Source organism: Haliotis rufescens, unplaced genomic scaffold (assembly GCF_023055435.1).
Source record: "Haliotis rufescens isolate VD_foot unplaced genomic scaffold, xgHalRufe1.0.p SCAF_5, whole genome shotgun sequence".
Classification (NCBI taxonomy): Eukaryota; Metazoa; Mollusca; class Gastropoda; order Lepetellida; family Haliotidae; genus Haliotis; species Haliotis rufescens.
This window is the reverse complement of record NW_025964223.1, coordinates 12,140,358-12,284,536: the sequence shown is the minus strand read 5'-3', so window position 1 is coordinate 12,284,536 and position 144,179 is coordinate 12,140,358. Positions and strand designations below refer to the sequence as shown.

The window sequence follows — 144,179 nt, the reverse complement described above, 5'->3', positions numbered from 1 at the left end:
TGATTAGTCGGATGAAAGGTCGTTCTGACGTGACCCCTTATGGGATGTCTTCAGATCTTTGTTCAGCAGTAGCGAGAACTAAGGTCTGATATTAATGAGATTGATACATACACAGTTTAACGATTGATTATCAATTATCAATTGTTAAGCTCTGGAAATACTTTAATACCGACTGTTGTCGTAGGAATCTACAGGGATACAAATCTACTGATTTGTCTATGCTTTATGGGAATATCTCAAAGCTTGGTGATGTTCAATCAGATCTTAGTTCTCACTACCGCTAAACAAAGATCTGAGGACATCCCATTATGGGTCACGTCAGACCGACCTTGTGCGACCTTTGACCGACCCATGGAATGACCAATCAGAAGGCAGCTTTCTCGTGCTTTACGGCACAAATTTCAAATTGGCAACTACGCTTCGAAACAGATTTTGACATTCTCGTTAACAAATTTGAAACCTGAAGAAAAAAACATTCTTGGATGGCTATAATAGATGGTCTAGATTGTATGGATTCAGTCGTTAAACCCGTAACTATCGTTCAGAATACCCCATGTTAAAGTTTTCGAGATTGCATGATTAGAAATCGCATTCTTACTGCCACTTTCATAATCTGGTAAGCGACGCACTGATTGGTCGGATGAAAGGTCGTTCTGACGTGACCCCTAATGGGATGTCCTCAGATCTTTGTTTAGCGGTAGCGAGAACTAAGGTCTGATTTTAATGAGATTGGGTGATGTATCATATTTTTCTCACATGTTTTATTTTGCATGAATATTAATATTAATAATATTTCATGGCTTATTGATATTTTAGTGAAGTTGGTATATGTTACATGGGCACATTTGATTTCATTCATTAACAATTATGTATACACTTCACTAGGGGTGCACAACGAACCACATTGATGGGCTTGTACCCATGTGGGGATTAAACCTGCTTGTGTCAGCGAACTCCTTGTCCTGTTCATTATTGTGTGTTTTTGTTTTGTACCAAATCATATCAGGAACCTGTAATATAACAGAGGCAGCTAGATATACCTGTATGATGCAGAGATATTGTTACAGGGTGGAGTCTTCAGTTGAAGTTATATACACTGGTGAATATATATTCGGTGCAAATAACAGCGAACATTGTTGATATTTTTTCATTGTTTTGGCTGGTATATAAACCAAACATTGAAACTTCTTGCCCGTGTACAGTCAGAATACATGTGACATATGGTTACATGTGACATACAGTGTGTGTATGTATGACATAAACATGTGTGACGACCAGTTTCACTGCTCATTCTCTTGAAATATACTGATGACAAGAAATAAGGTAACGGATAGCAATGTAAGCATTTGTAGACATGAAATTCTGTTTGTATGACACTGACATTACAGATGATTGAAGATTGGTGATGTAAAGTCTGTTTGGTTAATTGGATGAACACAGCTTTCAACTCTCTGTTGCAAGATTACTATGTTCCTTTATTTTATGCCATCAGTATATTGGCAGGGTTCCTTGAAACTGAGCCAGCTTATTGGATTGAAGAGGCACTTTATGAAACAATCTTCTGCTTTCCACACACAAATGTCTTGTTTTGCCAACCCTGACTATTGTAAATATACATATCCTTGTCTTGACTAGGTCTGTATGTTTGTGTGACAGTGGATTCTAACTGACTTTCCAAGGTTGTACAATAAACTACAAATAATTGGTTTATTTTGAAATAACCGTTTGGTTTGTTGTTACTTTGATCGTGACGGGATCTGAGGAAGAGTGACATGTGACTTGTCTACAGTGAGTAGCATCCTCTATATCTCCAGGGCTCACGTTTTGGTAAACCTACACTAACTCCTAGATGAATTCCCATGGTTCTCTCAGTCTCATTAGACCGCCTCCGTGGTCTTGTGGTAGAGCGTCCGCCCGGAGAGCGGGAGGTCCAGGGTTCGATCCCGGGCCGCGTCATACCAAAAGACGTTAAAAGATTGTACTTGTTGTTACCCTGTCTGGCGCTCGGCATTAAGGGGCTAAAACAAGGACTGGTCGGCTCGGAGTCAGTATACTGTGTCTGAGTGGGGTATTCATGTTAAACTGCGGCATGGTATCTCAGTGAGCTAGCACTATAAATCGGCATCAGTCCGGACTAGTACAAGCAGCCACACACACACACACACGTGCATGCACGTAGCTATATAAGTGCAATAATCTTGGACGCGACGTTAAACCCAATTTCACCTCACCTCAGTCTCATTACCCGCCCTTGATTTTCATTACCATTTTACTGACCAATCAAATGGTAAGATAAGGAAGAAGGAAATGGGTATGGGAGGAGTTTCCATCGCCATTTTAAACGAACATGATGACATCATTTCAATCAACAAAGTTTTGGAGGGCTTTCTTGTTGACACTGTCTAAATGCAAGAAATACCAGATAAAATAAGAAAACATTGAGACACCCTACAGTGAAGCACTAGTTTGTTGCGGCATAAAAGGAATTCAATCAAAGCACACAATTAAAACCATGTGCATCACTGGATTGTCTGGTCCAGACTCGAATATTTACAGACCACCATCATATAGCTGGAATATTGCTGAGTGTGGCGTTAAACAATAAACAAACAATGAACAAGTCTTCATTCAGTTGGACATTGTGTTTGTTTGACACTAGCTTTAGCAGATTCCGTTATCCTCATGTACATTCAAACAAATACTTTGCAACAAAAGTCAAAGAGAACATCGATAGGTATGATAATCATGATAATATGGGTTAATACTCTGGCCTGTAAAGAACTTTCAGAAGCTGTCAGTGATTACTCATGGTGGTTAGTCGGTCCTACACATAGCTATAAAATACATTGCATACAAGTCCTTGGCACCACATGTAATTGTGAAACGGTTGTCCTAAAAAATATTTGTCATGACATTTAGTTTCATTTTTTTTCCAGGTTTTGTAAGCAAACAAAATACAACAAGCGTATAGTCGACGAAGTCATCTATATCCCCCGCCATTTTAACACATTATGGTCCCAAACCAGGTAACTGACCCAACATTTCTCTTAGGCCATGTCAAAATAGCTGCAATGGAAATTCTAAAATAAACATTTATAAAACTCCTTAATATCAAATGGCACCAGTTCAGTATGTGCTTTATATATAGACATGCAATGTTGGACAAGGAAATTTTTAACCGTTTATTTGTTATACTCCTTAAATGAACCCACCCTATATTAAAACTTAAATCCAACTTATTGCCATGGAAACGTAAAAAATAAAAATTATAAAACTCCTAAATAGCAAAAGGCACCAGTTCAGTATGTGTCTGGTAAACATGCAAAGTTTTGTAAGAAATTATTTAACGTTTTTTGAGTTCCGCTCCGGAAACGAACAGCACCCTATAGAACCTAAGTCCAACTTGTTGCCATGGAAACGAAGTAAATAAAAATTTATAAAATTCCTAAATAGCAAAAGGCACCAGTTCAGCATGAGTCTGTTAGACATGCAAAGTTTCGTAGAGAAATATTTAACGGTTTCTGAGTTATGCTCTGGAAACGATTTCGGGATGCACACAAGCACGCAAACACGCACGCACACACAGACGGAACCCATTTCTCTATCCCCTGCCAACTTCGTTGGGGCGCGGGATAATAATTAAATACACATATCCCCCACCAATGTGACATGTCCGGTTGTGTGCAAGGCAAGAAATATTGTATGGTTTTCAAGATATGCTCCGGCAATGACTACTGCCATTTTCAGTCAGTCATTGCCATGGAAACTTGAAAAATAATTTTCCCAAACTATCAAATGGCACCAGTTTGCCACTATGTGCCAAGTTTGGTGAAGATATCACTCATGATTTTTGCATTTTGTCCAGAGTGTGAGTGAGAGAGTTGGGTTTAACGCTGCTTTTAACAGTATTCCAGTTATATCACGGCGTGTCAGCTTAATGTTGCAGGAAAGCCAGAAGCGATGCAGTTCTCTGACGTTTTACCACCTCGGTGAAAACCACGAGCACTGGTAATGTGCTGACAAACCTAGAAACATAATCGGGGCGAACCCACAATCATAGGTTTCTGGCGTGCCCAAGGGATGCAAATCTGCACAGCAAATCGCTGCTCCTTAGACGACTGGGCCACCCGTGCCCCCTCTGCTCCAGAAATGAAATGTGATGGACAGAAGGACAGCACCCATGCCTATATCCCCCTTCCACTTCATGGCAGGGGATAATATGCTTTACCTCCCATATCACCACAAACACATCTTTGTAAAAAGAATGGTTTATTGTTGTTTATGTGAAAATTTCAACAGCAGATAAAAAAGTCAACATCACAACTGTTACCTTAATTTCATCTATGGCTCAACAAATAGACACTGATAAAAGGTGTTGTGTAAAAGTGTCTTTAAATATAATCTTGTCGTTTCACAATTCCTGTCTTGCATTTTCATGCAGAACTGCTGATTAATTAAGTCCACAGATCCCAACACGTGAAATGAAGGGTTCAGTGGCAGTGAGATGAAACAACCGGAGACGGCAGCTAAGATAAGTCTGTCAGCTGGAACTGACTACAAACATACTCCAAAGAGCAGATTCCTCTGCATCAGTAACTTTCATATTAAATATGTACCGTATTTGGCGTAATAAGCGCCAAGGGCGCTCTCAAAATTAGACATAAGGGGCTCTTATTAGAATATTATTTTGGTGAAAAAACAGAGTTGAAAGATGAATTTCGTGGTTTATGGCGACAGCCTAAAATGTTTATGTACGACAGATATATTTTTCCAGAATTTAATTGCCCATAATTAAGGGTGCATATAACACACGAGTGTGTATTATACGCGAATTAATAAGTCTTGTGTACAGTGATCAATCAGAAGGGGTGCTAATTGGGATTGTTCACTAGCTAATATATCAGCAAATATTGCTGTGGGCGCTTATTTGAGAGGGGCGCTTATTACGTCGAATACGGTACTTACTGTGCAGAAACTGCAATAATGTTCGTTTGCAAAGGATCAGGAGGTCATGGACAAAAATTAATTATCAAAATTCACCTGCACTGTAACTTTTGGTCCTCTCTTCCAAAGAAATCTAACATTTTACATGAACATTCAAGAATTTCATGGACAATCAAGAACGTCAGAATCTGCAAATGCGGCCTTATAGCATTTTTACATGAAAATATAAGAAAGTTTTCAGCTTTTCAAACAGCACACATCAATTTGTAATTTCAGCAACTTTAACCATTTTTATATTGTATAGATATGAGTGAGCGAGTTGGGCTTAACAACACTTTGAACAGTATTCCAGTTATATCATGGCGTGTCGGCTTAATATGGACGGAAAAGCCAAAGCGTTGCAGGTTCGGACGTTTTCTGGTACCACTGGTGACACCCACAAGCACGGGGAATACACATAAGCAAGATACTGGCTGTATATATTTATCCCTGTAACCCCTCTGAGCAGATCATATAGGCAGCTCTCTAGGAAGCATTGTCACAATAGAGCGACATAACATAACATGATATGGGTATCCCTGCAGCAGCCTACATACCGATAGACAAAACAAGTATAATAGAAAATGGTAGGTTACAAAATGAGAATTATGAAACGCTAAACAGCAGCAAATATACTATTTCTGAAAACAACCTGTTGTAGTAGGGACAATAGTCAACCAACTTCATTTTTTTGACATGCTGGCGTCCCAAAGGGAAGCAAAACAATACAAGCACAAATTTGACATATCCTTTCGGCGGATGTGATGCTGATCTGAGGAAGGAAATTAGCATACATGCATCATAATCTTGTGTTTTGGTGTTTACAAGCATCTTACCACCATGATGTTGTTCCATGGTGTTAATGGCAGTTCTTCTTGAGTGTACACAATACAACTGATACAGGCTGCAGGGGACGCTCACCACCGAGACAAAAAGTGTAAAAAATATCCTTTAATTTTGTATAAAATTCACTAAATGGATGTTGTCTTTATGTACAAGATTAATCATGATAACTGTTTCGTTTTTGTTTTTATTTCAAAATGATTTACAAACAGATCATTTCCTGAAGCTATTCAAGGGAGATAACACATGAAGCTTGAGCTTTAGCTACTGATATGTTATACTGAGAGATGATGTAAAGATCCCATGAACATAAGCTATCAAGAGCTTGTCCAGCACATGGTGTAAACTTGGACGGCGACTACTTGGCATCAAAATACTCCAGATCTGATGCAGCGGTGTGTCCAGGCTGATAGGCAGCCAAGGAGGGTTGGAAGTTGGTGCTGGGGAGGGGGACGAATATCCTCAGGTGAAAGTGTTCATCGTTTTCATCCACCTGGACCTGGAAAGTACAATTTACTGGATTATGATGATTATTATGATGACATCAGTTTCTTTGTATCCTATTCTGATGGAAACGTGAGTGAGTTGTGTTTAACGCTGCTTTTAACAGTATTCCAGTTATATTGCGGCGTGTCAGCTTAATGTGTGAGGAATGCCCGGAGTGATGCAGGTCTCAGACGTTTACCACTTCGGTGAAACCCATGAGCACGGGTATGGTGCTGACAAACCTAGTAACATAATAGGGGCGAACCGGAATTCGAACCCACAATGATAGGTTTCTGGCATGCCCAAGGGACACAACTCTGCACAGCGAATCGCGGCGCCTTAGACGCCTGAGCCCTCCGTGCCCCTCTGATGGAAACGAATAAGGGAACAATGAAAAATTTCAGGAAAAAAGCTTTAGTCAGTACATTTGAAATAGTATGCATACAAATTTAACACGCCAGAATCAAATTTTAAGACGTGTTTGTGTGCTTTGTTTCCCCACAGGTATTTGGAGCTTTGGGGCGGATGGGGAGCCTAGTGGTTAAAACATTAGATCGTCACGCCGAAGACCCGGGTTCGATTCCCAACATGGGTACAATGTGTGAAGCCCATTTCTTGTTTCCATCGCCGTGATATTGCTGGAATATTGCTAAAAGTGGCGTAAATCCATCTCATACTCGCTTACTGGTAGACAAGGCTGGGAACCCATCCTAGCATATTATTTCAACATTTCTAAAACTAAGTGACCCCTTATTCATTTCCATCTGTATATTTGTGTCATATTTGTGTATTTGTATGGTCGTGATGGATCGTCTCAATATAACCTGTCAGGGACTGTAATCCCAGATGGCAGTTTGTACTTGTCAGAGTCTATCTAGGGTTATGTCCCATGCTAACCACTGTTTGCTCAATAGAACCTGGGGCGGTGGGGTAGTCTTGTGGCAAAAGCGTTCACTGGTCATGCCGAATTTGAAGACCGGGTTTGATTCCCCACAAGGGTACAATGTATGAAGCCCATCTGTTTTGTCCCCCGCCGGGATACTCACTCACTCACTCACTCGAACCTATCAGGGTGTTATTTCAAATAGCAGTTGTAGTGTTGTCTTGTCAGAGTCTAGCTAGAGTAATGTTCCTTCCGAAACATTTGTTAGATCAACAGTTTACTTTTTACAAAATCAACAAAATACATCCAGGACAATCACATACAAATCCATACAACATTAAATATCAGGATAGAAAAAAGACATTCAATTCAAATGCTTGGACCTAAATAATTATTATTATTATGTTACTAAATTATCTGTAGAAGGGAGAAATTGACATTGGTCAAATTTGACAAACTCCAATGTGACACAAGATAATTTATCGAAGAGTGTAAGGTAGAGAATGTTATTTAACGCCAGTCTTTGGTTTGTTTATTGTTTACCACTGCACTCAGCATTTGCTCAGCAATATTCCAGCTAAATATGATGGCAGTTTGCAAATAATCGATCATCTTCACGAGGCAAGAGGGGTAAGTGACTGTAAAAGTCGAGTTTCCACCCTTGCCGAACTAGGCAGGTATTATGGAGTTACATTTTGGCTGTTCTAACGTCTATGCAAAAGTCTGAGTGAGCGAAATATGTTATAAGACGCAGTCAGCAATATTCCAGCTTGTGAACGTGAGGTGTATTCTGTAAACATTCTCCTAATTTGCGTAGATCGCTTCGCAGGTCCTCTCAAACAGATTACATGAAAGAAATCTTATGACGCAGTCTGCAATATTCCAGCTACATCATGACAGCCTGTGAGTAGCCTGGTCCGGACAAACCAATGGTTGATATAATGAACAAAACCCCACACCATGTACAACTTTGACATCTGATCAAATTCAGCATCTCCAACAAGTAATGGAGGTAGAAACTAACATTTTTAGTCCACTAGTCCTTATAAAGGTAACATATAGCAAACCCTTTTAAAATGGCAAATTTCTTATATTCCTTATGAAATGTTAACTATTGGGCACTTTGGCAAAGACTATAGGACTGGTGCCAATTTCTAACACTGAGAGTACTGGGGACATATCTTAACCAGTGGCCCCCAGTCCTCTGAAAGATTGGCGGTTATCATGGTTACCTTTACAAAGTAGTTGGTTCCTGCTACCATTTGTGAACGGAAGGATATGGCTGTGTACACTCCAAATGTTCTCCCTGCTTGATTTTGCAAGGCCTCTCGAACCTAAATACAGATAACACGAACATGATGAACCTAAATACAGATTACACGAACATGATGAACCTAAATACAGATAACACGTACATGATGAACCTAAATACAGATTACACGAACATGATGAACCTAAATACAGGTAACACGAACATGATGAACCTAAATATAGATTACACGAACATGATGAACCTAAATACAGATTACACGAACATGATGAACCTAAATATAGATTACACGAACATGATGAACCTAAATATAGATTACACGAACATGATGAACCTAAATACAGATTACACGAACATGATGAACCTAAATATAGATTACACGAACATGATGAACCTAAATACAGATAACACGTACATGATGAACCTAAATATAGATTACATGAACATGATGAACCTAAATACAGATAACACGAACATGATGAACCTAAATATAGATTACACGAACATGATGAACCTAAATACAGATAACACGTACATGATGAACCTAAATATAGATTACATGAACATGATGAACCTAAATACAGATTACACGAACATGATGAACCTAAATACAGATTACACGAACATGATGAACCTAAATACAGGTAACACTTACATGATGAACCTAAATATAGATTACACGAACATGATGAACCTAAATACAGATTACACGAACATGATGAACCTAAATATAGATTACACGAACATGATGAACCTAAATATAGATTACACGAACATGATGAACCTAAATACAGATTACACGAACATGATGAACCTAAATATAGATTACACGAACATGATGAACCTAAATACAGATCACATGTACATGATGAACCTAAATATAGATTACATGAACATGATGAACCTAAATACAGATAACACGAACATGATGAACCTAAATATAGATTACACGAACATGATGAACCTAAATACAGATAACACGTACATGATGAACCTAAATATAGATTACATGAACATGATGAACCTAAATACAGATTACACGAACATGATGAACCTAAATATAGATTACACGAACATGATGAACCTAAATATAGATTACACAAACCTGATGAACCTAAATACAGATTACACGAACATGATGAACCTAAATATAGATTACACGAACATGATGAACCTAAATACAGATAACACGAACATGATGAACCTAAATATAGATTACACGAACATGATGAACCTAAATACAGATAACACGTACATGATGAACCTAAATATAGATTACACGAACATGATGAACCTAAATACAGATTGCACGAACATGATGAGCTTAAATACAGATTACATGAACATGATGATACAGTGCCATGAGGACTAAACTGGTACATCCACATTGCATTCTCTTGACGTTGACTGATATTGGGAGCAACGTCCAGTGCCGTCAGGTAACAAACATTATGTTGTTTGTTTGTTTGTTGCTCAATGCCACACTCAGCAATATTCCAGCCATAAGACGTCAGTCTGTAAATAATCGAGTCTGGACCAGATAATCCAGTGATTGACACCATGAGCATCGATCCAGGCAATTGGGATACAATGACATGCATCAACCAAGTCAGTGAGCCTGACCCCCCGATCCCGTTAGTCGCCTCTTATGACAAGCATAGTCGCTTAACAAACGTTATGTGATAGGAAAATCGTATAACAAATATACACATAAGAAACCCAACATTTCATATTCTTCACCCGACATGGGTACAAATTGTGAAGCCCATTCCTTGTTCCCTCTGCCGTGATATTGCTGGAATATTGCTAAAAGCGGCTTAAAACCATACTCACTATTATTCTTCACAAACTGGGGTTGGGAATTTTTCTAACAGAATACTTTTCAGCCACTGCTTTAGAAATGCAATTTTTTCTGTGAGAGGAGGTCTCGACCAATGCTTTTTACCCCAACAAAGTTTTTTCCACGACATCTTCAGCAAACGCTTTCTACTTTTGGGGAGTAAAGTCCTAGCTCCTGCCCACTCCACCATCCATTCCAGAAGATTGAGTCAGCCCCAATCATGTTGATAATGAATATCAATTCTAACTGTATTTGATATAAGGCATAATCTTAACATACTATTCCACTTTCTGTCATAATATAGCGAAGACTGCTGCTCAAAAGCCTTTAAAGGTTGCACGGGAATCACGCATGCACGAATACAGTGTTAGCATTGGGCGTCTCAATGTGCGTGATTCCCGTGCAACCTTTCGAGTTGAGTTGATTGGTTCAACTGTGTCATATGGCCCTGTGACGCTGGGGTAGCATTATGCAGATGGCTGTTACAATGAATGCTCATTCCACCCGTGACGAACAGGTCTGGTTGTTGATGAAATATAGTGATAGCTAAATAGACAGATTTTTTTATTCATGCACCGATTGTCTTAAAATGTAATATCCAGTTATGTATGACTGTTTAATAATCTCATACCAACTTTGACTGGAGTAGGTCCGATAGTTTTTCAGATATTGTAGTAAACATTGATACCTTAAATTACCTTCCAGACTATATATGTTTCTACGGTTTGCATTTCTTTTGGCAGTGAGTATATATTTTCGGTCATGCAACTTTCAATGTACTTAGGGACCAGTTCAAAAGTTAGATGTTGGATAAAAAAATATATTGAATTCCTTAAGTTTTGAGGCATGAGGAAGTAAGACATTTATCCAACATCAAACTTTTGTACTGGTCCCTCATCAGGTTTGAATCATCGAGAATTAAGGTACAGATTTTTGCCTTCCATTTCTAAAACAATTTACCGGTCTGGTTCCCAAATCTATACATAAATATTTTGTTGCGAGATGTGAAATATAATTACTCGTATTTGAAAGCAGGTGTCGAGGAAGTTATTCACATTACATTATTGGTTAGATCATGATACACAGACTTGGCTGACAAATAAATACAATACATTTGCTTATGATCAAGTAATAACAAAGTTAACAATATGTATTTCATCAATTGATTCTAAATCTTTAATGCCACGACGCTTGTAATGACCATCCCCATCAGAACCCTCCTAGTAGTTTAAACCTGTAGCATTATTACTTACAACCAGTAGAAACTAGTGGTGGCATTTAAACCCTTAACAGTGGTAGATTTAATACAAGTGGTTTGTATGTTTGTTGTTTAAAGCCTCACTCAGCAATATCCCAGCTATATGATTGCAGTAAATAATCAAGTCTAGACCAGACAATCCAGTGACTGCTATCATGAACATTGATCAACACAATTGCGGTATGTAAATAATCAAGTCTAGACCAGACAATCCAGTGACTGCTATCATGAACATTGATCAACACAATTGCGGTATGTAAATAATCAAGTCTAGACCAGACAATCCAGTGACTGATATCATGAACAATGATCAACACAATTGGGATATGATAGGCATCAGCCAAATCAGCGAGTTTGACCACCCAATCCCATTGTCACCTAGCTCTTATGACAAACATATAGGAGGTCTTTGATAGGCTTTGTTTGTGTGTTTATTTGTTGCCCTACTAAATTATGACCTGTTCATTGTTTGTTTGTTGTTTAATGCCACACTCAGCAATATTCCAGCTATATGACGGCAGTCTGTAAATAATCGAGTCTGGAGCAGATAATCAAGTGATTGACGCCATGAGCATCGATCCAGGCAATTGGGATACGATGACATGCATCAACTAAGTCAGCGAGCCTGACCACCTGAATCCGTCAGTCGCCTCTTACTATAAGCATAGTCGCCTTTTATGACAAGCATGGGTTGCTGAAGACCTATTCTAATCCGGATCTTCCCGGGTCCTTTGATAGGCATTTAGAAGATGTGGGAGAAACTGGTTACAGGACATGATGCTATCCATCATGTATTCAAACATGTAGGACTTCGCCTCTTACGTCAAGCATGGCTTGATGAAGACCTATTCTAACACAGATCTTCTCGGGTTTGAAGTAGATTTTAGCAAGATAAGACCCGGCAAGGCTGCAGCCATCTACACTGACGGGTATGGCGTTGACAACAGTCAGGACAAGACCCGGCAAGGTTGCACACATCTACACTGACGGGTATGGCGTTGACAACAGTCAAGACAAGACCCTGCAATACTGCAGCCATCTACACTGACGGGTATGGCGTTGACAACAGTCAAGACAAGACCCTGCAAGGTTGCACACATCTACACTGACGGGTATGGCGTTGACAACAGTCAAGACAAGACCCTGCAATACTGCAGCCATCTACACTGACGGGTATGGCGTTGACAACAGTCAAGACAAGACCCTGCAATACTGCAGCCATCTACACTGACGGGTATGGCGTTGACAACAGTCACGACAAGACCCGGCAAGGTTGCACACATCTACACTGACGGGTATGGCGTTGACAACAGTCAGGACAAGACCCGGCAAGGCTGCAGCCATCTACACTGACGGGTATGGCGTTGACAACAGTCAAGACAAGACCCGGCAAGGTTGCACACATCTACACTGACGGGTATGGCGTTGACAACAGTCAGGACAAGACCCGGCAAGGCTGCAGCCATCTACACTGACGGGTATGGCGTTGACAACAGTCACGACAAGACCCGGCAAGGTTGCACACATCTACACTGACGGGTATGGCGTTGACAACAGTCACGACAAGACCCGGCAAGGTTGCACACATCTACACTGACGGGTATGGCGTTGACAACAGTCAGGACAAGACCCGGCAAGGCTGCAGCCATCTACACTGACGGGTATGGCGTTGACAACAGTCACGACAAGACCCGGCAAGGTTGCACACATCTACACTGACGGGTATGGCGTTGACAACAGTCAGGACAAGATCCGACAAGGCTGCAGCCATCTACACTGACGGGTATGGCGTTGACAACAGTCAAGACAAGATCCGACAAGGTTGCACACATCTACACTGACGGGTATGGCGTTGACAACAGTCAAGACAAGACCCGGCGAGGCTGCAGCCATCTACACTGACGGGTATGGCGTTGACAACAGTCAGGACAAGACCCGGCAATACTGCAGCCATCTACACTGACGGGTATGGCGTTGACAACAGTCAGGACAAGACCCGGCAAGGCTGCAGCCATCTACAATGACGACAGGATACGTATTGCTATCGGATTTCCGCTTCAGGGGCTCTCAATATCTGTCCACTCGTCTGCATCAGACACTTGCACAGTTGCTCTCTCACCTTATTACAAAGTTCTTGCACTTCTCTTGTTGCAGGTTTCACTGCGGATGCACCACCAACCATCGACATCTTCGTTTTATCAAACTTTCACAGCCAACAACAGCAACAGCCACAGCTCGTCAATATCTGTGTCGTAATCAGCGGGGACAACGCCTCATGTGACTTGTTTGCTTCACGTGATCAAGACTGACTCAATCACGTGACACGTCACGTGATGGAGGAAATGACGTCGAGCCACACACACCTCCGACAAATGCAACCAGAGGGTGTCGAATGAGATAAATCGTATGCGACGATGTGTAATTATTGAGATTGCAAGATCACTGCGCAGTACGTATGTTTAATTCCCCATTCTTCATGTTGATGTGGGAAATTTTGAAATTGTATAAGACACCGTCGTATGAGACACTCTCGAACCCGACAGCTCTGAGCAAAATGGCTGTATCCCTTCAGTGACATAATTATTAAAACCGGTTTACCTATTAATAAATGTCCCTTTCTTTTTTTTTTACCACAGTGGATAAATATATGAATTATTCCCCATCTTTAAGATACAGGTATTTTAGGAACAAGACAATTTTAATTCAAAATAATATTCCACCATAGCATAATCAGATTGAAATATTTCTCAATTGTAATGCCAAACTAGGCCTAATGGTACTGGAGGTAAACTCATGACCATTAAGGTGTTGTTATGGATGTTCATTATGAACTTGTTATCTTCCTCTGTGTCATTTCCTTCATATCTATATTTTATCAGTTTTACTCAGTTCCAATGATGGTCATGATGAATCCTCCTGTCCTGTGTATTATGAGGAACCCGTGAAGATCCGGGGTAGAATAGGTCTTCAGCAACCCATACTTGCCGTAAAAGGCGACTCTGCTTGTTGTAAGAGGCGACTAACGGGATCGGGTGGTCAGGCTCGCTGACTTGGTTGATGCATGTCGTTGTATCCCAATTGCGTGGATCGATGCTCATGATGTCAATCACTGGATTGTCTGGTCCAGACTCGATTATTTACAGACCGCCGTCATATTGCTGGAATATTGCTGAGTGCGGCGTTAAACAACAAATCAACCAACCAAAGTATTATGAGGAGTGTGATGTCACATCCAATATTTATGTTTCTCAGGACAAACTTTATGGATTTTGTTCAGAAAATGGTTCTGTTGTCAGAAATATTGAGGCATTTTACAACACATATCTTCATTATTAAGTCAACTGAATTATTTGTTTCACTGAATTACAATTTTACTGAGGCCAAACATTTCTATGTAGGCCTATGTGTAATTAATCTGTTGTTTTATTTACTGGACAAGATTTAATGAAATTTAACAAAAAATTTCCTTCAGAATTTTCATTCTGCTACCCCATTTCGCCGTTCTACACTGCATGAGTTACACATGAATCAGAGTACAATTAACACGTGGGCCTTAAAATCGGTTACAAAGAAAGACATGTTCATGTTGTTATTTTTCCATTTTCCACCGGAGTGGGTGATCTACAAAACTAAGTCCAAACCCAAATATTATCTTGTATTAATTATAAGTATATTCTAATTTTGCAATTAAAGAAATATAATGTTTTAGGACAGAATGTTTTTATTTCTTGGTCTAGTGAAAACTAAGTACAGCCTGGTATGTGGGAATCAAACATATATTTCATGTATAATGAAATAGAAAGACAAGTTCTATGGATGAACAACTTCTTTATTACAATTAGTGCGACGTTTCGGTGTAGATCTTAACACCTTTATCAAGCAAGTGATGATAAAGGTGTTAGGATCTACACAGAAACATCACACTAATTGTAATAAAGAAGTTGTTCATCCATAGAACTTATCTTTCTTCATCACACCAACTTCTAAATGCCACTGAAAGAAGTTATAATGAAAAACATTATTTAAGATAATAAATGCCTTTTGTGACCATATTGTATGTACAATATCTTCTGGTGAAGAAATTAGTTTGAATTCAGGAATGAAGACAGTGCTTTTCAATGTTTTTGCTGTTATGTTCACCTTAGTACACTGAACATACTTTGCTTATTCTTCAAAACATTTCAAATATCATACTCATTCTGCATGTCCCAGGCTAAACATGTGAAAACTAAGTATAGTTTTCATTTTCAAAAATTCAAAATGTCCACAGTGAAGAAAATGCCTTTGCAAAAACTTCATCTGCAAACATTATTATTATGCTTTCAAAGTTTTGGAGGAAGTTCATAATATATTTCTTCTTTTTTCTCTCAATTAATGAAGGTTCTATAATGACCATCATAGCAGGTGTCTGAAGTAGGCGGTAACATCATTTGAGATTTTTACAGGATATTTGCCAGACTTGGGCATCAATGACCCTTTGTGGAAGACATGAGAAGTAAAATTTCATGTGCTCAAAATTCAAAATATTTCAATATATTTTCGTAACAGACAAAACTTAGATATTTAACCCATAATGACCACTTGAGGGAGGAACACATGATGAGGAGGGGAATGATCTATGTTCAGGCATCGGGCGGAGATGGCGTTCCGCGACGCCAGTAAGATCGAGGAGCTGCTGGAGCTGTACGAGGAGGAAGACCTGCTGTGGAACACCACCCATGAACACTACTACCGTAAGGACAAGCGCAGACAGGCTCTCAATAGGATCAGCGCTATGCTGGGCATCAATGGTGAGTGAGTGAGTGTGTTGGGTTTTACGCTGCACTTATCAATATTCCAGCAATATAATATAATGCGATATAATACCTGGATAAGTGCAGTATAATAATAATATTAATAATAATAATAATAATAATAATAATAATAATATGCCGCTCAGGACCAGTCACCTCCCCCTTGAAACTGTCAGTTTGTGATTTTGCATCAAAATGTAAGTATGAGATGTAGATTATGCGATGAATTTATTGAGACTGTCCAACACATTGTCAGTGAATGCCCAGCTTTGGCACAAACACAGTATCTCAAGCGACATGATGGTGTAGATTGATCATTTTATTACCATCTTCGCAATGCTTGTGGTTTTGACACAGAGGTCCATGCATGGTACGACCCAGAATATGTAGAGGGCATCATGAAAATTTTGTTTACAGCCTCAGATGTATCCAGGCGAAAAAACCTGATATTGTCCTTTTTGATAAATCCAATGAAATCATTCATATCATTGAATTTTCTGTCCCCTTTAACACTTATGTGATTGACAAGATTGGGGAAAAACATGTCAAATATGCAGACCTCGCTTTCAAAATGTCACGCTTGCATCCCAAGAACCAAGTTGTCCGACTCCCCATGGTTCTCGGTGCCTTAGGTTTGGTACCTCCAAATCTGTTGACTGACACTGGGATAGTACCTGGGTTTGCTACCAAGAATACAGCCCTTCTGTCAATCTGGGTAATAATAATGATGATGATAATAATAATAATAATAAATAATAATAATAATAATAATGTGCACTTATAATGCGCTAGCCTGCTAAAAGCACTACATTCAAATGTCACTTTGGAAAGCATTTTTTTTACCAAAGGTGTCTTCAGTTTTGCTTTGAATGTCTTAAATGTTGAGGAAAGTCTAATCTCAAGTGGAAGATCATTCCATAACTTTGGGGCAGCCACACTGAAGTCTTTAGTCCATGGCTGGAAAGTCTATGCTGAGGAACAGATAGCAGGTGTTGATTTGCTGATGGAAGAGTTCTTGGTGGATGATGAAGCTGGAGCAGAGTGGAGAGATAAGCAGGAGCCTGGTTGTTGACACACTTGTAAGTCAAAGACAGCATTTTGTACGTGATCCTTGACTCAACCAGAAGCCAGTGTAGATGCTTGAGGACAGGGGTGATGCGTGATGTCCTTGTCACAATCCTGGCTGCCGTGTTCTGCACTAACGGCCTAGCGTTTGCTTTGCAACCCCCCACAACAAGCTGTTTCCATAGTCAAGCCGAGACAACACCAAAGACTGAATCAGGTTCTTAGCCGCCTCTGTGGTGATGTGGTTCCTTATCTGACCTTGTCTGAGGTTTGAGTCAATGATTATACCTAGACTTTTCACTTTGTCCATGAAGTCAATCTGCGATTGTCCAATGGTAATGGTTGTCTCTGCTGCACGCTAGTAGAGCTTCGGTTTTGTCGTCATTTAACTTAAGCCTCCTTGATGACATCCACCACTTAATGTCAATAGAGCACTCAGTAATGTGACCCAGTGATACTGATGTTTCTGTAAATGAATTGAGCAGTTGTGTGTCGTCTTCAAATGACTCCTGGTTCAGTCAATGATTCTGTACCGCAATCTCTAGACTGTTTGTAAACAGTATAAACAACAGTGGACCTAGCACTCATCCTTGGGGAACTCCACACTCCATGTAGAAAGTATCAGACTTCTGCTTGTCAATGATGACTGCTTGACCTGCAGAAGGCTGCAGTGTTGGGGAGTCTTCACATTCTCCGAAAAGTTCTGGGTGGGTTCGACTAGGCAGCACTTCCTGGGAAAAGTCCCATTCGCTGTCTGGGATGCGTGTAGAGGGGCAAGGGCCCTGAGCTGATAATGAGCCTAACCAGCCTGACTGTGCCAGGATCACCAATACCCTCTTTGTTGCATTTTGTATTTTATACTGTAAATAATCATAAAAATAATGATAATATCACGACAGGAGACACTAGAAATGAGCTTCACACATTGTACCCATGTGGGGAATTGAACCCAGGCCTTTGGCGTGACAATTAAATGCTCTGACTTGGGCCAGACCTGCTTCAGTTTGTCAGGGAATGTTGATGTGTCTATATCTTACTGCAAGCATATTTAATGTTCTTGTGTACTTATCAATATCTGTACTCATGTACACGATTGTCAAATTTGCTTCACCAGAATTAAAAGTTCATGTGTGCTTATGTCACCATGTAATGCCATCGTTTGACAATGCATCCATACGTCTGGCATAATCATTTGTATGTATGACAACTCATTTGAAACCACAAGACCTAGAACATTGTAGGGAGCTGAACTTTTGCATGTATTATCCCAGCAATGATGTCCTTAAAACTGCTTATATACTGATATTTACTGTGAAGTTTAAAGTACACATACATGTATATATCTGGTGTGTAAAAAACCTTTTTCACAACATTCTTTTAGCAGATTTTTTTATTATCACCCCTATGAACTAATTCTGCAAAAACTCCAGAAAGATACAAAGAGCTTTCTGCCCATATTTCGATAAGATTTTGCATTGTAACTTGTCAATAAATGTATAGAAGCCTTGCAACACCTTTTGGTTACCTTGAATATAATATTTAAAATACTGTTTTTGTTAAAGAATGAGTTTGATAATTTCTTGTTGGGTTTGAAATGCTATCTTCTGACTTGCAGCTGTTGAGATCAACAAGAAGATCACAAATCTGAGGACATACTATAGCAAGGAGGTCAACAAGATCAAGAGGTCAAAGGCCAAGGGAGCAAAGGGAGATGACCTGTTTGTGTCCAAGTGGGAGCACTTCAAGACCATGGACAGATTTCTCTACCCCTTCATCCAGGGCAGGAAACACATGGAACTGTCAGAGGAGGTGAGTCGATGTCGTGTGTGTAGGTGAGTTGATGTCGTGTGTGTAGGTGAGTCGATGTCGTGTGTGTAGATAAGTCGATGTCGTGTGTGTAGGTGAGTCGATGTCGTGTGTGTAGGTGAGTTGAAGTCATGTGTTTAGGTGAGTTGATGTCATGTGTGTAGGTGGGTTGATGTCATGTGTGTAGGTGAGTTGATGTCATGTGTGTAGGTGGGTTGATGTCATGTGTGTTGGTGAGTTGATGTCATGTGTGTTGGTGAGTTGATGTCATGTGTGTAGGTGAGAATTGAAGTCATGTGTGTAGATAAGTCGATGTCGTGTGTAGGCGAGTTGATGTTGTGTGTGTAGGTGAGTCGATGTCGTGTGTAGGTGGGATGATGTCATGTGTGTAGATAAGTCGATGTCGTGTGTAGGTGAGTTGATGTTGTGTGTGTAGGTGAGTCGATGTCGTGTGTAGGTGGGATGATGTCATGTGTGTAGATAAGTCGATGTCGTGTGTAGGTGAGTTGATGTTGTGTGTGTAGGTGAGTCGATGTCGTGTGTAGGTGGGATGATGTCATGTGTGTAGGTGAGTCGATGTCGTGTGTAGGTGAGTTGATGTTGTGTGTGTAGGTGAGTTGATGTCGTGTGTAGGTGGGATGATGTCATGTGTGTAGGTGAGTCGATTACGTGTGTAGGTGGGTTGATGTCATGTGTGTAGGTGAGTCGATGTCGTGTGTAGGTGGGTTGATGTCATGTGTGTAGGTGAGTCGATGACGTGTGTAGGTGGGTTGATGTCATGTGTGTAGGTGAGTCGATGTCGTGTGTGTAGGTGGGATGATGTCATGTGTGTAGGTGAGTCGATGTCGTGTGTAGGTGGGTTGATGTCATGTGTGTAGGTGAGAATTGAAGTCATGTGTGTAGGTGAGTCGATGTCGTGTGTAGGTGGGTTGATGTCATGTGTGTAGGTGAGTTGATGTTGTGTGTGTAGGTGAGTCGATGTCGTGTGTAGGTGAGTTGATGTTGTGTGTGTAGGTGGGTTGATGTCATGTGTGTAGGTGAGTTGATGTCATGTGTGTAGGTGAGTTGATGTTGTGTGTAGGTGAGTCGATGTCGTGTGTGTAGGTGAGTCGATGTCATGTGCAGATGAGTTGATGTCATGTGTGTAGGTGAGTTGATGTCGTGTGAAGGTGAGTTGTTGTCATGTGTGTAAGTGAGTTGATGTCATGTACAGTATTTAGGTTTAAATGACGAGGAGAGCCGATGTACCCCAACCTAATACCCCTTCAATAAAAGATGTTTGGTTTCTAGGATGATTCTGGGGATTTAGATGATGACACAACAACCAATGGGAACCAGTCTCTGAAGCTGGAGAACCCCGAAGCTCCACCCCAGGATGACGCCACCAGCAACACCAGGAGTCTGAGGAAGAGGCGGTGTCCGGATGAAGCTCTGGAAGAATCGCCCAGAACACACGTATCTAACAAAAACAGATCACACCAGGTGTCTCAGAAACATGCTGACAATCAATCTCCAGTGGACATGTTCCCCGAGTCAAACTATTGTAATGAATCTCCATCTCAAACCATGCCCTCAGCAAGTTCAGAAGATCGGGAAGATGTATTTGGCAGACACGTCTCACATGAACTTAGATTGATAACCGATCTGAGGACCCGACAGTTAGTGAAGTTAAAAATACAGAATATATTATTCGAGGGTCAGTTTGGGGGTTGTCAGTCTGCTGTGGGTTCCAGCACGTTTGCTGTCGCAGATGGTGTAGATAACTCATTTCAGGTGCTGCCCTCTGTTGACGAGCACCAGAGACAGATTAGGGCAGATAACTTCCATGATCCAAATTTTGATGAGCAAAATGCTGGGAATGAATAAAATGACCCAAATGCGAAGGGAGATTATTTGTCAATATTTATGAGTAATTGCCATCTCACAGACTCGACAATAGTGAAGGAAGATAGAAATAATAAACAGTGTTTTATTTCTCTGTGCAGGATCCAACATAGTTGACATAATGTGCATATTTTTTCTATATAATATCGTCTGCCATCTCAACAATAGATGATTCGATTGACAGTTGTATATCTTGTACTGTACCTGATTATTATTCAGATAAACATTCAAATATTTAATGTTTTACAGAGGCAGTAGCCTTGTACAATGCATCTTTAGTTCAAGGAGAAAGGTACACTCCACCTTACAGTCAATGGGTAAAGACCACTTGTACAATGAACCTCTAGTTCAAAGAGAAAGGCACACTCCACCTTACAGTCAATGAGTATTGACCCCTTGTACAATGAACCTTTAGTTCAAAGAGAAAGGTACACTCCACCTTACAGTCAATAAGTGTAGACCACTTGTACAATGCACCTTTAGTTCAAGGAGAAAGGTACTCTCCACCTTACAGTCAATGAGTATAGACCACTTGTAGAATGCACCTTTAGTTCAAGGAGAAAGATACACACCACCTTACAGTCAATGAGTATGTGCCACTTGTACAATGCACCTTTAGTTCAAGTAGAAAGGTACACTCCACCTTACAGTCAATGAGTATCGGCCACTTGTACAATACACCTTTAGTTCAAGGAGAAAGGTACACTCCACTTACAGTCAATGAGTATGGGCCACTTGTACAATGCACCTTTAGTTCAAGGAGAAAGGTACACTCCACTTACAGTCAATGAGTATGGGCCACTTGTACAATGCACCTTTAGTTCAAGGAGAAAGGTACATTCCACCTTACAGTCAATGAGTATGGGCCACTTGTACAATGCACCTTTAGTTCAAAGAGAAAGGTACACTCCACCTTACAGTCAATGAGTATGGGCCTTTTGTACTTTAGTTCAAGAAGTGAGGAACGAGTAGGATGTAGCTAAAGCTCAATGATTGAGGGAGTCAAGTAGGATGCACCTTAAGGTCAGTGATTGTGGGTGTCGAGTAGGGTGCACCTTAAAGTCAGTGATTGAGGGTGTCGAGTAGGATGCACCTTAAGGTCAATGATTGTGGGTGTCGAGTAGGGTGCACCTTAAGGTCAGTGATTGTGGGTGTCGAGTAGGGTGCACCTTAAGGTCAATGATTGTGGCTGTTGAGTAGGATACACCTTAAGGTCAATGATTGTGGCTGTTGAGTAGGATACACCTTAAGGTCAATGATTGTGGGTGTCAGGTAGGATAAACCTTCAGGTCAATGATTGTGGCTGTCGAGTAGGATGCACCTTAAGGTCAATGATTGTGGCTGTTGAGTAGGATACACCTTAAGGTCAATGATTGTGGGTGTCGAGTAGGATTCACCTTAAGCTCAATGATTGTGGCTGTCGAGTAGGATGCACCTTAAGCTCAATGATTGTGGCTGTCGAGTAGGGTGCACCTTAAGGTCAATGATTGGGGGTGTCGAGTAGGATGCACCTTAAGGTCAATGATCGTGGGTGTCGAGTAGGATGCACCTTAAGCTCAATGATTGTGGCTGTCGAGTAGGATGCACCTTAAGCTCAATGATTGTGGCTGTCGAGTAGGGTGCACCTTAAGGTCAATGATTGGGGGTTTCGAGTAGGATGCACCTTAAGCTCCATGATTGTGGCTGTCGAGTAGGATGCACCTTAAGCTCAATGATTGTGGCTGTCGAGTAGGATGCACCTTAAGGTCAATGATCGTGGGTGTCGAGTAGGATGCACCTTAAGCTCCATGATTGTGGCTGTCGAGTAGGGTGCACCTTAAGGTCAATGATCGTGGGTGTCGAGTAGGATGCACCTTAAGCTCCATGATTGTGGCTGTCGAGTAGGGTGCACCTTAAGGTCAATGATTGGGGGTGTCGAGTAGGATGCACCTTAAGCTCCATGATTGGGGGTGTCGAGTAGGATGCACCTTAAGCTCCATGATTGTGGCTGTCGAGTAGGGTGCACCTTAAGCTCCATGATTGGGGGTGTCGAGTAGGATGCACCTTAAGCTCCATGATTGTGGCTTTCGAGTAGGGTGCACCTTAAGCTCAATGATTGTGGCTGTCGAGTAGGGTGCACCTTAAGGTCAATGATCGTGTGTGTCTAGTAGGGCGCACCTTAAGCTCAATGATTAGGGGACCTCAAGTACGATGCGCCCCAAGCTGTGTACGACACATCACTTTCCTAATTGTAAACATTTTTATTCCACACTTACGATTTCTTATAATACATTGCAAAAAAGAGGGTTTGAATGCGAACGGATCTCTCGTACGATGTACTTTGAGTTCACAGAGTATGCCTTAACCCTTGAAGATTAGACAGTGATGGGCTTGTCTGTGAACATCTTTATACTTGCTCGGAGCTGTTCAAACCTGTTTATTTTGTTTGTAAATTCACGCAGGTATAGGATGAGCTGCCTTCTGGTGTTCAATGTATTCATTTTAATATTGGGCCTCTACGGGCCAGCTTTACGCCCTGTTAACTACATGTCATGCTCATGCATGCATGTTTTAAAATTATCCTAGCTCCGATGGGCTGTTCTTGGGTCGGGTACACAAAACGTCTTAAAGATATAGCCATCAAGCGCTCTCTTCGCGAGAATAAATTATTAAGCCTGGACGAGACAAACCAGGGATTGATATTAAGAACAAACGATCTATGCCGTCGGCGTGCGAGGGCTTGCAATCAGCCAAGTCATCGAGACCGACTACCCGATCCATTGAAACGCCTCGTACGACAAACAGATTTTGCTTTTTAGGGTTGGGTGTGTTAACCCTACGGGGCCATCCTCGATTATCCATTGTATTGTATCTCCATGCTGTTATGATCATAATATAATAGAGATATGATATGAATGAACAGAAGCCAGAGGGGTGGACAAACAAGTTCGTAAAATCACCCACACCCGGCAGTAACACGTGTAACGAAGTCATCGATATGCGAGTTCTAAAGTTGGACAAGGGATTATTTTCGGTGAAATATGGGTTGCTGAAGACCTATTCTACCCCGGAATCTTCACGGGTAGGCGCTTTAACGACTTATCATAAAAGCTAAAGTATTGCTTTGCAAATGAGATATACAAATGTATTCCTCCAATGTCATTTGTACCGTTTGGAATAATCATTTACACCGACACAATATAGTTGACACACAACCTCTAACCAAATACGTTCTTTAATTTGCTACACCACTTTTGGTAGGGGTATGATTTACCTTTCCTTGATGCACAAACTGATTCTCATAATATTTAAATTGTTATATTTAAATTTATCTGAACTATCTGATTATCCCTATCACAATATGTGTAGTATATGATCATTACTTAGGGGCATGTGTGGCCCCAATCTCATTAAAATCATATCTTAGTTTTCGCTACCGCTCAACAAAGATCTGAGGACATCCCATTACGGGTCACGTCAGAACGACCTCTCGCGAACTTTGACCGATCAATGAAATGACTGACAAGAAATCGACATTAACCAATCAGAAGGCAGCTTTCTCGAGCTTTACGACACTTGTTTCAAACTAGCGACTACGCTTCGAAACATATTTTGACGTATTCTCGGTTAAAAAATTTGAAACTGATAAGAAGAACATTCTGGAATGACTTACAGATGGCCTAGATTTTATGAATAAAATCATAAAGACCGTAACTGTCGTTCGGAATACCCCGTGTTAAATATTTCGTGGTTGCATGATCAGAAAACACATTCCGTCTGTCACTTTCATGATCTGGTAAGCGACGCTCTGATTGGTTGGATGAAAGGTCGTTCTGACGTGACCCGTCATGGCATGTCCTCAGATCTTTGTTTAGTGATAGCGAGAACTAAGATCTGATTTTAATGAGATTGGTGTGGCCCAGTAATCTAAGTCCACATGTAGAGTTACGTCCCTTAGATATCGACATCCGTTCTTTGTGATTCGAACAGAAACTATATGATCTGTGGCCTGTTACCATAATACTCATGCTCGCTGCTTATATTGCGTGATAAACTAGTGCGCTGATTAATAAATACTGCATTTAACCCAACTGCAGCCACAACCCAGTGTCCTTTGCATTCAAAGACCTAGGCTTTTTAACGTGTGTATTTAGGGCATATGTGTGAGTGTCAATTGGATTTAACGTCGCTCAGAACAGCCTCTCTGATATGCGACGGCGTGTCAGCTTGATGTGGGAGGACGCTAGTCGTAGACCTATAACGCTTTACCAAATATGAGACTTAAACTCACGATCAGCGGATCCATGACGGGAAGGGGCCGTAACTGTGCACAGACATGTTCTCAGTGTGAATTAGGGTTGCGACGGGTACTCGAGTACCCGATAACGGGTCGGGTAGCCTAGGACTCGAGTCCAATTTTCCGGAATCGAGTACCTGTTCAGGGGAGATAACTCGTAAGTCACTTCAAAATGGACGACAAAGCGGACAACCGTTCAAATGTTTGGGCGTATTTTGACCTTGATGACACAAAGAAAAAGACCAAATGCCGTCTCTATAGCATATGTATCAGCTACGCAGGTAGTTCGACGATGAAAAAGCATCTAAGTTTTAAACACAAGAGCATTTACTTTGATATTCTGCGTCACTTGTGGTTTTAGGTAAGCCATGCAGGCATTAAATAAAAAACATAATACCTTAGAATAGATCAATAGATGTTTGATGACCTTATTTTCGCAAAAGCATTACAAACAAGTGGGACAACATTGAACTACGGATACTCGAGTCCGGTTCGGGTATTGTCTGCCGGGTACTAGAGTTCAATTTTCGTACCCGGTCGCAACCCTAGTGTGAATATGGTGATAATGTAGACAGTGCAATATTTCAATTCTTTATTTCTTTGTTAACTAAAATCTATTTCAAACATTGACTTGAAAAGGAATATCGAACACCAGTCTATGGACGAGCGTTGCTTGAAAGAGTCAAACTTACACAAAATTAACCGGAGGTTATAGAGCGGCAGCCCAGAGCACTTTGGTCAAACGAACAAGGTACCAATATCCGAACACAGGAACATTTACTGTGTAACCCAACATATTCATATATGGATGTCTGCCGGGGAGCCCCTGCTGCGTGTGGCCCCTGGCCCCCCAAAAGAAGGGGCCATTCAAGGGCTGGATCAAACATTGGAGGTACCACATGAAAGTAAGTGTAAATGAACTGTTACATCTCACAGAGTACAGAATGGGCCACGCCAGACAAATCTTCCTCTGCAAAAGGCCTGCCAGACACCCCCAAAGAGGGTCCCAAAATCTGGGCTGGGTTAAACATTGGAGGTACCACATGAAATCAACATAAAATGAACTATTTCACTCTACTAAGAATAAAAACCCCATTGCCAGACAAATCGTCTGCTGCATAAGGCCCGCCAGACACCCCCAAATGTTGACCCTTAATGCACTCAGTGGACACTCTGGTAAAATTTGACCAGAGTATACATTCAAAGTACCAGATGAAAGTAAGTTTAGATCAACAGGTACATGTTACTGAGTACAACACAGCCCATACCTGACAAATTGTCCTCTGCATAAGGTCCGCCAGACCCCCCAGAGAGGGTCCCAAAATATGGGCTGGGTTAAACATTGGAGGTACCACATGAAACCAACATAAAATGAACAATTGCACTCTACTTATTGCACAATACCCATTGCCATACAAATCATCTTCTGCATAAGGCCCACCAGACACCCACAAAAAGTTGACCCTTCAGGTATACACGGGTAAAATTGGTCTGGAATATATATCGATTGTACCACATTAAGGTACGTTTGAATGAACAGGTTCATATCACAGCGTACAGAATGGGCCACACCAGATAAATCTTCCTCTGCATAAGGCTTAAACATTGGAGGTATCACATAGAACCAACATAAAATGAACTATTACACTCTACTTATTACAAAATACCCATTGCCAAACAAATCCTCTTCTGCATAAGGCCCGCTAGACAGACCCTCACCCCACCCCACACAGTTGACCCTCTGTAATCCCAGTGTGCATAATGAAACATTGGACATCAGCTCTGAGAGTCAACAGATGGTCAAATTTATGTTTTGTTCTTAAAGATGGAAGGATTTTATTGAGATTAAAATCACGTATTTATAAAATCAGGTCTCTGAATACTAGTATTGATATCATAGATTAGGCCTATCGTTGAAATGTAATAAAAAAAAGGCATGAATCTGATTCTTGTGAATATATATCTGATCAGCTATGAAGTCCTCAAAGCCTGCTATAGCCTGATAGCTTGGCTATGGATTACTACAAACCCAAACATGCTTAGGTAGTCCTCAAAGCTTGCTATAAGAATGGTAAATGACAGTCCCTAATACCATTTGTTTATCTTTTGGTGATAATTGTGTTTAAAAACCTATGATCTCCGTTTATTTAGCAAGTTTTATCATCTAAAAAGCTGAATTCCGGCCAAATATTTCCATATTTATGGTCGGTCCCGAAAAGTTTATCGTATCGAGAAACCTAACAAAATCGTGGCACAGACCTGTGTGAAAATATCAAGTTTGTCAGGTCACGGAAAGAGATGAACAGGGTTTGGTGACACGAAAAGATGAATGTTCTATTCTTGATGTATTTTCGTCCTGATCTTCACAACTTTTCTCGGAGTGTCACGGTTGGATACAAAACTATTTTTCTGTTCAAAAGAGAAGGGCCCTTACGGATATTCACCTCGTCAAAACTATCGCACCACCAAATGTGAAATGTAATTACCCATCATGTTTTATGATTTTGTTCTTGTTGTTAAATGTAAATGTATGTTCATAATGCGACATGGTTTTGATTTCAATACTTAAATATCTGTTATGAAACCTCCACTATATATATAAATGTTCACAAGGCCTTACGTCTCAGATTTGCCATCTATCTGTTTGAATAAACGTCTTACACTAGACAGAGAGTCATGATATTGGCGCGTGAGCTGTGCCACGGTTAAATGTGTTTAGACTTCTATCCCAGGATGACCTAGTGTACATATGTGTGTGTATATATATATATATATATATATATATATATATATATATATATATATATATATATCTGTTTTTGAATACCCTCAATAAAGAAGGGATAATAAATTTTGTATAAATTTCCATATCATTGTTACCATAGAGCTGTGTTTTCAAGCAAATGTGAATTCTTTTGTTAAAAGAAAAGCCGTTTCCAAACCACACCTAGCCTTTTCTTTTCTGCCAACCTCTGATTGCAAATATGAAATCTTAATAATAGTGCTATTGACGTTATAATCACAATATAACTTGAAGCATTTATCAAATCATAAAACACTTTGAACTGAATAAACATGATCATACATGAAGGTCGTGAGAAACCTTCCTTTGACACACCCTGGTTTGTCTTGGCATTTTAATTATTTTAATGGCGTGATTTCCCACTTGAACTAGAATTAACATGATCATACTTGCAGGTCATGAGAACCTGTTTCTTGGACCCCCCTGGTTTGTATTGCAGTTGTTATAATCTGAAGGCGCGACCCCCCAGTGTGGTACCTCCAATGTTTAACCCAGCCCAAAGTTTGGGACCCTCTCTGGGGGGTCTGGCGGACCTTATGCAGAGGACAATTTGTCAGGTATGGGCCGTGTTGTACTCAGTAACATGTACCTGTTGATCTAAACTTACTTTCATCTGGCACTTTGAATGTATACTCTGGTCAATTTTACCAGAGTGTCCACTGAGTGCATTACGGGTCAACATTTGGGGGTGTCTGGCGGGCCTTATGCAGCAGACGATTTGTCTGGCAATGGGGTTTTTATTCTTAGTAGAGTGAAATAGTTCATTTTATGTTGATTTCATGTGGTACCTCCAATGTTTAACCCAGCCCAGATTTTGGGACCCTCTTTGGGGGTGTCTGGCAGGCCTTTTGCAGAGGAAGATTTGTCTGGCGTGGCCCATTCTGTACTCTGTGAGATGTAACAGTTCATTTACACTTACTTTCATGTGGTACCTCCAATGTTTGATCCAGCCCTTGAATGGCCCCTTCTTTTGGGGGGCCAGGGGCCACACGCAGCAGGGGCTCCCCGGCAGACATCCATATATGAATATGTTGGGTTACACAGTAAATGTTCCTGTGTTCGAATATTGGTACCTTGTTCGTTTGACCAAAGTGCTCTGGGCTGCCGGTCTATTAGTCCCTCTTAAAATAAGGTTCAAATGTTGTCCATCTTAAGTTCTTACATTTCAAATCAGTTCCATGTGAAAAACATTCGAGAAAAATGAAATAAATAGATAATATCATCCAATTTATTCAACAATATCATCTATTGTTGAATAATCTTCATATGAGTCGAGGTGAAATGGGGTTTAACGTCGCGTCCAAGATTATTGCACTTACTAGTATATAGCGACGTGGATGTACGTGTGTGTGTGTGTGTGGCTGCTTGTACTAGTCCGGACTGATGCCGAATTATAGTGCTAGCTCACTAAGATACCATGCCGCAGTTTAACATGAATACCCCACACAATACTTGTCCTTGCCCCTTAATGCCGAGCGCCAGACAGGGTTACAACAAGTACCATCTTTTAACGTCTTTTGGTATGACGCGGCCGGGGATCGAACCCCGGACCTTCCGCTCTCCGGGCGGAAATCTTCATATGAAAGACATCTAGTGTTTGTGGAGTAGTTCGCTCAACAATGAGGTTATTATTATAGTTATAACTAGTTGCAGTGTGTGTTCCCCTTGGTTGGAACTGATAGAAAATGCTAATTACTATTATTTAAAGGGAAGCATGACTTTGATAATGCTGTGTATTTTCGTATTGTGCGTTTTAGAAACACAAACCTCCTTTTCTTTTCTAAGATTTAATTATTTAAAAATGTAAAGATGTTACAGTTGGTTAATAGAGCTTATAAGATATCTACATAATTTTAAATTAAAATTTGAAAAAAAATTCAAATTCAATTTCTGTTTGTTTTAAAAGTTATGGTGAAATGTTTGGCTATTTTTATTCAACATGAATGAATGTGTGGTTTGTGTGGGTGTGGTTAGGTCAATATTCCAGCAATATCACTTCGGGGGACACCAGAAATGGGGTTAACAGAATGTAGCTTCGAAGTGAGTTATTATTTTAACCTAGCAGTAATCTTTTACGGCAACAGTTACTTTTGCCTTTAATGATATTGGGGTAGCCTAGTGGTCAAAGTGTTAGCTAAGCGGCGTAAAACCATGCTCACTCACTTTAATAGTATTAAAAGAAAAACGAATCTAATAGTAGTGAGTGAGTGAGTATGGTTTTACGCCGCTTTTTGCAATATTCCAGCAATATCACGGCGGGGGACACCAGAAATGGGCTTCACACATTGTATCCATGTCGGGAAAGGAACACGGGTCATCGGCGTGATGAGCAAACGCTGTAACCACTAGGCTACCCGACCGCCCCTCAAAGAGTAGAGATTGGATGTATGCCCGGGTCACGTCATCTTCCCGAGGCAAGGGAGTTAAGGGAAACTGGACTTTTATAGTCAGTTAACGCGCTTGCCTCGGGAAGACGGGGTTCACGTTGGGTGAAATACGACAAATTGAATGTCATTCAGTACATTAAATGCCATTCAGTTTAAAACACAATGTAGACGTCAACATAAACTAAATGATGGCATTGAAAGACATATCGTATTATACGCAACGGGCGTCGACATATGCATATTCTTTGTAGGTGAAAACCTTATAGAAGCCATCGAGCAAGACCTGAAGGCTGAAAGACCTGAGGGCTGAAAGACCTGAAAGAAACGTGACCTAAACACGTCACAATGACATTCTCTTTCTGCACATAACCCAGGTTTTATAACCACAAGTTATGACCAATCTCAAGAAAAGTACAATGACACGAAAAACAGTACGAACATTTATGCCTCGTTTGGGATTAACAGCGTTTGAAATGAAATCCAATGGCAACATTTAAGGCCCCGTTCCACAAAGCGATCTTAGCGCTAAGACGATCGTAACTCCCATACTTTAAAATAGGCTTACGACAATCACAGCACTAAGATAGCTTTGTAGAACGGGCCCCAGATCTTGACTCGGGTATGGTGAGTTTTACGGCATTAAACTTGAAAGATGTATGTTAGATTCTGTAGTTCCTGTATACAGATACAACAGACCAGTCTTCTAGAAATTCTGAAAACATATCAAGTTTTTAAAAAGATACACCAATACGCCGTGCCATGATGAAATAGATATGATAAAATTTGAGACACCCGAGAGTATATACACAATAATAAAGTCCACGATATGCTTGAACAAACTTCCATCCTCACTGTATTGAAGCAGCGATATCAACAAGGACAAGAAACTGTGCAGTTGCGATATGTTTGGATTCGTGCATTTTAAATAAAATATCTGCTAGTGAAACAGTAAATGTACTGGAATAATAGATATCGGAATTGTGGAATATGATCTCCAAATGATACTGGAATCATAAAATCTTCTTCTAACGTATATAGTTCTAAATAATTAAGGGGGCACGGGTGGCATTCGCTGTGCAGAGTTGCGTCCCCTGGCCACGTCAGAAACCTATGATTGTGGGTTCGAATCCCGGTTCACCCCGATTATGTTTCTAGGTTTGTCAGCACCATTCCCGTGCTCGTGGGTTTCACCGAAGTGGTAAACGTCTTAGAGCTGCATCACTCCGGGCTTTCCTTCCACATTAAGCTGACACGCCGTGATATAACTGTAATACTGTTAAAAGCGGCGTTAAACCCAACTCACTCACTCACTCTAAACAATTAAACAAACAATTACAACCATTTTCCACGAGTGTTGGGTAGTGTGGCTTCAAGCATTATAGACGGTTTGGCACATCCACACCCCTAATTGTATTCCACTCCATAAAGGTGAGCTTCAGTAGCTCTGTACCTCTAGGTTCTTAAGTGGACAAAAGCGACAAAATCCTTTCCTTACCCATGAGAACCCCAGCAAAAGCAGAGTCTACTTATCCGAGTATGTCATGAATATGTGTTTATGAATCACTATTAAATAGTGGTGATACCAGGTGTTCGCAACAAGCTCAACGAACCTGCCCCTACGGTCGCACCGTCACAAACACGTGCAAGGAATGCCACTACACCGGTTGAACAACCTCCGAGTTTGTTAGCCTCTGCATGCATGTAGATTTCAACAAAGCTGTTTCTGTTGTTCAATGCTTGCATGGCCGAAAAGCAAACATTTGTGAATCTAATTCAGATTCACTGAGGGGAACGTGTCCTGCTAAGCTAAATCTATCGCTTGAATGCCTTGAATTGGATGTCCTATTTTTACTTCAGCTTAGTTTTATATTCTACGTGTACGCGGCTGACTGTTCAGCAGCGCGGAATGAATTAAAGTGGATGTGTGTATACAAACAAACATCTGTGTTCCTCATTTGCTATTTTTATGCAGAAAGATTATTACACCTTCCTGGTGCACCCTTTGCTTGTTTGTATCAGGGGTTCTGAAATAAAGATTGATGATGATATATAATATTATATATACCATAACAGAAATGTGTGTGTTGTCTTTGTATTGTGTGTTTGTTGTCGTGCGTTGTGTTGTGTGTGCTGTGTGTGTTGTGATGTGTTGTGTTTATAGTGTTATGTGCATTTGTTGTGGTGTGTGTTGTTTGTTGTGATGTGTGTGTTGTGTAGTGTGTGTTTGTTGTGTGTGTGTTTTTGTTGTGTTATATGTGTTGTGTTATGTGTGTTGTGTTTGTGTGGTGTGTCTGTGTGGTGTGTTGTGTTATGTGGTGTGTTCGTTGTATTGTGTGTATGGTGTGTTCGTTGTGTTGTGTTTGTTGTTGTTGTGTTGTGTATGTTGTGCTGTGTGTTGTGTGTGTGGTGTGTTTGTTGTGTTATGTGGTGTGTGTTTGTGTTCGTTGTGTTGTGTTTTGTGTGTGTGTGTTGTGTATGTTGTTTGTTGTGTTGTGTGTGTGGTGTGTTCGTTGTGTTGTGTTTTTTGTTGTTGTGCTGTGTGTTGTGTGGTGTGCTCGTTGTTTGTTGTGCTGTGTGGTGTGTTTGTTGTGTTGTGTGTGGTGTGTTCGTTGTGTTGTGTTTTTTGTTGTTGTGTTGTGTTTGTTGTGCTGTGTGTTGTGTGGTGTGCTCGTTGTTTGTTGTGCTGTGTGGTGTGTGTGTTGTGTTGTGTGTGTGTTGTGTTTGTTGTGTTATGTGTGGTGTGTTTTTGTTGTATTGTGTAGTGTTCTCCACCAGCACTGCGACACGTCAAAGTCGACACCTACATCAACTACTGGCAACCCATCACCGTCCGCTGACGCTGACAAAGTCAGGCACTTGAATGAAGAACAGAGTTGGGCAAAAATTACTATCCGAAATAAATAGTTATCAAGTACGTGACAGATATTTTCAGGGAGCTTCAATCAATAATATATAGTTACGTGAATTCGATACAATGATAAACGATGTTTTTTTATAGCAATCCTTTCAGCACACTTGATTGACCCCAGTTTCTTATTCTTGTTCTTTTGACAGACCTTGTTTAATAGTAGATAGTAGACTATAGATACCCTGCGAAACTGGCCAGTTTAACGTTGATCTATCAGGTCTTAAAAACATTCACAACTAATTTCAACGTTATTCAAATCGAAAACTTGCGAATATTCGTTTGAAGTAATCTTGACTTTTCCGTAAAAAACTTACGAAACTTTGATTATTCATCCTATGTGACCATTGAAAAAAACATCCAAATTATACTATATTTAACGCCGTTTTAACAATCGTGGGTTATGGTGACATTGTGACTTTGACCTGACACCGCGGATGACTCACCCAGCCACAGATTCTCTTGTATGTTATAAACCTCTAGTGACGTCACTCTATTGTCTCGCCAGGGTCTTCTTTTACCGACTAAACCTCTACTGGTAGTTTACCGGGCATTCCCAGGGTAAGCCCCGGGCATTCCTAGGGTAAGCCCCGGGCTTTCTGCAAAAAATCCCGGGAGATTTTCTACTGAAAGCCTGGTTTTTGTCCCGAAAAATACCCTCTGTATTGAATTACCTTTCTGCATAAAAAAACAACAGAACATGGCTCAACTATTTATTGATATTAGTTGAAATTGAAAGTCACAGTTCGAATTAGTTTGTCTTCAGGTCATTGGTCATCTGCTCTTTTCGGATCAGCTTCTTCACGTGATGGCGAGTTCATTTTTTTCAACATACTAAGTATGTCAGAGAACGTTGCCTTTTGGTTGTCAGAAGTTCTCTTGTAATTTCGAACGGCGTCGCTCCGATGTCCTGAAACAAATTGTTTAGATTACTGAAAGTATTACACATACAGCATACAAATACACTTAAAAACTATTACAGATTCCAAAAAACCCGATATTACCATATATATCATAAATAGAAAAGAGCATCTTACTAGTTTGGAAAAAAATTTCTTTGATATGTTATGACTTTTGCTGAATAACAATTTCTTATTACTGCAGGACTACAATGTTTATCAACCTACCGGTAATTTCGCAAAACATTTGTTCATCAACGTCACCTTGATACAATCGAGTGGCTGCCGTGGCTCTCAAGGAATGGTTTGTCTTCATGCCCTCAATACCGGACGTCTTGCACAGTCTTTTGACGGTAACTTGTAAGGTTATTTCACGCTCGGAGAGTGGATCTCCTAAACGGAATTTAAAGTCATCACTTTCCTTGTCTTCTTCAGCACAGGATGCCGATTCTTTAAAAACTGACTGCGTCAGAAATATATCGTTGTTGTCTGCGTCCATCCTCATCAGTGGAATTCATTCGACTGGCTTGAACCACGTGCGCTCATTGTTACAACGGGCCTGAAGCACGTGTGTCACGTGCAGCGAGCGGGTGTACTCCCCGCGTATTGCAGTTAAACTCTCAACAGTAAATATCAATGAAGTCATGTTAATACCAATTAGTAAAATTATTTCTAAATCATATTATTTGATCAGTTCATAAGTGAGATCAAAAACTTGCCCTCGGTTTTGTTTGGGAAGTATGCCCTTGGCCTCGGGAAAGGGGGTCGGGCCTATCGGCCCTCCCCCCTTTCCCTCCTCCGCGGGCATACTTCCCAAACAAAACCTCGGACGCGGTTTTGATCCTACACTTACAATGACGGCCCTCGTGTTCTGGGATGTCGATGGGGTCCTCAAGGTGGACCAGTTTCCCAAGTTCCAGGCAGTGACGGAGCATATTATGCTGCACTTTTGAGGCCGTGCTATATCATACGTGCTAGCGTTTATTGCAGTATAGACCGCCTCCGTTAGAGGTTAGTGGTAGAGCGTCCGCTCGGAGAGCGGAATGTCCAGGGTTCGATCCCCGGCCGCGTCATACCGAATGACGTTAAAAGATGGCAATTGTTGTTACCCTGTCTGGCGCTCGGTATTAAGGGGCTAAAAAAAGTATTGTGTGGGGTATTCATGTTAAACTGCGGCATGGTATCTCAGTAGGCTAACACTATAAATCGGCATCAGTCCGGACTAGTACAAGCAGACATACATACACACAAACATGCATGCACGTCGCCATATAAGTGCAATAACCTTGGACGCGACGTTAAACCCCATTTCACCTCACCTCACCTCATCTTGTAGCAGTGTCGGCACTCAGACAGCGGGATCTCAATCTTGTCAGTGCCTAAACATCTGTGTAGACATATGCACAGTTTATCAACTGATTGTCAATTAAGCTCTGGAAAATATTTTAATACGGATGGTATGTGGTAGGAATCTACAAGGATACAACCCTGCTGATCTGTCTATCCTTCGTGGGAATATCTCAAAGCTTGGCGATATTTTTCTATTTTTCCCGCTGGTTTTAATTTGCAACGATATTATAGCATAACATTTTATGGCCTACTGATGTCTTAGTGAAGCTTATGTATGTCACACAACACTGAGGGTGACAGGAGTTGTGTTTAACGCCACAATTTACAGTATTCCAGTTTTATCACGGCGTGTCAGATTAATGTGAGAGGAATACCTGAAGTGATGCAGGTCTCAGATGTTAATGGGCAACACCTGAGTGAGACCCACAAGCACGGGGCATACACATAAGCAAGATACTGGCTCTAAGCAGATCACATGAGCAGCTCTCTTGGAGGCATTGGAAGAGAACCCTTCAAAAACCAAGGTTTGGAAGAGAACCCTTCAAAAACCTAGGTTTGGAAGAGAACCCTTCAAAAACCAAGGTTTGGAAGAGAACCCTTCAAAAACCAAGGTTTGGAAGAGAACCCTTCAAAAACCAAGGTTTGGAAGAGAACCCTTCAAAAACCATGGTTTGGAAGAGAACCCTTCAAAAACCAAGGTTTGGAAGAGAACCCTTCAAAAACCAAGGTTTGGAAGAGAACCCTTCAAAAACCAAGGTTTGGAAGAGAACCCTTCAAAAACCATGGTTGGGAAGAGAACCCTTCAAAAACCATGGTTGGGAAGATAAGCTGGTTACTGGTTTCCTTTCCATCTTCATTTAGCCGAGGTTGTGAGTAGTGTAATATAGGGCATATCACTGTGATAGTTTTATAAAAAGAGGCTTAAAAGCGCTGGGTTTTACGTTAAAGAATAGAACTTTGTCGCATACTGTAAATATAGTTTAAAGTGGTGATGTTTAAGAGACGTCTCATCAACCTCAATGTACAGCCTGTTAATTGGAGAAATTCTGACAGATCCAAGACAGTGTCTTCGACCTTCAAGGTAGAATCTGGTTGTTGAGAGTTGCTTGTGCAGGCTCCGCCAAAGATGATTGAGGCGAGGCCAAGTTTAGAACGGTGTTCTTTACAAGTGAAGGAGGGTTGATTGATCTCCTGCTTATTTGGAATTAGAAACAACTGCAAATGAAGTGGCAAGAAAGTAAGACGGTGATCAAAATGGATTCACAAGAATTTGGTTTCCTTTGCTACTTTAATGGGAGTACTCGCCACATCGTATGTCGTTTATATTTACGACAGACATGACATACAATCAGCTTCTGATTAAGAAAACGTAACATCGTGACAGTCATATATTTTAGACAAAGATGCATCTGTCTCCCAATCGTGTGCATACTCTTAGCTTGACATGTTACAAAGAATGACCCATCAACAGAGTCATGTAAAACTTAAAGTCATGATTAACTATAAATTTTGATATTAAACAACGTTGGCGATAATAATACACTGTAGGACACCCTGATCTTGATTTGTAAAAATCAGACACGGTAGAAACAACACGAACCTTGAGTTGTCTATATGTTAAAAACTGATGTACAATGAGGAAAACGGCCTCTTAATCCCATCTCATGAACATCTTGAACATTCTATATTTCCATGTCGTATCATACGCCTTTTTTCTAAATCGAAAAATAAATACAGAGTGTTGTTATTGTTGATAGCATTTGTTAATGTTTCCAATCTGGCCAAATTCTATTTTTCTAAAACTACATAGAATATTTAAAAGAAGAATATTTTTTCTAAGTACCACAATAATCTGTTATTGATGATGGTTTCCACGGTCTTACAAACAAAGCTATAGTACGCGATATTGGCCTATAATTGGAATCTTGTTGAAGGTGGAATATCAGATGGATTTACAGTTGAAAGTTAGGAAATGGTCACTTCCACAAAGGTCATTCTTTGAGTAGGTTGACCCGTGAAGATTCCGGGGTAGAAAAGGTCTTCAGCAACCCATGCTTGCCGTAAAAGGTGACTATGCTTGTCGTAAAAGGCGACTAACGGGATCGGGTGGTCAGGAACGCTGACTTGGTTGATGCATGTCATCGATCCCAATTGCGTGGATCGATGCTCATGATATTAATCACTGGATTGTCTGGTCCAGACTCGATTATTTACAGACCGCCGTCATATAGCTGGAATATTGCTGAGTGCGGCGTTAAACAACCAACCAACCATTTCACCTCACCTCACCGAACGAGTACAAGCAACACACACACCCACACACACACATATCTAAACATCTTTGGGAATGTGTTGAAATTCAAAACGGAATACACATTTGGTGTGTTCTGTCTTAACACATTTAGGGTCTGAACTCATGAAATGAACTAGCGTCTCACAGCCTAAACACAACATCCCCATAATCTAAACATGTTTAAACATCTGTGCCACAAAGGGCATATCAGTGTGCATTATCCTACACTACAAATAAACGAAGCTCAGATAATTGTGACTCATTTGTGACGTCAACAGCCTCCGTAGCACGGTGGGCGCGTGAAGGACGACACGTCAAGAGGATGCAGATTAGCATCCTGCCGAGTTAAAAAAAATGTTGTGTTTATAAATGTGTTGTTGCTGTATGACTAATACTATTTCTCAAATACATATAATGGAAGCAAACAATACAAGTACAGTAAACTACGTTTATAACGAACACGCTTATAACGAACTGACGGATATAACGAATTTATTTCTTAGTCCCGACCATTTGTTGTATAAATGCTGTATATATGATTATAACGAACTACGGTTATGACGAACTAAAATTAGTAGTCACTTCGAGTTCGTTATAACCATAGTTATCTGTATGTCTGATTACTACGATAGACCCCGACGCTTGTAAGTTACTCCAAAACTTCTATATTCCAAAAAGACACTAAGAAATGAATAGAAAAAACCCGCCACTTTTTAATTACCTACACTGAATCTCAAGGAGACACGTTTAGCTTTCAAACACATCCCTAAACATGATTAGATTCTAAACTCGTCAGTGTAACACCTTGTTCTTTCATTTTCGATATCAAATTCTGTCATATCAAAGAATAATCGATACCTGTCTCTCACACAGGTTGCAGGTGTTCAGTGCTCTGTGTGGAGAGGGACCGCCTCCGTGGTCTAATGGTAGAGCGTCCACCCGGAGAGCGGAAGGTCCGGGGTTCGATCCCCAGGCGCGTCATACCAAAAGACGTTAAAAGATGGTAGTTGTTGTTACCCTGTCTGACGCTCGGCATTAAGGGGCTAAAACAAGGACTGGTCGGCCCCGAGTCAGTATACTGTGTCTGAGTGGGGTATTCATGTTAAACTGCGGCATGGTATCTCAGTGTGCTAGCACTATAATTCGGCATCAGTCCGGACTAGTACAAGCAGCCACACACACACACACACACACACACACACAACACACACACACACACACACACACACACACACACATCTTGGACGCGACGTTAAACCCCATTTCACTAGTATGTCATGCAGGTCCTCTCACGGTCACGACAAACACATTGTTTCTTGTTATAAATGTTTGTTAAATCTGTAAACGAAATGATACAAAACTAAACATTGCTGGGGATAATTCCGAATCGAAATGACAGGAAAGTTAAGGTGTTCTCAATTTTCAATATTCACAGTAAAACACAAATGAACACAAATCTACATCATATGAAATAACACAATAATGCATGCAGGACTGGCCTTTTGGGCCGCTCGAATAGGTCTTCAGCAACCCATGCCTGCCGTAAAAGGCGTCTATGCTGTTCGTAAGAGGCGACTAACGGGATCGGGTGGTCAGCCTCGCTGACTTGGTTGATGCATGTCATTTTGTCCCAGTTGCGTGGATCGATGCTCATGATGTCAATCACTAGATTGTCTGGAAATCAAACCCTGCTTAATATGAACAAGATACCAGTTTTATTAGCCATTTAGATTTCTACTAACATAACAATATACAACATTTCGAGTGATCAAAGTCGCAAGTAGGTTAATACATCTATAAGATGCGCAAGGGTTACATACCGAATACAAACATTGTCACTTTTGAGAACCTTATATTGTTCTAATCCCTGTAAGAACACCCAGAGAATGGCCTACACTTAAGATTACATCGTGCGCTACTTGTAGTGACTAACCGATGACGACCTTTTGTCGCAGGTGAAAAATCAATATAAAAAAAGGACAAAAACTAGCAAACTCCGGTACATTGGTGGAACAGGGAAATAGCAAAAGCTAGGAGAGTGAGAAAGAAAGCTCTAAATAGGTCAAAAAGGGATAAATCAGCCTTCGCCCAAGTCCGAGCAGCCAGGACAAAAGTAAGACAACTCATAGACGATTCTAAAAAAGAATCATGGCAGACCTTCTGGAAATCTCTTAATGAAAAAACAAAAGCAAAAACAGTCTGGAACAAAATACACGCAATCAGCTGGGGTAAGCGTAAACCCAGAAACATTCCAAAGCTAGCCAACGAACATACAGTCAACAGAAAAGGCCTACATTCTGGCTGAGCACTTCTCATCTGTCAGCAGCAACAAAAATTGCAGCAAAGAATTCAAACAGGAAAAAATGCCTATGCTTAAGATATTAAAACAGACGCAAACACCTGGTATACAATATACCATTTACTGTGACGAATTTGATGATACAATACAACATAGAAAAGCCACAGCACCTGGTCTTGATAGAACCAGTTACGAGATGTTGAAAAACTTACCTGAGAGCCACCAGAAAGTCACTACAAAGGGTTACACCCTCCCTGGACTTTAAAAACTCCCAAAGTTGACACTGCTTTAACTTCAGAAGTCACTAAAAAAGAAAACCCAACCCTACTACGATCAATAGCTGTCACTCAAATTCAAACTACCTGGGACAGCTGGGTCCATATATACACTGATGGATCCAAGAATTCTATCAACAACAGCTAGCTCTAGACAAAGCGGAGATACAGCCTATTCCCTTTAGTAAACTAGAGATAAAATGCAAAATCAAAGCCTCCATAGCCCGAAGATGGCAAGCCCAGTGGGACACAAGTAAGATCCGCAGATGGATATATAAAATTCAACCCAAGATCCACCAAAAGCTATACACAAACTCAAATGAAATGAAAGTTGAAATTGCCATCTCACACCTCAGACTCGGTCACAAAAGCCCGGGTTCGGCTAAAACAAGAATTGCGGTTAGATCCGCTGTCTGTCGTAGATCTCCTAAAGCCAATGGCAAAGGCCAAATTAACTCTATTTCTGAGAGATTGACAGCGAACGTATATAAACAGAGCAGCCAAAGATAAAAATGAAATTATATCAATATACGAAAATAGAAATCATATCAATACAAAAACAGATATTCTATGAATACCAAAACTGGCAATAGATATTTGTACTTTACTCACACATACGAGTCCCAAAGAGGGACAGGTAAGCCGAAATTGCTAAGGCAGAAGGCGACCTCTTAAACACTTAAAGCAACAACAACAGCAACGATGACCTTGGACAAACCACCTGTGCAGGATACGGGTTTGAATAGGTCCCCAGCAAACCTTGCTGGTGGTTACGGGCGACTGTACGGATCGGGTGGTCAGGCTTGGTGACTTGTTTGATTGTGTTTTCTCGTATCTCGATAGCGTGAATTTTTGTTCATAATATTAATCAATTGGATTGTCTGGTCTACATTCGATAATGTACAGGCCGCCATTATAAAGCTGGAATATTGCTATGGGCATGACACAAACCTACACAGAGCATCGCCTGCTATTAAACTAAATGAAATAAAAAAACACTGTGCGGTGACTTGTAAATAAGCCATTGATTCCCACCAGAGGGTGAGAACCTGAGTGTTCATTTTGCTTTCCTGTCCAACTGTCTCGAAGACGTCAATGATACAGGAGGTACATGTAGTCTAGGTTCACGATTATAGCCTGGTCTCCAATCGTTTCCCTGTGTATCCAGCCACACCTCGCCATATTTGGCAATTCGGACGTCCTGGAGATCTACTACGATTACAGAAACGTCATATCGAACTCTGAAGTTTTTACACACAAAACCCCCCTCTTCTGTCCAAATGTGAACGTGGGGTTCACTGGAGGGGAAGGCCAGGTATCTCCCAGAAGGAATACGTGCATAGCCTTCACACAGAAGGGCGTCAGGTGAAACATTATTATTCGTCACGTTACAATTATGAGCGTTGGTTAACACACTCACGTTTTCGTTGGTTACAGTTGTTCTAGCTTGATCGATCCTGTGGTCGGTGACATTCGCAAGGATCGTAGAATTGGTAGCATTTGCAATGTGGGTGTTAAACGTATATCTAAGGTGCACTGCCGTGTAAGGGATCTCGCCGTGCCTTATCAAATGCCAGGTGGCAGTTAAAAAGTCGACAATCTTCCCAAAGAGGATGGTCATAAAATAATACATACTTCTGACTTTCGTGTTTATGAAGCTCACTTCAACCAGTCGAGTTTATCAGTCAGGTCCTGTGATAAGGTCCTACAAAATGACGTTGTGCACAAACATGTTTGTCAATCCCTCTTCAACCAGTCCAGTATATCAGGTCCTGTGATAAGGTCCTACACAATGACGTTGTGCACAAACATGTATGTCAATCTCTCTTCAACCAGTCCAGTATATCAGGTCCTGTGATAAGCTCCTACACAATCACGTTGTGCACAAACATGTAAGTCAATCCCTCTTCAACCAGTCCAGTATATCAGGTCCTGTGATGAGGTCCTACACTATGACGTTGTGCACAAACATGTTTGTCAATCCCTCTTCAACCAGTCCAGTATATCAGGTCCTGTGATGAGGTCCTACACTATGACGTTGTGCACAAACATGTTTGTCAATCCCTCTTCAACCAGTCCAGTATATCAGGTCCTGTGATGAGGTCCTACACTATGACGTTGTGCACAAACATGTTTGTCAATCCCTCTTCAACCAGTCCAGTATATCAGGTCCTGTGATGAGGTCCTACACTATGACGTTGTGCACAAACATGTTTGTCAATCCCTCTTCAATCAGTCCAGTATATCAGGTCCTGTGATAAAGTCCTACACCGTAGCGTTGTGAAAGTCAGTTAGGTTCTCATAATGCGGTAACTCACACAAATGCTAATTGCCAAGCGTTATTGTTGAATTTCCTCGAAAGAAGCTGAGTACATTTGAGAATGTTGAACTGGAACCAGTGCGATAACTGCGCTTCCCATGTGTCATGCAGCTGTTGAGTAATGCAGCTCTTATCAGCTCTGACCTCTTTGTCAAGCATTGTAAGTAATAAATTTTGTTTTAGCATACGTCGGTGTACTAAATCATAAGGGAAGCACTCCAATTCAGCAAGTGTTTGTCCAGTCATCTGAACGTCTGAGCCTCCGCGGGGACTCTGGGTTAGAATAGGTCCCTACTAACCTAAAAGGATGTTATCAGAGTAACAACTAGTTATTGTAGAACCGTATTTCCACAAACCACCTGTTGACACGTTACTGAACACAAATACACTCGATGACATGTTTTGCATACAATTTTATTTTAAAAAGTTATGGCACTTTAAACTCTTTGCAATATCAATTCAATAGACTAATTCGACAACGCACCATGTTGAGACTCTCTGACACCCACGTAAAATTTTTCACATACGGATTTACTCTACGCAAAGCCAAAGGTATGAAAACATGAAGTGCATTTCATGACCATGAAATTTGCAGTAATGGGATCTCCAAATCGCCGGGCAATGACACTTAAATGGAAATAGAAACAAAATATAACTTATAGTAAGAAATTACAAAAAACATATACAGCTCCATCCCAAAAGTTTGGTCACCTCAGTAAGACATTGTAATCAACCAACTTTGGAGTGAAATACAGAGAAAACAACAAACATTTTTATCATTTGATCATTTTATTCTGAAAGTACGTTCAATAATGAGTGTGTCCACCTTTAGCAGTGACGACTGCATTCACTCTCTGGGTCATGGATCGGTATAACCGTTGGAACACCTCTTTTAGCAAAGAAAACCAATGTTTTTGGACGGACTTCCAGAGCTCCTCACTCGATGTTGGCATGTCCTTGGCAACACGTTTTCCGATCAAGTCCCAGGTATTTTCAATAGGATTCATGTCTGGGGAGTTCCCAGGCCATGGTAATACTTGTACTCCCTTTCTTGCCAGGAAATGTTGGGTAGATCTTGAATTGTGTGCTGGAGCGTTGTCATTTTGAAATATGAAGCCCTTGTCTGGAAACATGAGACAGTTGCCATGTTCTACAATATCATTGATAATGTAGTTTCACTATTCAATGTCCCGGGGACTTTCTCGAGGATTCCTGGACCATTTTGTGAAATAACCCCCCAAACATGAACCGGGGGTGGGTGTTTGACGGTGGACTGAACACATTGTTTACTGAATCTTTCATGAATAAATCTTCTAACCTTCATACGTCTGCGATTACTGAAACACCTGAAGATGGATTCATCTGAAAATAACACCTTCTTCCAATGTGGCAGACCAAAACGTCGAACCTGTTTTGCCCATACAAATCTGTTTTTACGTTGACGTTTTTTCAAGAGGGGTTTACGGCAAGGCACATAGCATTTTAGACCAAAGAGCATAAGTCGTCTTGAGATTGTCATCCTACTGATTGTTCTACCCAGTGATTGCTTTAATTTTCCATGAAGAATGTCGAGCGTTGCATACCTATCTCTTAGACATGCTTTGCGGATTATTCTGTCTTCTCGTACAGAAGTACATTTCGGTCTGCCAGATCTTACACGGTCGTTAACGCTGCCTGTTGTCTTGTACTTTTGATAGAGTTTAATCATTCCTCTAATTGACACCCTACATTCGTATTCTCTTCTCATTCTTCTTTTCACAGTCTTCCATGGAAACCCCAAATCTCTCATGGTTACAATTTGCCCCCTCTCATCTAAAGTCAGGTTACGACTCTTTCTCGCTGCCATCCTGCATTACAAATTAAATCAAATAAATTATAACATAATTAACCAGAAGTTGAAATTATTTGCAGAGTCTTATCTCTAGAACATTGATTTTGGCAGATATTATTTTGATTGTATCGAAAAACCAATTCAACTGCATTTACAGTTAACATTTTTCTCAAAATCATTTTCTCAGAGACATTATTAGAGGCCAAAGGTTAGCTATAAAGATTACTGAATAGAATAGATGTTAACTTACCCTTTGATGCTGCAAACAGTCTTCTCCGTACTTCTGACGTCTGATAGGTGACACATTGGAATGTGGATACAAAACTAAATATACATGTAAAGTTGGCAAATTTCGGTTGAGTTTGGAACATTTGCATATAAGGTTAGTATGCATATCTAAAAAAACCAATAGATTGGAAAATAAAATAATGTAAGGTATCAAAACACAGTACTTAACTTTAAGAAAGTGAAGTGAACAAACTTTTGGGATGCAGCTGTACTGCCAGAAACAGTAAACAGTAAGCAAAACTTAAAGCAGCTGGTCCTGATGATGTAGTTATCAAAATTTTGTAGTATTCTTCATTTGAAGTTATGCCTTTTCTTTGCAAATGTGTCAATAAGTTATTTGAAAATGGAGTTTTCCCCAGCAATTGACCATGTTCTATAATAATCCCCCTGCATAAAAAAGGAGACAGGAGTGACCCGGATAACTATAGAGGTATTTCATTAATGCGCATTTCAGGAAAAGTATTTACTACAATATTAAACAATAGAATTTCTAAATGGGCGAACATGCGTGATACGATTCCTGAATTTCAAGCTGGCTTCAGAAATGTTATTCTACCTCAGATCATATATTTACACTTTATGCAATTATTCAAAAATCCTTGTCACGGCGTAAGTATAAATTGTATGAAGTATGAAGAAATTTAAAAAGGCTTTTGATTCGCTTTAAGCTATGGACATGTCTACAAGAAGCTGGTTTACGTTGGAAAATGTTTAATATTCTAAAATCAATGTATTCTTATGTGAGATCATGTGTTCGTTGTGGGGATGGTGTAACACATTTTAAAAATTTTCTTTTGGGCCTAAGACAATGCTGTATTTTGAGTCCGATCTTATTTTCATTTTTCATTAATGAATTTTATTACGAAATAGCTGCCAATGGTAAACATGGTATCCAAATTTTCCAATTTTGATAGAAATATTAATGCTACTTTTCGCAGACGATGTCATTTTAGTGTCAGATACTGTTGTTGGTCTACAAAGGCAATTCAATATTTTAAGTAAATGAAGTACACGAAAGAAGGAAATTATCAGTAAATATGGAAAAAACTAAAATTGTGATCTTTAGAAAAGGTGATCCAATAGCGTCCAAAGAAAGATGGTCATTCGATGGTCAGTTGGTCAATATAGTAATCACTATTCACATTTAGGAATCTGGTTTTCATACACAAAGAATTGAAACAAAAAAAGCCCTTGACTTGTCCTTGGGTGCAAAGTAAGCTTTAATAAGTGTAATGGCTATTGCTCATAAAGTTGAAACGATGTCACCTCATATCTTCTTTAAGTTTATTAATACCAAGATACAACCAATTTTATCGTATTGTTCTGAAGTATTGGATTTTAATGTTATGACAGTTTAGAGAAGGTTCACGTATTAGTCGGATCTTCTAAACCAAATTTTATGGTTTATGGTGAATGTGGTAGATACACATTATCTATTAACTCTCACACTAGATAAAAAATGCTGGTTTAAAATCCTTCATATGCATGAACAACGTCTGATTAAATTAGCTTATAACATGCTTCTACATTTACACAACATTGGAAAGAATACTTGGACATCGCATACAACAAGTCTTTTCTTTTCTCATGGTTTTGGTTTTATATGACTATGTCAGTCAGTTGGAAATGGAAATATGTTTCCTTATGAATTCCGAAATCGGTCTATAAATACATGAATGTTCTACCAAGAATGGCATTCCACTTCAGAGAATAGTTCACGTTATGAATATTACAAAACTTTCAAGACTTAACTTCAATCAGAAATATATTTATCAGGACTTGTATATGGGCCGGAAGCCTTTTGTACAATATACTTCTTTTGACCTTTGAAACACATAGGATAAATGAATTTATTATTCGTTGTATTGTTTTAATTAAAATGAGAGTGAGTGAGTATGGTTTTACGCCGCTTTTAGCAACATTCCAGCAATATCACGGCGGGGGACGCCAGAAATGGACTTCACACATTGTACCCATGGAATCGAACCCGGGTCTTCGGCGTGACGAACGAACCCTTTAGCCACTAGGCTACCCGACCGCCCCGATTAAAATTTGATCTACCACACACTGGGAAGAAATCATTGAACATAGCTTGTGGATATGTTTTGTTTGTTTCTTGTTTAACGCCACACAGCAATATTCCAGCAATATGACGGCGGTCTGTAAATAATCGAGTCTGGACCAGACAATCCAGTGATTGATATCCTGAGCATCGACCCACTCAATTGGGATTCGATGACATGCATCAACCAAGTCAGCAAGCCTGACCACCCGATCCCGTTAGTCGCCTCTTACGACAAGCATAGTCGCCTTTTGCGGCAAGCATGGGTTGCTGAAGACCTATTCTACTCCGGTGCTTCACGGGTTTTGTGGAGACGTCGAAACATGTTCTATTGTGCCATCAGACAATCTTGCCAAGATCCCGTTAATTGTAACGATTGCAACATTGGGTATAACACCGAAACGGTAAGTGCTGTTTACGAAATTGGAACCAACCGTACCTTAGGAAGAACACAATGGCACATCAAATATCCACCACCCGGTTGAATACGTACCCCATAATATAGCTCTTTAAAACCATCTGTTGGTATATTTGCATACATTTTGGGAAAAAAACCATTTCCATGATCATAACAAGTCTCTGCTAAAAGCAGAATCCATTGGAGTGAGTGAGTGAGTGAGTTGGGTTTAACGCCGCTTTTAACAGTATTCCAGTTATATCGCGGCGTGTCAGCTTAATGTGGGAGGAAAGCCCGAAGTGATGCAGGTCTCAGACGTTTACCACTTCGGTGAAACCCACGAGCACGGGTATGGTGCTGACAAACCTAGAAACATAATTTGGGCGAACCGGGATTTGAACCCACAATCATAGGTTTCTGGCGTGCCAAAGGGACGCAACTCTGCACAGCGAATCGCGGCGCCTTAGACGACTGGGCCACCCGTGCCCCAGAATCCATTGGAATATTCTGACTTATAATGAGCATCTGTTTGTGACTGACTCTCAAATAGTGATGATACCAGAGCTCTGTTCCACAAAGCGATCTTAGCACTAAGATGATTGTAAGTCCCATACATACAGGTTTACGATAATCGTAGCACTAAGATCCCTTTCAGGAACAAGATATATGTGTTTGTTACATACTTTGGTAATGACCGATGGCAACTCGTCAGACCCCTGGCAAGTTTAGACGCACAACCCCGCGGGGATACCGGGTTAGAACTGGGCCCCAGCAACCTATGCTGGTCGTAAGGCTTGCTGACTTGGACAAGGGATGATATCAATATAACTACATGTATAAAATTAATAATATAGAACTAAGTCTCGACCTTGTGACATGATGAATGAAGGAGTCATGCTTTCCTCGGGAATGGCCTCTCTTGATGAGGATGTAATGTGCAAGTTGACATGTTTCCTTGTGGGGCATTTAATTGTTCATCCTGGCACCCGGAGTCATCGTTCAAAACAGAGTCCCAGTTAGTTGCAGCTGTCGTTCTGTGATGACGAAGTCGGTACATATACTGTAGGACATTTCGATTTTACGTGCGTCCGGGTACCGTCATCATCTTTCAAGAAGGTTACAGATACCAGACATGCAGCCATAACAATAAATATCCGTATTTTTACGTAAAAAAATCATTTAGATCCCTCCCTCCCGCCCACCCGCCCACCTCCAAACATAAAGATCACCGCCACTTGAATCAGTGGTTGTGGACTTTTCTGCTCTGCACATCGACAAACGTCAAAACCGAAAGCGTCAAGTACAGGAAATATTACATACAGTTAACGCTGTGTTTACATCAAAATAGGACGTAACTCTGGGATCCTAGAAGGTGGAAATAGTTTTCACCGCGGTTGAAATATTATCACCGCGGTGGAAATAGTAGTAGTAGTACGGTGGCCCATAAGGGACATGGAGTCTGTTTTTCCATATTTTGATATTTCAGTTACATTTATCGTAACCTGTTGCAAATTAACACAATTTGTCTTACAAATATGTGATAAATCATGTTTAAAGAAGATATTGAATCGCTGAAAAACGAAACGAAAATGTCAAAAACTAAAATGAAAATGTCAAAAACACAAAACGAAAATGTCAAAAACCAAAGCGAAAATGTCAAAAACTAAAATGAAAATACAGAAAACTATTTCCACCGCGGTGATAATATTTCTACCACGGTGAAAACTATTTCCACCGCGGTGGAAAGTTTTCTGTTTTTTCATTTTAATTTTTGACAGTTTCGCTTTGGTTTTTGACATTTTCATTTTAGTTTTTGACATTTTCGCTTCACTTTCCAGGGATTCAGTATCTTCTTTATACATGATTTATCACATATTTGTATGACAAATCGTGTTAATTTGGAAAAGGTTATGACAACAGTAAGTGAAATAACAAAATATTGAAAAACAAACTCCATGTCCCTTATGGGCCACCGTAAATAACTGATCCTAATTTGTTAGGATATCTTCTCGCTGGCGCGGAAATATGTACTTTAAGATTAATTGTATGGAAGTGATGTTTTATTGTGTCTCTTGCGTCATCATACAGCAAGACCCGACATGGGTACAATGTGTGAAGCCCATTTGTTGTGTCCCCGTGATATTGCTGGAATATTGCTAAAAGCGGCGTAAAACTATACTCACTCACTCACTCATACAGCAAGACCACCTTATAACACTGTGCATCTGTTTATACACACGAGGTAATAGAAACTGAACACTTGACGTTTCCACTGACAGATTTCCTTTTTTTCGAGGACATTTATCTTTCCGCCACATTTGAAAGGATGCCTGTTTCCGGACATAATTATTCTAATAATACATGCAAATACAAACATACACAACGACATTTGTATCGACAAACTTTAATGCAAAATAGAAACAAACAATCAAGCATCGACATTTTTTTTTCTTATTTTTTTAAAAAAATTTTTATGGTTTAGCTACTAGGTAGTGCACAGTGTCCACCCACATACTACCGTATCTGGTCACTGTCATTGTCTCGGCAGACGTGACCAGGTAGATTTTGATACAATTATGAAAACCAAATAACGTCATTGTAGTTCACCTGGTAGATTTTGATACAATTATGAAAACCAAATAACGTCATTGTACTTCACCTGGTAGATTTTGGATACAATTATGAAAACCAAATAACGTCATTGTAGTTCACCTGGTACATTTGGATACAATTATGAAAACCAAATAACGTTATTGTAGTTCACCTGGTACATTTGGATACAATTATGAAAACCAAATTACTTCATAGTAGTTCACCTGGTACATTTTGATACAATTATGAAAACCAAATAACGTCATTGTAGCTCACCTTGTAGATTTGGATACAATTATGAAAACCAACTAACGTCACTGTAGTTCACCTGGTACATTTTGATACAAATATGAAAACCAAATAACGTCATTGTAGCTCACCTGGTAGATTATGATACAATTATGAAAAACAAACAATGTCACTGTAGCTCGGCTTATAGATTTGTACGAATCCATCTTTGACTGACCATTCAAAAAAACCTATATTTATCTTTCCCCAGACAAATACATTTACATATGCTGTATGCATCACCATGTAATCACACAAGCTGAAAAAATATTAACATAAAACATAAGCTTTATTACACAGCATGGGTGTTCAGCCATCATCATTTCCATTCTGATACGGCAAGTCGCACTCAACAAAGCATTTTCTGTAATGATGTTAGATCTAAAGTCTACAGGAGGCATCAGAGGAGTATATGTAAATGTCCACAGGCTCCCATCTCAAACTGATCCGTCTGTGTGTTGATATGGCAGATGACACACACCATCTAAATCCACCCACAATCTACCGTATCTGGTCACTGTGACTGTCTCGTCAGCCGTGACGATGACAGATATATCACGGGGAATGTGGTAGTTCTTACAAACACCTCGACCCCCCTCTGTAAATATAGACACATGAGGGTTCTCTGATGGGAACGCCAGGAACTTCCCGGGTGATATAACAGCGTAGCCATCCCGCTGCAGGTCGTCTAAGGTAAGTGCACCATTCGTTGACACGCTTGAATTGATAGTGTTCACAGTTTCGTCAGGCACAGCTGGTTCGATGTGTTCGACCTTATGGTCAGTCACATTTGCGAAGATCTTAACACTTGAACCGTTCGCAATATGGGTATTGCAATGACCCCGGAGATGCTTGTCCGTGAAACGCAGCCTGGTGGTAAAGACTTCCATCGTATCCCCTATCTTCGAGAAAAGTGTCCCCATCGTGGAAATAATACAATTCCTAGAAACTGGTGAATCTTACTAAAAAGGCTGAAGTCTGCCAAATGTATATGTAGATCCGTGTGTATGATTACTTGAATGTCGTATATCAAGCACTTGTCCAGAAATAGATGAAGTAGCGATTGTTATTTCGTTTTAGGGTCAGCGGGCACTTATTCTCAATGTCAAACTGTGGCTGTGGTTGTCGCTACTTCCTTGTCTGTTTGCTGATGTCGTACAGCTTTCTCGGTTACATCAAGCTTGGCGCTTAATGTCGATCAGAAGTCATAAAGAAACACTATACACGTGGTATTCACTGTGTTGTGTAGCTCCTATTCATAAGCTGGGCTTCAAATCACGTGAAAAGTACCTATCGGTGTCTGTTTCTGAGTCGTCAACGTGCAGACCAGCTAGCGCTCGCAGTGATGAGCCGTTCTAATCGGGTCTTTCCGTAATCTTCGGCATGTGTCGGAATGGTTCACTTTAATATATAGTTTCGTATTTTTCAAATGTGGACGTTTTACATGTTTTGTATTTTGTATATTTATCTTTGGCAATATCAGTGTTTTTCAAATTTTTAAAAGACAAAAAAAATGTGGAGATTGAATTTTACCAGTACTCCCCCATCAAAGTAGCATCACCCGCGAGACATTGTAATTTACTTGGTTGTGTTTAGTTTGTGAGTTTCCTTGTTAGCCGATTCAGTTTACATTTAGTGTATCACTACTTATATATATGGGGCATGGGTCTCGCTGTGCAGAGTTGCGTCCCTTGGGCGCGCCAGAAACACATAATCGTGGGTTCGAATCCCGGTTCGCCCCGATTATGTGTCTAGGTTTGTCAGAAACATACCCGTGCTCGTGGGTTCGCCAAAGTGGTAAACGTCTAAGACCTGCATCACTTCGGGCTTTCCTCCCACATTAAGCTGACACGCCGTGATATAACAGGAATATTGTTAACAGTGGCGTTAAACCTAACCCACTCACTGGTTTATGTATGCAATATATCATACCTATATTTGTGGTTGTAAACATCACATGGTATATATAGTGTTGCGTAGACTCGTGGATATGGTGTACACAGGCGAGGATAGTAATTGCGACGAATCTAGGATTTGAACCCACGATGAGTGATCATGAAATGACTAAGGGACACAACCCTGCAGCACCTGAAGCCAAATGGGCCAGTCATTGTTGCGAGTTAGCTCTATGTAGCGCATGTTGTAGACGCTACTGTTCAATACATGTCGCCGTGGGATGTCAGTAACATGCTAAACACTTCAAGCAGACAGTCAACAGTCACTTTGTGAGAGCAGTTTGCCTCCCCAACATCACAAAGAAATATTTCATATTACGAACGCTTCGTGCAATTCTAGTTTGCCGTACTGTACCCACGGGTAGGGTAATTCGTTCTCGTTACTTTGTTTATGCTTCTGCAGTCCTATACTGTCACAAATATGAAACATTTGCTATTGTGAGAAAAATATTTATTTCTTCCCACCGAGTAGGTAGACTTTATTCGGTAATTACAGTAAACTACGTTTATAACGAACACGCTTATAACAAACTAACGGATAAAACGAACTTAGTTTTTAGTCCCGACCATTTGTTATATGCTGTATGTATGCTTATAACGAAGTACGGTTATTACGAACTAAAATTAGTTGTCCCCTCGAGTTCGTTATAACCGTAGTTTACTGTAACCATCTAGCTTTCGGTTCTACAACATTTTTCTTTAATTTCATCCTCATTTCACAAGCTCGACAATAATTTCAAGGGATCAGTTTAAGAAATGTTTTTTAATAGTTTTTTTTATAGTTTGATGTTATTTTATTTTAGGAAAAAAGTAAACGATATAACAACAAGAGACTTTATGTAGTCTCGTTTCTCAGTACGGTGTGAAATATGTAAATGTGTGCCAACTTGAACTTAGTTCTTAGAAGAAAGATAAACCTTTGCATGTATAATATCCAGATAGTCAATATCAAATATATGACTTAAGTAATAATTCATAACTCACGCTCATTCACCTTAAGCTCTAATATTGACATACAATAGACCGTTGGTGGTTTAAACATGGATATGCATTCTTGCGATACTGTGCACGCCTTAAAGGTACAGACGTTTTCAAATTAGTTACACGCGGTATATTCGAAAGGACAAACACATTCCAAGATATGTATAACCCTGCATTGTACGGTGTTGTTGGGCGTTACGCAAGCATGACCTCCCAGCACAGGTATCGGTATATCCGTTAGGGGAGATTTCGAAATGAATCTGTAACTAAATATTATAAAGCTGTTGCAGCGCAAAGAAACCCGGAACCAGTTTTCCTAAGAAGCGACGTAATGCAGCCTGCAAGATTATCCAAGTTCTCGGCAGGGACGGGGATATCACTGCGCCGAGTGTCGGGAGTTCTGTGCCTTTCAACATTGCATCAAATACACATCGCGATCTGTATTTATCTAGCAGATATCTCAAAATAAGTGGGTGAATAGACAGAATATTCTTTCATCGGGATTTGAGAAGACAATGCAGTCCTTATTTAGAGAAATATTTCCAATAAAAAACTGTTCTTGCACCTTTAACATTATCGTTTAAAATCATTCATTAAACATGTCAAATGTAATCTTTGGTATTAGAAATCGAAGTCAATATTTAATTAAGCAACCTACATTATAACATTTTCAATGATTCATGCAAAAGGAGCTAACGTATTTATATCCGACCCCTTGAAGTTGAGGTAGGATATTTCCGTGGTTAGCGAGTTCGGCTGTCATGAATATATCTTGGGTCGGAATGAAACCTTATACAGCTAACCCGCGATAATCCGGACAGGAGCGTACAATGATATTCACCGGGATTAGGGAATCTTCAGCTTTGAGTAAATGTCCTTTAGTAAGTATATATAGTAAGCACGGACACTGTGGAAAATCATAAACATTTTCAAATTAAAAATATTTCTGTTGTGTAAATATTTCAACAAGTGACTGATTTTAATAACATTAAATATCAATTACTTCTCACAGAAATAGTAAAACGATAAAGATCATGATGTTACTTAGAGGTAGTCATTGAGCACTCAGTCCAAGCGCTGCTTAATCCGAGGCTTTCATTATAGTGATTTATCATCCAAAACTAGGCATCCACTGGGTGAGATCAAGCCATATCTACGAGAAGATATCGCTACCATGAAATCGCATCACAGTGATTTGCAGACCATTGTGACGTCATTTGTTGTTATATCGTCACAATCAAATGACATCACTAATATATCTGAAGCTGGTTACTTGTACATTTCACACTCAAAACACTGGTTATTTCTGTTTACAAACGGAAAAAGTTAGAACAATGATTTTGGATGATAAATAGAAACTCACCCTCGAGTCGATAAAATCTGTTTACTCGGGTGAAATTATCTACTTCTACAGCGTCACTGGGTTTATACACATAAGTTCTACCAAAAGACGTGAAAAGATGGTACTTGTCTGGCGCTCGGCATGAAGGGGCTAAAACAAGGACTGGTCGGCTCGGAGTCAGTACACTGTGTCTGAGTGGGGTATTCATGTTAAACTGCGGCATGGTATCTCAGTGAGCTAGCACTATAAATCGGCATCAGTCCGGACTAGTAAAAGCAGCCACACAAACACACACACGTACATGCACGTCGCTATATAAGTGCAATAATCTTGGACGCGACGTTAAACCCCATTTCACCTCACGTCACCTCATCTTGTAGCAGTGTCGGCACTCAGACAGCGGGATCTCAATCTTGTCAGTGCCTAAACATCTGTGTAGACATATGCACAGTTTATCAACTGATTGTCAATTAAGCTCTGGAAAATATTTTAATACGGATGGTATGTGGTAGGAATCTACAAGGATACAACCCTGCTGATCTGTCTATCCTTCGTGGGAATATCTCAAAGCTTGGCGATATTTTTCTATTTTTCCCGCTGGTTTTAATTTGCAACGATATTATAGCATAACATTTTATGGCCTACTGATGTCTTAGTGAAGCTTATGTATGTCACACAACACTGAGGGTGACAGGAGTTGTGTTTAACGCCACAATTTACAGTATTCCAGTTTTATCAGGGCGTGTCAGATTAATGTGAGAGGAAAACCTGAAGTGATGCAGGTCTCAGATGTTAATGGGCAACACCTGAGTGAGACCCACAAGCACGGGGCATACACATAAGCAAGATACTGGCTCTAAGCAGATCACATGAGCAGCTTTCTTGGAGGCATTGGAAGAGAACCCTTCAAAAACCTAGGTTTGGAAGAGAACCCTTCAAAAACCAAGGTTTGGAAGAGAACCCTTCAGAAACCAAGGTTTGGAAGAGAACCCTTCAAAAACCATGGTTGGGAAGATAAGCTGGTTACTGGTTTCCTTTCCATCTTCATTTAGCCGAGGTTGTGAGTAGTGTAATATAGGGCATATCACTGTGATAGTTTTATAAAAAGAGGCTTAAAAGCGCTGGGTTTTACGTTAAAGAATATAACTTTGTCGCATACTGTAAATATAGTTTAAAGTGGTGATGTTTAAGAGACGTCTCATCAACCTCAATGTACAGCCTGTTAATTGGAGAAATTCTGACAGATCCAAGACAGTGTCTTCGACCTTCAAGGTAGAATCTTGTTGTTGAGAGTTGCTTGTGCAGGCTCCGCCAAAGATGATTGAGGCGAGGCCAAGTTTAGAACGGTGTTCTTTACAAGTGAAGGAGGGTTGATTGATCTCCTGCTCATTTGGAATTAGTAACAACTGCAAATGAAGTGGCAAGAAAGTAAGCCGGTGATCAAAATGGATTCACAAGAATTTGGTTTCCTTTGCTACTTTAATGGGAGCACTCGCCACATCGTATGTCGTTTATATTTACGACAGACATGACATACAATCAGCTTCTGATTAAGAAAACGTAACATCGTGACAGTCATATATTTTAGACAAAGATGCATCTGTCTCCCAATCGTGTGCATACTCTTAGCTTGACATGTTACAAAGAATGACCCATCAACAGTGTCATGTAAAACTTAAAGTCATGATTAACTATAAATTTTGATATTAAACAACGTTGGCGATAATAATACCCTGTAGGACACCCTGATCTTGATTTGTAAAAATCAGACATGCTATGCTTGTCGTAAAAGGCGACTAACGGGATCGGGTGGTCAGGAACGCTGACTTGGTTGATGCATGTCATCGATCCCAATTGCGTGGATCGATGCTCATGATATTAATCACTGGATTGTCTGGTCCAGACTCGATTATTTACAGACCGCCGTCATACAGCTGGAATATTGCTGAGTGCGGCGTTAAACAACCAACCAACCATTTCACCTCACCTCACCGAACGAGTACAAGCAACACACACATCCACACACACACATATCTAAACATCTTTGGGAATGTGTTGAAATTCAAAACGGAATACACATTTGGTGTGTTCTGTCTTAACACATTTAGGGTCTGAACTCATGAAATGAACTAGCGTCTCACAGCCTAAACACAACATCCCCATAATCTAAACATGTTTAAACATCTGTGCCACAAAGTGCATATCAGTGTGCATTATCCTACACTATAAATAAACGAAGCTTAGATAATTGTGACCCATTTGTGACGTCAACAGCCTCCGTAGCACGGTGGGAGCGTGAAGTACGACACGTCAAGAGGATGCAGATTGGCATCCTGCCGAGTATTTAAAAACATGTTGTGTTTATAAATGTGTTGTTGCTGTATGACTAATACTATTTCTCAAATACATATAATGGAAGCAAACAATAAAAGTACAGTAAACTACGTTTATAACGAACACGCTTATAACGAACTGACGGATATAACGAACTTATTTCTTAGTCCCGACCATTTGTTGTATAAATGCTGTATATATGATTATAACGAACTACGGTTATGACGAACTAAAATTAGTGGTCCCTTCGAGTTCGTTATAACCGTAGTTTTCTGTATGTCTGATTACTACGATAGACCCCGACCCTTGTAAGTTACTCCAAAACTTTTATATTCCTAAAAGACACTAAAAAATGAATAGAAAAAAGCCGCCACTTTTTAATTACCTACACTGAATCTCAAGGAGACACGTTTAGCTTTCAAACACATCCCTAAACATGATTAGATTCTAAACTCGTCAGTGTAACACCTTGTTCTTTCATTTTCGATATCAAATTCTGTAATATCAAAGAATAATCGATACCTGTCTCTCACACACTTTGCAGGTGTCCAGTGCTCTGTGTGGAGAGGGACCGCCTCCGTGGTCTAATGGTAGAGCGTCCGCCCGGAGAGCGGAAGGTCCGGGGTTCGATCCCCAGCCGCGTCATACCAAAAGACGTTAAAAGATGGTAGTTGTTGTTACCCTGTCTGGCGCTCGGCATTAAGGGGCTAAAACATGGACTGGTCGGCCCCGAGTCAGTATACTGTGTCTGAGTGGGGTATTCATGTTAAACTGCGGCATGATATCTCAGTGTGCTAGCACTATAATTCGGCATCAGTCCGGGCTAGTACAAGCAGCCACACATACACACACACACACACACACACACACACACACACACACACACACACATCTTGGACGCGACGTTAAACCCCATTTCACCTCACCTCACCTGTGTGGAGAGACAAAAACTGAGACTCGACAAACATATATGTGAAACATAATATATTTATTTAGGTCCCTGGTATCAGGTACAATACATCGCAGTGTTCTCCTCTCAAGATGTCAGATATATTCTTTCAAACGTATTCCTGATAATTATCGTACACACATACACACATTTCATGGCTATTACTAGTATGTCATGCAGGTCCTCACACGGTCACGACAAACACATTGTTCTTGATATACATGTTTGTTAAATCTGTAAACGTAGTGATACAAAACTAAACATTGCTGGGGATAATTCCGAATCGAAATGACAGGAAAGTTAAGGTGTTCTCAATTTTCAATATTCACAGTAAAACACAAATGAAAACAAATCTACATCATATGAAATAACACAATAGTGAATGCAGGAATGGCCTTTTGGGCCGCTCGAATAGGTCTTCAGCAACCCATGCCTGCCGTAAAAGGCGTCTATGCTTGTCGTAAGAGGCGACTAACGGGATCGGGTGGTCAGCCTCGCTGACTTGGTTGATGCATGTCATTTTGTCCCAGTTGCGTGGATCGATGCTCATGATGTCAATCACTAGATTGTCTGGAAATGAAACCCTGCTCAATATGAACAAGATACGAGTTTTATTAGCCATTTAGATTTCTACTAACATAACAATATACAACATTTCGAATGATCAAAGTCGCAAGTAGGTTAATACATCTATAAGATGCGCAAGGGTTACATACCGAATACAAACATTGTCACTTTTGAGAACCTTATATTGTTCTAATCCCTGTAAGAACACCCAGAGAATGGCCTACACTTAAGATTACATCGTGCGCTACTTGTAGTGACTAACCGATGACGACCTTTTGTCGCAGGTGAAAAATCAATATAAAAAAAAGGACAAAAACTAGCAAACTCCGGTACATTGGTGGAACAGGGAAATAGCAAAAGCTAGGAGAGTGAGAAAGAAAGCTCTAAATAGGTCAAAAGGGCAGCCAGGACAAAAGTAAGACAACTCATAGACGATTCTAAAAAAGAGTCATGGCAGACCTTCTGGAAATCTCTTAATGAAAAAAGAAAAGCAAAAACAGTCTGGAACAAAATACACGCAATCAGCTAGGGCAAGCGTAAACCCACAAAAATTCCCAAGTTAGCCAACGAACATGCAGTCATGAAGAGGGCAACATTCTGGCTGAGCACTTCTCATCTGTCAGCAGCAACACAAATTGCAGCAAAGAATTCAAACAGGAAAAAATACTTATACTTAAGATATCAAAACAGGCGCAAAGAAAACACCTGGTATACAATACACCATTTACTGTGACAGAGTTTGATGATGCAAAACAACATAGAAAAGGCACAGCACCTGGTCTTGATACAACCAGTTACGAGATATTGAAAAACGAACCTGAGAGCCACCAGAAAGTCACTACAAAGGGTTACACCCTCCCTGGACTTTAAAAACTCCCAAAATTGACACTGATTTAACTTCAGAAGTCACTCAAAAAGAAAACCCAACCCTACTACGATCAATAGCTGTCACTAAAATTCAAACTACCTGGGACAGCTGGGTCCATATATACACTGATGGATCCAAGAATTCTATCAACAACAGCTAGCTCTAGACAAAGCGGAGATACAGCCTATTCCCTTTAGTAAACTAGAGATAAAATGCAAAATCAAAGCCTCCATAGCCCGAAGATGGCAAGCCCAATGGGACACAAGTAAGATCCGCAGATGGATATATAAAATTCAACCCAAGATCCACCAAAAGCCATACAAAAACTCAAATGAAAGGAAAGTTGAAATTGCCATCTCACACCTCAGACTCGGTCACCAAAAGCCCGGGTTCGGCTAAAACAAGAATTGCGGTTAGATCCGCTGTCTCTCGTAGATCTCATAAAGCCAATGGCGAAGGCCAAATTAACTCTATTTCTGAGAGATTGACAGCTACTCGAACGTATATAAACAGAGCATCCAAAGATAAAAATGAAATTCATTCAACATACGAAAATAGAAATAAAATCAATACAAAAACAGATATTCTATGAATACCAAAACTCACAATAGATATGTGTACCCTACTCACACACATGAGTCCCAAAGAGGGACAGGTCAGCCGAAATTGCTAAGGCAGAAGGTGACCTCTTAAACACTTAAAGCAACAACAACAGCAACGATGACCTTGGACAAACCACCTGTGCAGGATACGGGGTTTGAATAGGTCCCCAGCAAACCTGGCTGGTCGTTACAGGCGACTGTACGGATCGGGTGGTCAGGCTTGGTGACTTGGTTGATTGTGTTTTCTCGTATCTCGATAGCGTGAATTTTTGTTCATAATATTAATCAATGGATTGTCTGGTCTAGATTCGATAATGTACAGGCCGCCATTATAAAGCTGGAATATTGCTATGGGCATGACACAAACCTACACAGAGCATCGCCTGCTATTAAACTAAATGAAATAAAAAAACACTGTGCGGTGACTTGTAAATAAGCCATTGATTCCCATCAGAGGGTGAGAACCTGAGTGTTCATTTTGCTTTCCTGTCCAACTGTCTCGAAGACGTCAATGGAACACGAGGTACATGTAGTCTAGGTTCACGATTATAGCCTGGTCTCCAATCGTTTCCCTGTGTATCCAGCCACAGCTCGCCATATTTGGCAATTCGGATGTCCTTGAAATCTACTTCGATTACAGAAACGTCATATCGAACTCTGAAGTTTTTACACACAATACCTCCCTCTTCTGTCCAAATGGGAACGTGGGGATCACTGGAGGGGAAGGCCAGGTATCTCCCAGAAGGAACACGTGCATAGCCTTCACACAGAAGGGCGTCAGGTGAAACATTATTATTCGTCACGTTACAATTATGAGCGTTGGCAAACACACTCACAGGTTTCGTTACAGTTGTTATAGCTTGATCGATCCTGTGGTCGGTGACATTCGCAAAGATCGTAGAATTGGTAGCATTTGCAATGTGGGTGTTAAACGTATATCTAAGGTGTACTGCCGTGTAAGGGATCTCGCCGTGCCTTATTAAATGCCAGGTGGCAGTTAAAAAGTCGACAATCTTCCCTAAGAGGATGGTCATAAAATAATACATACTTCTGACTTTCGTGTGTATGAAGCTCACTTCATCCAGTCGAGTTTATCAGTCAGGTCCTGTGATAAGGTCCTACACAATGACGTTGTGCACAAACATGTATGTCAATCCCTCTTCAACCAGTCCAGTATATCAGGTCCTGTGATAAGGTCCTACACAATGACGTTGTGCACAAACATGTTTGTCAATCTCTCTTCAACCAGTCCAGTATATCAGGTCCTGTGATAAGGTCCTTGACAATGACGTTGTGCACAAACATGTTTGTCAATCTCTTCAACCAGTCCAGTATATCAGGTCCTGTGATAAGCTCCTACACAATGACGTTGTGCACAAACATGTTTGTCAATCTCTCTTCAACCAGTCCAGTATATAAGGTCCTGTGATAAGGTCCTACACAATGACGTTGTGCACAAACATGTATGTCAATCCCTCTTCAACCAGTCCAGTATATCAGGTCCTGTGATAAGGTCCTTGACAATGACGTTGTGCACAAACATGTATGTCAATCCCTCTTCAACCAGTCCAGTATATCAGGTCCTGTGATAAGGTCCTACACAATGACGTTGTGCACAAACATGTTTGTCAATCTCTCTTCAACCAGTCCAGTATATCAGGTCCTGTGATAAGCTCCTACACAATGACGTTGTGCACAAACATGTTTGTCAATCCCTCTTCAACCAGTCCAGTATATCAGGTCCTGTGATGAGGTCCTACACAATGACGTTGTGCACAAACATGTTTGTCAATCCCTCTTCAACCAGTCCAGTATATCAGGTCCTGTGATAAGGTCCTTCACAATGACGTTGTGCACAAACATGTTTGTCAATCTCTCTTCAACCAGTCCAGTATATCAGGTCCTGTGATGAGGTCCTACACAATGACGTTGTGCACAAACATGTTTGTCAATCCCTCTTCAACCAGTCCAGTATATCAGGTCCTGTGATAAGGTCCTTCACAATGACGTTGTGCACAAACATGTTTGTCAGTCCCTCTTCAACCAGTCCAGTATATCATGTCCTGTGATGAGGTCCTTCACAATGACGTTGTGCACAAACATGTTTGTCAATCCCTCTTCAACCAGTCCAGTATATCAGGTCCTGTGATAAGGTCCTACACAATGACGTTGTGCACAAACATGTTTGTCAATCTCTTCAACCAGTCCAGTATATCAGGTCCTGTGATAAGGTCCTACACAATGACGTTGTGCACAAACATGTTTGTCAATCCCTCTTCAACCAGTCCAGTATATCAGGTCCTGTGATAAGCTCCTACAGAATGACGTTGTGCACAAACATGTATGTCAATCTCTCTTCAACCAGTCCAGTATATCAGGTCCTGTGATAAGGTCCTACACAATGACGTTGTGCACAAACATGTATGTCAATCCCTCTTCAACCCGTCCAGTATATCAGGTCCTGTGATAAGCTCCTACACAATGACGTTGTGCACAAACATGTTTGTCAATCCCTCTTCAACCAGTCCAGTAAATCAGGTCCTGTGATAAGGTCCTACACAATGACGTTGTGCACAAACATGTTTGTCAATCTCTCTTCAACCAGTCCAGTATATCAGGTCCTGTGATAAGCTCCTACACAATGACGTTGTGCACAAACATGTTTGTCAATCCCTCTTGAACCAGTCCAGTATATCAGGTCCTGTGATAAGGTCTTTCACAATGACGTTGTGCACAAACATGTATGTCAATCCCTCTTCAACCAGTCCAGTATATCAGGTCCTGTGATGAGGTCCTACACAATGACGTTGTGCACAAACATGATTGTCAATCTCTCTTCAACCAGTCCAGTATATCAGGTCCTGTGATAAGGTCCTACACAATGACGTTGTGCACAAACATGTATGTCAATCCCTCTTCAACCAGTCCAGTATATCAGGTCCTGTGATAAGGTCCTACACAATGACGTTGTGCACAAACATGTTTGTCAATCCCTCTTCAACCAGTCCAGTATATCAGGTCATGTGATAAGGTCCTACACAATGACGTTGTGCACAAACATGTATGTCAATCCCTCTTCAACCAGTCCAGTATATCAGGCCCTGTGATGAGGTCCTACACAATGACGTTGTGCACAAACATGTTTGTCAATCCCTCTTCAATCAGTCCAGTATATCAGGTCCTGTGATGAGGTCCTACACAATGACGTTGTGCACAAACATGTATGTCAATCCCTCTTCAACCAGTCCAGTATATCAGGTCCTGTGATAAAGTCCTACACAATGACGTTGTGCACAAACATGTTTGTCAATCTCTCTTCAACCAGTCCAGTATATCAGGTCCTGTGATAAGATCCTACACAATGACGTTGTGCACAAACATGTTTGTCAATCCCTCTTCAACCCGTCCAGTATATCAGGTCCTGTGATGAGGTCCTACACAATGACGTTGTGCACAAACATGTTTGTCAATCTCTCTTCAACCAGTCCAGTATATCAGGTCCTGTGATGAGGTCCTACACAATGACGTTGTGCACAAACATGATTGTCAATCTCTCTTCAACCAGTCCAGTATATCAGGTCCTGTGATAAGGTCCTACACAATGACGTTGTGCACAAACATGTTTGTCAATCCCTCTTCAACCAGTCCAGTATATCAGGTCCTGTGATAAGGTCCTACACAATGACGTTGTGCACAAACATGTTTGTCAATCCCTCTTCAACCAGTCCAGTATATCAGGTCCTGTGATAAAGTCCTACACCGTAGCGTTGTGAAAGTCAGTTAGGTTCTCATAATGCGGTAACTCACACAAATGCTAATTGCCAAGCGTTATTGTTGAATTTCCTCGAAAGAAGCTGAGTACATTTGAGAATGTTGAACTGGAACCAGTGCGATAACTGCGCTTCCCATGTGTCATGCAGCTGTTGAGTAATGCAGCTCTTATCAGCTGTGACCTCTTTGTCAAGCATTGTAAGTAATAAATTTTGTTTTAGCATACGTTGGCGTACTAAGTCATAAGGGAAGCACTCCAATTCAGCAAGTGTTTGTCCAGTCATCTGAACGTCTGAGCCTCCGCGGGGACTCTGGGTTAGAATAGGTCCCTACTAACCTAAAAGTATGTTATCAGAGTAACAACTAGTTATTGTAGAACCGTATTTCCACATACCACCTGTTGACACGTTACTGAACACAAATACACTCGATGACATGTTTTGCATACAATTTTATTTTAAAAAGTTATGGCACTTTAAACTCTTTGCAATATCAATTCAATAGACTAATTCGACAACGCCCCATATTGAGAGACTTTCTGACACCCACATAAAATGTTTCAAAGGATTTACTCTTCGCAAAGCCAAAGCTATGAAAACATGAAGTGCATTTCATGACCATGACAATGGCAGTAATGGGATCTCCCAATCGCCGGGCAATGACACTTTTATGGAAATAGAAACAAAATATAACTTATAGTAAGAAATTACAAAAAAACATATACTGCCAGAAACAGTAAACAGTAAGCAAAACTTAAAGCAGCTGGTCCTGATGATGTAGTTATCAAAATTTTGAAGTGTTCTTCATTTGAAGTTATGCCTTTTCTTTGCATATGTGTCAATAAGTTATTTGAAAATGGAGTTTTCCCCAGCAATTGACCATGTTCTATAATAATCCCCCTGCATAAAAAAGGAGACAGGAGTGACCCGGATAACTATAGAGGTATTTCATTAATGAGCATTTTAGGAAAAGTATTTACTACAATATTAAACAATAGAATTTCTAAATGGGCGAACATGCGTGATACGATTCCTGAATTTCAAGCTGGCTTCAGAAATGTTATTCTACCTCAGATCATATATTTACACTTTATGCAATTATTCAAAAATCCTTGTCACGGCGTAAGTATAAATTGTATGAAGTATGAAGAAATTTAAAAAGGCTTTTGATTCGCTTTAAGCTATGGACATGTCTACAAGAAGCTGGTTTACGTTGGAAAATGTTTAATATTCTAAAATCAATGTATTCTTATGTGAGATCATGTGTTCGTTGTGGGGATGGTGTAACGCATATTTAAAATTTTCTTTTGGGCCTAAGACATGGCTGTATTTTGAGTCCGAATTTTATTACGAAATAGCTGCCAATGGTAAACATGGTATCCAAATTTTCCAATTTTGATAGAAATATTAATGCTACTTTTCGCAGACGATGTCATTTTAGTGTCAGATACTGTTGTTGGTCTACAAAGGCAATTAAATATTTTAAGTAAATGAAGTACACGAAAGAAGGAAATTATCAGTAAATATGGAAAAAACTAAAATTGTGATCTTTAGAAAAGGTGGTCCAATAGCGTCGAAAGAAAGATGGTCATTCGATGGTCAGTTGGTCAATATAGTAATCACTATTCACATTTAGGAATCTGGTTTTCATACACAAAGAATTGAAACAAAATATGCCCTTGACTTGTCCTTGGGTGCAAAGTAAGCTTTAATAAGTGTAATGGCTATTGCTCATAAAGTTGAAACGATGTCACCTCATATCTTCTTTAAGTTTATTAATACCAAGATACAACCAATTTTATCGTATTGTTCTGAAGTTTTGGATTTTAATGTTATGACAGTTTAGAGAAGGTTCACGTATTAGTCGGATCTTCTAAACCAAATTTCATGGTTTATGGTGAATGTGGTAGATACACATTATCTATTAACTCTCACACTAGATAAAAAATGCTGGTTTAAAATCCTTCATATGCATGAACAACGTCTGATTAAATTAGCTTATAACATGCTTCTACATTTACACAACATTGGAAAGAATACTTGGACATCGCATACAACAAGTCTTTTCTTTTCTCATGGTTTTGGTTTTATATGACTATGTCAGTCAGTTGGAAATGGAAATATGTTTCCTTATGAATTCCGAAATCGGTCTATAAATACATGAATGTTCTACCAAGAATGGCATTCCACTTCAGAGAATAGTTCACGTTATGAATATTACAAAACTTTCAAGACTTAACTTCAATCAGAAATATATTTATCAGGACTTGTATATGGGCCGGAAGCCTTTTGTACAATATACTTCTTTTGACCTTTGAAACACATAGGATAAATGAATTTATTATTCGTTGTAATGTTTTAATTAAAATGAGAGTGAGTGAGTATGGTTTTACGCCGCTTTTAGCAACATTCCAGCAATATCACGGCGGGGGACGCCAGAAATGGACTTCACACATTGTACCCATGGAATCGAACCCGGGTCTTCGGCGTGACGAACGAACCCTTTAGCCACTAGGCTACCCGACCGCCCCGATTAAAATTTGAACTACCACACACTGGGAAGAAATCATTGAACATAGCTTGTGGATATGTTTTGTTTGTTTCTTGTTTAACGCCACACAGCAATATTCCAGCAATATGACGGCGGTCTGTAAATAATCGAGTCTGGACCAGACAATCCAGTGATTGATATCATGAGCATCGACCCACTCAATTGGGATTCGATGACATGCATCAACCAAGTCAGCAAGCCTGACCACCCGATCCCGTTAGTCGCCTCTTACGACAAGCATAGTCGCCTTTTGCGGCAAGCATGGGTTGCTGAAGACCTATTCTACTCCGGTGCTTCACGGGTTTTGTGGAGACGTCGAAACATGTTCTATTGTGCCATCAGACAATCTTGCCAAGATCCCGTTAATTGTAACGATTGCAACATTGGGTATAACACCGAAACGGTAAGTGCTGTTTACGAAATTGGAACCAACCGTACCTTAGGAAGAACACAATGGCACATCAAATATCCACCACCCGGTTGAATACGTACCCCATAATATAGCTCTTTAAAACCATCTGTTGGTATATTTGCATACATTTTGGGAAAAAAACCATTTCCATGATCATAACAAGTCTCTGCTAAAAGCAGAATCCATTGGAGTGAGTGAGTGAGTGAGTTGGGTTTAACGCCGCTTTTAACAGTATTCCAGTTATATCGCGGCGTGTCAGCTTAATGTGGGAGGAAAGCCCGAAGTGATGCAGGTCTCAGACGTTTACCACTTCGGTGAAACCCACGAGCACGGGTATGGTGCTGACAAACCTAGAAACATAATTTGGGCGAACCGGGATTTGAACCCACAATCATAGGTTTCTGGCGTGCCAAAGGGACGCAACTCTGCACAGCGAATCGCGGCGCCTTAGACGACTGGGCCACCCGTGCCCCAGAATCCATTGGAATATTCTGACTTATAATGAGCATCTGTTTGTGACTGACTCTCAAATAGTGATGATACCAGAGCTCTGTTCCACAAAGCGATCTTAGCACTAAGATGATTGTAAGTCCCATACATACAGGTTTACGATAATCGTAGCACTAAGATCCCTTTCAGGAACAAGATATATGTGTTTGTTACATACTTTGGTAATGACCGATGGCAACTCGTCAGACCCCTGGCAAGTTTAGACGCACAACCCCGCGGGGATACCGGGTAAGAACTGGGCCCCAGCAACCTATGCTGGTCGTAAGGCTTGCTGACTTGGACAAGGGATGATATCAATATAACTACATGTATAAAATTAATAATATAGAACTAAGTCTCGACCTTGTGACATGATGAATGAAGGAGTCATGCTTTCCTCGGGAATGGCCTCTCTTGATGAGGATGTAATGTGCAAGTTGACATGTTTCCTTGTGGGGCATTTAATTGTTCATCCTGGCACCCGGAGTCATCGTTCAAAACAGAGTCCCAGTTAGTGGCAGCTGTCGTTCTGTGATGACGAAGTCGGTACATATACTGTAGGACATTTCGATTTTACGTGCGTCCGGGTACCGTCATCATCTTTCAAGAAGGTTACAGATACCAGACATGCAGCCATAACAATAAATATCCGTATTTTTACGTAAAAAAATCATTTAGATCCCTCCCTCCCGCCCACCCGCCCACCTCCAAACATAAAGATCACCGCCACTTGAATCAGTGGTTGTGGACTTTTCTGCTCTGCACATCGACAAACGTCAAAACCGAAAGCGTCAAGTACAGGAAATATTACATACAGTTAACGCTGTGTTTACATCAAAATAGGACGTAACTCTGGGATCCTAGAAGGTGGAAATAGTTTTCACCGCGGTTGAAATATTATCACCGCGGTGGAAATAGTAGTAGTAGTACGGTGGCCCATAAGGGACATGGAGTCTGTTTTTCCATATTTTGATATTTCAGTTACATTTATCGTAACCTGTTGCAAATTAACACAATTTGTCTTACAAATATGTGATAAATCATGTTTAAAGAAGATATTGAATCGCTGAAAAACGAAACGAAAATGTCAAAAACTAAAATGAAAATGTCAAAAACACAAAACGAAAATGTCAAAAACCAAAGCGAAAATGTCAAAAACTAAAATGAAAATACAGAAAACTATTTCCACCGCGGTGATAATATTTCTACCACGGTGAAAACTATTTCCACCGCGGTGGAAAGTTTTCTGTTTTTTCATTTTAATTTTTGACAGTTTCGCTTTGGTTTTTGACATTTTCATTTTAGTTTTTGACATTTTCGCTTCACTTTCCAGGGATTCAGTATCTTCTTTATACATGATTTATCACATATTTGTATGACAAATCGTGTTAATTTGCAAAAGGTTATGACAACAGTAAGTGAAATAACAAAATATTGAAAGACAAACTCCATGTCCCTTATGGGCCACCGTAAATAACTGATCCTAATTTGTTAGGATATCTTCTCGCTGGCGCGGAAATATGTACTTTAAGATTAATTGTATGGAAGTGATGTTTTATTGTGTCTCTTGCGTCATCATACAGCAAGACCCGACATGGGTACAATGTGTGAAGCCCATTTGTTGTGTCCCCGTGATATTGCTGGAATATTGCTAAAAGCGGCGTAAAACTATACTCACTCACTCACTCATACAGCAAGACCACCTTATAACACTGTGCATCTGTTTATACACACGAGGTAATAGAAACTGAACACTTGACGTTTCCACTGACAGATTTCCTTTTTTTCGAGGACATTTATCTTTCCGCCACATTTGAAAGGATGCCTGTTTCCGGACATAATAATTCTAATAATACATGCAAATACAAACACACACAACGACATTTGTATCGACAAACTTTAATGCAAAATAGAAACAAACAATCAAGCATCGACATTTTTTTTTCTTATTTTTTTTTTTTTTTTTTTATGGCTTAGCTACTAGGTAGTGCACAGTGTCCACCCACATACTACCGTATCTGGTCACTGTCATTGTCTCGGCAGACGTGACCAGGTAGATTTTGATACAATTATGAAAACCAAATAACGTCATTGTAGTTCACGTGGTAGATTTTGATACAATTATGAAAACCAAATAACGTCATTGTACTTCACCTGGTACATTTGGATACAATTATGAAAACCAAATAACGTTATTGTAGTTCACCTGGTACATTTGGATACAATTATGAAAACCAAATAACGTCATTGTAGCTCACCTGCTACATTTTGATACAATTATGAAAACCAAATTACTTCATAGTAGTTCACCTGGTACATTTTGATACAATTATGAAAACCAAATAACGTCATTGTAGCTCACCTTGTAGATTTGGATACAATTATGAAAACCAACTAACGTCACTGTAGTTCACCTGGTACATTTTGATACAAATATGAAAACCAAATAACGTCATTGTAGCTCACCTGGTAGATTATGATACAATTATGAAAAACAAACAATGTCACTGTAGCTCGGCTTATAGATTTGTACGAATCCATCTTTGACTGACCATTCAAAAAAACCTATATTTATCTTTCCCCAGACAAATACATTTACATATGCTGTATGCATCACCATGTAATCACACAAGCTGAAAAAATATTAACATAAAACATAAGCTTTATTACACAGCATTGGTGTTCAGCCATCATCATTTCCATTCTGATACGGCAAGTCGCACTCAACAAAGCATTTTCTGTAATGATGTTAGATCTAAAGTCTACAGGAGGCATCAGAGGAGTATATGTAAATGTCCACAGGCTCCCATCTCAAACTGATCCGTCTGTGTGTTGATATGGCAGATGACACACACCATCTAAATCCACCCACAATCTACCGTATCTGGTCACTGTGACTGTCTCGTCAGCCATGACGATGACAGATATATCACGGGGAATGTGGTAGTTCTTACAAACACCTCGACCCCCCTCTGTAAATATAGACACATGAGGGTTCTCTGATGGGAACGCCAGAAACTTCCCGGGTGATATAACAGCGTAGCCATCCCGCTGCAGGTCGTCTAAGGTAAGTGCACCATTCGTTGACACGCTTGAATTGATAGTGTTCACAGTTTCGTCAGGCACAGCTGGTTCGATGTGTTCGACCTTATGGTCAGTCACATTTGCGAAGATCTTAACACTTGAACCGTTCGCAATATGGGTATTGCAATGACCCCGGAGATGCTTGTCCGTGAAACGAAGCCTGGTGGTAAAGACTTCCATCGTATCCCCTATCTTCGAGAAAAGTGTCCCCATCGTGGAAATAATACAATTCCTAGAAACTGGTGAATCTTACTAAAAAGGCTGAAGTCTGCCAAATGTATATGTAGATCCGTGTGTATGATTACTTGAATGTCGTATATCAAGCACTTGTCCAGAAATAGATGAAGTAGCGATTGTTATTTCGTTTTAGGGTCAGCGGGCACTTATTCTCAATGTCAAACTGTGGCTGTGGTTGTCGCTACTTCCTTGTCTGTTAGCTGATGTCGTACAACCTTCTCGGTTACATCAAGCTTGGCGCTTAATGTCGATCAGAAGTCATAAAGAAACACTATACACGTGGTATTCACTGTGTTGTGTAGCTCCTATTCATAAGCTGGGCTTCAAATCACGTGAAAAGTACCTATCGGTGTCTGTTTCTGAGTCGCCAACGTGCAGACCAGCTAGCGCTCGCAGTGATGAGCCGTTCTAATCGGGTCTTTCCGTAATCTTCGGCATGTGTCGGGATGGTTCACTTTAATATATAGTTTCGTATTTTTCAAATGTGCACGTTTTACATGTTTTGTATTTTGTATATTTATCTTTGGCAATATCAGTGTTTTTCAAATTTTTAAAAGACAAAAAAAATGTGGAGATTGAATTTTACCAGTACTCCCCCATCAAAGTAGCATCACCCGCGAGACATTGTAATTTACTTGGTTGTGTTTAGTTTGTCGGTAGTTTTACGTCAGATCATTACTGTGAGTTTCCTTGTTAGCCGATTCAGTTTACATTTAGTGTATCATTACTTATATATATGGGGCATGGGTCTCGCTGTGCAGAGTTGCGTCCCTTGGGCGCGCCAGAAACACATAATCGTGGGTTCGAATCCCGGTTCGCCCCGATTATGTGTCTAGGTTTGTCAGAAACATACCCGTGCTCGTGGGTTTCACCAAAGTGGTAAACGTCTAAGACCTGCATCACTTCGGGCTTTCCTCCCACATTAAGCTGACACGCCGTGATATAACTGGAATACTGTTAACAGTGGCGTTAAACCTAACCCACTCACTGATTTATGTATGCAATATATCATACCTATATTTGCGGTTGTAAACATCACATGGTATATATAGTGTTGCGTAGACTCGTGGATATGGTGTACACAGGCGAGGACAGTAATTGCGACGAATCTAGGATTTGAACCCACGATCAGTGATCATGAAATGACTAAGGGACACAACTCTGCAGCACCTGAAGCCAAATGGGCCAGTCATTGTGGTGAGTTAGCTCTATGTAGCGCCTGTTGTAGACCCTAGTGTTCAATACATGTCGCCGTGGGATGTCAGTAACATGCTAAACACTTCAAGCAGACAGTAAACTGTCACTTTGTAAGAGCAGTTTGCCTCCCCAACATCACAAAGAAATATTTCATATTACGAACGCTTCGTGCAATTCTAGTTTGCAGTCCTGTACCCACGGGTAGGATTAATTCGTTCTCGTTACATTGTTTATGCTTCTGCAGTCCTATACTGTCACAAATATGAAACATTTGCTATTGTGAGAAAAATATTTATTTCTTCCCACCGAGTAGGAAGACTTTATTCGGTAATTACAGTAAACTACGTTTATAACGAACACGCTTATAACAAACTGACGGATATAACGAACTTAGTTTTTAGTCCCATTTGTTGTAGTTATGATGTATGTATGCTTATAACGAACTACGGTTATTACGAACTAAAATTAGTGGTCCCCTCGAGTTCGTTATAACCGTAGTTTACTGTAACCATCTAGCTTTCGGTTCTACAACATTTTTCTTTAATTTCATCCTCATTTCACAAGCTCGACAATAATTTCAAGGGATCAGTTTAAGAAATGTTTTTTTAATAGTTTTTTTTATAGTTTAATGTTATTTTGTTTTGGAAAAAAAGTAAACGATATAACAACAAGAGGCTTTATGTAGTCTCGTTTCTCATTACGGTGTGAAATATGTAACTGTGTACCAACTTGAACTTAGTTCTTAAAGAAAGATAAACCTTTGCATGTATAATATCCAGATAGTCAATATCAAATATATGACTTAAGTAATAATTCATAACTCACGCTCATTCACCTTAGGCTCTTATATTGACATACAATAGACCGTTGGTGGTTTAAACATGGATATGCATTCTTGCGAGACTGTGCACGCCTTAAAGGTACAGACGTTTTCAAATTAATTACACGCGGTATATTCGAAAGGACAAACACATTCCAAGATATGTAAAACCCTGCATTGTACGGGGTTGTTGGGCGTTACGCAAGCATGACCTCCCAGCACAGGTATCGGTATATCCGTTAGGAGAGATTTCGAAATGAATCTGTAACTAAATATTATAAAGCTGTTGCAGCGCAAAGAAACCCGGAACCAGTTTTCCTAAGAAGCGACGTAATGCAGCCTGCAAGATTATCCAAGTTCTCGGCAGGGACGGGGATTTAACTGCGCCGAGTGTCGGGAGTTCTATGCCTTTCAACATTGCATCAAATACACATCGCGATCTGTATTTATCTAGCAGATATCTCAAAATAAGTGGGTGAATAGACAGAATATTCTTTCATCGGAATTTGAGAAGACAATGCAGTCCTTATTTAGAGAAATATTTCCAATAAAAAACTGTTCTTGCACCTTTAACATTATCGTTTAAAATCATTCATTAAACATGTCAAATGTAATCTTTGGTATTAGAAATCGAAGTCAATATTTAATTAAGCAACCTACATTATAACATTTTCAATGATTCATGCAAAAGGAGCTTACGTATTTATATCCGACCCCTTGAAGTTGAGGTAGGATATTTCCGTGGTTAGCGAGTTCGGCTGTCATGAATATATCTTGGGTCGGAATGAAACCTTATACAGCTAACCCGCGATAATCCGGACAGGAGCGTACAATGATATTCACCGGGATTAGGGAACCTTCAGCTTTGAGTAAATGTCCTTTAGTAAGTATATATAGTAAGCACGGACACTGTGGAAAATCATAAACATTTTCAAATTAAAAATATTTCTGTTGTGTAAATATTTCAACAAGTGACTGATTTTAATAATATTAAATATCAATTACTTCTCACAGAAATAGTAAAACGATAAAGATCATGATGTTACTTAGAGGTAGTCATTGAGCACTCAGTCCAAGCGCTGCTTAATCCGAGGATTTCATTATAGTGATTTATCATCTAAAACTAGGCATCCACTGGGTGAGATCAAGCCATATCTACGAGAAGATATCGCTACCATGAAATCGCATCACAGTGATTTGCAGACCATTGTGACGTCATTTGTTGTTATATCGTCACAATCAAATGACATCACTAATATATCTGAAGCTGGTTACTTGTACATGTCACACTCAAAACACTGGTTATTTCTGTTAAACGGAAAAAGTTAGAACAATGATTTTGGATGATAAGTAGAAACTCACCCTCGAGTCGATAAACCTGTTTACTCGGGTGAAATTCTCTACTTCTACAGCGTCACTGGGTTAATACACATACGTTCTACCAAAAGACGTTAAAAGATGGTACTCATTGTTACCCTGTCTTGAGCTCGGCATTAAGGGGCTAAAACAAGGACTGGTCGGCTCGGAGTCAGTACACTGTGTCTGAGTGGGGTATTCATGTTAAACTGCGGCATGGTATCTCAGTGAGCTAGCACTATAAATCGGCATCAGTCCGGACTAGTACAAGCAGCCACACAAACACACACACGTACATGCACGTCGCTATATAAGTGCAATAATCTTGGACGCGACGCTAAACCCCATTTCACCTCACCTCACATAAGTTCTAACTAGTATAACACTGGTGTCGTGTGTAAAAACGGAACTCCACTGTGACGTATTTCCGTCATGCATAACATTAGGTCTTCCAGCCTTCGGGTATCGCTCGATAAGTTCCTTTAAACCTTGAATAGCTATCGGGGGTAAACAACACATGACTTGGCAAGCACTTGATGACCTCTGTTAAACTGAACCACATCTGTTACCCTATTCCTTATCCTTCGTGCAAATTGTTTGACCACATTATCAAATGAATAAGCTGAAAGTTTCATTGATATATTACCAACATGGCATACTGATATAACTTTAATAATATCATTTTTTGGGAAAGAGATAATTCGCATTTGTGCTTAATTTCTTTCTTTGTGTATATGTTAAATTCTTCCTCCTGTCAGCGTCTGGTTTCCGTATTAACAATGTCCGGCCTAGCGGGGTTTCACTGTACCGGCCTCAGCTGTCAAGGGATACAGGTTTGGTTCCACAATTGATGTTCTCCGTTCCCAGCATCTTTACTCGTAGTACTAGGCGACTTAATGGGTAGGTGGTCAGGCTCGATGACTTGATTGATGGCATGCCATCGTACCCCTACTTCGTGGAGCGTTGTTTATATTTGTATGTTTGTTTGTTGTTTAACGCCGCACTCACCAATATTCCAGCTTTATGACGACGATCTGTCAATAATCTAGTCTGGACCCGACAATCCAGTGATTGACATCATGAGCATCGATCTACGCAATTGGGATACGATCACATGCATCAACCAAGTCAGTAAGCCTGACCACCCGATCCCGTTAGTCGCCTCTTACGAAAAGCATAGTCGACTTTAACATCAAGAATGGTTTGAAGAGCTATTATAACCCGGATCTTCGCGGGTCGTTGTTTATAATACCAATCGGGGGCACGGGTGGCCCAGTCGTCTAAAGCGCCGCGATTCGCTGTGCAGAGTTGCGTCCCTTAGGCACGCCAGAAACCCATGATTGTGGGTTCGAATCCCGGTTCGCCCTGATTATGTTTCTAGGTTTGTCAGCACCATACCCGTGCTCGTGGGTTTCACCGAAGTGGTAAACGTCTGAGACCTGCATCACTTCGGGCTTTCCTCCCACATTAAGCTGACACGCCGTGATATGACTGGAATACTGTTAAAAGCGGCGTTAAACCCAACTCACTCACTCACTATAATACCAATCACTGGTTTGTCTGGTCTTCGTTTATTGCAACTATTAAGCAGGCGTCATATAAATTAAGTTGGACTATTGTTGAGTGCGGTTTCAAACAACACAAAAATGCAATGCGGGGTAAGGTCCAACCCTAACTTAAATATATCTGCAACATGTGTGATGCATCTATCTGCCAGTTCATATCTCATGTTATTAACTCCTATCAAATGTTTTGACAATGTTGACATGAGGTCAGTAGGGAAAGAACCGACCAGGTGATTATCGATTAGATTGACAAGTAAGGAGATCGATATCACTAACCTATGAGAAAAGCTGACCCCAGTGTCAACAGACGCGTTAATCTCGAGACGACTGTAGAGTGACAGGCGCCTTCTGTATAGAAGCATGAGTGCTTGATGTATGTGGGTGGTCAATAACTGATTGAATGTACATCTTAAATATACCAGACATGCAATGGACCAGTTGTATTTACATTACGCATATCTTGTTTGTTTGTTTGTTGTTTGACGCCGCACTCGGCAATATTCCGGCTATATGACGGCGGTCTGTAAATAATCGAGTCTGGACCAGACATTCCAGTGATTGACATCATGAACATCGATCCACGCAATTGGAATACGTTGACTTGCATCAACCAAGTCAGCAAGCCTGACCACCCGATACCGTAAGTCGATCCTTACGACAAGCATGGGTTGCTGAAGACCTATTCTGTCCCGGATCTTAACTGGGGTAATGGTACCTATCGCAGGCATTCCGGGGCAGAACAGGCATGAATACCCCTTGTTTTCCCCATACCCGATAATGTGTTGTCAGACTACCGTCAAAGATACTTGTTCCACGCCAATGAGACTTGATAGAATCTGTTGGTATATATATATATATATATATATATATATATATATATATATATATATATAGTGTGTGTGTGTGTGAGTGTGTGTGTGTGAGTGTGTGTGTGAGTGTGTGTGTGTGTGTGTGTGTGATTTGAGCATATTTCAAAGACAAGCGTGGAGAAAAACTCAATTTTAAGAAGATAAAATAATTTAACACCTGCATCGGTATATTCGGATGTTTTTGATGCAAGGTCACTGTCAGGGGGTGTATCCAGAAGTTTTAAAAAGTTGTTTTTAGAGATTTTAAGAGAGACTACAATAAGTTCCTGCCGCCTGATTTTGGATGGCACACATCTGGACAGTTCACTAAACAGAAACAATAATATGCCTGTGTTTCAGTTCTAATAGCCTACTCAAACGCCAGCATCTTCCCCTACACACGGGGTATCCTTGACAACAGCAGAACGTCCCCCTCTACAAGCGTCAACATGGATAGGCCACACTTGCTGTGTCTGCTCAGATCGTCAAGTGGACGTCTTAAGATACAGTAGCACGTAACGGGATCTGAATGTCGGTTTACGATTACATTACGCAAAAAGTCACTTTACATGTAGAGGTGCAATACAAGGCGATAAGTGCAAATGACATTATTTCACACAATACCCGTAGATGTTATTGACGCCAGGGTCCGCAATGCAGCAGCAAAGAGTCAACCCTGTGTTTCACATACTGTACACACGTGAGGAATCGGACAACGCTCTGAAAGTTTCTTGTATACCCTTATCTGATTGTCAAGTGGACCCAGCCACTGAAGGCATACCACGTGTTGAGTGGGTGGTTGGGTCCACTTGACAATCAGATAAGGGTATGTCTTTAGTGGCTGATGCTTGCAAGAACCCACTCTAAATATTGTTTGTAAGGGAACAGTTCAAAAGATCGATGTTGGATATTAATCTGAAATCCTTAAGTTTAGGGGTAGGGGGTTAATGGCCCTGCAAGTTTTCCATCTGACAAAATCATCTGACCTGATTTCTCAATGTTTCATACATTATCTGAACTATACCGATCCTATTTTCATTCATATGCTGTCAGCAGTTGTCATTAAATACATTCAGTCCTTACCACAAGGTAGGGTTTTATCATCGCCGCCAATAGTCCATCTATTGCAGTGCGTAGTATAGACTGGGAGATTTAATCTCTAAAACCCCTACAAAGTTTGTTGGTTGGTTGGTTTGTTGTTTAACGCCGCTCTCCAGCTATATGGCGGCGGTCTGTAAATAATCGAGTCTGGACCAGACAATCCAGTGATTAATATCATGAGCATCGATCCCCGCAATTGGTATTGATGACATGCATCAACCAAGTCAGCGAGTCTGACCACCCGATCCCGTTAGTAGCCTTTTACGACAAGCATAGTCACCTTTTACGGCAAGCATGGGTTGCTGAAGACCCATTCTAACCCGGAGTCTTCACGGGTCCCCTACAAAGTACTGTCAACACCTAGTCAATAAACTTCATTCGATAAACGTTCCGTAAAAACAGGGTAAAACACGACAATGCGTGACAAAAGGGCCACTGAACTCGGAAATTCAACATTTTCAGAATTAAATTTTATTAGGGGGGGGGGGGGGGGGGGGGGGCAATTAATCCGTTTATCCCACATCGAACTTTTGAACTGGTCCCAAAGGTTGTTTGTTTGTTTGTTGTTTAACGCCGCACTCAGCAATATTCCAGCTATTTGACGGCGAACTATACAGTGATTGACATCATGAGCATCGATCCACGCAACTGGGATACGATGACATGCATCAACCAGGTCAGCAAGCCTGACCACCCGATCCCGTTAGTTGCCTCTTACGACAAGCATGGGTTGCTGAAGACCAATTTTAACCCGATTCTTCACAGGTTGGTAAGAGTTGGATCACCCCCGATCGTCGTTAATGGCGTTGGTCCTGCTATCATGCCCATCGATTATCAACAGGCCACCTTTATATACCTGAAACATTGCTGACTAACAACAACAAATTTTACAGATGGAATCTGAAATACAAAAAGAGCGCATTATTTTGGTTTTGGTGTGATTGGTGTTTCGGGATTTTTAATGCGGCCTAAAATAACTGCGTCAGACCACCAAAAAGGGTGGAATTTTTAGAAAGGAGGGGTCCAAAATATAAAAAACCTCTCCCAGTGAGATATGTGTCACTGTCTACAACATACAGTGTGCTACATTTGGTTTTCAAAAGACGCCCTGGGTCTCCCTCTGAATCCGCCTATGACCCAAAGATACTCAAACGATCTCGCTATGCTTGAAGTGAGCTTCTCCGAATAAAATGTGAACGTAGACACAAATCAGAGATGGTCTCTGCACAAATACAGTATTTGTCCAATGTCAACGTATACCTGATGTTTTAGTCAAGAATTGATGATTTATGTGAGAACGTTTAACCCAGTAATTAAGACCGACACTGTATCTTCATATATGTGTTTCTTCAACAGCAGGTACATGAGCAACGTTGTGCTGACGTACGTAGTATCGCAAATAGCTGTATATCTGTAAGCATTCAGTGTGTTTAATTGATTCATCTAATTCACATGCTTCCGTTGTCCCTAGTTCCCTTACCATTGTCTTACTAAAAGCATGCAGATGCATACGGGCGTCCCTTAATTAACAGACAACGCTGATAATAACCAACACATTTAGCTAGGCGTTTGCTCCGTTCGATAGATGTATCAATATTTTACGACATGCCGAACGAACTTCCGAGACCTATTCTTGGCAGGACTTCCTGCCGTCTGCTTGAGCAACGCTGGCAGACGAGGAAAGATGGTGTAAGGAGACGAGTCGATAGGTTAGCAACTGACCCCGCCCACAGGAGGTGGTGTCTAATGGGCAATTGCAACGCTAGAATGATACAGTCATTTTATTGTATCTAGCCACGGAAAGGAAATGTTTGTCGTGATCTTTCAACAAACATGGAACGGAAGAAGCACGCTGGCGAGTCAGTGAGTTAAGACAGCCATTGCTTATTACAATTCACGTAATTCAGGGCGAAAATAAGGACACAAACTGTTGTCTTTTTAATTTATAAATACACTGTACAGTTAATTGCAATATAACAATACGAGTGTCTAGCTATATGTACAGTTAATGACAGTACAACAATATGAATGTAAAGGTATATGTACAGTTAATGACAGTATAACAATGTGAGTGTATAGGTATATGTACAGTTAATAGCAGTATAACAACATAAAAGTATAGGTATATGCACAGTTCATGACAGTACAACAATATGAGTGTATGCGTGTGTGTGTATATATATATTAATATATATATACAGTTAATGACAGTAACACAATATGAGAGTTTATGTATATATGTACAGTTAATGACAGTCCAACAATAGGAATGTATATGTATATATGTACAGTTAATGACAGTACTACAATAGGAATGTATATGTATATATGTACAGTTAATGACAGTCCAACAATAGGAATGTATATGTATATATGTACAGTTAATGACAGTCCAACAATAGGAATGTATATGCATATATGTACAGTTAATGACAGTACAACAATAGGAATGTATATGTATATATGTACAGTTAATGACAGTACAACAATAGGAATGTATATGCATATATGTACAGTTAATGACAGTCCAACAATAGGAATGTATATGTATATACGTACAGTTAATGACAGTCCAACAATAGGAATGTATATGTATCTATGTACAGTTAATGACAGTCCAACAATAGGAATGTATATGTATATACGTACAGTTAATGACAGTACAACAATAGGAATGTATATGCATATATGTACAGTTAATGACAGTACAACAATAGGAATGTATATGTATATACGTACAGTTAATGACAGTCCAACAATAGGAATGTATATGTATATATGTACAGTTAATAACAGTACAACAATAGGATTGTATATGCATATATGTTCAGTTAATGACAGTACAACAATAGGAATGTATATGTATATGTATAGTTAATGACAGTACAACAATATGAGTTTATATGAATATATGTATATATGTATTCAGATACATTTTCTGAATAATACCAAGTTCCAACGTCATAATATTTTCATGATGTGGAAATAGAACAATGAATGGATACTAAGCTTAATTATATTTGTTGTGACTGTTTCTTTCATAGGTGAATGTAAATTTGCGTTTACACGTAAAGATACATATTATGAAAAGGTGTCAAAGTGTCAAGGATTGTGTCCATCGGAATGCTTGGATCTATACTATACCCGTGTACCTGTCATGACAACACAATTACCCTTCGAGGTGCAATGTTAATCCCTTCATATTGAGCACCCCATATATTTCCGTGTGTTCTGAAGAGAATCGAGGTTATATGCTTTCGGGGTGGCTTTTAATCCTAACCGTTATAAAAAGGAAAATAACAACACCAAGGGTTCGTCTATTGAACTTGGTTTTGCCTTCTCAGGGGTAGAGCAGTTCTCAAACAACTGCACTGTGTACCCGCGTACCATGTTGCAAATATAGTTCCAAAGTGTAACATATCTTTCGTGAACCCTGTCTTTCAGTGAAAGAAGAAATGCCCCATCAAAAGACAGTTTAGCTTTTGAATACGCCGAGGAGATTACCAGCATGAATACTACGACTTCACTGTTAGGCCTGGCTATGACAGGATATTGAACACTCAGCCACAAGACAGCTGAGGGTCGGGAGAGCCATGGCTGACTCCCAGGGGGCTGAAGAGGGGAGTCCCGGGGGTGAGAGGAAGAAGAAGGTTGGACAGTATGTCCTCGGAAGGAAGATCGGAGAAGGACGGTACACCACGGTCAGGCTCGGAACCCACAACATTGCACATGAAAGGGTATGTATTAAGCCAGTCCGTTTTCATTTTGTCACGTTGACATGCTGCGGTTTCTTTCTAAGGTGTATGTTCATTTCTGTGTATGCGGTTGTGTTTGTTATATGCCTGCCCTGATGTTGAGATATTGCTGTAAGTGTAACATTGTTACATTGATCGGTGTGTACCGTGTGGTTCGTCAATCAATTTTACGTCATACATTCATGTTAAATAAATACACAATGCCATTTAGAATGTGGTTAAATGTAAGAAATGTTATATTTCGGATAACACTTTCTTCGTTGGTTGTTGTTGGTTTGTTCTTTAACGCCGCACTCAGCAATATTCCAGCTATATGACGGCGGTCTGTAAATAATCGAGTCTGGACCAGACAATCCAGTGAGTGACATCATGAGCATCGATCCACGCAATTGGGATCGATGACATGCATCAACCAAGTCAGCGAGCCTGACCACCCGATCCCGTTAGTCGCCTTTTACGACAAGCATAATCGCCTTTTATGGTAAGCATGGTTGCTGAAGACCTATTCTACCCCGGAATCTTCACGGGTCACACATTCCTACCTTTTCTGACCTTGTGCTGGCGATTAGGTGATTAGACGATTGTGACTCAATCATGGAAGTAATAGATTCTGTACTTTAGTGAGAAAGTGTTTTCACAAATAGAACATTTGTTACATACATGCATGTTGTTTACATTGCTTATCAAGTCTGGGTACCATGTGTGAAGTTGGTTTGTTGTTTTACACCGCACTCACCAATATCCCAGCTATATCACGGCGGTCTGTAAATAATCACATTTGGACCAGACAATCCAGTGTTTAATATCTTGAGCATCGATCCACGCAATTGGGATACAATGATATGCATCAACCAAGTCAGCGAGCCTGACCACCCGATCCCGTTAGTCGCCTCTTTCTTACGACAAGCATAGTCGCCTTTTACGACAAGCATGGGTTGCTGAAGACCTATACAAACCCGCATCTTTACGGGACCCGTGATTGAAGGTCATTTATACTGTCCCCGGCCGTCCTATTACTGGAATATTGCTAAAAGCGGCGTGAAACCATCCTCACTCACTGACTCACTGTTTTCAAGTCAAGTCATTTTATTCTTAAAACCACGTTGGTACAAGAACACGTTTTCCAGAATGTTTACAACTATGTGCTAACTTACACGTGATTAAAGACAGACACATGAGTGCTGGGGTATGACATACAACATAAGCGGTGTTGACAGTAGCAGGGTATGAAACTCCCCAAAATTTCAGCCAGACCACAGGACTGGCTAGCTGAAATACTTGCCAGCCCTGACCAAAACCTGCCTGCCCACTATAATCATATGTTTCTCAGGATAAGCTAACGGGGTTTCTTTTTGGTTACATTTTATCATTCATCTTTACATGTGAATTAATGCTTATCATTGGGAAATATTTAGAATATTTTCACATATGAAATATAACCTGACCGTCGGGCAGGGGGATTTGAAAATCTGGCAGCCCGAGTTGAAATCTCGGACAGTCGGGCAGGCAGGTATTTCGAACACTGCTGACAGTAGTGAGGATAATCGAAATGAATTTTGAAAGTTTCTTGATATCTATCAGTCTCGTAGATCAAAACCCACATTTACATATAAATACGTTTGGCCAAATAAAATATTTCTCCTGTAAGTACATATATGTAGGAAAGCTAAAATAAGAACAATTAAATAGACATTTAAAATCATCTGCAGTAGATACAATCGAAGGCACATTGAAGAATAGATGTCCCCAGCAACCTTTAATTGTCGTAAGAGGCGACAAAATGGATATTCGGGTCGTCAGGCAGGTGACATGGTAGATGCATGTCTTCGTATCCCAATTGCCTGGATCGATGCTCATGATTTTAATCTCTAGATTGTCTTGTCCAGACTGGATTATATACAGACCGGTGTCATATCGATTAAATATTGCCGAGTACTGCGTTAACGAAAAACACACACACAAAATTATCGAAGGATTGAATTGAATGTTAATAACTAAACTCTCAAACGCTACTTGCATGTCCACCAAAGTATGACTAACAGCAATATTGTTTTATTGTTTCATGTATTTCAAGAAACATAATCATAGTAACGCCGGCTAGGTACACACTATATCCGGTCTTTAAGATCTAGGTGCAGTGTTCACGGCTTTATTACGTCACATCTATAAACTAAAACGTTAATATATATATAATTTAATTTTCAATGAAGGATTCCGTTGTCATAGAATACCAACAATTAGTTTGTTTGTTGTTTAACGCCGGAGTGGCGTATATTCCAGCTATATAGCGGTGGTCTGGACCCGTGAAGATTCCGGGATAGAATAGGTCTTCAGCAACCCATGCTTACCGTAAAAGGTGAATATGCTTGTCATAAAAGGCGACTCACGGGATCGGGTGGTCAGGCTCGCTGACTTGGTTGATGCATGTCATCGATCTCAATTGCGTGGATCGATGCTCATGATATTAGTCACTGGATTGTCTGGTCCAGACTCGATTATTTACAGATCGCCGTCGTATAGCTGGAATATTGCTGAGTGCGGCGTAAAACAACCAACCAACCAACCAACCAACGGTGGTCTGTAAAAAATCGAGTCTGGACCAGACAATCCAGTGACTGGCATCGTGAGCATCGTGAGCATCGATCCACGCAATTGGGATACGATGACATACATCAACCAAGTCAGCGGGCCCAACAATTAGTACGTATTCAGTGATGGAAACCTGTCTCAAAATGAAATACGTGTAGAACTGTGGAATCACAACTAAGTATAGGAAGAAAAACAGAATGTTGGACCTTTTTGTCAAATGCATGTAACATGTTTATATCAAGCAACCTGATCCTTAATCTTTACGTAAATCGCATTAACTTGTGTAAATTGCACAAAAGTATGACACATACTTGTAAACACAAACTGTGACTTAACACTAACATGTTGAAAAAGATATAACGAAGTAAAGGGTAATTGGGAGTTTAGACTGGTTTGATGGCCTTCGCCCGAAGAGAATCCCTTCGATTTGGTACACGAGTAATTGCATTCGTGACCAACTCGTGTTATTCCGGGACAAGCCGAATAGCATTCGTGACTAACTCGTGTTATTCCGGGACAAGCCGAAAAGCGACTCGTGCCCCTCTCGTGGCCATTTTTGCGATAGGATTCTGTCTTAGCCCAAACGGGCATACCTAAAATAATTGTCAACTCGTTGCGTAATGGTTCACATGTATTTCCTCATATATTATATATATTTCAGATGCAATTTAATGCACATCTGGACATGCGGAATTATACGCGCATTCTGATTGGTTTGTCGTATTTTCGCACATACAATTCACTGATAGGGGGGCGAGTCTTCTTGCAGGTTACGGAAAGGGGCGAGTGGTGACGAATGGAGTAATTGGTATCGTAGTTTAAACGACCATATAATTCTATCGTCGACTGTCAATTTCCGCTAACAAACGGGTGCTGTAAGTAATACAATAGGATCTGTTTTGTTGGAAACTGAAATCGAAGGAGTATTTGCCCAGTGTCTGTAATTATACTATATATTAACGGCAGAACAGGAGATAAGACGACCGCTGCCTCGCTCGGCACAGGTCCCCTATACACGTCGCGTTCATTGTTACATGACTGTGTTGACGACCAAGCAGTATGTTATAACTGATCTGACAGAACGATTAGTTTTGTACAATATCATACCTGTATTAATGGGAGCTGATAAATAGGAACGGGTTAATATATTGTTTGAACTCCGACAGCATTGCAGTATATTTATTTGAATGCCGTTTTTTCACATCGTGACAGCGGGTTGATAGAGAAAGACAGTTTTATTCAGTGTACAAAAGCATGATCAGACAAGCGCATTTTATATCAGATTTAGAAGTGGGTGTTTTATTTATATACATGTTTAGAAAAAGACAGATTTTTCTAAAAATATCAGTGATCTTACTCTTAGTGATAGAAATATTTTGGACCCCTCCCTTTTAATAATGCTATATCCGCCCTTGTCATTTAGTATGTAAGGAGGTGAGACTAAATTAGAGGTCAGTCTACAAGTGGTGTCGATGTACCATGAGGGGAGGAAAAAACCGTACATAATAAAATATACACGCTGGTACCCTACAAAATGTCTCCAAATATGGACAATATTATTTAAATGATTAATGCAGTTCAAGACATGTTAGTTACAACTGTGAAGGGTTTGCAGGTAGAATATAGCAAAGAGATGGCCCAGTCGTCTAAGGCGCCGCGATTCGCTGTGCAGCGTCCCTTGGGCACGCCAGAAACCTATGATTATGGGTTCGAATCCCGGTTCGCCCCGATTATGTTTCTAGGTTTGTCAGCACCATACCCGTGCTCGTGGGTTTCACCGAAGTGGTAAACGTCTGAGACCTGCATCACTTCGGGCTTTCCTCCCACATTAAGCTGACACGCCGTGATATAACTGGAATGCTGTTAAAAGCGGCGTTAAACCAAACTCACTCACTCACTCAACTCGCAGGCTGAACATATACGATGATTTACGATTTTCCTAACGCCACCAATAGCCATTGGTAAACCTCTTCCCCCGACTGACCCTGTGTGCAAGTAGCTCTGCTACGATGTCAGTGCACGATGTTTACGTAATAACTGTTCGGGGTCCCAAATTTGATTGGCTCTCTTGGGTTTATTGCTGACTTGACATTCACTCAGCTGCTGATAAATAAGACTAAATCATTCTCAAGTTGGTCCTTGAAAAGTTCCCTGAAAATAAAAGCCGTTAGTAGAACAACTAATAGATTGGACGAAACACCGTTGGCAAATTCAGTGGTTTATGCGGTTGATAGCCGACTGGTTCAGGTTAGTAAATTACTGTTGTCTTTTATGTATTATTTTGTTTGCTTGTTTGCTTGTTTGTTGTTTAAAGCCGCTCTCAGCAATATTCCAGCTGTATGACGGCGATCTGTAAAAACTCCAGTCTAGAACAGAGAATCCAGTGATTGACACAATGAGCATCGATTACGCAATTGGAATACGATGACATGCATCACCCAAGCAGTTATATACAAAATATCAAATATATCATTGAGACAAATCATTCTTGAAATAAGAGGGGAGAATTAAAGAAATAAATAATAAACAGACCATGATAACTCAAAGTCGTTGCTTATAATATCAATCACTTGATGGTCCATACTCCAATACTTGCAGGCCGCGTTATATAGCTGGAACATTTCTGAGAGTGGCGTTAAACATCCAAAAAACAAATCAAATAACATCAAAAGAATGTATCCAAGCGTGTGCATTGAAGAATCCTATTTCAGAATAACAATCCACACCATATGAAAAGCCTTGTCACATGGAGAGCAGTGTGGCGACAAGGCGGGTTTTACGTCATCGAATATTTCCCGTGTATTTTCCGTATCGCGTCTAAGTATTCATTGTTATTGACATATATAAACATTGGCCGTTATTGATGGACAAACAAGCACCTGCTGTTTAATGTGTGTTTGATTTCTACAGAAACGTCCTACTTGGAATTAGTGTCGTGCGCGTTCATGCTAACATTACCAAGAACTACGGCCACCTACGTATTCCACCGTTTTGAAGATTTGTTATAAAAAAAGATCTCTTGCCCAAGTTCGATAAATTAATTACCGTAAGGTTCACTGAGCGACTTTAGGAGCCCCTTCATACTCACGATCGCACACACACACACGCGCACACACACGCTCTCACACACACGCCCTTTACGCACGCACGCACGCACACAAACACACACAATGATGTGTGTGCCATTACTCCGACGTTCTTGTCCCCATTAAATACATACCAATATATAGTTATCAACTTGAGAAGCTGGATCTTTATGTTTTGAAAAAAGTTTTCTGAAAATGCTTGAAAAATAATAATTCCCATTCTTTGCAAGATAAAATAGGGATGTTCTGTAAAAGAATGTATGGAGTGTATGGAGGATAAGACTTTGTATGTTTTGACGTGCTGACTTATAATGTCCGGATGTAGAGATGGTTGTTATTTGTGTATCTATGGTTATTTGAGTAGTAATGCTGTATTGATTGCTGAAACTGGTGTGAAATAATGTGACAAGAACGTGACAAAACATGTTATCCAAGTCGAGGCAAATTATACCACAACTGATACTGCCACATATGCCTATAGAGTAAAGACAGATGTACTTTTAATGTTTACCGCCTACCCTAGTGTTTATGTTTCTATAGCAACAGTGCTAATTTGTCCCACCTGGTTACTAATGTGTGATCTGTTTAAAGATTGATCAAAAGCCACTCAGTGCGTGTAGCATACGATTTATGACTGTTCTCATCCAAATAATCGTTTACCAAATATCTTCTACCCTAGCTGGAATCTCGTAAATATTTGATTGTCAGGTGTAACATTTCTCCGGCCAGTTTATAATTACGGTTTCGTTGTTCATATAATTAGTTATATATCTTTAATCGGCATATGCTTTTAGTACGGCACATCGCCTTAGCTTAATTAACATGCACTTGCTATATAATTAATTTTCAATTACGATGTCCATGGTGAAATGTATTGTGTTCTTGAATTTAGGTGTAGAAATGTATCGTCTTACATGTTGTTGGTAGTAACATTGGACACACATGCCACCATCACAACGGGCATTGCATCTTAGACTTGCACAAGTCTCTAAGGCAATAATCATTAGTTTAAATCATAATTTGTAGATTATGTAAATTATAAAAAGTTGTCCCGAAAGAGACTGGAGTTCTGTCCACATTTCTAGACTTGCCTATTTGGAGGATAGAATTACTATAAATCCATGGATATTTCTTTCAGTGCAGCCTTGGTGCAAGGCTAGTTGTATCTGTGTGTTGCTGTTGGGTGCTTCCTGATCTGTTCATATGTCTAATCTGGGAAATACAAATCGGGCGATATGTGTATTCGACGAATCAGGCATGGATGCAGTCCTACATTTCCTACATACTACATTTCAGTACAGATGCTAGTACCACAGGAACTCGTTAATGGCCAGTAGAGAAAGTATATACCCCCTATAGATAAGTAGAGAATTATATATAAGAGGTATATATTTTTATGTCATCCACCACGTTCGAAAAAGGTAAAGTCTACGACCGACAAGCACATTGTCAACAACGTAGCATTAGGATCTGCGCTTTCAGAACACACACACACACACACACACGAACACACACGAACACACACACACATCCTATATATGCGGTAATATATGCATCGTGCAAGTCATTAACAGTAACAACTTCTTTAATAGAGCAAACGCCGTTGCTACTTCAAAGGCTTGTTTGTTGGATCTTTATTCTCTTGATCTATGCTTCAGCACGATCTCACTCTCGATCTCAAACACGTGTATGATAAAGGTACTCGGCTCTGTAGCGAAACGTCGAATTGAAAGAATCAATACATTGAAATCAACCCTGTCTTCAATGATACTACAGCTTCTTAAGAATGCCCCGAGAAATAGTGTTCTACTGTGTGTAGGTGTGTACAAGAAACATGAAATCAGTACCCTGTGAAGACGTGGTTATCCAGAGCTTCTGTATGTTGGTGTTGCTTATGGTAGTGTAGATAGTGGATCCGTTTCGTGACAGATATTGGGTCAAGTGTGCACTTTGTGACAAAAGCATGAAAGTTGTAGGTAAAAACATTCCAAATATTTTCAGGTATAGGGCCACCCCAAAAAATCCAATATGGCCGCCAAACTCAATATGGCCGCCATGGAGGAATGAAATTCTAGTATATCACAATTTGCACAATTTTTCACGAAACGGCCCCACGAAGATGGATGTAATGCCCAAGATGGGGACAGGGGCAGGGGCAGGGGCAGGGGCAGGGGCAGGGGCAGGGGCGGGGAATATATTCTCATGTTCCACACTGAACATTGTATCGGGGAAAACGTGACGACTGTATTGAGCTAGCGACATATACTAGTTAAGACGTGCAGCCTAACTTTCCAACCAAGGACTCCTGGAATAATTTACCGTGTAGATAACTGATTGAACTGTCGAGATACTCCCAACTGGATGCCAAATTAGCAATCGGCTCAAGATAGCCACTCCTGTACAAATTCTTCCACACGCCATCTATGATGACTTGTGCAGTAATTAACGTTAAGCAAACCTTCTACAACGCACGGTGCACCAGTGTCTGTAAGGACCTACACTACATAGCAGATAGCTGTTGTCTTGCACTGTAGAAGTCCCTACAGCAGACTGTATGGGACACGAGTTGCTTAAAAATCCTATGATCGTGGGTTCGAATCCCAGATTTATAATTACAATATTGCCACTGTACGTATTGCATGAACACCACATGTATACAATTCGGCTGTGGTTACGTTAAGGTCTGTGCTTTCGTCAAACCCCAACTACCTCACTTACTCATTTCTAGCTATTCGTCGTGAGCAAACCATCCTCAATGCCCCGCCTGTCTCCTACTTCCTCCCTATACCAACACCTCCACACATGTGTTGTAATTCCCGTGGTCTCTATACAGCTCCCTTATCCACACGATTAATTGTCACATTAGAGAGCTGTGTGTAAGTTATTGAATGGTAGGTGATTTATGCGTCCGCCAACATTCGGGGTAATTAGGTCAATGTGTTATCAATGGGTTGCTACAACGTAGAGGGATTAATGCCGACCACAGACTCAATAGGTCATATTTGCATTCCAAAACTAACGTCTTTTACATTTGTATACTGATGCCAGTGTATGGGGGTTGTGTAGTCACAGGTCATATCACATCATTTGTACTGTAGGTTGTTGCTGACAATACAAGTATTATGAATTGGGACATTACTTGAGTTACTACCGGGGGTGGGGGGAGGGGTGGAAGCGAGGAGGGGTAGTCATATTATACCTACAGGCTTTTTACGTTCTAGTGTTCCTAACTACGGAGGGGGCACGGGTGGAACAATCATCTAAGGCGCCGCACATGGGAACGCCAGAAACCTTTGTTCTTGGGTTCGAATCCCGGTTCGCCCCGATTATGTTTATCGGTCGGTCAGCACCAAACACGTGCTCGTGGATTTCACCAAAATGGTAAACGTCTGAGACCAAAATCACTTCGAGCTTTCCTCTCACGTTCAACTGACACGCAGTGATATAATTGGAATACTGTTCAAAGCTGCTTAAACCCAACTCGCTCACTCACTCACTCACCCACTCACTGCATTACCGCTGCTACAACATGTGGACCGACACAAACACACGTAAGGGATTATGATTGTTTTTTCAAAGTTGTGAGTTCTGTTACTAAATTATATGTGTGTGAACCAAATGATGTTATTTCTTTGAAATGAACTTATTTTACAGTCCCAATAAAAGTTATTTGTCTTTTACGCATCTTTTATTTAAACTTTTACGCATCTTTGACCTTTTGATACAAAAGAAGTTTTATTAATTTTAACAGGAAATATTCTTTTCTGAACCAAATTTGTCACCTGTTTTTCTCCGTGTGTGATAACTGGTTTAATTACTGTCAAGTAATACAAGGGAGAACATGGGCGTTTAAGGATGTAATTGTGTATATCGACCACTTAGCTTGTACCCTGTACGTCCACCTCAACACGAGCTTCACTGACAGGAAACACTGGACGCTGTACGCGTACTTCATCATTTATTTACAAGTCCATCGAAGTACTCAGACCCACTTGCTCATTATTCTCCACAAATGCATTAGTTTCTCCATCCCTCTTGCATGTTGATCATGTAAAGGCTTTCTTATAGTCGATTCCAATCTCACACAGAATACAGAGTGAGATCGTGCTGAAACATAGCTCAAGAGACCAAGACCCAACAAAGAAATCTTTGAAGTAGCTTTAGGTTTTTTTTCAATCAAGCGTGTTTTTATATATATATATACAAAAATGAGGTAAATGTTCACTCGGTGTACATGTAATATATAATAAAATAATAAAGTCCACGTTAGTCCATCATCTTCTTTATATATATAAACCTGCTGAAAGCGCAGATCTTAACGTCACGTTGTTGACAATGTGCATGTCGGTCGTAGAATGTCAAGAAACTGTTCAAACAATGAAATGAGAGGCGGTGTTTACATGCTGATATTTATGCCGCTCACAATGGAGAGCTTGAAAGGACTCAATGTTGTGTAAATACTGGCGGAAATATGATGTGATATGAGAGACAGCTTGAAATCAAATACATTAATGAAAGCGTTCGAAGTACATTAATGCTATTTCCCCAAGACTAGCACCTTTCAACTATTGAGTGCTGCTGCTGAAAACACGCTTATCACGCTCCTTGAGAGGCCATTTGTCAAACAAACGGGAACTATGATAAATATCTCCATGATCGCATCACAAGGTATTTCATGTCCTTGCTACGTGCTCCTGCAAAGTTTACATGCGACATATTGTTGTTCTGGTGTGTGTTCTTGTTTGTTAGGCTAGGCACGGTGTCGTGTTTGTTAGGCTAGACACGATGTCTTGTTTGTAAGGCTAGACATGGTGTCGTGTTTGTTAGGCTAGACACGATGTCTTGTTTGTAAGGCTAGACATGGTGTCTTGTTTGTAAGGCTAGACATGGTGTCTTGTTTGTTAGGCTAGACATGGTGTCATGTTTGTTAGGCTAGACATGGTGTCATGTTTGTAAGGCTAGACATGGTGTCTTGTTTGTAAGGCTAGACATGGTGTCTTGTTTGTTAGGCTAGACATGGTGTCATGTTTGTTAGGCTAGACATGGTGTCTTGTTTGTTAGGCTAGACATGGTGTCATGTTTGTTAGGCTAGACATGGTGTCTTGTTGTTAGGCTAGACACGGTGTCTTGTTTGTTAGGCTAGACATGGTGTCTTGTTTGTTAGGCTAGACATGGTGTCTTGTTTGTTAGGCTAGACATGGTGTCATGTTTGTTAGGCTAGACATGGTGTCATGTTTGAGAGGCTAGACATGGTGTCTTGTCTGTTAGGCTAGACATGGTGTCATGTTTGTAAGGCTAGACACCTTGTCTTGTTTGTTAGGATAGACACCTTGTCTTGTTTGTTAGGCTAGACACGGTGTCTTGTTTGTTAAGCTAGACATGGTGTCTTGTTTGTTAGGCTAGACACGATGTCTTGTTTGTAAGGCTAGACATGGTGTCTTGTTTGTAAGGCTAGACATGGTGTCTTGTTAGGCTAGACATGGTGTCATGTGTGTAAGGCTAGACATGGTGTCTTGTTTGTTAGGATAGACACGGTATCTTTTTTGTTAGGCTAGACATGGTGTCATATTTGTAAGGCTAGACATGGAGTCTTGTTTGTTAGGGTAGACCGGTGTCTTGTGTGTTAGGCTAGACACGGTGTCCTGTTTTCAAGGTAAGACACGACCGGTGGTAAAGACCATGAAATGCGATGCTGACGTAGATACGGTAGAATACTTTATCCATTCGTCAGTCAGTAAACGGTTTTAGTATACAAAATGGGGTAAAATGTATGTCACTAAATTGACGTATAGGAGAAGATGGCCTATCTACGGAAGTCTTTTAGGGACATTTGTTGTGTTTTTTTCGTTTTTTCTTGAAATTTCAAGATACTAACTTAAAATTTCAAGATGCCATGTTGAAATTTCTAAATACTAAGTTTAAATTTCAAGATACATACTAAGTTGAAATTTCAAGATAATGACCTTAAAATTTCAAGATACTAAGTTGAAATTTTAAGAGACTAAGTCGAAATTTCAAGATGCTGTGTTGAAATATTAACATGATTAAAAAGCTAAGTTGCAATTTCAAGATACATTAGTTGAAATTTCAAGATAATTACCTTGAAATTGCAAGATAATAAGTTGAAATTTCAAGATATGTATGTAAAAACCAAATGACCCTAAAAAGCTTCCGTATCTATCATTTAACCACCAAACGCCTTTAATTCCAATTTTCACTAGATACAGTCAACCTTGAACCCTTACATGTCGGTTACCCTGCAATCCGTGCAGTTTGTCACATACATTTCATGACCAAATACCTCCCAAACATCACAGTAAAAAACAGTAAAGATCCCGAGTAGAGTAGGTCTTCAGCAACCCATGCTTGCCGTAAAAGGCGACTATGCTTGTCGTAAAAGGCGACTAACGGGATCGGGTGGTCAGGCTCGCTGACTTGGTTGATGCATGTCATCGATCCCAATTGCGCGGATCGATGCTCATGATGTTAATCACTGGATTGTCTGGTCTAGACTCTATTATTTACAGACCGCCGTCATATAGCTGGAATATTGCTGAGTGCGGCGTAAAACAACAAACAAACCAACCAACCAACCTTGCTGAATATCAACTGTTCACAATGGAGTGGTGGGCTGAACTATGGCTTGACTTATATGTATATTGATTTCCTTGTTTTTGTTTCTCATTATGCTTGCCGTGAGATTAGGGGGTTGACTCTTCTCGAATTAATACTGAGTGAGTGAGTTGGGTTTAACGCCGCTTTTATCCGTATTATATCACGGCGTGTTAACTCAATGAGGGAGGAAAGTCCGAAGTGATGCAGGTCTCAGACGTTTATCACTTTGGTTAAACCCTTGAGCACGGGTGTGGTGCTGACAAACCTAGAAACATAATCGGGGCGAACCGGGATTCGAACCCACAATCATAGGTTTCTGGCGTGTCCAGGGACGCAACTCCGCAACAGGGGAGCACAGCGAACTGCGGAGCCTTATACGACTGGCCATCTGTGCCCCGAATTAATACTGTTATAGTTTTACATTATACATACCATGAGCACAGATGACAATATCGATTGTGAACACAGTCCATCTCATAAGGCTTCTGTTCAGCAGGACATACACTACAAAGACCCTGCACCAAGGAACCCGCCTTATTGGAAGTAACACTGAACTCACAATGCGTATACTTGCTGAATATTAGAACAGGTTCTATAGTCAGGACGCATGCATTGTGCATATACATGCTTCATGTAAGTGCAGGTTCTATACTAGCCGGGGGCACGGGTGGCCCAGTCGCCTGAGGCGCAGCGATTCGCTGTGCAGAGTTGCGTCCCTTGGGTATGCCGGAAACCTATGATGTTTCTAGGTTTGTCAGCACCATACCCGTGCTCATTGGTTTAACCGAAATGGTAAACGTCTGAGACCTGCATCACTTCGGGCTTTCCTCCCACATTAAGCTGACACGCCGTGATATAACTGGAATACTGTTAAAAGCGGCGCTAAACCCAACTCACTCACTCACTCACTCTATACTAGCCTGACGCATGCATTGTGGTTCAGTCTGTCATTCAGACCCTGAAATAAATATATCCGATACAGCCCATGCAAGTCTATAATGTTTGGCAAGTCTAGATTAATGCAGTATCTGAAAATGAAGAAAGTCTCTGGGCTCCTTTTTATTATAAATTATAACCATAATTTAACAACTATTTTTTTTGTAAAATATGTTCATTTCAGAGACTAGATGTTAGTCTAATTGTGGTGGAGCATATGTTAGAACTGGGGTTTTGTTAGTTGGCGGTGGGTCGCACTGACATTGTTTGCGACGATGTTTTGTGACCGTCTACCGGGTATAGGCTGGTGCATCGTAAGATATCGTCTCGGGTGCCGAGCTACATGTGCAGATTAAGGCGACAAAGGTTTGGTTACCATGGTGGAATATGAGAAAACAGGACAAACCTTTGAGAATATTTCTCCAAAGATTGTATATGGCAGACCCACCTGGATCCTGACTGCCCATAATGTTCCGTCTGTTTGGAAGCTCCTGTAAAATAGATTTCAATCTTTGGTACCTGTTAATTCGAGTTAATGCTGTGATCTGCGAAACGATTCTTGAATGAATTTACTGTCTACTTTGAGACACTTTCAGACCTGTTGGGACTTAACTTGGATCATGACTTTATTTACAATATGGTCTTTGCTAGGGGCGGTCGGGTAGCCTGGTGGTTAAAGCGTTCGCTCGTCACGCCGAAAACCCGGGTTCGATTCCCGACATGGGTACAATTTGTGAAGCCCATTTGTGGTGTCCCCCGCCGTGATATTGCTGGAATATTGCTAAAAGCGGCGTAAAACCATACTCACTCACTCACTGGTCTGTGCTGTATTTATATCTCTCGGATACGAGGAAGAAATTTGTCTTTGGAAACGTTTCTTAAAATTATCTAGGATAACATGATATATATTGCAATAAAAATGATAAATGTAAACTTTGAAAGAAAATGTCCCTCACAAAAGACGCGAATCCTCTTGGTGTTATTTTGAATAGGACTTTTTAACCATACAACCTGTCTCCTGCTTTGGAGCCACTTGACAAGTCACGGCGACACTCTGCTTTGTCCGCTTGCGTCTCGTATGCTTAAGGTTACTTGTAAATTGAGAATAAACTAACCGTGTGTATTTATGCAGCCTCGCACCGACAGTCTGTTATGACATTTTCACTGAAAGCCTATTCTAGACAGGTAATTCTAAACAGATCCACGACAGTGCTGCCAGTTACAAGAAGTAGTGGGTCACATCGCATGCTCCACACACACCGAATGGGCGAGTTGTTATAACGATCACTGGGCTAAGTCGAACGTGAGAAATGGTGTCTGGGATTTGTGTAAGTCAAGCTGGACTCTTTCTTAATATAAAACTCTGTCTAAGCTTATGAACTTGTTGATTGATGAGGGTTGGAAATGACCAAATGTGGTTAAATGTCGCCACCCCACGGAGACCGTCTTAGGGGGGTAATCCCATACTATTGTATTCTTTGTTATTTTTCTTCCATTTGTGCCGAGGTATTATTAGATCGACATAAGCAGCGTGGATATGACCATGGCCCTTTGTGTGCACAGGAAGCAATATACATAGGAGTCGGTGCAATGTCTGTGGCAACATAACTATCAGAAATCTGATTGCAAAGTAAAACACCTGCTACAAAAGCCACTCCAAAAAACAAAAATCCATCATAAAACCCAAACAATTGACAATGTAATAACTAAACTACAAACAGGCCACACTAAGTTTAACTCCCACCTACACTAAATTAAAAAAAACACCAAACCGTTAAATGCCCCCACTGCAACTTAAAAGAAACGCCTGAACATGTAATACCATATTGCACACATTACCAGCAACACAGAACAAGACTCCAAGCCACACTAAACTGCAACAATCAAATGACACTAGCAACGGTACTAAACCCCCTAAATGACTTACAAACCTTTAAAGCACAGGCATATATCAAAACAGGCCTACTTGGCCGCATTTAAAAATAAAATTTCAACAAACAAGCTGCCAATAAACCCTAAAATTCTAAACCTAAACTCCCTTTAGTCCCTCCCCCCCCCCCCCCCCCCCCCCCCCAAACAATTTTTTTTCCAAATTTGTTCTCCAAATTAAGTAAGCAACCCTAAAAAGCCCCACCTAGGTTGCCTCACCTTTTCGGGCATACCCTTTTCGACCAAACACCAAATGGCCTGGCTGCCCGTGCGCGAAATACGCATATGTCGGAAAGCACACGTTAAATTCCTAATTTAAGTAAGTAAGTAAGTCAGTCTGTAGCCAAGGTTGCGGGACACGGACAACCGACGTCAATCAACAGCAGCTTATATAGAGAGGGTTTATACTTGAGCTTTTATGTCATGATATTCTCTTTGACACCTCCTTTTTGTATCGTGAACATTTAATAAAACGTGGATATGTAATCATTCTGGGCGTCAAACTTCTTTTGAAAACGTTTGGTATAGGAAATCACGGTTGAGATTTGAATATGAATCTGCAGTGACAACATTGTAATACATACAAAACATAGTCGGGAAAACATGCCTCCTTTACTGCATGATTGTGATATTGCCATCACGTGCATGTGTACATCTATACTACAATAAAACCACTCAAATGTCTTTATCGTTTAGTTGCTGAGGTACAGAGCTAATTTAGCGGTTTTTTTTATCAAGTCTGTTTGTTTGTTATCTAAGGCATCACTCGCCAATATTCCAGCTTTACAACGGCGGACCAGTGATTGATATAATGAACAGGGCTACATACCGCTGCGGTACGAAGACAAACAATCAATACAATCACAGAGTCTGACCACCCGAATTAACTCATAAGGCCCTCATTTAAATTCGTTGTAATGTAGCATTTCAGGGTAACCAACTCCGACATGCACGAAGATAGCTCGTTGCACAGTCGTTGATTCTTGACACATACATTAACATTAATTCAGGTTGTTTTTGATTTGCAGGTGGCAGTAAAGGTGATTCCAAAGAAGGTGTTGGTACAGAAAGAGGCTGCACGACGTCACTTCCGGCGGCAGGCACTTCTATCCCAGTATGTCCACCACCCCAACATCATCCGTCTCTACGAGGCTATGGAGACACCAAACAGCTACTACCTCGTTCTCGAGATGGCCGACAGGGGGCACTTCTGTCAATACCTGGCTCAAAAGTGAGACATCACATCGTTAGCCCAACATTTGGATATGAGTGGGTTTGTTTGTTGTTTAACGCTGCACTCAGCAATATCCCAGCTATATGACGGCGGTCTGTTAACAATCAAGTGATTGACACCATGAGCATCAATCTACGCACCTGGGATACCATGACATGCGTTAACCGCGGCAGCAAGCCTGACCTCTAGATACGGCTAGTCGCCTTTTACGACTGCCATGGTTTGCTAAAGATCACTTCCGACCGGAATGTTCACGACGAGGATATCAGACACATACAAGTTCATTATCATACCTCCATGTCAGAATGATAAGATCTGATTGGCCCACGTGATAAAATACTGTGTCTCCTGCCTTAGAGGGAAATAAATTTCTCAGCGGGAGAGGAGAATAAATCCCTTATACCCCGCCACGAGCAAGACATCCTGCACGTGGATTTCTGAAGGAAATAAATCCCTTACACCCCGCTTCGAAGCAAACGCCGCACGCTTTTCCCGCGTCAATGAAAGTCACTTGACATAGCACAAGTTAACCTCGACTCAATCGAACAACTGTTTTCGTTCAATTTTGAATTTTTAAAAATTATTTTACAATCTCATATTACAACATGTCGGTAATATAAATTCGTTGTAGCAGGATCACTGGATGTAAATTGGGTTTTAGGCGTCCCTCCGCCTCCGGCTCGTGGTATAAAACCTGACGCGGGACACCTCGTGATCCTGCTACAACTTCTATTTTTTACATGTATATTGCGAGTACATGAGCGATAATGGTTTTATCAACTTTCCAGCAATATCACATTGTTCACCCATTCGAACCCAGGTGAGCATGACGAGTTAACGTTTCATACCACAAGAATATTATTTATATGTGATACGGTGTTCGTGGGTTCGAATCTCTGGTTCGCCCTAATTATGATATTTGGTTTGTCGTGCCATACCATACTGTGTTGGTTTTAACACAGTGGTAAACATCAACGATACTTTAGCGCCGTTAAACTCACTCACTCTTACACGTCTCAGTTTACAAAGATTATAGGGTACTAGGAGCCGTATCAACGCTGTACAAAGTATCCATTTAAATACTTGATAATTTTTTCATATGACATGTATTAAAAGGACAATTTCTTATAAAATAGGCGGTGTCTTGACGAGAACGAAACCCGGAAGTTTGCCTCCCAGCTGGTGTCGGCCGTCGACCACATGCACGTGTCCGGCATTGTCCACAGGTTTGTTTGTTTGTTAATAACGCCGCACGCAGCAATATTCCAGCTATATGACGGCAGTCTGTAAATAATGTCCCAGCCATATAGCGATCTACTGCCTGTGATCTCACACATTGAGATTTACATGTACAGACCGCCTCCCTGGCGCAGTAGTCCGGTGGATCGATCCCCGGCCGCATCATACCGAAAGACGTGAAAAGATGGGACTTGTTGTTACCCTGCCTGGCGCTCGGCATTAAGGGATAAAACAAGGACTGGTCAGATCGGAGTCGGTATACTGTGTCTGAGTGGATTAGTAATCTTAACCTGCCGCATGGTATCTCAGTAGGCTAGCACTATTAAAAAAAGGCATAAGTCGGTACATGTACAAGTACACACATAAGTCCCGTTTCACCCCACGTTTAAGTGAGTGAGTATTGTTTTACGCCGCTTTTAGCAATATTCCAGCAATATCGCAGCACAAGTCCCGTTTCACATCACGTTTTAGTGAGTGAGTGAGTGAATATTGTTTTACGCAATATTCCAGCAATATCACAGCGGGGGGAACCAGAAATTGGCTTCACACATTATTCTCATATCGGGAATCGAACCCGGGTCTTCGGCGAACCATCAGGCTACCCGACCGCCCACCTAACGTTTTCCATAAACATAGTCATACACGATGTTCAAGCACAGACCCACCTTACACGTCAGTCAGCTCATTTTATATATATGGACTGAGCAGCTCACACAAACATGTCACAAACAACCTGAATACTTCCTTCACCTGTGCTGTTCATGCTTCAGAGACCTTCGATTGGACAACTTCCTGCTTGACAAGGACTTCAATTTGAAAATAAGCGGTATGTCATCAATATATCAATGTACTGGTTATAGATGTCATAACTTGTACTCAGATTATGTCTTTTAACATGACCTTTCATTTTGGCCTCTAGAAAATGGGAGTGGGGTGAAATATAATGAAATAATGTATCTCGCTTTTCCTTTAGTTCACAACCAAGACTCTCTTGAACGAAGGACCCCAATCCATGGTTACTAGACATACCGTCGAACCTCGTTATCTCGAACGTATCGATATCTCGAACCTATTCTCAAATCCCGACCACCTCACTAAATAAATACATGTACATTTGCCCGCTTATCTCGAATTCGAGATAAAGTTACATAGCGCTATCTCGAACCTTGGACTCTGTCCCAACTTTGACTTTACTATTGATTTTGTACCTTTATCTCGAAGTTGGCATTTGCCACATTAACAGTTTTGAGAAGCGCAAATTTAATATCTAATACCTTCTAGCATAAAAGTAAAGTGCCATTTAAACAATTTGTCAACAAATTATACATGTTTTGAATTTTATCCAATCGTTATGGTAATTTTATTGACAAATATTTATCGTGAGTAGATATGATCAAAACATGGCGGCACTTTCTGGTTACTATACTACTGTTACTTGATCTATCTGTTCATACCGCGTTGTCTCTAAAGTCTGGATACAACACTGTCCCGCTAGGTTCGAGATAACGGGGTCCGACTGTATATGTATAAGTACAAGACATAATATTTTTCAGTTCTGTAATGTGGTATCGCTTATGACAATTTGCATAGTTATACAGTTTTAGTAGAAGTGTGATAACTTGTTTCTATTGTGTGTCCCAGATTTCGGCCAGGGGAGCCACCCTGTACCCGGTTCGCCCCACCCTGCGCAGGGGATGGCCCCTGCCTACGTTGCCCCCGAGATGTTCACGGGGAAGCAGGGCGGACCCGCCGCAGATATATGGAGCATGTGAGATTATACATTATACGATAGTCGTTATCAGTGTGAAAAGTACTTCAAAGATCTGAAGTTCACAGTAGACAATTACAGAGTTAGTTTGTGATAGTTCATTATACAATAAATAAACAACTAGCTACGTCATGAGCACCATTAGATATATCTGAACCTTTTTGACTCAAGCCACTTTATAAGCGTTAGTTTGAAAGGCATCTACAAGGGGATAGTTTGATCAGGCGTCTACAAGGGGATAGTTTGATCAGGCGTCTACAAGGGGATAGTTTGATCAGGCGTCTACAAGGGGGTAGTTTGAGAAGGTGTCTGCAAGGGGATACTTTGAGAAGGTGTTTACAAGGGGAGAAGGTGAGATCGCTAAATGTGATAAGCAAGTTCTTATTTTACACTTTTAAAAGCGATGTTAGTATTGTTGTCTCACTGTATTACATCCAGAAACTGAACAACTGTGCGTGTACAACATATTTTACGACTGTGTATTCCAGAGGCGTGTGTGTGTTCACCATGTTGAGCGGAAGGCTACCGTTCATGTCAGACACCCCTTCCTCTCTGCAGCAGATCCACGCCAACATTCTTCAAGGCTGTCGGATTCCGGCGAGTCTGTCTCCAGGTGATGTCAACCAACTATCTATTAAAGTAGCGTTCGTTAACAAAGACAATGCAGTAGTATTGGAAAAGCTATGTTTGCTGCAAAAAAGATTACTTTGATAGACATATATAAGGACGTTAGAAATTTGTAAGCAGTTACATAGACTTTGACTCACCTGCATACACAATTAGACCTTTGAAGATCTTCAGTAACCAATGCTTGCCGTAAAAGGTGACTGTGCTCGTGGTACAAGGCGACTAACGGGATCGGGTGGTCAGGCTCGCTGACTTGGTTGATGCATGTCATCGTATCCTAATTGCGTATATCGATGCTCATGATGTCAACTACTGGTATGTCTGGTCCCGACTTGATTATTTACAGACCGCTGTCATATAGCTGGAATATTGCTGAAATGCGGCGTTAAACAACAAACAAACAAACAAAGCATACACAATTACGAATGTATACCTTTTAGAATATCCCTAATGAGTCTCTGGGTCGGTTCAAGTCACTTTCATCTGCTCTGTCATAGACAGTAACCAGTTAAGGTGCACTACGTTGATTAAATAAATCATTGATTTTCAAGCGTCAGAAGGAACTAATCGATATTTGCACAAGGGATGAGAGCAATGTGACTTTACTGACATGGTCATAACATATTAATGTGTTCGTGCATGCAGGCTGCAAAGACTTTCTAAGTCATCTGCTGGAGCCTTTCGAGAGCAAGAGGATAATGATGGACGACCTTCTAACTCATCCCTGGCTCACCAACGATGGCCACTCAACCGTCCCACGTCACCCCCAAGTTCTCAAGGTCACGCCAGAAGCTGTGGATATTAACGTTGTCCGATACCTCTCCCAGTACTTTGGATTCAATGAAAGTGAACTGCTTTACTCAGTGAGTGAGAGGAAGGTGGACAGTGCCTCAGCTGCTTATCTTCTCATGGTGAAGGGTGTGGAAGAAGGATTTATTCTTCCCCACATGACGGCGAGATCAGACTCTACTACGTCTACTCAGACGACCTCGACCTCTGGTGACTCGGGGGCCTTGCAGGATGTTGTGTATCGTGACCATCTGCCGCGGGTTGGCGCCTCATCTGAGGAAACTGTGACGTGGCTTGCATCATGTCGACCTGTGTCCCTTAAAACGTCTTTTTCGTTGTTTCGAAAAAGTCATGCAAGTAATACTCTCACCAACAGACCGAAAAGTTTCGATCCCCACATGATTCCATCGGTGAAGACAAAGAAGCCGTTTTTAACGAGAAACTCACAGCATAAGCTTCCAGAAATCAGTAGTACTCGGTCCCATTCGCCCGACCCACAATATGGTACCTACGGACGGCATAGAGACGCGTGGAAGAAATCTGAAAGTGATCAGTTGAACGTGCGAGGACAGTCCCCAGTCCGAAACAGGGAGATTTATGTCAATATCGACAGGCTTATGCCCCAGGTGTTTGGGTTCGACCCTCCCGCTCCGCCCAACACGGCTTATGGAATGAGAAAACGTCTGGGCAGGAAGGCGGACGTTGTTGAGACTGACAATGGGAAGGCAAGGTCAGGGACGCTCCCATCTGTGTGTGAAAGGGGTCCAGGTGACCCTGGAGGTGACGTAGAGAGACAGAAGTCTCGGATCTTGTGTAGTGTTGACTTGACGTCTCAGAAGCGACCACTGTCCTACGGGCAACCGCTATCGTCCCCGAAACAGCTTACGGCTAGGGAGCAGAGAAATGCCACCATAGCTGTGTTCAGAAAGATATCAGAACAGAGTAAGTATCCGAACATGACACATTAGAGTGTTCGGGAAGATCTCAGGACAGAGTAAGTATCCGAACATGACACATGAGAGTGTTCGGGAATATATCAGAACAGAGTAAGTATCCGAACATGACACATTAGAGTGTTCGGGAAGATATCAGAACAGAGTAATTATCCGAACATGACACATTAGAGTGTTCGGGAAGATCTCAGGACAGAGTAAGTATCCGAACATGACACATTAGAGTGTTCGGGAAGATATCAGAACAGAGTAAGTATCCGAACATGACACATTAGAGTGTTCGGGAAGATATCAAAACAGAGTAAGTATCCGAACATGACACATTGGAGTGTTCGGGAAGATATCAGAACAGAGTAAGTATCCGAACATGACACATTAGAGTGTTCGGGAAGATATCAAAACAGAGTAAGTATCCGAACATGACACATTGGAGTGTTCGGGAAGATGTCAGTATATCTTTTAAAAAATATTGAAATTATTAACGACTGCTGTAAGTTAAGCGAATAAAGGTTTCGTATAGGAACGACCAACTCTCTGACCTGACCTGACCCCGACGTTATCGATCGGTGCACACTCTCAACCACAGGCGTTCACTGAGGCCTTGAATGTTGTAATCGTTATCAAACAACTTTTAGGCAAGTGTTGAATGATTCTCTTTGAGTTCTTCTAAAAAAGAGCATGCTCGATTGTACCGCAAATGTTATGAAATGAAGACACCGATGGCCGGAGCTGCTGGAATATTGCTCGTCATGAAAGGAACGTGGACTATTGGAAGGTTGACTTCTTGTATTATATTTTATGAGTAATAGTGATTTATAGGTATGGGTTATAACTCGGTGCGTGCCATAATATTTAGTGAGACTGTTTAGTTGATACGGAATTTCTTCACTTCAGACGCGATGAACAGGGCACTGCAGTGGAACAAGCAGCTATCTGAAAGGCCACCTACCTCCATGTCGACGGAATCAGCCGAGAAGGATGACTTCCTCAACCCGGTTATAAAGGTCACCATCTCAACATGTGACAGACAATAGTACAACTGAGTGATCGCCAAGACGAAGGTCAACACAAAGGTCACCATTTAAAAGTGTCACCTTGTCAACATGTGATAGACATATTTGTACAACACTGTTTGAACACGAAGTCATGAAATTAAACATTTCTATGTGCTGCTCACAGACATACGTGGTGCTCCGACACTCGTAAATCACTATGCAAGAAACATTGGGACCAGCCTCGAAAGCTTATGACGCATACCGCTAAGTACAAGGTGGTCCAGGCAACAGTGTTGCTGTCTTCTCGTGAGAGACATATATTGATACTGATGTTGACTGCCTTGTTGGAAGAATCAGCACGTGTTGCACCTCGCTGTTGAATGGAAGAATCGCACGTGTTGCACCTCGCTGCTGAGTGAAATAATCGCACGTGTTGCACCTCGCTGCTGAGTGGAAGAATCGCACGTGTTGCACCTCGCTGTTGAGTGGAAGAATCGCACGTGTTGCACCTCGCTGTTGAGTGGAAGAATCGCACGTGTTGCACCTCGCTGTTGAGTGGAAGAATCGCACGTGTTGCACCTCGCTGTTGAGTGGAAGAATCGCACGTGTTGCACCTCGCTGCTGAGTGAAAGAATCGCACGTGTTGCACCTCGCTGCTGAGTGGAAGAATCGCACGTGTTGCACCTCGCTGCTGAGTGGAAGAATCGCACGTGTTGCACCTCGCTGCTGAGTGGAAGAATCGCACGTGTTGCACCTCACTGCTGAGTTGACAGTCAGCACGTGTTGCACCTCACTGTTGAGTTGACAGTCAACACGTGTTACACTTCACTGCTGAGTTGACAGAGGCAGCACGTGTTGCACCTCACTGCTGAGTTGACAGAGGCAGCACGTGTTGCACCTCACTGGTGAGTTGACAGAGTCAGCACGTGTTGCACCTCACTGCTGAGTTGACAGAGTCAACACGTGTTGCACCTCGCTGCTTAGTTGACAGAGACAGCACGTGTTGCACCTCACTGCTGAGTTGACAGAGTCAACGCGTGTTGCACCTCACTGCTGAGTTGACAGAGTCAGCACGTGTTGCACCTCGCTGTTGAATGGCGACGTCGCTGCATCACGAATCACGTGCCAGCCATCACAGATTAATTAAAGAGTGAGTGAGTGAGTGAGTGAGTGAGTGAATGAGTGAGTGAGTGAAAATTTAACGTCGCATCGGCATTATTCAGCCATACAGGGACGATGATTAATTAAAGATTTCAGAGACATTTGTGTGTGTGTTTCAGGCAGTATGCTCTAACTTATGGAGCTTGATCATCCACGAGTACACGTTTCACATATCTTTAAAGAAACAGCGATAAATCTACTGAAAGCAAACAATGACGTGAACGAAAATATCATTTTATTCCAATATTCATCAGATTATTCTGGCCTTACATTTTGAAAAAAAGCCTTCACTTGTTAACTATGTTAACAAGGGCCCTTGGAAATTATAAGGTGTCAGTGCAAAATACGTTATTGTGATAAACTATGCGTGACCCCATTTATGCATTCAGACACAGTTAGTCTGCATATTCGGTGCATTCCCTCAGCTTCCAGAAGCGAAGAGGGCTCATGCAGTCGTCTATTCGCTTTGCAGAGTTGCATCCCATAGGCGTGCCATAAACGTATGGTCTTGGGCTCGAAACCGAAATTCGGCTCTATTAGGTTTGTCAATACCATGCCCGTGCTCGTAGATTTCACATATTAGACCTGCATTTGTTCTAGCTTGACTCGCACATTAAGATGACCGACCATGATGAGACTGAAATACTGTTCAAAGCGGGGTTCTACCAATCTCACTCATCACTCATAAGCGACTAGATGTATGTCAATTTCATACATAAACATATTTCATCCAAAGTGAAAATTCAACATTTGCGTCACTCATCCCATTGCCATATACTTGCAGTAAGCACGTGGTATTGGAAGCATATGCCAAGCAAAACGTGGCGTTCTTTTCATTTCTAGTGAACAACTCGCCTAACGGCGTCAATCTGCATCTCAAATCACAAACAGTGTGTCAATATTTTGGCATGCCTATCAAAGAAACTATAGCTGATGATCCTTGCAAAGTGTTTCGTTTGAAAGTCTTTGAAAAAAATGTTAGTTTCAAACTATGATAAAAATATGTGTAAATTTTTTATGACAGAAAAAGGGTTAAAAAAACAAAGAATAAGTTTGCAAAGAATACGTTGATGTTCCTCACCTGAATCCGGGGCACTCATTATTTCGATGTGCCAATTATACTTCACAGTTATAAATGCAAAATATAAGTCCAATTCATATTGTTGATTTTTAAACTTATAGTTTATTTTTGCATGTTAACTGTCAAATAAACATGTATTTTTCCTGTTCTTGTTGTGTCAATGTTGGGAAATACACACTCTCGCGTATAAAATTACATATCAAACACGTATTGATTCCGGGTTAGAATTGGTCCCCAGCAACCTATGCTTTTCGGAAGTGGCGACTTATGGATGGGGTGTCTGGCTCGGTAACTTGGTGGATCAGGTGTCAGTCATCGTTTGATTGTTTTTTGGTCATGTAACGCCGCATTCAGCAATATTATATTCCAGTTATTTGACGGCGGGCTAAATCGAGTCTGCGCCAGATGATGCAGTGATTGGCACCAGGAGCATCTCACACACGATATCAAATCATTCAGGGTAGTTTGGCGTGTTGTTTAACGCTGCACTCAGCAATATTCCAGCTTTATGACGGCGGTCTGAAAAATGATCGAGTCTGGACCAGACTTTCCAGTGATTGACATCATGAGCATCGATCCACTCAATGACATGCACGAACCAACCAGCGAGCCTGACCACCCGATCCCGTCAGTCGCCTTTTACGGCATGCATGGGCAGGTGAAGACAAATTCTACCCCGGATCGTCATGGTTCCATTCAGGGTAGTACAACCATGGTGTCTTTATCGTAAATCGTAAATGACGTCACCAGGAAGATTAACTCCAGATGCTATGGCGTAAATGTGTGTTTCAAAAGTTTAACGTCAGCGAATATATTACGTTACTTATTTAAATTATGCAGACCGCCTCCGTGGTCTAGTGGTAGCGTCCGCCCGGGTAGCGGAAGGTCCGGGGTTCGATACCAAAAGACGTTAAAAGATGGTTCTTGTTAGCATGGCTTTCGGTATTAAGGGGCTAAAACAAGTGGGATATTCATGTTAAACTGTGGCATGCTATCTCATTTAGCCAGCGCTATAAAATCGGCATCAGTCCGGACTAGTACAAGCAGCCACGCATACACTCACACACACACACACATGTGCATGCACGTCGCTATATAAGTGGAATACTTTTGGACGCTTCGTTAAACTCATTTCACCTAAACCTCAAATAATGAAACGTTGATGTTTTTGTCGGAATTAGACTCAGTACACATGCTAGGAATTCTACCTTGTTTCAGGTTTATGGTTAACTGACGTTGAAGTTCAAGGTCAGTCAAGAAATAAACGTTAGAAAAGCTTGCATTTTTTTTAAATGTTGACTGATTGTGATTATTTAGGAATTCAGATTTGTCTGGTTTGAACGCGTTTTTCACCTGTGCGGGCGAAAGGGCCGAACATCAAATGTAATCGTTTAACTTTTAGCAACACCGGTAGTGTGAGTGAGTGAGTATGGTTTTACACCGCTTTTAGCAATATTCCCGCAATATCACGGCGGAGGACACCGTAAAATGGGCTTCACACAATGTACCTATGTAGGGAATCAAACCCGGGTGACGTTTAACTGCTAGGCTACCCATCCGCCACCCAAGTCCGGTAGATCGTTGTAATTGCATTGTTATTTCATATACCTAGACAACAATGAGGTTAGCTACATGTTGATGTCTGAAATTCAGATTAATAATGAGGTTATACTAATATTTATGGAGTGGTGGGTTTTTAAGCAATTAATGACAGTGGTGTCTTTGTACGATGTTTATTCAGGGAAATCCGAAGGTATGCACCAATCTCATTAAAATACGATCTTAGTTTTCGCTTAAGCACGAAGATCTGTTTTTAAGAGATGGTGATATGCACGTAGCTGTCTGGTTTTGCATATAATGCACGAACATGTCTAGTTCACAAACAATTCAAGAACCCCAATACATGCACTTTGGCGTTAGGGGAAAATATGTTTTCAACGCCTTGCATAACACATACCCACGCTTTAATTACTCAAATGCGTTCGATCAATTACAGGAGCATGAGACGATAAACAATGGAATTCTACCGCTAGGCAAGTCGAAATCCATCCGACAATTATACCAGATACCAGCATTACCCTGTACAAATGCACATGCGCCTTGAACCTCTCCGTGTTATATCAACAGTGTCGTATATATTTTACTCAACAAGCGATTTTTTCGCAATCAAATCTTTGATGTGTAAAGTCAATGTCGGCTGTGGCCATGATCAAATACCCACGTGAGGGTTTAGTTCACGGAGCATGGCCAATATTCCCCAGGACCCACCTATCAATCACTGAAGTTGTTGCCGGGTGGGACATGTAATCGATAACAGCGCCATCTGACATTACACATATTGAACTAATATCGATTCAGGATATCATCCCGTGAAAGATATCCTTGATTAATCGTGGACACCGGAAGGGCTCACTGCGCCTGACAGGAACTAATAAACAATGATGCTCTATGCAAACAGATTTTACATAAATTGACCTGGCATATTTCCGGAGATTGACTCAGTTAAATGTATAGTTTAGGGATTACATAGTCCAGTAATCATATGCAGTTCTCGTTTTGTTTGAAATCTAGGGTGGAATATGTCCCGAATAACCTCTTCTTGTCGTGAGGGGTGTGTTGGTCGGGATTTGTTCTTAAAAAATAATTAAGCCCTTGAAAAGAAATTACATATGCATCGTTTTGTTTAAGAACATCAATATTTGCCCTTTTATTGCCCACAGTTCGCTGTTATTATTATTATTATTACTTTCTTGTAAAAAAAATAATATGAGCACCTGTTTATGTTGGAAAAAATTGACCTGCCTAAGTATCGACTGCTATGGTCATCCTCGTGATTAGACTGATTGTGTGTGTCCTCATGCATCGGTGGAACGGTTCATTTCTTCTGACTTTAGTCACCGGTTTGCCTAATGAAAACGGTTATTTACAGGCCGATGTAAAATAGCTAGAATATTGCTCATTGTGGCGTTAAATATAAATATTCACGCACACACGTCTGAAGAATATGACACTTATTTCATGTCATGTTTTTCATTCCGTCGTTAGGAGTGAGTGAGTTTTGGTTTAACGCCGCTTTTAACAGTGTTTCAGTAACTGTTAAATCACGGCTAGGCGTGTCAGCTTAATGTGGGAAGAAAGCCCGAAATGATGCATGTCTCAGACGTTTACCACTTTGGGTGAAACCCACGAGCACGGGTATGGTGCTGACAAACCTAGAAACATAATCGGGTCGAACCGGGATTCGTACCTACAATTATAGGTTTCTGGAATGCACAAGGGACGCAACCCTGCATAGCGAAATGCGGCGCCTAAGATGACTGGACCATCCGTGCGTCCTCCGTAGTTAGGAACACCAGAATGTATAAAGGCTGAAGGTATAAAGCGATCGAGCCAAGCTTGACCAGACAAAACGCTGCAATAGATAGTAAGAGCATGCATTTTCGACGTCATTGCTTTACATACAACCAGTCTATCCCTAATCCATGTAGTCTTTATATTCACCTGACATTATATTAGATGAAACGCCTGACATTACATTAGATGTGTCCTGGCCGTCGATCTACCAGCACTATACCTTTGATACCACCTGCGTCTTGCGTCTGATTGATTGTTACAAAACTCCGCACTCGGTAATATTCCAGCCATATCACAACGCCATTTAAATAATGGACCAGACAAGCCAGTGATTGACATCATGACCATCGGCCCATCGGCCCATGCAATTACGATAATACGCTATCTTCGGCTCTTACGACGACCATGTAGGTTGTCGTCACCTACATTCGTACCCGGAATCCTTACGCGTTATGACTTTCGTCCCATACTAGAACTGCCCGACAGATAGAAACACTGTTACAAGTTGTACAGTAACCAGCAAAACACTCACCATATCCCAACATACAAATTAAAATATGTAGAAATTTCTGTAACTCTTGCGGCATTCCCTGTGAGTAGAGTGAGTGAGTATGGTTTTACGCCGCTTTTAGCAATATTCCAGCAATATCACGGCGGAAGACACCGTGAAATGGGCTTCACACAGTAACTATGTAGGGACTCCAGAAATGGGCTTCACAAATTGAACCCATGTCGGGAATCGAACCCGGGTCTTCGGCGTGAAGAGCGAACGCTTTAACCACTAGGCTACCCCACCGCCCCTGTGAGCAGAAGTATTGTTGATCAGACAAGCCATATACGGGGCCGCGGCACAGTTATCGGTCGGGTGCTTCATAAGTGTTAACAGCGAAATAACCCCAAAGTAGTAACCCCACAAAGCTCCAAACAAAAGTTCCCAAAAACCAAGTTTCATTGGGTACGAGTTTCTAATAAATGATCGAAGCTTCAGAAGATGCTCCCGTAAAGGTCCGGGTTAGAATTGGTCTCCAGCAACCCATGCTTGTTGTAAGAGGAGACTAACGGGATCAGGTGGTCAGGCTTGCTGACTTGGTTGATGCATGTCATCGTATCCCAGTTGAGTAGATCAATGCTCATGATGTCAATCACTGAATTGTCTAGTCCAGACTTGATTATTTACAGACCGCTGTCACATCGCTGGAATATTGCTCGAGGCGTTAAACAACAAACAAAACTTAAAAATGCACAATTGCCGTACAAGGGTTCTGTTGATAACACAATTATTTACAGGACATTAGACACACTGCATTTGAATGTGAAATGATCGCAGTCCACACTGAACAGTACCACGCGTTGCCTCCCTGTGGGGGCTAGTTTCGTGCAGCATCCAGATTAAAACCATTGTATGCATGCACAATATGTCCTGACGTAATGGAGTGTACAGTTGTCACAATCCATCCATTAAACTGTTGTTCAGACTGCCAGGGTGCGGTGACACATACGCACGTGATTCAGATTCAGATTCACAGATTACGTAATCACCTTTGATTCAATTGAATCAGCCACTGCTTCGTCCTGTAGGAACTCAATGAAGAAGTTGAATTGAGGTTCGTGTTAAATGCAATCAATAATTTGGGTCATGGTGTTCATGATCTTCAGCACGTTTTCAGGCTATCATTCCGCCGTCATTCCGTAGCAATGTGGTACACATTGGGGGAGGGGGAACCATCACTTTAGGGGGGAGAACCCTCACCATGATCATCCAATACCGACGCCATATTTTGAAAATGCATGCTAACGTGGTATGTTGAAATATACTCACCGCAAAAAGGAACGCGAAAATTGGTTATTATATGACGAGATACTCATATTCAAGTGATTTTAGATTGGTTCGATGCAAGAACGAACATACTGGAATGTTGTGTGAACCAACGCTCATGAACGCATCCCATGTCACGTATTAAATCCATGACTCGAGATGCATCATTTGTCTCGTGCAGGATTAGCGTGTAGAGTTTTGACATGCAGGATATCGTGGTAAGAATAAAGACGTTCTGTGGTAACACTTGACCGATTGTTAGTTTTGTCATTACTTGGTACACGTTTGAAACATACACACTTCTCTATATGTTTCGCGTTTCTATTGGCGATGAGTATATATATGCGTCACCGAATCTGTGCAACTGCGCATTGCGCGCATTGGGCAGGCCGTTTGCTAAAAGTATGCAATGGGCAATACAGCTTGCCCAATGCACGCAGTGTGCAAACAATTATCTGCTCATTGCATGCAATGGGCAATAGTTGTAAATAAAAAATAATTCTCCAAATATTTCAGGATTTGTGGTTATGGCATGCACTATTGCATCTCAACCCCGATTTCAAACAGGAGCACCTGTTTGTCAAGCAGTTGCGTCTGCATTGGCACTTGCGGTAACCCTGTCCGCCACAAACACTGTGCTCTCACGACTTCCCGTACAGATAATGTTGTTTCAGGGACATCTGCAGGTTTCAGTCCAGAATATCTTACAAACTAAAATTGATTTCTTGCTCGTCGCCCACTTATTGTTCCTTTATGAGTTCCTATTCTGTGCATTACATTGTCTATTTCCATGACTACGCCAGTTACATTTGGCGGGTCACCCTGGCTCCTGTCAAATTGACCAGTGAATAGCTCTCCAGCAACCCATGCTTGCCGTAAAAGGCGACCATGTTTGTCGTAAGAGGCGACTAATGGGATCGAGCGTCAGGCTCGCTGACTTGGATGATGCATGTCATCGATCAAAATTGCGTGGATCGTTGCTCATGATATCAATCACTGGATTGTCTGGTCCAGACTCGATTATTTACAGGCCGCCGTCATATAGCTCGAATATTGCTGCGTGCGGCGTAAAACAACAAACCAACCAAATCCTGTCAAACTGCGAGACGGGAACTGCAACATTGTCCCCAACACGTACAGAACGCTGTGACCTGTTTCTCCTGGCATCTTAGTCAAGAAATGGTATTCCTCTCTTGGCATGGATTGCCCAGTCTTCCCTCGCTTCAATTACTTTCTGTTCATATTCAGAGGATCAAATGGCAGAATAATCAGATACGTTGTCATCCATAATGGCATGTGAGAAATAACACTTTTTTGGTCAGAACTTATACTTATACTTAACTTGTAATGGTCGTTTCAACAAGCATCGTCATACATGTATGATTTAACAAACTCTCTCAATTTGAGTATCCAATGCACGCAGTTGGCATTTGCACAGATTGGGTGTAACATGTATACACTCACATATATGATATGATATTCCAGCTATGTGACGGCGGTCTGTAAATAATCGAGTCTGGACCAGCCAATCCAGTGATTGACATCATGACCATCGATCCACGCAGTTGGGATCGATGACATCCATCAACCAAGTCAGCGAGCCTGAACACTCGATCCCTTCAGTCGCCTCTTACGACAAGCATAGTCGCCTTTTATGGCAAGTATGGTTTACTGAAGACCTATTCTACCCCGGATCTTCACGGATGTTATGAAGTGGTTCGTCACAACTGGAAATGAAATATTAGAGCAACTAATTAAATGAAGTGGTGCATCACAACTGCAGCTGAAAAACTAGATACCAAATCATTATATGAAGTGGCGCGTCACAACCGGGGCTGAAACATATGAGAACAAGTCATTATATGAAGTGGCATGTCACAACCGGAGCTGAAACTTAAGAGACCAGCTCATTATACCAGGAAGTGGCGCTTCTCAAATTGATCTGAAACATTGAAAGACCAACTCATTAAGATAGGATTTTGCACGTCTGAACTGGATCTAAAACATTAAAAGACTAAATCAGCGTCACTGGAGGTGGTTCATTTCAATCTTGACTATAGGGTCTTGATTTTGTTTTCACAATGATCCTTTGGTAGTGATACGCAAATCGTTATAAACCTCTACAAAAGTTACTTGCCGGAACGGGTACACACCACAGAGGTCCATAACTCCAAATCTTTGTACAGACTATTGTGCTAAATTAATGGTCAAACGGAGACAGCGTATCTCTTCATTTGAACCTGAAGCTGAGAGCTTTTTAATATCCACCAGTATATGTGCTCCAGAGATCAGACTTCCAGACGACCTCAGCTGACACTGCAACTGCCTTTCTACGGTAACTGGGGTATCATTGGGTGTGGACAGCACCCGCAACTCATTCTTACACTTCACCGTGAATGCGGAAGGTTATACTTTCCCTACTACTCGGAACATTCGGACCAGCAAAATACACCCCTATATCTACTGACCACATTCTTCACAGGGAAAGTCCAGCATAACATGGCTTTCTCAGAATGGAGCCCACATGACCACGGACAGTTGCAATGTGTAACCCATGTCCAGGCACCTTGGTCGTCTAGGTATAACGTACAATTGTAGAAGGACATGTTTACATTAACCAAAAGTCACTGTTACTATAGAAACTATTTGGAGATAAAGTAGCACCGAGTTTAAACCATAATATTGCAAAATGATTCTGTCTGGAAAAATATTCTGTTTCGTCATTGTGATGCGTCTCAACAAGGTATGAATCATAAAAAAATCAGTTCATAATAGTAAGAGGTGGTGCGTCACAACTGGTGCTGAAACATTGGAGACCAACTCATTATATGAGGTGGCGTGTCACAACTGGAGATGAAACATTGAAGTGGTGCTCACAACTGGAGCTGAAACATTGGAGACCAACTGATATGAAGTAGTGCGTCACAACTGGAGCTGAAACATTGGAGACCAACTAATATGAAGTGGTGCTCACAACTGGACCTGAAACATTACAGACCAACTAATATGAAGTGGTGCTCACAACTGAAGCTGAAACATTAGAGACCAACTCATCATATGAAGTGGTGCTCACAACTGGAGCTGAAACATTGGAGACCAACTTACATGAAGTGGTGCGTCACAACTGGAACTGAAACATTGGAGACCAACTGATATGAAGTGGTGCGTCACAACTGGAGCTGAAACATTGGCGACAAACTGATATGAAGTGGTGCGTCACAACTGGAACTGAAACATTAGAGATCAACTGATATGAAGTGGTGCGTCACAACTGGAGCTGAAACATTGGAGACACACTAATATGAAGTGGTGCTCACAACTGGAGCTGAAACATTGGAGACCAACTGATATGAAGTGGTGCGTCACAACTGGAACTGGAACATTAGAGATCAACTCATCATATGAAGTGGTGCTCACAACTGGACATGAAACATGAGAGATCAACTCATTGTGTGAAGTGGTGTGTCTTAACCGGAACTGAAACATTAAAGACCAACTCATTATATGAAGTGCTTTTCACAATGGGCGCTGTAACATTTGAGTGAGTGAGTGAGTGAGTGAGTATGGTTTTACGCCGCTTTTAGCAATATTCCAGCAATATCACGGCGGTGAACACCAGAAATGGGCTTCACACATTGTACCCATGTCGGGAATCGAACCCGGGTCTTCGGCGTGACGAGCGAACGCTTTAACCACTAGGCTACCCGACCGCCCCTGTAACATTTGAGACCAACACATTATATGAAGTGTTTGTTTGTTTGTTGTTTAACGCCACACTCAACAATATTCCAGCTATGTGACGGCGGTCTGTAAATAATCGAGTCTGGACCAGCCAATCCAGTGATTGACATCATGACCATCGATCCACGCAGTTGGGATCGATGACATTCATCAACCAAGTCAGCGAGCCTGAACACTCGATCCCTTCAGTCGCCTCTTACGACAAGCATAGTCGCCTTTTATGGCAAGTATGGTTTACTGAAGACCTATTCTACCCCGGATCTTCACGGATGTTATGAAGTGGTTCGTCACAACTGGAAATGAAATATTAGAGCAACTAATTAAATGAAGTGGTGCATCACAACTGCAGCTGAAAAACTAGATACCAAATCATTATATGAAGTGGCGCGTCACAACCGGGGCTGAAACATATGAGAACAAGTCATTATATGAAGTGGCATGTCACAACCGGAGCTGAAACTTAAGAGACCAACTCATTATACCAGGAAGTGGCGCTTCTCAAATTGATCTGAAACATTGAAAGACCAACTCATTAAGATAGGATTTTGCACGACTGAACTGGATCTAAAACATTAAAAGACTAAATCAGCGTCACTGGAGGTGGTTCATTTCAATCTTGACTATAGGGTCTTGATTTTGTTTTCACAATGATCCTTTGGTAGTGATACGCAAATCGTTATAAACCTCTACAAAAGTTACTTGCCGGAACGGGTACACACCACAGAGGTCCATAACTCCAAATCTTTGTACAGACTATTGTGCTAAATTAATGGTCAAACGGAGACAGCGTATCTCTTCATTTGAACCTGAAGCTGAGAGCTTTTTAATATCCATCAGTATATGTGCTCCAGAGATCAGACTTCCAGACGACCTCAGCTGACACTGCAACTGCCTTTCTACGGTAACTGGGGTATCATTGGGTGTGGACAGCACCCGCAACTCATTCTTACACTTCACCGTGAATGCGGAAGGTTATACTTTCCCTACTACTCGGAACATTCGGACCAGCAAAATACACCCCTATATCTACTGACCACATTCTTCACAGGGAAAGTCCAGCATAACATGGCTTTCTCAGAATGGAGCCCACATGACCACGGACAGCTGCAATGTGTAACCCATGTCCAGGCACCTTGGTCGTCTAGGTATAACGTACAATTGTAGAAGGACATGTTTACATTAACCAAAAGTCACTGTTACTATAGAAACTATTTGGAGATAAAGCAACACCGAGTTTAAACCATAATATTGCAAAATGATTCTGTCTGGAAAATAATTTGTTTCGTCTATGTGATGCGTCTCAACTAGGTATAAATCATAAAATAATTAGTTCATAATAGTAGGAGTTGGGGCGTCACAACTGGAGCTGAAACATTGGAGTGGTGCTCACAACTGGACCTGAAACATTGTAGACCAAGTGATATGAAGTGGTGCGTCATAACTGGAGCTGAAACATTGGAGACACACCAATATGAAGTGGTGCTCACAACTGGACCTGAAACATTGGAGACCAACTGATATGAAGTGGTGCTCACAACTGGAACTGAAACATTAGAGACCAACTGATATGAAGTGGTGCTCACAACTGGACCTGAAAGATTAGAGACCAACTCATTATATGAAGTGGCGTGCCACAACTGGAGCTGAAACATTAGCGACCAACTCAGTATATGAAAAGGGTGCATCGCAACTGGAGATGAAACAAAAGAGAATAACTCATTATATGAAGTGGCTTTTCACAATGGGAGCTGTAACATTTGATACCAACACATTATATGAAGTGTTTGTTTGTTTGTTGTTTAACGCCAACTCATTAAGATAGGATTTTGCACGTCTGAACTGGATCTAAAACATTAAAAGACTAAATCATCGTTACTGGAGGTGGTACATTTCAATAGAGACTATAGAGTCTTGATTTTGTTTTTACAATGATCCTTTAATTTGGTAGTGATACGCAAATCGTTATAAACCTCTACAAAAGTTACTTGCCGGAACGGGTACACACCACATAATTTTGACTAAATATTTGATTTTTCTAGGTAATAAAAATTAAAGCTAGCTATTTAGTTAATTTTAAGCTTTAAGGTGGCTGTTTGGCGGGAGGAGTAGGACTTTTAGTGAACTTTGGACTTGGTAGCCAGTTTGTGTAATTGTATTGTAGTGGATAGTTTCAAAAGGATTGCGGCAACTATAAACTGAGCTATTTTGTTCATGTTGCTGTGGGTGGCATAGGGGTGTCAAGTTTATAGTTGGTTTTTTAGCTGTGGGTGATTGTGTTAGGTTTGTGGTGTTGGGAGTAGTGCTTGGTGGTGGTAGTGGTGGGAGCCTGTCTGCATTGTATTTTTTTTGGGGGGGGGAGGCGGGGGGCGATGGCGAGTTATATGTGGAGGTCTTTGTGGTTTGGAATGGGGGTTGGTGTGTGTGTGTGTGGGGGGGGGGGGGGTGGGGGGGGTGGGGGGGGGTGGGGGGGGGGGGTAGGAAGGGGTGTGTGTGTTGAAATGAGCTGAACGATGAGTCTAGGGTTTGGTCCATGAGTGGAAGTTGTCCTCGTGATCATCAGTTGTGTAATTGTATGAGGGGATGGTTGCTGGTTTGGGGAGGTCTGATTGTTTAATATTTTTGTTGAATTTTAGGATATGTTGTTGTTTGATTGGACATGCATTTTGGTTGGATGTTGGGCCCAAGTGCAATTTTTCGGACCCACACTTGGAACACAAGGGGTAGGTTTTTGCAGTTCATTGAAGGAGAGATAATGTTGACATTGTGTGGTTTTCTTTCTGATGAGATGGACTTTAAATTTTAGTGCGCCGAAGGTGATGTGAGTTGGGAGTGTTGTTGTTTTGAAGGTGATGAAAACTGTTTGTGTGACTGTTGTACCTGGTGATTATTTTTTGTTATTGGTTGGTTTAAAGTCTGTAATTTGGGGTTGTGTGTGGATTTGGTTGGCTAATTGTATATATTCCTGGATGTATTGTGTGGTGTCTTTGCTGTCTAGATATATAACTCCCTGTATATGTGATTGCCAGCGAGGGGTTTGCCCATTTATGTTTAACCCGTGGATGATCTGGAAGCTGTATTTAGTGAAGTTTAATCAGGAAAACTAATTTTGAAGCCTCGGCCGCAAATTTTGACATATTGGATATTAGATTATTTAAGGCAAAGAGCAAAATCATTTGTTGAGAAGGTTTCATTTAGTCGGGTGGATGAGTAAGCTAAAAAGGCAAGAGCAAAATCATTTGTTGAGAAGGTTTCATTTAGTCGGGTGGTTGAGTAAGCTAAAAAGGCAAGTAGGATTAATATTTTGTTAGCAGTTTGAGGGGGAGTTTCTTGAGCACATGATTTTTTGTGTTTTCCTGTCGGGGGGGGGGGGGGGGGGGGGGGATATGTGTTATCTATTGTTGTTTCTGTTGGCGGGGGGGGGGGGGGGGGGGGGGGGATAGGGTGGTTACTGATGGGTTGGGAATATTTCAGATGAATCTTAAATCTGAGTATGCTTGTAGCTGTCAGTTAATGGGTGCAGGGGTTTAGCAAAGTGTCACCTTGTGAAGATTTGATGAAAAAATTCCGAAGGAAAAAGTGACACCTAACCTAACCCCTCCCTATTTAGACACTGGTACTAAGTTTGCCGTTGCTTACAGCGGACCAAACAACTACCCTCGTAGTAAGACTGCTGAATCGACGGTGCTGATCTCGTTTTTATTGCAATTAATACTAAGTTTTATTGATATTAAACCAACAGTTTACAAAGACAACAGCATGTATTGATGTTACTACACCTTTCATAGCGGAGCCGGACAAGATAGAGCTGCAATGAATGGTTAAAAGTCATTTCACAGCAAATACTCTGTATGTATGCATATGTTGTTGGCCAATGTTTTGAGGCGTTGGACAAAATTTTCCTTGTGAAAAATTATTGAAAAAAAATAATTCGGTGTGTGTATAGTGTGCACGAGCGGGTTTGAATCCCGACATGGGTACAATGTTTGAAGCCCATTTCTGGTGTCCCCCGCCGTTATATTGCTGGAATATTGCTAAAAGCGGCGTAAAAAACCCATATTCATTCATTCATTCATTATCTAAAAAATACTGATATACCACTTGTTCGTACGGGTGGAGTTTAGAAATGCTATATTAACACTGCATAATTGTGTTGAGGAAGCCGTTATGACGGTAACGAAACTGTTTTCTCTTGTTTACATGACTGGTGTTGTATGGAGAAACCATGTTAAAACGTTCGCTCCTGTGACGAAAATCCGTACACGCACGCACGCACGCATGCACGCACGCACACACACATACTAACACTAACACTAACACACACACAGTGACAGAGAAACGCTCTTACAGGCTAGTCTGTTTTGTATCAAATATAACATCACATCATCTGCGAATCGTTACAGCCACAGCGATTATTCATTTACATAATTATATGTTCACCAATAGATTGTTTAATTACATATTGCTGCACTTACCATGTCGTTTTGTTCAACGTCCTCTCCAGAGTGAAGACATACGGCAGGGCAGTAAATCACGCTGAAAAATGTTTCTTCGTGAAAAGGTCTTCATAATGCACATGACACACCAAAGTTTTAAACGCAGCGTTCAAAGTAGCGCGTGAATACTATAAACATGAGAAATAGGGGTCTTAGCCCCTTGTAATCTTGATTTTAAATGAATTCTAAACAGCTTGTTGAATTTAATTTAACATGCACCGGTGCATTTGAAAAAGTAAGCGTCGTCTGCTTCGATTCATAGAGTCGTGCAAACTCGTGCAACGGAAATGTTTCCCGATTGGCTATACTCGTAACCATGACATCACGTGACTATTCTGGTGAACACCTGCATGAAATATACACCACTTCTAACCTGCTTTGACATTTGTTTATATAAATAATCTTAACCGACAAAGCCATTGGCGGTGGGGTTTGTCTAGCGAGGTTAAAGCGTTGACTCGTGACACCAGTCCACCACATGGGTACACCATGTAGTGCCGATTTTGACGCCCCTCTCCGTAACATGGCTTGGATTTTGTTCCAAATTTCGCAAATGATTTTGTAATAAAAATTGATCATATTTAGCGGTATTCATCATTATAGAATGGAGATGTAATACAGTGAATGGTCGACCATGAGTTGCCAAGCGCCTTAACATTTTAATATATTTTAAATGATGATTATGAAAACAATTTATCAAAATATTATGAACAATATGTATAAAGTACCACACGAGCAAAAACGTATTAACTGAGAGTTAACAAAGGAGAGTAGTAGTCTTTATTCAAGTGTATTGTAGGCCATAGGCCCATGATACAAACGGTAAGTGTACAGTGGAAGTTCGAGGATCACATTTATGAATTTAACAATGATTGTCTAAGATACATGGCTTTAACATGAACAAAGAAAGATGTTGTACAGTTGCTCGATGGACAGATGACATTAGGATGTTGAACTTTTGCCTTGTTGGGAATTCATAATATTTTCTTGGTATGAATTCTGCCCTCAGAATCTAGTAACATTTGCATATTAGAATAAAATGGTACTCATCTTCAACATTCTATTTACATGCTTTGCAAACTCATTCCACTCTAGGTTCCATTTTGTGTCTACCAGATTCGATCCGAAGATGATGGGAACTACACCGTAATCTAGCCAGAGCATGTCTAAATTTCTCTTTTGGTAAAATAGTAATATATATATCCAGGCCAAACGTTTGCTTATACAACGAAAAGTTATATGATTTAGAGCTTTCGGAAAGAGTTGCATGCCAGTCTTGTTCATATGAAGATTTTAATCTACATAGAAATTCATTTATAAACATGGGGATATTCGTAATACATTGTGCTCCCACACAAGGCCAAAACCTGTCACCTGAATAATACTTCTAATTTTTGAAGCCCAATTAATTTTACCATTTTGGAGCGCCTGAAGTTGCATGTTATAACATTTTTTTACATATCGTGAGTCTGGCATTTTCAAAATATTACACCAGTATTTAACAGCTTTTTTATACGCATAAATAAACAGCGGATAACGTCCACATTCACCTCGAACAACAAGGTTTAAGGTTGAGTTTCGAACTCCTAAAAATCGTTTACAAGTACGCTCTCAATTTCGTTACAAATGTCAAGACTCAAGCCCCATATTTCTGATCCATATACCATTACAGGAGTGATTCTGGTATCAAATATTTTAAACAAAATATTAAAGGATAACGGCTTCAGCTTTGCTAAAGATTTAAGTACTCCAAATAACACTGTCTTTGCTTGTAACGCTGCATCCTTTACATGTTTACCCCATGATAAAGACCTGGTAAATGTTAAGCCTAAATATTTAAAGGAGTTTTCACAATCGAGCTTGATTCCATTAAAAAAACAAAGGAGAGTATACCGAGTTTTTTTTTTATGTAATGGAAACTTCTTGAAAGAACCGTTTGATTTGATTATGTCTATTTAACCATCAAACATTCCTGCAAAAGTTTTTGAAAAGTAATCTGTGGCTGAATAATTTTGTGTAAAAATATATTGGTTCGATGAAGACTAGGGTAGGAAATGAACTTGCAACCACATGACCCCTAACATGTTTGAAATTTTTTAAATTTATGCCGAAAAGAGCAAATTTATTGATTTTCAAGATAAGATATCAAAGATGCCCATCAAAGAAATTCATATAGTCGTTCCCTTAGAATGTATATATTGTGAGTCAAGTTTAAAGAGACCAAATCGCTGGGTTCATCGATGCTCATGATGTCAATCACTGGATTGTCTGGTCAAGACTCGATTATTGACAGACCGCCGTCATATAGCTGGGTTAGAATAGGTCATCAGCAACCCATGCTTGTGGTAAGAGGTGACTGACGGGATAGGGTGGTCAGGCTAGCTGACTTGGCTGATGCACGTCATCGTATCCCAATTGCGTAGATCGATGTTCACGATGTCAGTCACTGGATTTTCTGGTCCAGACTCGATAATTTACAGACCGTCGTCATATAGCTTCAATATTGCTGAGTGCGGCCTTAAACAACAAACAATCTTTATCACATTCAGGGGCATGGATGGCCCAGTCATCTAAGGCGCCGCAATTAGCTGTGCTGAGGTCCTTAGGCATGCCAGAAACCTATGATCGTTGGTTCGAATCCCGGTTCGCACCGATTATGTTTCGTTAAACAGCGTTACACAACAAACACACCCACATGGGTATAATGTGTGGAGCCCATTTCTGCTGTCGGGCGCCTTGATAGTGTTGGAATATTCCTAAAAGCGGCGTAAAACCGAACTCACTCAGAAGATATGGCGAAAAGGGGAAACAAGCTGGATTTACGGAAAGGAGCTAGGATTAATCATCAGTTTTATAATGATATATGCAAATATACTGCGACATGCACAAAGTTCTGTAGGAAGAGAATATTGCTGAGAGCGGAGTTAAACAAAAGACAAACAAATCTTAGGCGCGGCAATTCGTTATGCAGAGTTGCGTCCATTGGGCACGCCAGAAACCTATGATCGTGGGTTCAAATCTCGGTTCGCCCCGATTATGTTTCTTGTTTTATCAGCTCCTTACTCCATTCGTGATCAACTCGTGTTATTCCGGGACAAGCCGAATAGCAGGTTACGGAAAGGGGCGAATCGTGACGAATGCTCCTTACTCGTGGGTTTCACGTGGGTCCTGCAACGCTGGCGTGCCAAAGGGACGCTACTTTGCTCAGCGAATTGCGGCGTCTTGGACGGCTGGCCTACCGATGCCCTCTCATGAAACAGAACAAGAAAATATATATGATGTGAATGATATACAATATATAGCAGCATATGGGAACAGTGTTTAGTTTAACTATAAAGTGTTACAAGATATTCTGGAAAACTTGTCAAAAAATGCACGAGGTGGGGATATATGTCCCCTCGATATCTCCAGTGCTCTCATTTCGGTATACATGTACCTACGATCACTGACATGAGATCCCTTGAGAGATAGAGGATGTGATATGTGTAAATAATATTGAAACTTTTCTCTTAAAAATAGAAATCTTGGCCACTTCTGGACACAGTGGTAAATGTAATAATATAGTAAATCTTTTTTAAAAAGCAAGAAATAAAGGAAATCAAATTATTCTCTAATAAATATTTCTTAAAAATGTTATGCCACTTCTGGATGGGGATATTGTATTAATTCGTAAAGATTCGTATAGTGTATATAAAATCTCGGGATGTTTGTGTTATGCTTTTTGCGAGAGTTAATAAAAGTAAGATATATGTCATGTGTATGTTTATACCTTACGAGTACAGCAATTAAACTTATTTTGAATTTTAATGATTTTTGCATTAACAAACAAAAAATACGATGCTTTGAAGTTAAAAGGTGTACACTTATGAATGCGATTTAAGGGGGGTAGGGAGGGACGGGGGCTGAGTCGATTGAACGATTCCGACTAAATGTGTTAATGAATCATTATCAAATAGAGATGATACCAGATGTTTGCGAAAGGTAAGAGTATCCTGCCCCATCGGTGTCAGAAGAAATTCCTGGTGTTGAGATCCATTTTCATTGTGTGCAAGTTGTTTTTATTTTCATGCAGAGCTACAAGTCATTAAATATTACTGTGCCAGTGCTTCACACAACAAGAGAACTGTGCTTTTGAAATAGTCAACCAGTGCACTAACAAGTTGTCACTATGCATTTAGCCAGTGCTTGTGCCATTTTCTTCAGTCTTTCCCCCCGGCCTTCGCCCTTGCCCAAAACTACCTCATCCAGCATCAGCCACCCTGTATTACAGAAACGTATAAAAAGAAACAGCTAAGGCTGATTGTTGTCAGAGACCATAAAACAAGATGTCAATGAAAAAAGTTTATTTTAGTGAGCATAGAGAAAAACAGTACATACATCAGATGGATATCGTTCACGAATCACCTCGATAACACAAGATTGAATAACTCTGATTCTTCTGCTATTTCTGCAAATCCCAAAAGTGAACCTCTTGTTTATGAGGTGTAGATAGATTCTGAAAAGAAAAACTGTCTTTTATTAGTCGTACAGTACAAAACATTGCAAAAATATCATACCGTTTAAATATATTTTTTTGTCATTCAATCTGGAGTGAGTGTAAGTGAGTAAGTTGGGTTTTAACGCCGCTTTTAACATTATTCCAGTTATATCGCGGCGTGTCAGCTTAATGTGGGAGGAAAGCCCGAAGTGATGCAGGTCTCAGACGTTTACCACTTCGGTGAAACCCACGAGAACGGGTATGGTGCTGACAAACCTAGAAACATAATTGGGGCGAACCGAGATTCGAACCCACAATCATAGGTTTCTGGCGTGCCCAAGGGACGCAACTCTGCACAGCGAATCGCGGCGCCTTAGACGACTGGGCCACCCTGGTACTCGGGTACTCGGGTCGGGTGGGTCCTGAGCAAGACCCGGGTACCTACAGGACTACCCGGACCCGTGGTTAGTCATGTGATATATTGTTTAATGACAAAAATCATCTAAAACTCTATCGTTACACTATAGGTCACTATAATGTTCCCATTCCTTCTGACTTTTATATGTTTGAATACAGATCAAACTTCATGCAGGGACCCGTGAAGATCCGGGGTAGAATAGGTCTTCAGCAACCCATACTTGCCGTAAAAGGCGACTATGCTTGTCGTAAAAGGCGACTAACGGGATCGGGTGGTCAGGCTCGCTGACTTGCGTGGATCGATGCTCATGATATTAATCACTGGATTGTCTGGTCCAGACTCGATTATTTACAGACCGCCGTCATATAGCTGGAATATTGCTGAGTGCGGCGTTAAACAACAATCAAACAAACAAACAAAACAAACTTCATGCAAGAATTAACAGTGTATTCATGACCAGATCGTGCGCACCCCCACCCCCCACCCCCTTTTATTTAAAAAATATATCTTTATTTCTGTATAAATTACCACCAAAGACAATAAATAGATCTTAATTGTGCACCCCCCCTTTTCAAAAAAGCTGTATCCGTCCATGCAGGGGATTCTGTAGAAGACTCCTGATGCTTCGTACACGTAGTTCTTGTACGTACGCTTCGTTTATTTATCAACGCTGGAACCAGTGCCGTACCCAGCCGGGGGGAGGGGGCAGTTATTGGACGCAATTGACCTTTTTCACACTTTCGCCATCTTGGATCGAAAACGAGGCTTGGAGAGCATAGCTCCATGCAGTGAGAGTCGCATCAGCTCATAGGGAACAGACAGCATGTTGTGCATTTCACTGATGGACATTTTAAACAAACAAAAAATGGTATCCTCTGTATCTAATACAGAAGATACTTCACATTAAATCATGAGGTCCAACTAAAATATGCCTGTAATACACTGGAATTAGCATTTTGCTGTCAGGGTCCCGGAAGTGAATCGAAAGGTGCATTTGGAGATACGTATTTCAGAAATAGATTGTTTTATCATAACCTCGTCGGCATATAGATACAATGTGACAGTACATTCAATGACAGAAGTTTTGTATCGTAAATAAACCGCATAACATGAAACATGTCAGTGTACTTTTGCAAAATTGCTCAGTCAATGCGTGGCTTGGCGAACTCTAGATCAAGATTGAGATCATGTTTATTTCACGTTTCATAGGGGTGTTTGCTGCACAACGCACTATCGTTTTGCCATGAGTCCAGTTGACAAAAGACACTTTTTCTGCTAAGATTTTCATTTTAACATATTACAATGTTAATTATGAAAATAATTCGTGTGTCAAAATAAATATTCAGAAGGGGCGATAACTCTATTCAGTGTGTACAATGACAGATGATACTTTCAAACATCACTTACTTAACTGATTATTGCCGATTGAGATTGCACCGTGCACGACAAAAGTAATAATGTGTGAACTGTTTAAAATAAGTTAAAGGGAAACTAAAAATTGATACATATAAATAATGTATGAAATTGAGTGAGTGAGTGAGTATGGTTTTACGCCGCTTTTAGCAATATTCCAGGAACATCACGGCGGGGGACACCAGAAATGGGCTTCACACATTGTACCCATGTCGGGAATCGAACCCGGGTCTTCGGCGTGACGAGCGAACGCTTTAACCACCAGGCTACCCGACCGCCCCGTCTGAAATTGAAGAAATATAAGAATTGATACAACTACCAACTTCTTGAACACCCTCACCTAATCCTGTATGATGATAGGTAATTGTATATCAAAAGGAAGCTACTAATACATTTATCCTGATTAGTTTGAAAATGTCTTGATCAGATATGAGTACAGATAAAATAATAAAAGATATAAAGGAATCAACTTCAATTGGTAATCAAGCCAAGATAAAATATATGTATCGGTACAAATTATGTTGATGGAACAATCTGGATTTCTCATATTTAACAAAGAAAAACAAACCAAAATTGTCATATCTTTATTTCTCACAATATAAGTTTTCAAAACTTAACATGGACTGTTGTCTTTGTCAGTCAAAAGCACCTAATTAGATTCCAGGAGAAAATAAGTTTCTTGCTTGTAAACAAATGGTACAATGTGCTTTTTCAGTGTCCGATAAATATTGGCCATGTTGATTTGTGAGTGAATAAGGCTTTTCACTTCCTCGTCCTATTTAAGTGAAATATGACAGGAAGCACATTTGTTGATTAAAGATTATGGCTTTTGACTTCCTCGTCCTTTGACAGGACGCACATTGTAACCATTGTGTTACTGTCAGCAGAAAGCTCCTCCAGACATCCGTCACCAGATACTAGTACTTCATTGTGTTGACTCGCTGGCCTGAAATGAATAATTCAATAATATTGTAATAATATTCCTACTTCAATAAAATTTTTTATAAACAATGCATATTCACCTTCTCCCAAAATATTGCTTATTTAGAAAACAACATTCTTCTGAAATAGAGACGTTTAAGGAAATTTAATCACAGTGTGTAACATTACATGCTACTTAAGAACAATCTTGAAGGCATCAATTCATCTGTTTCATGTGCTATCCAGCCTTCAACTTCTGCTCTCCAAGCCTCGCTTTCAAACCGGAAGTAGCGAAGTGTGAAAAAGGTCAATACGTGTAGCTTCAAACATGTCCTGCGTAATAACATGCGCAAAAATAAGACAAAGATTTCCACTTTGTAAAATTTAAGATCCTTGTTTAATTTCTGTGAAAAGAATAGGCAACGGTCCTAACTTGCCTGATCCGTTTCATGTCCCTTTTTATTATTGTTGTTGTTGTTGTTGCCTTGGAAACGCAAAAATATATAGTTCAAAAGTACCTAAAAAGCAATCTTGCTACTTTGGGGGAATTTGCACGTTATATGACGTCATCAAATAATACTGTACCTATGACGTCATGACGCAACACGCACTGACAGCAAAACAAACAGTTATAGCTAGGCAGGATCTACTACGGAATTCGTACATCCACCACGGGAACACATGTAACCAGACAGAAATCAGTTATCAAAAGGACAGAGCAGAGATAACAAAATAAGGAGGATGCCACATTTACACAGCATCTTCTCTCACAGTTTTGCAACTGAAGCAGCTAAGCACGGGACGAAAACAATGTTAGGTTCGTTTTTTTAAGTTCTTTATTTGATTCTTTGACTCATGTAGGCCTACACCAAGATCTACATAAAATTTTAAAAAATACCTTGAAATGTTAGCAAATGATTTATACGCAGGGTAATGAAATATATGCTTTAAAAAACGCAAATATTTCACACTCGCTATCTATCTATATTTCAACAGAGACCATATAATAATAATCTATTATATGGTCTCTGATTTCAACTAGTCTGATGAGAAAACCGAAAATCTATTTCACATTTGGATTTCTCGCGTAATTTACTTTTACTGACCAAGAGTTGTCTTTCTTTGACAGATGGCGGTGTCAGCATTTCCACTTCCGCTTTCTCTGGCGACCAGACGACAGGAAGACGAACTCCGAAGAACATTTTGTGAACGTAGAGTTAAACATCAGTAGGCCTATTGAACGAAGAAATCACTTCGAAACAAGCAGCACTTGAGGAAAGGCTACACCCTACTACTCAAAATGTCGGAAAGAAAAGTTTTGAATGTGAGTAGGCCTAATCGTTACTGTGCTTTATTTTGTATTGTGGAATTTGTGATAGATCTACACTATAAATTGATGAACAATACTTTTGTATCAGCTAGCCGCTGTCAGATATGTAGGCCTTTATTCACGTTTTGATAGTAAGTTTGAGTAATATCCCTGTGTAAACCTGTTACTTATTATTTGATTTCAGAAATACTACCCTCCGGATTTTGATCCATCGAAAATTCCCAAGATGCGGATGCCCAAAAATAGGACCTTCAGCATTCGTATCATGGCACCTTTTAACATGAGGTATGCTTATCAATATAAATATAAAGTTTACTTTGGCATTTTACCGTATGCAGCTTATATATATACCGCTAACTGGCTCAGCTCAGATGGCCGAGTGAGGCTCTCACTTCACAACTGCACAAACCTCGCATGCATCTTCGATCCTATGGGTTTGTTATGTTACAGTGTTCCCGTTTACTTCTGAAACTACCAGTCCACCGGGACTGGCAACTCTAAAAATTACCATTCCCCCCTAATTTTTGTCAGTCCAAACTTTTAGCAAATAAAAAAAGTATGAAAATTACCTGGTTTTAATTCTTTTAACATCATTTTCAATGCAATGACATCATCTCTGAACATGCTGAAGTAACTTCGTTAAATCTACATGTCATTTACATAAAGTTCAGTCACATTATTCTCCTTTTTTTTTTAATATTTCAAGCCAAAGTTGCTACAAATGTATAGTTAACCTCGAAGCAAAGCGAAATGTGAATTGCTTGCACTAAAAATAGACAAGCGGAAATCCTCATGGTAACAGACAAGCTGACTTCATTCGAAATATATACTTATATGAATATAGCCAATGTTTTGTTCAACAACAAAGATTTCTTTACTTTCTTTGCCTGTCCACAGGGACTGGCAGTCACATGAATTACCGATCCAAGCCTAATTTTACCGGTAAAAGACTGGTAATTACGGGAACACTGTTAGGGTAAGGGTAGATTACCCTCAGCCCTTGGATCCCCTTTCCGACCATCCTTAGGTTTAGCCACCCCTTTCGATCGGTTAGTTCTGTGTAATGGTATGTTTCAGCTATCCCTTTTAACTAATTAATGTAATTTGTGGTAAATCTGTACAAGTTTTATTAAAATTTTGAGTTTCGGAGAGAAAATGGCCACTGCGCATATGAATAAAGGTAAACAGTTTGGGTGCTGATCACTTGGTCGACAAGGACTAATAATTTGTGGTAGAACCAGTGGTAAAATTAGATTACTGTATTCGATGTAATAAGCGCCCAGGGTGCTCTCAAAATTAGAAATAGGGGGCTCTTATTAGAATACAAATTTTGGTGAAAGGGTTGAAAGATTATAGATTTCGTGGTTTATGCTGTCAGCCTGAAATGATACAAAAGTAAAGTCTGTGCGTATTATACATGACAGATATATTTTTCCAGAATTTAATTGCCCGTGATTAAGGAGTGCATTTACACACAAGTGCGTATTATACACGAATAAATAGGTATTGTGTACATTGATCAATCGGAAGGGGGCTAATTGGGATTGTTCACTAGCTAATATATTAGCAAATATTAGAGCTTTGCGCTTATCACGTCAAATATGGTAAGTAGCCTAGCTTAACTTCAGTGTGACAATGTGGGTGTAATCCTGATCGCTGCGCTAATTGAAATCCAAAAAAGTACACCCAGTAAAGGACAATACTTCCTTTATTTTTTACAAAGAGTTGTTTCTGTTTATAACTTGATTTGATGCATCCATCATTTTCAATAACAGTGTTTGAAATAAAGTTTCTTGATCCATTTTGCTACAGTAGTATTTAATCAAGGGACACCTTTAATTTGTAACTTTAACAACCGGGCAATGCCAAAGACCCCTTCAGCTTTTTGCGAAGTTAATTTCAAACTCTAAATAAGATGATTAATGATATACATTATAACTTGGTTAACAGTTAAAAAGGTACCAAAGGTCCCATTGTGCATGTTGTGAAAGGTTATTTAAGAATGGCGTGATTTGGCCCTCTGATTTAGTGTAATGGAAATTAGTGGTCTGCATGAATGAGTTTTATTTTACCTCACAAATGTTACACTTACAGTGTTCCAAATTAAACATTAAAGTTAAGGGAAGGGGTCCTTGTCAATGACATATAATTGCCCTGAATTATCCGTACTTAGATCGGGGGCACAGGTTGCTCAGTCATCTAAAGTGCCTTGGGCACCCCAGATGCCTGTGATTGTGGGTTAAGATCCAAGTTCGCCCTGGTTATGTTTCTACATTTCTCAGCACCATAACCATGCTCATGGGTTTTCGCCTATGGTAAAGTGGTAAACGTGTCAGACCTGTATCACTTCAGACTTTCCTCCCATATTATGCAGACACACCGTGATATAACTGGAACACTGTTTAAAACAGCGTTGAACCCAACTCACTCACTAAACCTACTAGATCATGCTAAAATTAAGCATTGTTAAGAGTTAAAAGATTCAGAGATCCCAAGATTCAAATACTGTTCCAGTTCACCTCAACTTGCACCAGGATTCCGGGTATCTCCTTAATCATGATAAATTCTAGCAGTAGCATTGTTGTTTTTTATGTTGTTTTTCTGTTTAGCATGTTTAGTAAACATGTTGATGTGTGGAAAAAGTGTTGATTGTGGAACTGTTTTTCTTGACAGATGCAATACCTGTGGAGAATACATCTACAAAGGCAAGAAGTTCAATTCTCGCAAAGAAAATGTGGATGATGAATTTTATCTTGGTCTAAGAATTTTCCGGTTTTACATCAAGTGTCCCAGATGTGTAGCTGAGATTGCTTTCAAGGTAAGATGTCCTCTATCTTAGCATGCTAAGAACAGGGATAACCCCACAATCTTTCCACAAACATTTTTGAATGTCCTTCATACAGACATAGCAATGAATTACCACTGGTCCTGTCAATTTTTCACCAGTTCTGATTTCAAAAGTTAAACCTTAATTGCTAGGGATGGGTAAGTCTCGTTTAACTTCATAATTTTATGTTAAACTTTTAACATTTATATGGGAATGGCGAGAATGGGAAAGACAAGAACCCCTTGATTTCCTGCTTAATTTCGATCACTTATCCAGTATATACCCCAAAACTATTGAATGTTAGCTCTTCTATACATGCTATCCGGAACATCATTCTCAGATGTTAGTGTTAATGTAAATAGGCAGTTGTAATCATGGTAACCTGAGTTTACTAATAGATTTATGGACACAGACTTTGGACTATTAGCGAAGTTGCTTCTTTCCTTGCTGAAGTCACAGTAAATTCAAAGGATTGTAAATTAGAAATACAGAAAAAACATCATTTATACTGAGTTGTGTTGAAGTTTGAAATTGTTGGCAAGCTTCAAAAGCTTGATGTTTCACACCACAAGGCCTAATTGTTGTTTCTGTTGATAGACTGACTTGGAGAACACTGACTATGCCCTGGAAGCTGGAGCTGCTCGGCTGTTCGAGGCGGAGAAGTTGGCACAAAAGATGGCTGCTGCTGAACAGAAGGAGAAAGAGGACGAGGAGATGAACCCAATGAAGGTATGTTCTTGTGTTGTACGCTGGTGGATCATGATACAGTATTGTTGTGAAATGCATTATTTACCTTAAAAGTACAAAACATTTAATTTCCAAGTTTCATACATGATATAATCTTGGTGCATCAAGATATACTTTGTCAGTTGTTCATATAGCAACCCCTCTCTGTATTGATTACCTTCTGAGTTTTATATAAATACTTTTACTTGATGTGTGATATTATGAAAGAAGATGTTTTAATTTATCATTGTTTAGAACAGTTTTCTAACAATGATTTCAATCTTTTCAATTTTTGATTGAACTTGCTTCTATATCCATGATATCATGACCAAATTTGAAAACAATCATCAGGACATAAATGACAAAGTCATTGTACTAGAAAATGAACCCTGAAACCCTGAAGCTCTTAGCAGTCCAACTTCTTTGAGTGGCAGTCCCTTAGCAGTCACTGTTTTTTTTAACAGGCCACCATCATATACATAAAATATCGTTGACTACGGTGTTAAAGAACAACACAAATAGCGGTGCAAGGTCATGATACGATACATAGATCTTGATACTATACATATTGCAATATGCATGTTTACGTCAAGTTACAAGGAAAAGTCTTGGTTACAAATTTTTTTAGAGCAGACTCAAAAGGAAAAGCTAGCTGTAGACACATGTTCGCAGTTGGTATGTTTTACCTTAATTACTTGACGCTACATAGTGCTTTTGCTTCCCTACCTGTAACAGTCAATACTTGAACAGAGACAGTTGAAACAGACTATAGTCCGTGCCCTCTGACGTGCGTGTTAATGTCATTTTTGCTATAGTTTTATAAACTTTTGGTGAATCTGTCATTTATTTCCATGTAAATGACTTTCTGTTGTCACATTTCCTATTATCTGAGTAATATATATGTTTTTGTTGTCTACCAGGCACTCTCCACACTGTTGTTGTGTTGCGATGTTTTTTCCAGTAACATGTTCTCAATTGTTCTGCTTTAACATTTTATACTGGTAATCTTATGCTCAGTTCACATTTTTTGCAGAATGTGTTCTATGCATCGCACTTTGTGCTAACATCTCAAGTCAGAGAAAGAACCACATAATATTTGCCCTTAGTGCCGGCAGATGTGTTCTTTCACAATTGATGCTCTGTTTGCTCTGTTATAACAACTGAAGAATTTGCATCTTATAGAAAGGCTTTTGTTAAAGGGAAAGTTCACACGGAAATTAACCTAATTTTCTTGTACTTTTACCACATTTAAAGTGTTAACCTAGAAGTGTCATAGACAAAAATATAAAAATATCACAATTAATTAACATATTTTTCGCATTAAAACGATTTATATTTTTCACATTTACCAAGTGTTCTATTTCCACAACAAAAACACCATGGCTTATGCCCCTTGCAATATGACATCATTGGTGCCAATTGATAAACATTATGACGTCATCATGCTTTGTTAGAGCCGCTTCACGTGGTGTAGGTCTAGGTGTGTGATTCTAGCGTCTCAGATGCCAGCCAGCATAGTGTTGTGCTGAGTCACCACTGCGCCGGAGTGTGTCGTAGGCCATGTTGTTTTACCGCAAACTGGTACTTGATATCTTTTGCGTTGAGAATAGACAGGGACCCAGTTGAATTGGCACCAATTACGTCATAATCTAAGGGGGATAACTCAGGCCTGTTTAGCTCGAAAAACGAAGGCCTCATAACGGCATATCATTTTCACACTATTGTGAGCTTCCTACTTTCACTGTGAAAAAAATGAGTGTATATTTTCAAACACAGATACTAATTAATTCTAAAATTGCGTTTTGTTTAGAAAAAGAAAGAAAGTGATTTTTGCGTGTACACTTCCCCTTTAAGTGCTCGAAAAAACTTGCGCAACGGAAGATGATGCCAGGTCCTCCGTTGCCAACCTCTCCCCCTCACCTCCTGCTATGACTTCAGTGACCTCCTATCCATTGAAGCCGGTGTCTACTGGTCTTCTTTCCCATTTGACCCCCTCCGCTCTGGTGGATTTTTTTAATCCAGCATCCATCCATGCCTTTTGGGAACAACTGCTTTAACATAGACCTGATGACGTAGCTTTGCCGCCGAATTGTCTTTCCCATGCTTTGTTGGACACTTTGTCGGTTTCCCATCACTGTTCGCATAACCTAATTATCGCCCTGATGAAAATCACCAGCTATTGCCAGGCCGTGACATCACCTTGTGCTTCTGATTGTTAACATCGTGTCCGATCGCCTACTCAGTACATCGCCTCCTCCCCTTCTGGTGACCAGGCACTTGGTACCAGGTGCCTTGTTCCTATGTTGCACACAGATTTTCAGACACTCAGCACGTCTCTCCAGATAGGCAAAGTCAGTCTGACGCTTCACCTGATTGTCGCCACACTACTCGCTGCCAAACAGATGACGATCAGAATTTCATCCCCGATTATAATGAGTTGTCCCCTGACAGGAAATTTACACCTGCAGATATGCCACTTGGCTTGTTGATCATCACCCCTGCGCTTTGCTTGGGCAAGGTGCCTTCCCACCAGGTGGAGCATAGGGTCTCAGATTCTGGGGATGTTCTCCAAGGGACCAGTCAGTTGCCGATGTTACTCCAAACTTATTAGAGGAATTGGCAGTTACTGCAGCATCCCTTTGTCACTCGTATCGCCTGCAGATTCGTGCTGTTTGTCCTCTCATGCAGGAGTTTTATTTATTCTCCCTTATCCCCAAGAAGGGTCTCTCCAAGTTGCGGATGACTCACAACCTGGTGCTATTCAATCAACACTGCATCACCGCATTTCCAGATGCTCTCCCTTGGACCATCTTGTCACGAGCTCCTCACAGCGATAGCCCGTTCGGGGAGCTCTCTATATTGTAACTGCCACCAGTCAAAACTCCCCACTGTGATAGGTGGCCCCAACCATGCTTGGAGTTGAACTCGCAACCAAATGACCATCATGTTTACAAACAAGTGATGACTGTCGTGACGCCGAATACACTTACCGCTGCTAAGTAACTGTTCTTTGCTTGTCAATTTGAATTTCTATTTCATTAAAACTATCTTGTTATTGATATAGTAAGAATGTAAGGGAGAAGTTGGTTGATTTTCCGTTAGTCTGAAATCTCGAACCAATCTGATTTTACAAACAACAAAGTAAATTCATCTGGAAAACATGGTCAGTCGTAAACCTTTTCAAAATGAAATATGATGGCATTCCAAAAGACAAAAACGAAAGTATAAACGTTACTACATTTGGGGTTAGAGGGCAAATTTCAAGATTCTTGTTATGGCCGCGCCCACACTGGTGGCAGCGATGTTACCGAGAGTGTAACGAAGGTGTCACACGCTGGGAAGGAGCTTGATCTTGTCAGTCAGGATACTTACCTGCATATCCCCATCTATGTAGCTCATCAATGCTTCCTCTGGCTCATCTTTTGGGGGCCGGCACTCCTATTTGAAGTTCCACGGCACAGTGGTTATTCACACGCATCACCAAGCCCATCATTGCATTCCTGCACTGGAAGAAGATTCAACGTGTACATCGATGAAGGCATTCCCAGTCATGTCTGCCTACAGGTTCTGACTCGGTAGAGAGATATCACCCTTCAACTGCTCTATTGGCTGGGGTGGATGGTTCAAGGCTACCAAGTTCGAGGTCCACCAAGCACTTTGTCTACCCCTTGACCTCCATCCAATGGCTGACCCTCCTCAGGCTATTGACCTCAAGATTGTACATCCAGGGGTCGCCTTCAACTATGTCCCCTTCAGAGATTTCTCCTATTGTTGGTGTCTCTGCTGGAGCAGGCCTTTCTCTCTCTGGTCAGATGCGGAACACCTGTTTTTGCCCTTTGGTTTTTTCTCTCCTTCAAACCACCGTTCTTTTCCAAGAAGGCTTGACCTGCGTCATATCCCCTAGCCTGAAGAGATTGGCATCGCTACCTCGCTGCCGCCTAATGCTTTCACGGTGCTTCCTCAGCTTGACTGGCGTACTAAGTAGCGAAAGATAAGGTAAAACATGAGCATTTCGAAATAAATGCAGTGTTTTTTATATTTACCTGACGCTACACCTTTATGCCCCCCTGGACTCTGGACGCCTGCTGTCATACAGTGAAGAATATGAGGGAGTACGGGTCAACACGGAATAACTCTTAAGTGTCGGGCATGGGCTATAGTCTGTTTCAATCATTTATCTGTTCAAGTACTGTCTGTTTGTAAAACGTAGAGAAGCTAAAGCATTGCACTATGTAGCGTTGGGTAAGTATTAAAACATTGCATTTAATCTGAAATGCTCATTTTAAGTAGTGAACTTGACACGCTATTATATAAACACATTTTGCAGTATTTGATTGACGAAAACGTTAGGGGGTAATTTTGGACTAGTGTATCATCTCGTATTGATGCAAAAGAAAATGTATCCTGTATTGTATCGTCTTATTAATACTCATGATGCACTGGTGAACCAATGTATTGTTTCAACCCTAAACAAAAATAAACATGTACTGTACTGGTACAAGATAGAGCTACAGACCTACTTTTTCTGATAAAAGCAATAATTGATAATGAATCATGTTAATTAATAACTAGGTGCTGGAGAACAGGACAAAAGCCAGCAGGAATGAAATAGAAGAGCTGGATAAACTAGAGGAGCTGAAAGAGATCAACTCAAAGAAAGCTAACCTCGACCATGAACAGATGATAGAAGTCCATCAGAAGTATGAAGAACTTTTGGCGAGATTGCAAGATGAGGAGGATGAGAAGATTATAGAGTGAGTTGTGACTCACTGCCACCATGACTATACACTTGGGGGTATTCTAGAATCAGATTAGGTCCCCAGTACCTTATGGTAGTTGTAAGAGCTGACGAGAATTTTGATTGGGTGGTCAAGCAATGTGACTTTGCTGATTGCAGCCCAATAGAGTGGTTGGTTGCTCATGCTTTCAGTCACTGGATTACCTAGACCAGATCATTTGATTTCTGTGGTGCTGTGTTTTTGAGTATCTATTGGTATTCAAAAATACTAAAACTGTCATATCTTCTTCATAACAGCCATACAGCATTGAACAGTGCCTAGTCTGCACACTTAAACTGCATGGTTAGCCCAGTTGTCTCAGGTGACGTAACATTTGGTTTGTCACTGTCAGTATCATGCCCATGCTCGTGGGTTTCACCAAGTGGTAAACATCTTAACCCTGCATCACTTCAGCATGTTCAGGCTTTCCTCACACATGAAGCTGATAACTACTGTTAAAGGTGGCGTTTACCTCGCACTTACTTATGAAATGATCAATTTTCTTGTTCTCTTATTTTTGTCATCTTGTGTGTAATGTTTCCACTCACTGTCTTGCAGGTCTATATTTGGAGAGAAAGATGGTGAGGCAGTGAAGAGATTGGCGGACACTGACAGTGATGAAGACAGCTGTGATGCCCCGCCTGTCAAGAAGCAACCTCCCCCAGAGAGACCTACTGATATATTTGCTGAGGTGGGGTTACAGATAATGACAGTATTTGTCACAGTTTGTTACATACAGAATATCTGGATAAGCTTAGTAAGCTTTGTTGCAGAGATAGGCAATCCTCTCGACTTTTCAATCTCTGTGATCTTGTGACAGTAACCATGATAACATAACGCTCAATTTGTGAAAGTTTGTTATTTAGGATAACAAATGCATAAAAGAATACTTGGTAGTCTGCATCAATTTGCCAGTCCGTTGTGACCTGCCACAATCGTGAAATCTTTAGTTGCTTAAGAACATCCTAAGAGCATTTTTACAGTTGTATTGAATATTCATAAATGGTCTTTCAAAAGATTCAAGTCAGATTATGAAATTGAAGTATTTATTATCAATTATACATAACAAAACCTGACTGGCAATTTTTGTTCACTTAGGAACCTTTATCTGTCTGACTCAAATGAAATAAATTTATTTATCATATAATGGGTAGGTTTCTTGGCAGGATAAAGCCAATGTATAAAAACGATATCCGTTGGGGTAATATGCGGATAGAGATGCAAATATCAAAGGTCAAGTAGCGACTATTTTCACTGTTTATAAACAAACATGGCGTCGCCCTCGTCATTCGGCGATCGAGTCATAATTAACCATTGGGAATCTGGATAAACTACAGGGATAATTGCTATCATTATCAAAAGAACAGTCTAATATACTGAAAATCAGTGTCTAAATATGACGTAGCTAAGGCATTTTATAAGTTTTGGCAACTTTGGAGATATAAATTTCGAAACAATTTGACGAGGGCACGAGGCCTAGCCAAGCGGGATCAGGAGCCATATCTGTGCTTGTAGACATCTGCGGCTTGAAACCTCCACAAATTAAAAGAGATGGATTTGGCCGAAATATGTTTGAATTGTTACCTTGTTTCGTTTTGTCGCTGTGTATACATCTGACTACACTTCTTAGCGTTATGATAGGACAGACCGACTATCAACAACGTCTGACCGTGGTCGTGACGTCTCATAGACTAGGGTTAGAGTAGCTTCCCTTTGACAAAGGGCAGTTACTCTAGCGGACAGACAGATGGATTGCTGTGAAAGGCAATTAAAATCAATTGTTTTGCGTATATGTTGCTTCGACACTGTATAAGAAACAGATTTCAGTTGGAACTATATTGGCTACTGTCACTGTCCGGCTGACACATCACTTACCCTGTGACATAATAAATATTAATGCGCGCATTCCAGGAAAACTCGCAATGTTTCGGTAATATTTGTGAGAGAGGGAAAGCGATTTTGAAGCACAGAATTAAAGAATGACATTACATGATAAAGAGGTTATCACGCTTGTGTGTTTGGGGATGGTAAATATCCTGTATTAGGAATAAACACTATGTATTTAGCTCGCCAAGGCTCGCTAAATAAAATGTTTATTCCTAATGCAGGATATTTACCATCCCCAAACACACTCGCGTGATAACCTCTATATAACAGTCTGCGACCTTAGCTACCGGTAAGCTCAGATATATTAGTTCAGACTATAACACCTGTAAACACCTGTAATTGGAAAATAACAAAAGTTAGAGACAATAACAACAAAGGATATTACAGTATACTTAATCCTCTTTACAATGGTATATGATAAGTATATATTAAAAGCATGTTTCTGGTAGAAAAAGTGCATCAAAAAGTGATTTTCCAATAATACTGCCAGGGAGGCCAGTGTACAGGCCTTGTCAGAGTGAGGGACTGCAGTGTTTCAAGGGACATAACTCTGGGGCAGCCAGGGATGAAAGAGTTAACTTAAGTAATGATGCTGAAAGCCAAGTTCAGGCTAGTACCTGTAGTAGCCTAAAAGGTTTTGGGCAAGGACTGTTGCAATAACAATGTTATTACTTCTTATACAGGTGAACCCAGAGAAGAAGAAAGAAGAGACAAAGAAGCAAGAAAGCTGGCAAAGAAGTGTTGGATCTCTGTCATCCAAAAACAGTCTAGCTAACCTAGTCGTGAAGAAAAAGCCTGCTGCAAAGTCCAGCTCTACTGTTACCAACAATACAACAAGCCAGTCACAAGCTGTGCCTAATAAGGACAACTCAAGTTCGAAAGACACTGAGCCAAAGAAGCAGTCAAAACCTGTTTTATCTGGTTTGAGCATGCTGGGAAATTATTCAGGAAGTGATAGTGAAGAAGTGTCTGAGTAAGAGGTTCAACATGTTCACTGTTCATGTGTTATGTTAGATTGGAATAGGGCCCAAATCACACAACCCTGATATTTTGACTCCAGGTTGTTTTGAAGTTTATTTGGTTATATGTTTGATAACAAGACATGTATGATCACACAGCAGCACTCTCAACCAGACTAACGACTAACTACGTCAAAAACCTTCAGACATCACTTACCAGCTATATGTTATCCTGGCGACATTGAATGCGATCACAGATGGTGGCGTCCAGCATGTCATCGCATTCAATTTCACCATCTTGAAAGGAGTCTCTCACTCACAAGATCTGATTATATCTATGAACTAACTTTTAACATTTAACATTTACATTAAACCATGGTCTGTTGAGAACAGAGCATTACCTTGCATACTACACAGACAGCAAGCAATTGTTTGGGAAAACTGATGTGCAGGAGTTGACACCTTCTCAGTCTATGACTTACAGCCACTAGTCCAAACCAGAGTCAAATAGAATGTCTTTCTGTCTTAGGAAATTTGGCTGATACTCGTATATGTATACTAGTCAAAGACTAAAATCTACAGACAATACTGCAAAGATAAATAAGTTTGAGATGATCTGACGATTGACTCAGCCTTTTTGGGGACTTCTCATTTTATGCAATGATACCTAATTAACTGTTCGTTTTTATGGATTTTCATTAATGTTTAGGATGTTGTCAGTTTTCATAAAGAATAAATTGAGACTAGTACATAGTAAGAGTATGCATCAGTCTTTGTCAAAAGCCTTCTCCTGAGGTTGTCTTGCAACATGTGCAGGTGAGGTGATACTTCAGTTACATTTGTAAAGTACTGATAGCAATTAGATAAACATGATATTTTGCTTAAATGTTTGTCCATATTTGAGACACATTTCTGCTGGCACTTGCTTGCTGTCTGTGGAAATGAAATGAGAAACAGTTCATTCATGTTTCTTGTTTCAATTATACAAAAAAAAAATTCATAATCTTGTTGTACAGACATATATATATATGATTATATTTGTACAAAGAAATTACACATGTTGTACAGGTCCTAAAAGTTTATAATTTTGTAGATTCATTAATAGTGACTACTGGCAAACAACTTAGATCATGAACTTGATATCATCAGTCACACAGTCATGAATTTGAATCTGAGATTCCATATGTATCATAAATAATAATCTTATGTAAATGGGTTGTACAGAACCAGGTTCCAATTTAAACAATTCCTAACTATTTCAATCAGCTGACATTTTGTCAGCAGTCCTTTATTATGAATGTATGATTTGTTTAAAATATTCAGGTTCAAAGAGTGCACTAGTTTCTTTAAAGATACACATTATGATATAAAACTGTTTTACACATCACAAACATCAAATGAGGACTGGCAGTCTCACAAAATGTCAGATGTTTAGAATTTTGTCCTTTTATGTGCTGGGTGTTTAAAAACACCTAAATTTTTCAGGACTCGTAGTTCTAAACAAGCCATTGTCTGTCTGACCTAGAATACCCTTAACTTGCCTATGTTTTGGCTAATGGAATGAACATCAGCTAATTCCTTTCTTCCATCACAGACTGGGTTCCTAATGTTATTATAAGGGTAACGCTATTTTTCAGGGCATCATCATTTGCAGAAGCCTGAGGTCTTCCCTTAACTGCCCGACGAAGGAGGGCAGTTGAAAAGACCGAGGGTTTCTGCAAATGATAATGCCCTGAAAAAGAGCGTTACCGTTATTAAAGCTAAAATGAATGGAATTTGTTATCAAATAAAAAGAAACATTTACTGCAATCAACACGAATGTCACTGACCCCATTTTACAAATATGGAAACGTCATAGAACAAACCAGATGATGTCACTTTAATACGTGACGTCACTTTCTCTACCCTATGACGTCACCTAAAAACAGGCTTGATAATGGCCCATCGTCAAGCAATATGAGGGCATTATCAAGTTACAGTGGCCCGCTCATTTCTGATAACGTGCTGGCGGTTAAATGATAATTCTATCCATTTTAGCTATAATGTCTTTTAGTTAGGTTCCTCAGGCATGCCATTATGGTTTCATTCGCTAATATTGATCATTGTATTGTCTTTGGTTCGGAGACATTGGTGAGATCAATTCACGCTCTCCTCACACATTAGGCTGACATGCCATAATGTAACTGAATACTGTACAAAGTGCATTTGGTGTTCAACGCAACTCACTGATTTGACTTTTTAAGTTTTTAATTGCCACTGTAGGAAGATGCACGATGCAGATGTTTAACAAGTTGTTGACAGTGGAGTATATTAATTACAACCAGAGTAAACTGTAAGCAGTTATGCTGGACCATTCTAGGACCAGTGAATGTATTACTGCAGAAATTCATGACAACAGATTATATCTTCAGTGATTTTTCATAGTGAGAACTTAGGGTTGATTTTTTTGTTTCCAATAACGAACCTCCCTTCAGCACTAGCAGTATCTACAGTTGGTGGGGCCATATTACATTTTAACTGATGTCATGAATTTCATGATACAAGTTAACAAATCTGTAATGACATCTTCATAATCATCATGATCGTCACCCGAAAAGTAAAATTTGTATTTTAATTCCATTTATTTATGAATGATTGTATTTGATTATCCCCCCCATCTTTTGTTGAATCCATTGTTTTGAATGGAAGGGCCCGGTTTCATAATAAACAATGAATAAATAAGATTTTTCATGTTTTTCCTTATTTTGAATCATTCTTGAATCTAAATAATGGAAGTCACTGTGAATGGGAGATTGAATGGAAGAAGTGAACCTGCCTTGTGAGGTTTATGTCCTAGTTAAGGCAGGGTCAGCTTTTTTGGATGTCATAGGTCATGATGCCCTATTCAAACTCAAACAGTGCCACTCAGCCTAGGTAGGCATGCTTGGAATGTTACAACATATGTTTACTTGAATGTAATTTGGTAATTCTAAAGGAGTGTTATTTGGAAAGAAACATGCCTAAGAATCTGATTGTTTACGTCACACAATTACATCACAATTGCATAGAATCTATATACATAAACAACATGGAATGTAAGGAATCCAAGTTGTAGTGTGTGGAATGCAAAGGGAGGTAACTGCATAACATGTAGGCCACTAGAAAATATGGCCCAAAATATAACTTTGCATTACACCTTCCTCTAAAGAACATGACCACATGTTAAATAAAACAGCAGTGACAAGGTTGAACCATATGAAATACTTCATGCTCAATAACTATGGTTGCATAACCCAATTAATCCAAAAGCATAACTTATTGATTGATAATAGAACTCGTTGCTTCAAGCAAACATTGTTTTTTGTTGGCATCCATTTTATAACTGACAACTGATCTTCTCCACACACACAATCATTCCTGAAAAACTAGGACAATGCACAACACAATCAAATTATTCTATATTTACAACTGTCAACTTCACCAATATGAGTTTTCATATTAACACAAGTACTTCCAGAATGAGAGATATCTCCCTTACACAGCAGTAGAAATTAACATTTTTAGTCCACTAGTTCTTATAATGATACCATATAGCAAAACCCTTAAAAATGGCAAATTTCTACTCCATATGATGCCTTAACTATTGGTCAGTTTGACAAGGACTACAGGACCAATTTCTAACGCTGCTTACATCATCATTTACAAAGTAAATCATTTACATTGATCAATGGGTTGACTGAGTGGGATACCCCGATAAGAGGGGTCCCTTATTTGTTGTCGGTGGATGCTCACTCTCGCTCTAAGGGTGTCCCGTCTGTCCAATGTATTCAGCTTTGCATACAGCACACTGTATGACATAAATCCAGTTTTTCGAAGCACAATTCATATTTTCATGGGCATAGAAAGTTTTTCCGTCTTTGAATGTAAAAGAACAACATTGTAAAACATGAGGGCAAGAACCACAATTAGCTCTGTTACACTTTGTACTGTTTTACATTCTTTTCCTTTTGAGAAAGAAGCCCTAGTAAGAATCTGTTTCAGATTTTGGCTCTGCCTTTTACTTTTAATAAATTTATTTAGTGACATTTTTTGTTTTAGTTCTTTACACTAATTTAAAAAAATACAGTGTCTTCCGAACACTTCCAAATATTTCCGGGTTTGGGGGATTAAAGGTTGTAACAAATGGGAGAACACTCTCTTTAAGTTTATCTTTAGGTTTTAAAAGATCACAGCGGTTTTGTGATTTAGCCTTGTTTATTGCATCTTCTACTATTTTTCTAGGGTGGTTTCTTTCTAGTAGTGACTCCCTCAGTTCATCGAGTCTATATTGTGCATGATCTGAATTAGATACTATTGCGCAGATTCTATGTGCTAACGAGTAAGGGACACTATTCTTAGTATGACGGGGGTGACAGGAATTGTAATTGAGGTTGTAAGGGTTGGGTATTGGGGTAGAGCTTTGGGTAGCAAAATCGTGGATCTCTCCCAATACCTCCAACCAGTTGTTAAGTTATCAGGAACAATTTCACAATTAAGAAATACACAATAACATTTATTACATTACAAGAATATAATTATTCCTATCAGTATTTCATTCAGTTAATAAAGTATACAAGAAATATAAAATACATGTATGTGAATGACAACTCACATCTCTCGGATCGAACCAGCCTGAGATTTTTTACTATCAACAAAGTGACGTCATACCGGAAGTAGTCTCTCGCACAAGGATACAGTCGGTGGAACGTAGGGAAATTGCATTCCACCCGTGACAGAAGTTATTTTACATCGTGTCACGGCTATGTAGTAATATACAGTGCATTTAGATAGACTAGATGCAATTTTGTAGCCATACAAGTCAGATTTAAGCCATTATGCTACAAGAAGTAGTTTCGTGGA

General features: G+C 40.5%; 4 protein-coding genes across 5 annotated transcripts; 3 read left to right on the top strand and 1 right to left on the bottom strand.

The window, feature by feature from the left end:
* Positions 1–4,252: 4,252 nt before the first annotated feature.
* On the bottom strand, positions 4,253–13,878 carry LOC124138217 (cystatin-B-like). Its single transcript, XM_046504757.2, has 3 exons — positions 13,683–13,878; positions 8,428–8,529; positions 4,253–6,325 (listed from the first exon to the last, which is right to left on the bottom strand). Exons 1-3 carry the CDS (start codon positions 13,749–13,751, stop codon positions 6,185–6,187), a joined length of 312 nt encoding a protein of 103 aa, XP_046360713.2. The 5' UTR covers positions 13,752–13,878; the 3' UTR covers positions 4,253–6,184.
* Positions 13,876–21,110, top strand: LOC124138216. The gene is made up of 4 exons (XM_046504756.2): positions 13,876–14,012; positions 16,190–16,353; positions 19,037–19,230; positions 20,518–21,110. The coding sequence occupies exons 2-4, from the start codon at positions 16,203–16,205 to the stop codon at positions 21,091–21,093; spliced, it is 921 nt and encodes a 306-aa protein (XP_046360712.2). The 5' UTR covers positions 13,876–14,012; positions 16,190–16,202; the 3' UTR covers positions 21,094–21,110.
* A 57,966-nt stretch (positions 21,111–79,076) lies between these two features.
* On the top strand, positions 79,077–106,306 carry LOC124138215 (hormonally up-regulated neu tumor-associated kinase-like). 2 transcript variants are annotated; one of them, XM_048384431.1, is made up of 9 exons: positions 79,077–79,263; positions 80,849–81,141; positions 97,343–97,545; positions 98,685–98,774; positions 99,558–99,613; positions 100,429–100,555; positions 101,044–101,168; positions 101,828–102,913; positions 103,819–106,306. In XM_048384431.1, exons 2-9 carry the CDS (start codon positions 80,998–81,000, stop codon positions 103,956–103,958), a joined length of 1,971 nt encoding a protein of 656 aa, XP_048240388.1. In that variant the 5' UTR covers positions 79,077–79,263; positions 80,849–80,997; the 3' UTR covers positions 103,959–106,306. The 2 variants fall into 2 exon arrangements, with proteins under 2 accessions (XP_048240388.1, XP_048240387.1); XM_048384430.1 differs by having other exon boundaries at positions 79,077–79,267.
* A 21,115-nt stretch (positions 106,307–127,421) lies between these two features.
* LOC124121728 (splicing factor YJU2-like) lies at positions 127,422–141,009 on the top strand. The gene is made up of 8 exons (XM_046484784.2): positions 127,422–127,611; positions 127,924–128,118; positions 128,309–128,409; positions 130,798–130,942; positions 131,549–131,680; positions 136,250–136,431; positions 137,014–137,146; positions 139,026–141,009. The coding sequence occupies exons 2-8, from the start codon at positions 128,095–128,097 to the stop codon at positions 139,317–139,319; spliced, it is 1,011 nt and encodes a 336-aa protein (XP_046340740.2). The 5' UTR covers positions 127,422–127,611; positions 127,924–128,094; the 3' UTR covers positions 139,320–141,009.
* Positions 141,010–144,179: the final 3,170 nt, after the last annotated feature.

Coding starts and splice junctions, on each gene's coding strand:
- LOC124138216 (XM_046504756.2), top strand. CDS start 16,203: ATGGCGTTCCGCGACGCCAGTAAGATCGAGGAGCTGCTGGAGCTGTAC. Junction 16,354..19,036: donor CGCTATGCTGGGCATCAATG/GTGAGTGAGTGA, acceptor TCTGACTTGCAG/CTGTTGAGATCAACAAGAAG. Junction 19,231..20,517: donor ACATGGAACTGTCAGAGGAG/GTGAGTCGATGT, acceptor TTTGGTTTCTAG/GATGATTCTGGGGATTTAGA.
- LOC124138215 (XM_048384431.1), top strand. CDS start 80,998: ATGGCTGACTCCCAGGGGGCTGAAGAGGGGAGTCCCGGGGGTGAGAGG. Junction 100,556..101,043: donor GCCGCAGATATATGGAGCAT/GTGAGATTATAC, acceptor TGTGTATTCCAG/AGGCGTGTGTGTGTTCACCA. Junction 102,914..103,818: donor CAGAAAGATATCAGAACAGA/GTAAGTATCCGA, acceptor TCTTCACTTCAG/ACGCGATGAACAGGGCACTG.
- LOC124121728 (XM_046484784.2), top strand. CDS start 128,095: ATGTCGGAAAGAAAAGTTTTGAAT. Junction 128,119..128,308: donor CGGAAAGAAAAGTTTTGAAT/GTGAGTAGGCCT, acceptor ATTTGATTTCAG/AAATACTACCCTCCGGATTT. Junction 136,432..137,013: donor GAGGATGAGAAGATTATAGA/GTGAGTTGTGAC, acceptor ACTGTCTTGCAG/GTCTATATTTGGAGAGAAAG.
- LOC124138217 (XM_046504757.2), bottom strand. CDS start 13,751: ATGTCGATGGTTGGTGGTGCATCCGCAGTGAAACCTGCAACAAGAGAA. Junction 8,530..13,682: donor TGCAAGAACTTTGTAATAAG/GTGAGAGAGCAA, acceptor ATCTGTATTTAG/GTTCGAGAGGCCTTGCAAAA. Junction 6,326..8,427: donor GAACCAACTACTTTGTAAAG/GTAACCATGATA, acceptor TGTACTTTCCAG/GTCCAGGTGGATGAAAACGA.